The 144,179-nt window shown below is 42.0% G+C and overlaps 2 protein-coding genes across 2 annotated transcripts; both read left to right on the top strand.

The window, feature by feature from the left end:
• Positions 1 to 27,709: 27,709 nt before the first annotated feature.
• On the top strand, positions 27,710 to 89,225 carry LOC138365503 (uncharacterized). Its single transcript, XM_069325789.1, has 3 exons — positions 27,710 to 27,814; positions 74,754 to 75,455; positions 89,032 to 89,225. Exons 2-3 carry the CDS (start codon positions 74,952 to 74,954, stop codon positions 89,182 to 89,184), a joined length of 657 nt encoding a protein of 218 aa, XP_069181890.1. The 5' UTR covers positions 27,710 to 27,814; positions 74,754 to 74,951; the 3' UTR covers positions 89,185 to 89,225.
• A 141-nt stretch (positions 89,226 to 89,366) lies between these two features.
• LOC123753311 (peptidyl-prolyl cis-trans isomerase-like) lies at positions 89,367 to 97,207 on the top strand. Its single transcript, XM_069325788.1, has 3 exons — positions 89,367 to 89,531; positions 93,164 to 93,337; positions 93,454 to 97,207. Exons 1-3 carry the CDS (start codon positions 89,415 to 89,417, stop codon positions 93,964 to 93,966), a joined length of 804 nt encoding a protein of 267 aa, XP_069181889.1. The 5' UTR covers positions 89,367 to 89,414; the 3' UTR covers positions 93,967 to 97,207.
• The last annotated feature ends 46,972 nt before the right edge of the window (positions 97,208 to 144,179 follow it).

Consider the following 144,179-nt stretch of genomic DNA (forward strand, 5'->3'; position numbering starts at 1 on the left):
GAATCTTATTATAAACAACAATCTCAACAAAAACCACATCATTCTGGGAGGAGACTTTAATATTGACCTGGGTCAACAAAACTGCTCTCAAGTTGACTATTTCCTTAACAGCATGAACTCCTGTATGCTAATCCCCACTATCACCAAACCTACCCGAGTCACTCAAACATCAGCCACTACCTTGGACCACATATGGACAAACATAACAGCTCCCCTTGTATCTGGTATAATCTACGACAGAACAACTGACCACTATCCTACCTTTCTCATAGTGAACATGGACATAACACCACCAAAAAGCAAGAAATTTTCATTTAGGCTACACAGTGAATCAGCTTTAGACAATCTTACAGAGGCACTTCACAATATTAACTGGGATTCTGAATTCATTAATACCCATGATATAAATTCATTAGCTAACCTCTTCCTCTCCAAAACTCTAAGCCTCTACAACCTTCATTGTCCCCTTCTTACAAAGCAAGTAACTGACAAAAGATTAAACAATCCATGGCTCACAAATGGCATTCTCAACTCAATCAACAAGAAACATGAATATGAAAAGAAAGTTAGGATTGGCCTAGTTTCAAGGGAAGTAGCTAAAAGGTACTCATCAATGCTTACCAGTATCATAAGAAAGGCAAAACTTGCATATTATGTGAATAGATTCAATGAAGCAAAAGGTAACATGAAAAACACTTGGAAAACTATCTCTAGTATCCTAGGAACTAAACAACACTCACATAACCAAATAAAACTCTACAAGGATGGGGATATACCGTCAACTGATTTAGAAATGGCAAATGAATTTAATAGTTTCTTTTCATCGGTTGGTGCTAATCTTGCCAGTAAAATCCCACAGACTCAGACACATATTAACACATATCTCTCAGGCAGCTATCCAAACTCTCTTCTCCTTTCACCAATCAGCCCGGCAGATGTTGTGTCCATCATACACTCTCTAAAAACCAAGGCAGGGAACACCAGTGAAATTCCGTCCATTGTGTACAAGAGAGCCTCCCATGCCCTTGCCCCACCCATAGCACTACTGTTCAACAAATCTATAGAGTGTCACACCTTCCCTGATATCCTCAAAAAAGCAAGAGTAACGCCAGTCCATAAAGGAGGCAATCCGGCGGACATAAACAATTATAGACCAATATCAAATCTACCCATTCTATCAAAAATATTTGAAAAAATTATTTACAAACAGCTCTATTCCTACCTCGTAAAATTCGACATACTCAGCCCCTGCCAGTTTGGCTTCCGGTCCCAAAAGAGTACCAATGATGCAATCATTAGTCTCCTTGACATTATCTACTCAGCCCTTGACAAAAATGAGTTTCCGATTGGACTCTTCATTGACCTAAGAAAAGCCTTTGATACTGTTAATCACAACTACCTCTTATTTAAACTCCAGTATTATGGAATCCGAGGCCTTGCCCTTGACTACATCCGATCCTATCTTAGTGACAGACACCAATATGTAACCATCAATGATACAACTTCTTCCACTCTACCAATTACCGTTGGAGTGCCACAGGGCAGCATCTTAGGACCTCTTCTATTTCTTATATATATAAACGATCTGCCTAATGTCTCTAATATTCTCAAACCTATATTGTTTGCTGACGATACTACCCTTATCTACTCAAACCTCAACCCACATACACTAAATAATGTTGTGAATAATGAATTAAAAAAAGTCCACTTATGGATGTCAACGAACAAACTAACATTAAACATCGAAAAGACTTACTACATCTTATTTGGAAACAAATCATCAAATGCAATTCAGCTACAGATAGACAACATTAACATCAGTAATAAAAATGATGGCAAGTTTCTTGGCCTATTCCTAGACAAGAGACTCAACTTCAGCACCCACATTCAACACATAACTAAGAAAGTCTCTAAGACAGTTGGTATACTCTCCAAAATCAGATATTATGTTCCTAACTCTGCTCTCCTCTCACTATATTATGCACTAATCTACCCCTATCTTAATTATGGTATCTGTGCATGGGGGTCTACCACTGCAAACCACCTTAAGCCCATCATCACACAGCAAAAATCTGCTATCAGAATAATAACTAACTCTGCTTTCAGACAACACTCAGCTCCCTTGTTTAAATCTCTAAACTTGCTAAATATTAACTCCCTCCACACATTCTCTTGTGTCAACTACATTTACAAAACCCTGTTCTTAAATGCAAACCATGCTCTGAAACTCTCCCTGGACAGATGTAATAGGACCCATTATCACCACACCAGAAATAAATATCTCTTTGATATCCCCAGGGTCAAACTTAATCTGTGTAAACACTCTATGCAAATTAAGGGACCTAGTCTATGGAACTCACTCCCTAGTGAATTGAAAAACTGTAAAACTTTTGCCTTATTTAAAAGCAAAACCAAAAAGTACCTAACTTCATCTATTTAGTTTCCTACACTGAGCTTTAATTTGCTCTGTACCTAGTGGTACCCAATCTCCTAATTTTTATGTAATATCAAACAACCTTATCATTGTGTTCATTGCTGTCTTCTTTTATGTGCTAGCCATATGCTGTATTGTGACTACCAATTTTTGTCAACTACCATTCAAGCTGTCATTGCAATCAATCTTATATTGTTTCTGCTGTATTGTGCCTACCAATTTGTTGTCAACTACCATTTTAAGCTGTCATTGCAATCAATCATAGCTACCTATGTGCTTTAATATACTGTACCTATAATTTTCTCTCATCTTTTTTTTTTTTCATTCCATGTAATCTGTTATCATTTTTTTGTCTATAAATTTTGCAAGTATTTACCTCCTTAAAATTTTCTTAGATTAAGGACCTGCCCGAAACGCTGCGCGTGCTAGTGGCTTTACAAGACTGTAATTACCATAATTGTATCCTCACATTCCTTATGTACATTCTTGTATATGTATAAATAAATAAATAAATATGCATAAATAAATAAAGTGTTCGATGTGTCTTTTACATAGTGTCATTAACGTGCATTCACAAAGGTGAAATTGAATTCTGACCAGCTTCCACATATACTTTATACACATACATATACACACACAGACGTATGCGTACATATACATATATATACATACATATATACACACATACATACACATATATTTGTCTCTTTTACTCTGACAAGGTGAGATAACTGATAGAGAAACTAGTGTGCAATTAAGCACTTAATCACTGAAGGTGATTAAGGTGCTTTCACAAGCTTAGGTTATAGAGTTACATCACATACATTCATTGTATAATTGATACGTTACATGGTCAATCTAGGGTACAAGTTCAATATATCATCAAGTGTTCCAGTACTCAAATAGTAATTACACAGTTCAGCATACCTTAGCCCAGGAGGGCGAAAGTCAGTCAGTATGGGACATTCTACAATATAATGTTCAAGGGAGTGCATATTTTCTCTTTCACAAAGTTGACACATTGTGTACTCGACATTTGGGTTTTGAGAAAGCTGCCAGATACGTCTATATCCCAAGCATATTATGGCCACTATAACATCACATTGCTGGGTTCTTGTTCCATTAATCCTGTATGTGAATGTCTCCGCACGATATCTATCATAATATTTAATGCTACAATTTTCAGGTCTTTGTGAATTTGTTAGGTCGGTGAGATTTTCATTAGATGTTTGCTTAAGTATTCTCTTTGTCACTGCTAATGAAACACCCATATAAATTTCTACCACTGGTTTTCTACAGGCTGTCTTTGCAAGCATATCAACATTGTCATGCCTTGAGATGCCAACATGTGATGGTATCCATAGGAATTTAATTTCAAATCTCTTTTCTTTGGCAGCTAAAATATTCATTCGAATATCACTGACTATTTTCTGGGTGTCACTACTATGTGCGTTCAATACCAGGAGTGCACTCTGCGAATCACAGTATATAAGTCGACTGCCTTTGTGTTTTAAAAATTCAGTGGCAAGGTATATGCCTGCAAGTTCGGTTTGAGTTGTACTTGCCCAATCATTGACGCGCTTCATTCATGTATGCACGAGAGAAGATTGTTCAAATATATTACATGCACATCCGGTACATCGTCCACCTTCTTCTACAGAACCGTCGGTATAGCACTGACACACATCGTTACCCATACCCTGAGTACTCTCAGTGATGCTTTTCAGTGTTAACTGTTTTAATAATGTAGAGTGTACATTATCTTTCTTGGGTGCATTTACAAAATCAACTGCTAGATCCAAGTTATCCCATGGAGTAATTGGTTGATTAATCGTTAATTGAGTTGGGTACATATTTAATATTTTGATGGAGTTGGCTACCTTGTAGAACCAAAATGCATAATCAGATTTCGCTCTTCTACGGACCTCAGGTGAGTGTAGCATATTAGAAAGTTTAGCTTGAAACTTCTTGTATTGCCGAGATCTACTCAATGCCTTCACGCCGAAAACTGTGCTAATAGACAAAATTATGTTAGAGATATGGGTCTATAATTATCTGAGTGTGCTTTGGGGATGGGAACAATGACACTGTCCAATCATCAGGTAATACTCCTTCACTTAAACTCATTCTGTACAACACTAAAAGTGGATTACCTGGTACTTGTGAGACTAATCTCAGTAAACTGTAAGTAATACCGTCCTCTTCAGGAGCAGTAGACTTATTTTATTGTGCTACACAGCCTTCCCGGCTTGGTGCCTTCTTTGGTAATTACTTATCAAAGGCAGCTCCATACGAGGAGCTGCCTCGTATGGGCCAATAAGTCTTTTGCAGTTACCTTCATTCTTATGTTCTTACTTACATTTATTGAATTTTATCATCATCATCATTTACAGAAATAAATTAACATAAAAAGTAGTCATTTTAATACACAAAACAGAAGTAGATATTATGTAAATTATGATGCAGGATAGGATCACTATTAAGAACTTAATTATAAACCACAATATGTTTTATATCGTCAGAAATTCGGAAACATACCATATATTTTCAAATATTTACAATTAAAGTATTTATTTAGGAAATAAGTATTCTAGTTACCCTAGTTAGCTCTGAGAACACACATTCTTGCAGCAAGAATTTCTTCCCACTAATCTGAGAGATGCTAATGAAACCAGTCTCGACCCACTGGACAGGTCATGAACAACAATCAACTACAGCACCATCTATGTCAGAAGATATTCAAAATATTCTTGATATCATTCAAATTGTCAATACGAGAACAGAATACATAAGTTGAGTGATGTCAAAGGAATCATATTGACTGACCGAGCCCCATTGTAAATATCCGTGGCTTCCTGACCATAAAGGTACCGACGCGGTCGAGGGTAAGAGACCGGATGTACCCATATACCTATGAGGCCATCAAAAATAGTGAGTCACGCCAAACAAAAAGAAGTACTGGTAAACAGGTCAGACACAACCAGTACTATGATGATGCTAAACTGAAAGAGCTTAAATCAATTGCTAGACAGACAGGTAAAGCATATAAGAGCCTTAGAACTCCTCATATGTTAAAACTGTTTCAGGCCGCGCTTGCAGCAGCAAGGGAGAGAATGATTGAACTGAGACAAAATGAATGGGAGGGTTTTGTTAGTGAACTTAACCTGCATACTCCCCTGGGCAAAGCCTGGAAAGGCATAAACAAAATTATTGGTAAAAATAGTAGACAAGTTTCACACCCAAACCCGCTACAGAAAGCCAATCAGTTAATTGCAAAATGGGCTCAGGTTTCCAGCCTTGGAATTCTACCAGCTAGCACTGGGGAGAAATTGCAGGCGAGGTCCACAGACAGAAATTCTCTCATAAATTTCATGTTGAGCAAGCAACATGATGAATGTGATGTTCCATATACAGATTATGAATTGGATGCAGCCCTCTCCAGGGGCAGTAGCACTGCTCCTGGTGAGGACGGTATCACCTATGATACCGACACACACATATATTTATAATATACACACACACACTCATCCTAGCGCAGTAATTTATTGTGCAACCCATACCCATCCTGTTACCAATAGTTTGTGCAACCCATGCTCATCCTGTTACCTTTAGTTTATTGTGAAACCCATAGTTGACAGAACCATTATTATTATTCACTATGATGAAGTTGCACACTTAATGCCTGAATATATATTTTGCTTGTATGTACTCGATATTTTTGTTCACTACCTTTTGTTCAAAATGGACTCGGTAAGAGATGCCGCAGTTTCGCATGATTACTAAATTGTCCTGGTTTCTAGGAACTGTGAGCATGGGTCTGAGGAAAAACTGTCCTTACTCTGAATACCGCAACGTCTGTGCTTATATGAATATATGTCACATACACATATTTTATAGCACACATTTAATTTGTATCTAGTTCTTTATTGTTAACTTACATAATCAAAGAACCTTGCAACATCTACATTCGAGGAAGGATTCCAGAAGCAGTTAACAACTGCCATTTCTTGTTTCTGGAATTCTTCTTTATGCTGTAGGTAAAGTAGTTAATAGAACTACTGTCTCCTGCTCCTGGGGTTAGTGGTTCGAGACTACTTGTGCCCAGGGTGAATGTGGAGGTCAGTAGTTCGACCTTGGAGGTGGACCTCGATATACACCTAACGAATAGACATGCACAAGCTGCCTGTCCTCAGTGTATATTTTACACACACACACACACACACACACACACACACACACACACACACACACACACACACACACACACACACACACACACACACACACACACACACGTGAGTGTGTGATTATGCGAGACTGGCTAACATCAGAACAGCCTTCAGGAACCTGTGTAAGGAATCATTCAGAACCTTCTATACCACATATGTAAGACCAATCCTGGAGTATGTGGCCCCAGCATGGAGTCCGTACCTTGTCAAGCACAAGGCGAAGCTTGAAAAAGTTCAGATATGGCACTAGGCTAGTCCCAGAACTAAGAGGCATGAGCTACGGAGAAAGGCTGCGAGAAAAGCACCTCAAGACACTAGAAGGCAGAAGAGTATGGGAGACATGATCACTACCTACAAAATTCTCAGAGGAATTGAAATGGTAGATAAAGATAAACTGTTTAACACGGGTGGTACGCAAACAAGGGGACACAGGTGGAAACTGAGTACCCAAATGAGCCAGAGGGACGTTAGAAAGAACTTTTTGTGAACGTGTCAAAATAGTTAACAGATGTAATGCATTAGGCAGTAATGTGGTGGAGGCTGACTCCATACACAGTTTCAAATGTAGATATGATAAGAGTCCAGTAGGCTCAGGAATCTGTACATCAGTTGATTGACAGTTGAGAGGCGGGACCAAAGAGCCAGAGCTCAACCCCCCAAGCACAATTAGGTGAGTACACACACACACACTCACTCTCTCCCTCTCATAAGGGAAGTGGTGGCCGAGTGGACAGCGCTCTAGGCTCGTGGACCTAGGGAGTAAATGTTACTCCTACTGCTATGTAACAAGATTTTGTTGGTACATTTTCATGTAAATTCACAACTCTTCGCGCCGGAAACAAGTCATGAGAGAGCCACACAATAATTTTCGGATCTAACCTTCATTCTTTCTCAATGTGTTGTATACAATGAAATGATTATACATTGCTCTGTTGTGAACATTGTATACAGTACCTCAAGATATACATCCCACAACAGTTAACTAGCTCCCAGATACCTAATTAATTCCCTACTCTCTGTAAATGTTAATGTGATGTCACCGAGCAGTAAATAGGTACCACTGGAAATTAGACAGTTGCTACGGGTTGCTTCCTGGTGTGTGTGTACTCACCTATTTGTACTCACCTATTTGTGCTTGCGGGGGTTGAGCTTTGGCTCTTTGGTCCCGCCTCTCAACTGTCAATCAACTGGTGTACAGATTCCTGAGCCTACTGGGCTCTATCACATCTACATTTAAAACTGTGTATGGAGTTAGCCTCCACCACATCACTGCCTAATGCATTCCATCCGTTAACTACTCTGACACTGAAAAAGTTCCTTTTAACGTCTCTGTGGCTCATGTGGGTACTCAGTTTCCACCTGTGTCCCCTTGTTCGCGTCCCACCAGTGTTGAATAGTTTATCCTTGTTTACCCGGTCGATTGTTTGTGTGTGTGTGTGTGCGAGAGAAAAAAAATTAGTTAGTCAGTAATAGTTGATTGACAGTTGAGAGGCGGGCCGAATGAGCAGAGCTCAACCCGCGCCGACACAACTAGGTGAATACTCTCTCACTCTCTCTCTCTGTCTCTCTCTCTCTCTCTCTCTATGTCTCTGTCTCTCTCTCTCTCTCTCTCTCTCTCTCTCTCTCTCTCTCTCTCTCTCTCTCTCTCTCTCTCTCTCTCTCTCTCTCTCTCTCTCTCTCTCTCTCTCTCTCTCTCTCTCTCTTTCTCTCTCTCTCACCACTCACATATGTGTTGTATGTGGATGCTGAAGTTCAGTCTCTTGTCTATGTATAGGTCAAGGAACTTTCCATAATCATTATTGCTAATGTTAACATTGTGTATCTGAAGTTGAATTTGGTTTCAGGATTTACTTTCGAACAAAAATAGTAGTCGGTCTTTTTTATGTTTGATGTGAGTTTGTTAGTTTACATCCATGAGTGGACTTTTTAAATCTATTATTTTCATTATTATATAGTGCGTTTGGGTTGGGGTCTGAATAGAGGAAGGTAGCATCGTCAGCACTTATGTTTACACTTATTGGAAGTATCTAAGTATCAACTAAAGTATCTTCACACTTGACTTAAACTTTAGTAGCTATTTTCTGGACCATTCCTCAAGTTTCGGAGGTCAACGAAGATGGAATTCACATGAAATGGCTTATGTTACCATCACTAATAATGTTGTGTTTTCTGTCTAGCTTCAGACACGGTCATGTTACAATTGTGTCTTAGAGAGTTGCGCGCAATTAAGCATGATAGAAATCACTTAAAATTAATGCAGGATGGTAGAAAATCACTTACAATTAATGCATCAAGTTTGGAGACTTGAATTGAAATTGAAATTGAAATAAGTTTATTGAGGTAAAATACACACAAATGGATGAGGTAGCTCAAGCTATTCTCACCCCGTTCAGTACATCGTGTTAATACATACATAGACACACACACTTGTACACATTTTAGTGTAACAAGCAAGGCAAATAGTTCTGTCTGATGGGTAGAGGCAACTGCACTTGCAGCTGCACCCGTGTGGCGGTGTAGGAAACCATCAATGTATATGATTTGAGAGAGAGAGAGAGAATGATCTGTGGACAGAGCATCAATATGGCGTAAGGTATTGGGCTTTGCCTCAAGATGAAGCATAATAAAGAACCCGAATATCAGGAGAAAAAATTACATTAAAAACTGTCCACATGATACATATATATAATCACGTTTTAAACATTTTAATTGTATTATTTGCATATATATATAATTAGGAAGTAATGTTTATCTGGGTAAGTTGTCAGCTTTTATGAACTAATAGCTAGTGCGGCTTGTATATGGGTACATCCGGTCTCTTACCCTCGACTGCGGCGGTAACTTTATGGTCAGGAAGCCACAAATATTTACAGTTCAAGTTCAAGTATGTTTATTGAGACAAGAAAAAAATACATCTCAAAGGGATAGAGTAACTTAGGCTATTTCTACCCCCTCTACTTCAAGTCCCTCAAGGGGCGCACAAATTCAGTAAGTACAAATAGACAATTAACATTACAAGAATCCCATTTAACATTGCAGGTTAATATAGTAAGTACAGCATACAATTGTTACACTCTTGGGGCAAAATTTTTGTAGCTCCTAAGTATACTGTCTATCATACCATTATCACACATACAAACAATTTGATGTGGTACATTACTTATTTCCTTATTTCTATAGTTATCAATAAGTTGACACTCTAATACATAATGTTCTAAGGTGTGGGCGTGCGGCATACTACATAATTTACACTCCTTATCTTTTTCACTGACATCTACTCCGTATTGCCAGATATATTTGTATCCTAATCTTAATCTCATGTAAATTGAATCCTTCCAAGTTGACTTTCCTTTATCATAGGTGAAGGACGAGTTTGTATTTATTACTGAATAATTCTTAAGTGTGTTACTACTATCCACTATTGCCATTCTTTTTATCATTTCTTCATCTTCATTTCCTCTTATTAATGTTATATATACATGTACACATAATCATACATACATGTACATATATATACATATGCGGTAAATCCAGAGAAATGAAATATGGATTTTTCCGCATACAAATGATTATTGTTTCGTGATCGTCAATTGCATATATACATATACATACATATACATTCACATACATATTCAATCACCCACACAAATACACACATCAATAATCTTTGTATCACAAGTGATTCAACAAGAGGCTCACAAGTCACTATACTAGGCACTTTACATCTATGGTGAGTCGTCCAATTACTAGTCTTGCTCTACACCCACCCAACTGGGCGGCAGCTTTACAGTCATGTGCTCCACACCCACCCAACTGGGCGGCAGCTTAACAGTCATGTGCTCCACACCCACCCAACTGGGCGGCAGCTTAACAGTCATGTGCTCCACACCCATCCAACTGGGCGGCAGCTTAACAGTCATGTGCTCCACACCCATCCAACTGGGCGGCAGCTTTACAGTCATGTGCTCCACACCCACCCAACTGGGCGGCAGCTTAACAGTCATGTGTTCCACACCCACTCAACTGGGCGGCAGCTTAACAGTCATGTGCTCCACACCCACCCAACTGGGCGGCAGCTTTACAGTCATGTGCTCCACACCCACCCAACTGGGCGGCAGCTTAACAGTCATGTGCTCCACACCCACCCAACTGGGCGGCAGCTTAACAGTCATGTGCTCAACACCCACCCAACTGGGCGGCAGCTTTACAGTCATGTGCTCCACACCCACCCAACTGGGCGGCAGCTTAACAGTCATGTGCTCCACACCCATCCAACTGGGCGGCAGTTTAACAGTCATGTGCTCCACACCCACCCCACTGGGCGACGGCTTTACAATCATTTGCATGAATTACTTACAGTAAGCAAATTTTAGATACTTCGCTAAGATTTCGGGCAGCACATCATTATAAATGAAGTACTTACACTTTTCTTGGACACCAATGATGGTGTTATCTCTGAATTCCGCGATTTTTTTTAAATTCCAGTACTGTATATAATGACGCAAAGTATGCGAATAGTTCTGCAATAGTGATCCTATCCTGCGTCATAATTTACATACATATCTACTTCTGTTTTGTGTATTAAAATTACTACATTTTTATGTTAATTTATTTCTGTAAATGATGATGATGATAAATTTCAATAAATGTAAGAACATAAGAACGGAAACTGGTCGCGTAAATGGAAATGGTTGGGTACATTTCCTTTCACCTACCTAATGCGAATATTCATGTGTCCGGACACTGGCGATGGTGTGGTATTGCCTATTTATTTGACCATATCTTTGCTTTCATTTAAGATATGTTTTCCTTGAAATGTATTTACATTATCGTCTACATCTGTCTTTATTCTGAAATAAAAACCTTTGACGTTACTTTGCATATATGTACATTAATTATAAAATTGATTGGCTTGTGTGCAGGCCTTCACACTCCCTGAGCGAGCCATCAAGTAACTATAAAAAGGCATATATCTTCACTTTCACTTCAGTTATATTTATACCAAAGTATTAACATGCAGCTTATATGTCTTTCTGATGACATAAAAAACTTCGTTTTTTCAATATATAGATTCAATTAACATTGATTTTCAAAAGGTCATAGTTCCCATCGAAAGGGAGAGCGTCGGCCAAGAAGCCTTGTTTAAAATATGAATATTTTTCCTCTCTAATAAGGTATAATCTCTGTGATGCATTAACACAAACTATTTTATATCTGCCTTTCTGATAACATATATAAATATAATCTTTATTTGTGAATATTTGTTAATTAAGCAATATATCAGAGAGCGTGTAGGGTTCGGTGTTCTATGAACGAAAAGGACTGGAGTAGTTTAAATAGCGAACGCATACCAACGAATAACGCTAGTATCTATATAACAAATTTATTGTCATGTGGAATTGATTTAACTTCCAGACACTTTTTTTTAATAAATATTAAATATTTTGTGGCTGTTTATGAAAAATATTATTATAAATACACATTCTACTTGTTAATATTACCAATTAAATTTGCGACAATTTGAGCCATGAAATACGACGACTGGATCACTGTGTACAGGAGGCTGTTATGGCAGCAAACACTCTCCAGGCGACCATATATCTTGGATAAGTCGCTCCACACAATTGTCGCTTGGACCGTCGACATCCTATGGCGTCACCTCTCACATATTTACGTCTCATTTCGTTATGAAATTAGATTATTTCAGAGTAAAAATAGGTTTGATCATGTTCTACGTGTAGCACCAACATTATAGTAAGTAAATATACCATATTTCTTCATTACTTACGTAATGCTAATACGATTTGGGTAGTTTTGGCCTGATTTGGGCGATTTGGGTAATTCTATGGACCCATCTGTCGGGCTGACTGGTGAAAGGAGAAGAGAGTTTGGATAGCTGCCTGAGAGATATGTGTTATGTGTCTGAGTCTGTGGGATTTTAATAATAATAATAATAATAATACAGTAATAATAATTTTTATTTAGGTAAAGGTACATACATAAAGAGATTTTACAAAGTTTGTTGGCTTTATAGATAGAGCTAGTACATACAATGCCTAAAGCCACTATTACGCAAAGCGTTTCGGGCAGGAAAAAACACTAATGACTAAAGCTTAAAACTAATGGGTAAAAAGAATAAAATGTGTTGAGTACAAATAAAAATAGAGGTAAAAGAGGGGGGAACATTGTTGAAAAAGCAGCACAAATACAATTACAAATTATTACAGAAAATTACATTCAAACAAGAAACAAAAATTTCTTGTTTGAAAAATTTCTTGAACAACAAACAAAAACACATTTTACTTGCAAGGTTAGCACCAATCGATGAAAAGAAGCTATAAAATTCATTCGCCATTTCTAAGTCAGATAACGGTGTAAGGCCATCCTTAGAGAGTGTTATCTGGTTGTGGGAGTGTTGTTTAGTTCCTAGGATATTAGAGATGGTATTCCATGTGCTTTTCATGTTGCCTTGTGCTTCTTTGAATCTAGTCTCATAATATGAAAGTTTTGCTTTTCTTATGATACTGGTAAGCACTGATGAGTGCCTTTTAACTACTTCCTTTGAAACTAAGCCACTCCTAAATTTCTTTTCATATTCATGTTTTTTGTTGACTGATTTAATTATGCCACTTGTGAGTCAGGGGTTATTTTTTCTTTTATCAGTTACTTGTTTGGTAAGGAGGGGACAGTGAGTGTTGTAGAGGCTTAGAGTTTTGGAGAGAAAGAGGTTAGTTGATGAGTTTATATCCTGTGTATTATTAAATTCAGATTCCCAGTTAATATTGTGAAGTGCATTAGAGAGATTGCCTAAAGCTGATTCACTATGTAGCCTGAATGAGAGTTTCTTGATTTCTGGTGGTGATGTGTCCAAGTTTGCTATGAGGAAGGTAGGATAGTGGTCAGTTGTTCCATCATAAATTACCCCAGATGTAAGGGGATCTGTTATATTAGTCCATAGGTGATCCAGGGTAGTGGCAGATGTTTGAGTGACTCGGGTGGGCTTGGTGATTGTGGGGATTAGCATACAGGAGTGCATGCTGTTATGGAAATAGTCAACTTGAGGGTTGTTTTGAAGACCCAGGTCAATATTGAAATCACCTCCCAGAATGATGTGATTTTTATTGAGATTGTTATTTATGATAAGATTCCTTACATTGTCTGAGGATAAAGCTATGTTGGTATTAGGAAATCTATAGATGGCACCGATAGTCAGGGAGGATTTAAGGGATTTACTGGAGAACTTGGCAAAGGTATATTCACAATAGTCGTCTCTATCACTAATAACACTATTGCAAATGAAGGTATCTTTGTAATATATTGCTGTGACTCCACCTTTTTTATTAGGCCTGCAGTTATGAATTGTTTTATAACCAGCTAAATTGAAGAGTTGGGTATAGTCATTACTTAGCCAAGTTTCCGTTAAAATGATGAATGATAATTTAGTGCCTAGTGCTGTAAGTAGTGCATTTATATCATCAAAATGTTTACCAAGTGACCTAACATTTTGGTTGTAAACTGATAAGCAGGTGTTATTTAGGAGTTTGTTTTTTGCAAGATTTGCTGTGTAATACCTGCAATAATGATGATCAATGTGCTGATTTGTGTGGATATGGGACAGAACATTTCGATCAGGATCAATATCAGTAAGCATATAGATAAAATAATGTCACGATACAATAAGATAAGCAATTACAGGAACAGTAAAATACTAAATCTGCTGTAAAATAGAAAGTAATTATAGCAAAACACAACAATACAATAATATAACAATACAATGAGAGCTTACAAAGTATTAAGTCTACTAAAATTAGAGAATAATTATAGCAAAACACAACAATAAATGCAAGTAAACAAAAGAATTGAAACAATTAGAGGTAGAATAAAGGTCACTAAATAGCCATGGAGGATACACAAGTTTGGTGGAGAGAACAAAAAGTCAGTAGAGACTGTCAAGATGAATATATAAAAAATTTGACTAATGATAATTGTAAAGTAAAATAATCTTAAAGATAATTGTCCCATGGAGTTAATTTCACAATTGTCCCATGGAGTTAATTTCACTTCCAGATACCTATTTTTCAATATAATTTCAATATTTTCTGGCTATTTATGCTAAATATTATTGTAACTATGCATTATTGTAGTTTATACCATTATTTCAATTTGTGACAATTTGAGCAGAGAAGTGCGACGTGTGTACAAGAGGCTGATATGCCAGCAAACACTCTCCAGGCAACAATCTGTCTTGAATAAGTCGCTCCACAACATTGACGCTTGGATCGTCGACTTGATTTGGCGTCACCAGCTCTTTATTTTCGTCTAATTTCTTTATAAAAAGATACTTTTTCAGATTAAAATTATGTTTTTTCGTGTTGTACGTTCAGCACCAACTTTATAATGAGTAAATATATCATATTTATTCATTACTAACGTATTGACAGGAAGCTTTCTGAAGCTTGTGTAGCTTGTGTTAGCTTGTGGTAATTAGACGGACCCAATATAATTACCTCTGAAGAACATCCAACTGACATTGTGATAGCACACTGTTAAAGGTAAGTTAATATACCATTATGTGCCTCATTATCCTTCAACATTTTCATAATTATCTTCCACACTCAAAGTGTTAGCCTATTATCTGCATGTATCATCTTGTGCCTCTTTATATGTCCGAGACGACTAAATCTCTTCCCACACTCTAGACATTCATGAGGCTTGTCACCTGAATGCACTAACATGTGCTGTATTATAGTTCCACGTTTTTTAAATTTTTTGCCACACTCGGCACATTGAAAAGGTCTCTCATCCGCATGCACCATCCTGTCCGCATGCACCATCCTGTGAGTCTTCATACTTCCAAGACGACTGAATCTTTTCCCACACTCTGGACACTCGTGAGGTTGATCACCTGAATGCACTAACATGTGAGACTTGATATGTCCAAGACGACTGAATCTCTTTCCACACTCTGGACACTCATGACGTTTGTCACCTGAATGCACTAACATGTGAGACGTCATATCTCCAAGACGACTGAATCTCTTCCCACACTCTGGACATTCATGAGGCTTGTCACCTGAATGCACTAACATGTGCATTATTATAGTTCCACGTTTTTTAAATTTTTTGCCACACTCGGCACATTGAAAAGGTTTCTCATCCACATGCACCATCCTGTGAATCTTCATATTTCCATGATGACTGAATCTTTTTCCACATTTTGGACACTCGTGAGGCTTGTCACCTGAATGCACTAACATGTGAGTCTTCATATTTCCACGTTGACTGAATCTCTTCCCACACTTTGGACACTCATGAGGTGTGTCACCTGAATGCACTAACATGTGACGCTTCACACTTTCTGGACGAGTGAATACCTTCAGACACTGTGGACACTGGTGAGTCTTCATCTTCTTTATGACAGGTGCAGTTTGTGTGAAGGTTTTCTCCCCCGGATGTTGGGAGAAGCGTCAAGGCTTGAGTGTTGTTTCTTAGAGTTAGACTTGATGTGAGCACTTGGTGGTCAATGGTGGTGCTTCTTCTTTATGATAGGTGCAGTTTGTGTCGAGGTTTTCCCTTAATATTCTAAAAACTTCTAATTCTAAAATTCTAAATATTCTAAAAAAAGCGAGAGTAACGCCTGTCCACAAATGTGGTGATCTCACAGATGTTAACAACTACAGACCTATATCAATCCTGCCAAACTTGTCAAAATTTTTTGAAAAACTAATCTATAAGCAGCTTTACTCATATCTAGCCAAACTCAATATACTTAGCCCGGGTCCATAGAATTACCCAAGTCGGCCCAAATCAGGCTAAAACTACCCAAATCGTAATATGGTATATTAATTACTATAATGTTGGTGCTACACGTAGAACATGATCAAACCTATTTTTACTCTGAAATAATCTAATTTCATAACGAAATGAGACGTAAATATGTGAAATGTGACGCCATAGGAAGTCGACGGTCCAAGCGACAATTGTGTGGAGCGACTTATCCAAGATATATGGTCGCCTGGAGAGTGTTTGCTGCCATAACAGCCTCCTGTACACAGTGATCCAGTCGTCGTATTTCATGGCTCAAATTGTCGCAAATTTAATTGCTAATATTAACAAGTAGAATGTGTATTTATAATAATATTTTTCATAAACAGACACAAAATATTTAATATTTATTAAAAAAAAGTGTCTGGAAGTTAAATCAATTCCACATGACAATAAATTTGTTATATAGATACTAGCGTTATTCGTTGGTATGCGTTCGCTATTTAAACTACTCCAGTCCTTTTCGTTCATAGAACACCGAACCCTACACGCTCTCTGATATATTGCTTAATTAACAAATATTCACAAATAAAGATTATATTTATATATGTTATCAGAAAGGCAGATATAAAATAGTTTGTGTTAATGCATCACAGAGATTATACCTTATTAGAGAGGAAAAATATTCATATTTTAAACAAGGCTTCTTGGCCGACGCTCTCCCTTTCGATGGGAACTATGACCTTTTGAAAATCAATGTTAATTGAATATATATATTGTAAAAAACGAAGTTTTTTATGTCATCAGAAAGACATATAAGCTGCATGTTAATACTTTGGTATAAATATAACTGAAGTGAAAGTGAAGATATATGCCTTTTTATAGTTACTTGATGGCTCGCTCAGGGAGTGTGAAGGCCTGCACACAAGCCAATCAATTTTATAATTAATGTACATATATGCAAAGTAACGTCAAAGGTTTTTATTTCAGAATAAAGACAGATGTAGACGATAATGTAAATACATTTCAAGGAAAACATATCTTAAATGAAAGCAAAGATATGGTCAAATAAATAGGCAATACCACACCATCGCCAGTGTCCGGACACATGAATATTCGCATTAGGTAGGTGAAAGGAAATGTACCCAACCATTTCCATTTACGCGACCAGTTTCCGTTCTTATGTTCTTACATTTATTGAAATTTATCATCATCATCATTTACAGAAATAAATTAACATAAAAATGTAGTAATTTTAATACACAAAACAGAAGTAGATATGTACCTCACTCCTTTATTGTCAACCCATGTCTGTTATTTTTATTTTATTATTATTATTTTTTTTTTTAATCAACACTGTTTGTCAACCTATTGTATTTGTGCTGCTTTTTCAGTCATGTTCCCCCTTTTTTTTATCTTTATTTGTATTTGTTTTCAACACTTTTTATTCTTTATGCTCAATTAGTATTAAGTTCTAGATATTAATGTTTTTCTTGCCCGAAACGCATTGCGTAATAGTGGCTTTAGGCATTGTATGTACTAGCTCTATCTATATATCAATCCATTAATGTAACATCACTTGTATGTATGTACCTTACCTGAATAAACATATTTATTATTTTATTTATTGTATGTAAATTATGACGCGGGATAGGATCACTACAGTTGTATCCAGACCACGGTTGTGTGCGGTCGCTAGGTTGGCGCTCTTGGCGTCCGCTGATTGGTGGGAGGTGGAGGATTGCCCCACACTCTTCGTTTTTGCACGTGGTGATACAGGATATTGTGCATTTGTTCTCGATTATTGACAGCGTCGAAGAAATGGCTGAGGCGGTATGCCTAAGTGGTAGTGAGGAGGACAGACAAGATGATAATGGACCGTTTGAATTAGTTGTGAACAAAAAGAAACGGAGAAATAATAACAGACAGCGAGACAGTGAGAGTGACGATGAGATTGCAAAGAGACCAAAGAATGATACCCTACTCAGCAAGACTCAAGACAAGCAAAACAAGACAAGAAGGAAGAGGCTGTTGTTCCCTACAACATGCCAATTGAATTTCCACCAAAAGCTAGAGTGGACGGTACGTCTGGCTAAACAATGTTTGGAATACGAACCACTTTTCAAGGAGGGTCTTCATCGGCCCTACATAACAGTTGGGACTGAACAGGCCGTGGAACGCCTCACGACGGTTGGTTTTGAGAATGTAGTGATGGTTCCTCCAGAAGAAGGTATGTTGCACACAAAGATCATAGTTTTCAAGTTTCCAACTTATTTGGATCCTGACTGTCTTCTTCTTAACAATGATAATGTTGTCTGGGCAAAGAGGAACAGTGTTCGTAGTGACAAACGAAGCCAGATTGTTGCCTTGGTAAAGGGTGAGGCGCCGGAGAAAATCTTTGTGCAAGGACTAGGCTATAGGAACGTTGCAAAATACGTTGAGGAGCCCATACTGTGCATGAAGTGTTCACGTTGGGGACATATGGCATGGAAATGCCAGTTTGACCCCAGGTGTCGGTATTGTGGGAAAAATCACGACTCGCGAGAGTGTAGAGTCAAGATTGAAAGAAGTGAAAAAATCATCCCATTTTGTTGCAACTGTCGAGGCAGCCACAATGCTGGTTCCTCTCTATGCCCCATGAAGCCTCATCTGAAAGAGACTAGAACGGGTCCTACAAGCAGGATAGATGTATCCTCGCAGCAAGGAAAAATTGTGCAAGAGGAACATGGAGGAAACAGTTGGAAGCCAACGGCAGCCCCTATGATCAATGTGTGGGAAAAAAGGACGGAGAAAGTAAAGGCGAGCTTAGGGAAAGTGCATCATGCAGTGGAAAAACTGAAACCTTGTGACGACAAGGTTCAGGACAATATGGTCACCTCTGAGGTTGGTAATCAAATTTTGGAGTATCTAAAAAAACTAGATAAGAGGATTGAGGCATTGGAAAAATTGGCTATGGAAGGTGGACGGGGTGAAGATGGTGGTGAAACAGGACGTGTAATTGAAAGTAAAACGAGACGTGAAATGGAAAGTGAAACGTGCGTAGACGAAAGTAATGATGTGCATGAGGTAACGATGATAGAGGATAGTCAGGAGAATACACTTTCTAGTAGTGTTAGCGGTGTTCAACCTCCTGTTGTGACAAATGGTGAAAGAACGGTTAAAGTAAAACGGGTTACAGAAATAACAAAGAAAATAGATATGAAAAATATTACCTTCGATGTTAGTAGTAGTTGTGAAGGTGAGGAGAAAGAAAAAATGTTACGGTGTTGGAAGGAAGTTTCTAAGGTACTCTTGTATCTCATGGAATGTGACGGACAGGGCAAAGGTAGTTTTATTATTAATCATGGATGAAAGTAAATTGAGAATATTATCTTGGAACATTAATGGATTAAAAACTAGAGTGGTGGATGTACACTATTATACTCTTAGAGAGGATATTGACATAGTAGCACTCCAGGAAACTGGGGATAGGGATGGTAGCATACTGAGGCTAAATGGCTATAGAGGCTTTCACTTATATGCTGATGGAGGAACTAGGGGGGTCTCATGTTATGTCAAAAGTACCATACCTGCCGAGATAACTGGAATCCCTCAGAGATATAGAGGTATTGAAAGTATTAGCTTGCGGATACAATTAAAGGACCGAGAGTTAAATTTCATTAATCTATACATCTCTGATAGCTCCCTTGATTTACGATACTTGCCAGATTCCTTCTTTTCTGAAGATACACTTGTGGTAGGGGATTTTAATGCCAGACATCCAGCTTTAGGATCAAGGGGTAAAGCAAATAGGAATGGTTGCAGATGGTACCAGTTTTTGCAGGAACATGAAGATGTTCAACTGCTGGGCGAACCCTCTCCTACTCATTTGAGGGGAGGGAGATTAGATTATGCTTGTTTAATAAATGCTGAGGGCATAGAGGGGAATTGTCTTACTGTGGATGAAATGCTAAGTGATCATTTTGCATTACAAATACAGCTTAAACTAGATAAAAAGCATGCCTGCCTTCAGAGGAAAAGGTTAAAGTTTAATGAGGGAGAATTAAGGGGTCTTGTTGGCCATATTAAGTCTTGGTATGATACTTATAAGCCGGTTTCGGCAGAAGCATTTTATGAAGATTTAATTAAGGAGGTAGATGTATTTAATGCAGCATTGAACCGGAAACCATCTAGTATAAAAAGGCATCCCCTCAGAAAAGAAAATTATACACATGACAAGATGCTTAAGGGGTGGACATTAACAATGAGGAGAGCTCACAGGGATTGGAATAGGAATGGTAGGACTGAGGAAGAGAAGAATGCTTTACTGGCAGTTGCTAGGCTGTGTGGGGAGAAGAGAAAGGATATTAGGGGCAAGTATTGGCAGGAATTTGCAGAGAAAGTTGGGAGTAACAGAAACTTGAAGGAAATCTGGCAAGACGTAAATAAAATAAGGGGTAAAAAGCATAATTTTGTTGCACATCAAAACCCGCAAGGAATTGCAAATGGGCTCGTAAATAAATGGGCGGAAGCTGCCAAACTTAGTTCATTACCCGCTGTAACGAGAGAGTCATTAGATTCTTGGAAAGATCTAAGAAAGGATTTTATACTTATAGCAGGTAACAGTGATGATGTCACTTGCACAGGTATTACCAGAGAAGAACTAATAACGGCGATTAAAGTTGGGAAATCTACCGCACCTGGGGAGGATGGAGTAACTTATGAAATACTTAATGAACTTGCCACTATGACGAAAAGCCCACTTTTAGACCTCTTTAATATTAGTTATAAAGAGGGCAGTATTCCCAGTAAATGGAAAAAAGCTATGATCACCCCTATCCCTAAAGCCAATGGAGAGTATAGACCTGTGTCTTTAACCTCGTGTTTTTGTAAAATGATGGAGAGGATCATTTTAAATAGACTTTTATATATAATAGGTGATCAGCTGTCTAGTAATTTGTTCGGGTTCCTCAAAGGAAAAAGTACCTCTGATTGTATTATTAAATGTCTAGCTAATGAAAATGATTATTATAGAATTTTCCTAGATTTACAAGGAGCTTTTGATAAAGCCAACAAAGAGGTTATTTTATATGAATTAGCTAGTCTTGGTATTAAAGGGAAATTATTGCGCTGGATAGGGGATTATCTTTACGAAAGGAAGGCTCAGGTGTGGTATCAAGGTTGTATGTCAGGTGTGAGGTCTTTTGAACTCGGCACACCTCAGGGAGGAGTGTTGAGTCCCACCTTGTTTAATGTACTAATGAATAAGATAGCATCTGAGAGATACTCAAATGGGGTAACTCCGATCATATATGCCGATGATATTTTGTTTCAGGGCAAAGATATTTCAAAGGTTCAAACAGTGTTGGACAATTTCGGAAACCTGTGTCACCATATGGGATTGGTGGTTAATGAAAACAAAACTAAGTTTGAATGTAGAAGTCGGAGCCCCATTGTTTTGAAAATAAACGATAAAAATATAGAGAGAGTTAATATATATAAATATTTAGGCATATATGTTGGATATACCCATGAGAGTTTGGAAGCTGAGATGAACAGACTGTTGGGTCAATGTCGGAAGAGATTACAACCTCTGAAGGCTTTGGCATGCTGTGGAAAGGGAGTGGGAGTCCCTGTGCTACGAATGTTATACTTGAGTACTGTAAGATCTCTTATTGATTATGCTGCACCTGTCATTTCTTGTTTTGGTAAAGGTAGGATGGGCAAGTTGGAGAAGGTACAAAATGAAGCAATGAAAATTATCTTAGGATGCCCAAGAAATGCTATGATTGAGATAATGAGGATGGAGTTGAATCTGCAGAGTATTGGGGATAGAATTTCAGAGATAAATGTAGCCTCTGCCATTAGATTAATGAGAGGTTGGAGAGCTAATACATTAATCCTCTCGGTTCAAAAGGTGGGAAGTAGTGAACAGTGTATGATGAAGAAGAGAGTATATATGAATAAATAATGTTATAATGTTATAAAGTATGATGTTATTACAGAGTGTATTGCTGTGCCCAAGAGAAAATTTACACCACCATGGGAGGATTGTAATGTAGATGTAGTAATTACTCCCTTGCATAAGAAAAAAAGTATGTATGAAATAGGAGAGCTGAGGGCAACATATGATTGTATAATTAGAAAACTGCCTACGGAAAACACTCTACATGTATATTGTGATGGGTTAGTAGCTAGGGATGGGAAGGCAGGATGTGGTCTTGATCAGGGAGTACACTGACATCAGCACTGTAGATACTGTTATTGGACGCCGCTTAACTGACAATGTCTCTTCAACGCAGGCTGAACTCCAAGGAGTATTAGCAGGATTACAGGAAGTAGTCAAATGTGGTAAAAATGCTTGCTTCTTTATTGACAGCAGAGGTCCAAGAGAGATGACGATTAAACCATCGAAAAGGTGGCACGGGCATGAATAGCCCGTAAGTGGTGGCCCTTTTGAGCCATTACCAGTATCAAGAGCTGATACTGGAGATCTGTGGAGGTGCAACTGCACCCTGCGTGACGAGAGATGTCTCCCGGACCAAGTGTGTGTATCTTCTTGATTGATTGATTGATGAAGATTAAGCCACCCAAGAGGTGGCACGGGCATGAATAGCCCGTACGTGGTGGCCCTTTTGAGCCATTACCAGTATCAAGAGCTGATACTGGAGATCTGTGGAGGCGCGACTGCACCCTGCGTGACGGGAGATGTCTCCCGGACCAAGTGGTGACCAGATGGTGACAGCAGAGGAGCGTTAGAGTCTTTAAATAGCAGACGCCCAGTATATCAGAATATTGTGATAGAGTGTAGAGAGAATGTTAAGAGACTAGAAAAAACTGGGTATAAAGTAAGATTCATGTGGATCCCTTCACATGTGGGAATACTGTTGAATGAGGTAGTTGATGACATAGCGAAGAGAGCCACTGAAAAAACTCTTGTTGATGTTGTATGTCAGTTAACCTTGAAACAAATAAAAACAAGACTCAAGGTGATTCAGGAGGGTGAAGAAATGATAAAGAGAATGGCAATGGTGGACAGTAGTAACACACTTAAGAATTATTCAATAATAAATACAAATTCGTCCTTCACTTATGGTAAAGGAAAGTCTACTTGGAAGGATTCAATTTACATGAGATTACGATTAGGATATAAATATATCTGGCAATACGGTGTTGATGTCAGTGAAAAAGATAAGGAGTGTAAATTATGTAGTATGCCGTACGCCCACACCTTAGAACATTATGTATTAGAGTGTCACCTTATTGAAAAATATATAAATAAGGAAATAAATAGTGTACCACATCAAATTGTTTGGATGTGTGATAATGGTATAATAGACAGTATACTTAGGAGCTACAAGAATTTTGCCCCAAGAATGTAACAATTATATGCTGTACTTGCTGTATGCAATGTTAAATGGGATTCTTGTACTGTTATATGTCTATTTGTACTCACTGAATTTGTGCGCCCCTTGAGGGACTTGAAGTAGAGGGGGGTAGAAATAGCCTAAGCTACTCTATCCCTTTGAGATGTATTTATTGCTTATCTCAATAAACATACTTGAACTTGAACTTGAATTATGAAAGATATTACAGAATTAGGAGGAATTATCAATCATGGTTAAGCACTTATGTTAAAATTAACGTCAATTGAGAACAGAGAATAAGTCTTGTATGTTACCTAAGAAGCATTTGACTTCAGTAAGATTTGAATATATGAAAAAGTATTTCGTCATTGGAAAATAAATACCCAGTCTAGTTTCCTAAATCATGTAATTAGTGAAATACAAGTGCTACTGAATATTGTAATTAATCTGGCTCTTGTATCTAGATAAATCCCAATTGTTTTGGAATAATAAAGTCACCTTCAGTGACAAATACTGGATTTTAGTTAATAATCATTTTCAAAGATTAATCTGGCAACGAGCCTGGGTCAGCCTGTGAGAGGTCAGTGTGGAGAGGTTAGTTACAATACAATACAATACAATTTTATTTAGGTAAGGTACATACATACAATAAATATTTACAAGGATTGTTTGACTTATAGGTATAGCTAGTACATACAATGCCTAAAGCCACTATTACGCAAAGCGTTTCGGGCATGATAAACTTAAATTACAAGCTTAATACTAATTGAGCATAATGAGTAGAATGAAAACAAGAAATGAAAACATAGATGAAAAAGCAGCACAAATACAATTATGTCGACAAACAGCGCTCTTTAAAGAAAAAAACAGACATTGGTTGACAATAGAAGGGTAAGGTAGGTTACAGGGAATTTATTAGGTATAGCTTCGCTTTTAACTTAAACTGGTTGAGAAAGGTACAGTCTTTAACATGGTTGGGAAGGTCATTCCACATTCTGGGCCCCTTGATTTGTAGAGCATTTCTAGTTTGATTAAGTCGTACTCTAGGAATATCAAAACTGTATTTATTTCTGGTGTGATGCTCATGGGTTCTGATACAACCTTCTATGAAGCTTTTGAGATCAGGATTGGCATTATAGTTTAGCGTTTTATATATGTATAATACACATGAGAGAATGTGCAGTGACTTAATGTCTAACATATTCAGAGATTTAAGTAGGGGTACCGAGTGATGTCTGGGGCCAGAATTGGATATTGTCCTAATAGCAGCTTTGTGTTGAGTAATTAGAGGACGTAAGTGATTTTGGGTAGTAGAGCCCCAAGCACAAATACCATAGTTGAGATATGGATAGATAAGGGAGTAATAGAGAGTCACCAGGGCAGGGCGTGGTACATAATATCTGATCTTAGAAAGAATGCCCACAGTTTTTGAAACTTTTTTTGATATGTTTAGAATGTGTCCCTGGAAATTAAGCTTGTGGTCAATGAGAATGCCAAGGAATTTGCCATCTAATTTGTTACAAATTTGGGTATTGTTTATTTTGAGATTTATTTGATTAGAGGATTTATTGCCAAACAGAATATAAAAGGTTTTGTCAATGTTAAGGGCGAGTTTGTTGGCAGTTAGCCACAGATGGACTTTATTTAGCTCAGTATTTACTGTGGCATTTAGAGCAAGGGGATCAGGACTGGAGTAAATGAAGGTTGTGTCGTCAGCAAATAGAATTGGTTTGAGGTGTTTGGAGGCATTTGGAAGGTCATTAATGTAGATGAGAAAGAGTTAGTGTGTGTTGGAGGCTTCCTGGGGGTCAACATCTCTCAGAGAGTAAGGCTGAACAACTGGCCTGTCTGTGGTGTTTAAGGTATTTGTCTCTGAAGTTTTAGTACAGTGTAGATTCAGATTCAGATTCAGATTCAGATGTTTATTCAGGTAAGGTATATACATACAAGTGATGTTAAATTAATGGATTGATATATAGATAGAGCTAGTACATACAATGCCTAAAGCCACTATTACGCAATGCGTTTCGGGCAAGAAAAACATTAATATCTAGAACTTAATACTAATTGAGCATAAAGAATAAAAGATGTTGAGAACAAATACAAATAAAGATAAAAAAAGGGGAACATGACTGAAAAAGCAGCACAAATACAATAGGTTGACAAACAGTGTTGATTAAAAAAAAAGAAAAAAAAAAGAAAATAACAGACATGGGTTGACAATAGAGGAGTGAGGTAGATTACAGGGAATTTATTAGGTAGTGTTTAGTTTTTATCTTAAACTGGTTGAGAGAGGTACAGTCTTTAACATGGTTGGGAAGGTCATTCCACATTCTGGGCCCCTTGATTTGCAGAGCATTTCTAGTTTGATTAAGACGTACTCTAGGAATATCAAAACTGTATTTATTTCTGGTGTGGTGCTCATGGGTTCTGTTACAACCTTCTATGAAGCTTTTAAGATCAGGATTGGCATTATAGTTTAGCGTTTTATATATGTATAATACACATGAGAGAATGTGCAGTGACTTAATATCTAACATATTAAGAGATTTGAGTAGGGGTACCGAGTGATGTCTGGGGCCAGAGTTGGATATTGTTCTAATAGCGGCTTTGTGTTGGGTAATTAGAGTTGATATAGTGGTATAGTGACATAGTTGATAAGGTGGTAGAGTCCACATCATTTTTGTATTCAGTATTCAGTTTAGGAAGTGTTCAGATAGAACGTTTGAAACTTACCATTATTTTCAGTGTTAATCTTTGCTGTAATAAATCTGTTATAGAATTTGTGGTGTTTAGTGGAATTTCCCCAACGATAATTTTTCATTGTTGTTGGTTTTTAAGTCCCCATGTTTGAAACTTGGGTTCCCCCTGTAAGCCCGGTAGTACAGTCCAGGGTCCCGGTAGTACAGTCCAGGGTCCCGGTAGTACAGTCCAGGGTCCCGGTAGTACAGTCCAGGGTCCCGGTAGTACAGTCCAGGGTCCCGGTAGTACAGTCCAGGGTCCCGGTAGTACAGTCCAGGGTCCCGGTAGTGCAGTCCAGGGTCCCGGTAGTATAGTCCAGGGTCCCGGTAGTACAGTCCAGGGTCCCGGTAGTACAGTCCAGGGTCCCGGTAGTACAGTCCAGGGTCCCGGTAGTATAGTCCAGGGTCCCGGTAGTACAGTCCAGGGTCCCGGTAGTACAGTCCAGGGTCCCGGTAGTACAGTCCAGGGTCCCGGTAGTACAGTCCAGGGTCCTGGTAGTACAGTCCAGGGTCCCGGTAGTACAGTCCAGGGTCCCGGTAGTACAGTCCAGGGTCCCGGTAGTACAGTCCAGGGTCCCGGTAGTACAGTCCAGGGTCCCGGTAGTACAGTCCAGGGTCCCGGTAGTACAGTCCAGGGTCCCGGTAGTGGAGTCCATCACAAGTCAACAATTTGGACGATGTCAATCCGGACACTTTCTTCAAAAGGTCAGATGTAATACGAACGAGGAGCAACGGGTTCAAGCTCAACAAGCCACAATGTAGGACAGAAAACAGGAGAGGCTTTTTCACCCGTATGGATGTAAACCCGTGGAACAGCCTACCCGCCAAGGAGTAGGTAAGGTAAACACCAAAACTCTACTGGGTTTTAAAATACAGATAGAAAAGATCATCCAGGCAAATGGGTAGGACCTTTGACAAGCCGCCAACTTCCTGTCCTCGTTGAGGCCACCAGTATTAGTGGCTCTCAGGTTAAACGTCAGCAATGATCAGTAACCAAAGAAAATGGGAAGAGCACCGTGGCGGGTAAGCGAGCGAGCGAGTGACGTCATCACAACAAAGGTTGCTATAGACGTCTCCACGACTCGTGAAGTTCGCCTGTCTTAAAGACCTGTGTCCACAATACCCGCCAAATTGTCCCTCCCACAGTACTCTCAGGACACTTATGGCAGTGTAAGTGTGTGGTGAGGCCACACCACTGAAGACATTGAGGATATACCACGAGGGAGAGACAAAACTGTTGAAGGAAGGAGTCACTGGCTCCACCTGACCACCTTGTTCCTCGCACTCTCATCATCCTCCGTAAGTACTGGAGTACTTTCTGCTCCACCATTGTCTTACACCACAACACGCAATTTTTGGGGCGTGGAAATAGGCCTATGGAATTGTTGGGGTGTGGACATTGACCTATGGCAGTGTTGGGGTGTGGACATTGGCCTATCGAATATGATAATTTTTATAATAATAATAATAATAGAGAAAATCTACTGGGACTGTGTGGTGTTGCAAACCCACGACCAAGGCATTGCCAGCTGCATACTCTACCACTGTACCACCACTGACTTCCTAAAAGTCTTACAATCAGATTTCTACTGATATCACAGGAAGTTCTGAAGCCAGTCCAAATTTTATGCAAGACCCCCCCTCCCCAAGCACTCAGGTGAAGGGATAAAGTGTTGTAGTTGAACACTGTACGCCCAACTTCAGATACTACACTGAAAATCGCACTAAGGAGATATACATCAATGAACGATCCACTGGGGCTGTGAGGTGACGCAAACATTGCAGGTTCGCATCGCCTCACAGCCCGAGTGAATTTTCTCATTGATGTATATCACGTAAGTGTGATTTTCTGTGAGTAAATAATAATAATAATATTAATACAGTAATAATATTATTATTTATTCAAAAGAGTGTGTACAAAGAACATAAGAGTAATAAATTAATAAATCCACATGGGCCATGGTGAGGGTTCGAACCTACATCCGAGAAGATCCCAGACGCTCCTTAACCACTTAACTGCGCCAACCGAGAATACTCGGTTTGATTTTTTCGTACCCCTTCTAAATGTGTGCGAGGTTGGTTGTGTACGAAATGGACTCTTAGGACCTCCAGTGAGAGGTAGCCATCTTGGAAAAAATTCCCCTTATGCCCTAGGGCTGCTGGCTGGGTTAGTATTGAGGGAGCAACCATGAGTGGCGCACGCACCTCTGGCTCCCAAACACCTGTCCAACGCGGAGTTGAAAGATCGCGCTTTGTCGGTGAAATTCAAGCCTTAATGTTTGAAGAATATAAGGGTTATAATATTTGTGAAGCTAGGTGCAATAAGGACCTAACACAAAGGTCAGATGCAAGTGATCCAGCACCTATGAGGACAATACAGCGAGCGTATCCAGTTGTAGCTCTGAGCGCCACCCTTGCCCACCTATGCTATCTCCAATTTATTTAGATGATACATAGATGAATCGTTTTCTGTGTTCAGTGATGATGCATCTGATACAAGTAGCATAGATAAACAGTGTTAGCGGCTTCCATGGTTGTGTTTTCCATAGATATTTTCAAGAATAGCTGAATCTCTTCTTTACTGATGGACACTCTTTGAGGCTGGCTGAATCTCTTCCAGACTGACGGACACTCTTTGAGGCTGGCTGAATTTCTTCCTGTGTGGGACCTTACAAGGCGATCTTTTTGCGACTACCTTACAAATTGATCTTTCCCTGTAATCTTTGCAAGACTACCTTATGTTTTACAAGCTTAGCTACATACCACCTACAGGTACTAATGCCAAGGGTGTACATGAGTGCGTTATTTGCAAGCACACAGAACAAAGAAACAGGAAGCAAAATTCTATCTGTACCTGGTGCAACGAGAGTGAAGTTGCACTGTGTACCCTGGACTACTTCGTTGATTATTACTCACTTCCGAAGTACTGAGTGTGTAATACAGTGTGTTACTGTGTAGTGTGTGAAACTGTACATATTGTAATTTTAGTGAATTTTTAACAAATATTATTGCGACAATAAACATTTATTGTGGACACATTGCTGACACATGTATCACAGTTTCATGGAACATTATGAACATTCTACTGTATACATATTGTAAAGGATACAAATATGCATCATATACGATAAAAAAACAAAATAAAACCTCATTGGAAATACATAAAACAGATAATTGAAAATATATTTGTGCCAACATCTGGTGCTTGAATGGCCCGGGCGACCGTGTCTGGGCGTGTCACGCACGGGCGACCATCCCCTGATGACATCACAATGCACCTTGTCCACGTCCCCAGAGCCAAAGTAAGTGGAATTTGGTATTTATTTTTACATAGACATGTTCTGGGAAGGAAATTTATCATTTTACTAAGAAAAAAGAACTTTTAGGGAACACTTTATTTCATGCGCACGAGGAATTTTACAATAAACTCGGCGCAGCATGGTGGTTAATCAACTGAGCTACGACATGGATAAGAATTGCAACCGAGAAATCAACTTGACCTACCACCAATCCTGCAGTCTCTCCGAGACACAAACTAGGTTTTTACACAATTCCCCCATGCACCTGAGCTCTGTCAATAAGCTGTTCTACCTCTTCGCCTTTCCTTCATTACACACTCGTGGATGTAGATTTGAACGTTCATCACGGCTCTTGTGGATTTGTTCATTTCAAACTTGAAATGAAACAAACAAACTCATTTCAAATTTGTTCATATCAAACCTACCTGTACTATAAAAAATATTTGAAAAAATTATCTACAAACAGCTGTACTCCTACCTCGTAAAATTCGACATACTTGGCTCCTGTCAGTTTGGCTTCCGTTCCCAAAAGAGTACTAACGACGCAATTATTAGTCTCCTTGATATAATTTACTCAGCCCTTGACAAAAATGAGTTTCCGATTGGACTCTTCATTGACCTGAGAAAGGCCTTTGATACTGGTAATCACAACTACCTCTTATGTAAACTGCATCATTATGGAATCCGAGGCCATGCCCTGCACTATATACAATCCTATCGTAGTGATAGACACCAATGTGTAGCCATCAACGATATAACTTCCACTCTACCAATAACCATTGGGGTGCCACTGGGCAGCATCTTGGGACCTCTCCTATTTCTTATATACATCAATGGTCTGCCTAATGTCACCAACATTCTGAAACCTACATTGTTTGCTGATGATACTACCCTCATCTGCTCTAACCACAAAACACATACACTAAATAATGCTGTTAATAATGAACTAAAAAAGTTCACTTATGGATGTCAACCAACAAACTAACACTTAACATAGAAAAGACCTACTACATCTTATTTGGAAGCAAATCAACAAATGCAATTCAGCTTCAGATAGACAATGTTATCATTAGTAATAAAAATGATGGAAATTTTCTTGGCCTATTCCTAGATAAGAGACTCGACTTCAGCACCTACATACAACACATAACTAAGAAAGTCTCTAAAACAGTTGGTATGCTCTCCAAAATCAGATACTATGTACCTAACTCTGCTCTCATCTCACTATATTATACACTAATCTATGCCTATCTTAATTATGGTATCTGTGCATGGGGTTCAACCACTGCAAACCACCTCTGGTCCATCATCCCCCAGCAAAACTCTGCCATCAGAATAATAACAAATTCTGTTTTCAGACAACACTCAGCCCCCTTGTTTAACTCCCTAAACATGCTAAACATAATCTCACTCCACACATTCTCTTGTGTCAACTACATTTACAAAACCCTGTTCTTAAATGCAAATCATGTTCTGAAACTCTCCCTGGACAGATATAATAGGACCCATTATCACCACACCAGAAATAAGTATATCTTTGATATCCCCAGAGTCAAACTTAATCTGTGCAAACAATCTTTGCAAATAAAGGGACCCAGTCTATGGAACTCACTCCTAATGAATTGAAAAGATGTCCAGCTTTTGCATCATTCAAAAACAAAACTTAAAAAGTACTTAATTTCATCTTCATAGTTTTCTACCTTGTTGCTTTAAAATTGCACTGTATCTAGTGCTACCCAATCTCCCAATCTTTATGTACCCAGTCCATACAACTTTACCATTGTGATCATTGCTGTCTTATTATATGTGCTTTCAATTTGCTGTATGGTGCCTATTAATCTTCGTTTAAATTACCAATCAAGCTGTCAATGCAATCAGTCTGTACTTTAATATACCAATGTGCTTTAATATTCCTACTAATCTCTCTCATCTCATTTTTTTTCTTTCTTGCAATGTATCTGTTATCATTTTATTAATTCTGCTAGAATTTACCTACTTAAAATTATCTGTTAGATTAAGGACCTGCCCGAAATGCTGCGCGTACTAGTGGCTTTACAAGATTATAAATACCATGCTATGTATTCTCACAAACCCAATGTACCTTCTTGTATATAAATAAATAAATAAATAAATAAATAAATAAATAAATTTGATGCATCACACTATTGTGATTTCTATGTGTAATAAGAGTATTGTTCAATTGAAGGGACAGCAGTTACACATACTGTACTAATGAAGCCACTATTACGCAAAGCGTTTCGGGCAAAATTAATAGTAATATAGAAATTTTTTAATTAATGTTGTGACGGGGTAAAACACTTAATATTATAAGAGAAGTAAGTTAACAAAATGAGAATGTTCAAGGAAAATAAAAAATTAATACAAAGGTGATACATAAGGATGACAAGCATTTATTTATTTATTTATATACAAGAAGGTACATTGGGGGTTAAGAGAGAACATAGAAATGAAGTTGATTTTACATTCTTGTAAAGCCATTAGCACGCATAGAGTTTCGGGGAAGTCCTTAAACTAACAGATAATTTTAAGTAGATAATTTACAGTAAAATAGACAAAAAATGTGTACAGGTACTTTACAGCCTTACTTTACAGGTACAGAGTATAGTCAGAGTACTGGCATAGATTATTACATTATGGAGTCAGTAGTTCTAGCAACAGTACAGTAGTTTATTTACATTAATTACAGAATGGAAATACAAGGTGTAATTTAGAACTACTCCTCATGACATTTTCTTAGAACTTATCAGAACATAGAGTAACATAAACATACTATAATTTAAGTTTAATAGGGTCAATGGGGTGATTGTGCTGTCAATCTGCTGTATGGTGTCTATTAATCTTGTTTAAATTACCAATCAAGCTGTCAATGTAATTAATCAGAGCTTTAATATACCAATGTGCTTTAACCCTTAACATGCTCGGGGTCTAATATCCTGCCATCCCCACAGGCGCATGTCATTTTGAAAAAAAAAAATTATTTTTTCTTTCTAACCTGTTAATTTGTGTTCACTGATCACGGGAAAAATAATAAAAAAATCGTAAGTGGCATATATTGCCCGCTATAGGGCGGGGAAGTCTGGCAAATTATATTCGCTGACTCAGCGTGCGTCCCAGGCGGTCTGTTGCTCGCAAGCTGTCAGGCCAGAGTTGCCACAAAGAGATAATTACCGAATTATTTCAATGTCTCTGATTGATTTTTCATACTTTTTTTGCTGTAATATTATTCAATAGTGTGTAGTTTGATATATTTATATAATAAAATGAGTGAATCATTGCTGTACTCAAAAATATGGTGTGCATATTGTTGATTCAATTACGTTCATCAATCAGTGAACAAATACTTTGTCGGTTATTACACTATAAGCACAGGTTATATATAAGTATTTGCATGTTTTGTTCACTATAACGAACCACTAAGTAGCTATTATGAGTCAAAAAGTAATGAGGAGTGACCGCCGTGTACCAGCCAGCCACTCCCGCCCTACCTCCAGTCATCTGACTCACCCTCATTCTCCTCCCACAATAATGTTTTTGCTATAATTCACTATGTACAGACGTTATATATAAGTATCTACATGTTTTGTTCACCATAACTGTACATCTAAGCTTGTATGGTGAGTAAAGGCACAGAGATGTGGCTACTCACACAGTCAGCTGATCGGCGGCCGCCCTCAAGGCCAGACGCACTAATATTTCTCCTCCAACAATACTGTGTGGTGTTATTACGCTATATACACACATTATATATAAATATCTACCTGTTTTATTCATCATACTTGTACAAATAAACTGGTATGGTGCCCAAAGACCATCGTGGTAACCAGTAAACAACACCGTCGTCTGCACGGTGGCGTCGTGCAGACGACGCCACCGCTCTCACCAAAATGGCGGCTCCAAACCTTCTCTTGCTGTTTATACCCTCTATACACACGTTATATATAAGTATCTACATTTGTGTTCACCATAGCGAACCACTAAGCTGGTATGCTGAGTGCAGTCAATAAAAGGTGGCCACACTCAGTCAAAAGACATCGCCACCACCCTCCCTCCTACAGCATTACACCTCCTTCCATGGCGCATAGCGCTAAATATCACCACAATCCTGCTATTATCAGAACCCTGGTCAGTTTTATCACAGTCAGGGGTCTTCTGTAATAATATCATCGCTACATAATAGCATGAACAAGTATAATTTGGCATTTTTAGGCGATGCTGTGGTCACAAGCTGAACAGCAGTGCTGTTAGCTCATGCTGCGTGCGTCAGGCTTGGTTGCTCACTCAATACTGAGGCCAATAACACCCGGGAGTTTGGCCCACGATTTTTTTTACAAATGGCGTCTGTTTACAAGAGCCCTGATGAAGGTGTGGTGAACCCCGTGTATCCGCGGGCTGTTTAAATCTTGCGTAGTACTCCAACACATCGTATGACGTGATGCGCAGTTTACTGGTACAACGTCCAGCACGTCATATGACGTGATGCGCACTTTAAGGGTTAATATACCTACTAATCTCTCTCATCTCATTTTTTTTCTTGCAATGTATTTAATTCTGATAGAATTTACCTACTTAAAATTATCTGTTAGATTAAGGACCTGCCTGAAACACTGCGCGTACTAGTGGCTTTACAAGATTGTAAATACTGTACTATGCTATGTATTCTCACAAACCCAATGTACCTTCTTGTATATAAATAAATAAAAATAAATAAATAAAAAACTTACAAATTACCAAGATCATAAAGGACACGAGTAAACACTTTATCAAAGAAATGCATGAAATTAAATGACATTAAATGTAGATAGTAAATGTAGAAATTATATGAGTAATACAGTGTGCCCTCGCTTGAACGAACTATATGGGGGCGTAGCCGATTCATTCATGTGTGGAATTCATTCCATCAATCCGGCCCCAGCATCCCCCTTCCCCCCCCCCCCAAAAAAAAATAAATAAATAATAATACATATGCCAGTACACATTTGCCTTTTGAAAAATTTAAATAACAAAGAATTTGAATTGCAATGAAATAAAATGATATTGCACGTTACAGTACTGTACTTACTCTACCAGTTGAGTTTTGTAGTGCAAACTTTGTTAGCCTTAATATCCTGAGAGTGCCACACACATGAATATAAATTGCTTAAAGAACAGTAACTTTTCTAACAAATGTACATTATACACTACAGTCAGTACATAAAGTACAGACCACTAGAATCACACTACTGCAGTACACTTATATCATATAAACTACACTTTGTATATTTAATGTCATTAGAACTGTGCTGTACAGCTCAATTGGTACTCCAAGGTAAGTTATGGCTAGTGCTGGGTTCTGGTCCAGTTGCCTGGGCATTCTTGGAAGGTGTTCACCTAGTTGTTCACCTAGTTGTGTTTGCGGGGGTTGAGCTTTGCTCTTTCGGCCCGCCTCTCAACTGTTTACTAACTACTACTACTTTTTTTTTTTTTTTTTTTTTTCCCCCAACACCACACACACCCCAGGAAGCAGCCCGTGACAGCTGACTAACTGCCAGGTACCTGTTTACTGATAGGTAACAGGGGCATTCAGGGTGAAAGAAACTTTGCCCATTTGTTTCTGCCTCGTGCGGGAATCGAACCTGGACCACAGAATTACGAGTCCTGCGCGCTATCCACCAGGCTACGAGGCCCCCACAGAGTCAGCCCCAAGGTGAGTCCTTGCTAGTGCTGGGTGCTGGTCCAGTTGCCTGGGCATCCTCGGAAGGTGAGTCCTGGCTAGTGCTGGGTGCTGGTCCAGTTGCCTGGGCATCCTCAGAAGGTCAGTCCTTGCTAGTGCTGGTTGCTGGTCCTGTAGGCCTACTGTGAAACCATACCAAAACTTTTGAATCTTAGTTTGTTTGTTTCTTGTGAGCTTCATTACAATATCTTTCACAATATATCTCATATCACAATATCTTTCAGTTAAATATCTTATCATATATCTTATCATATACATATCTTTCAGATAAAGCCATTTTTATCTGCTTTGTACACTTAAAACCAGCTTTGATTATTAGATATCATGTGCTGAGAAAGTTTATGCTTATATGCATTAGCACTTCCAACATCTGCACTTAATGCCTCACCACAAATTTTCATGTTAATGATGCATTAGCTCTCTTTAAATCGACATACCTATTCAGTGCTAGCCTTGAAATTGTCTATGTTTAACTTTACAGCAAGTCTCTCAGCTACATTTCTAATAGAATCAACTTACAAATTGTTTTATTAAAAATATTATTATTGTTAGTTTGACATTATATACATTTCATTCAGTACAGTTCTGTATTTACCCTTAAGCTGTGCATGGCATACATATTTATTTATTTATTTATTTACAAGAAGATATATTAGGGGGTTAACAGAGAATTTAGAAATTAAGTTAAATTACCATTACCAGGGGCCTCGTAGCCTGGTGGATAGCGCGCAGGACTCGTAATTCTGTGGCGCGGGTTCGATTCCCGCACGAGGCAGAAACAAATGGGCAAAGTTTCTTTCACCCTGAATGCTCCTGTTACCTAGCAGTAAATAGGTACCTGGGAGTTAGTCAGCTGTCATGGGCTGCTTCCTGGGGGTGGAGGCCCGGTCGAGGACCGGGCCGCGGGGACACTAAAGCCCCGAAATCATCTCAAGATAACCTCAAGAAGATAACCATTCTTGTAAAGCCATTAGCACGCATAGTGTTTCGGGACCATATACATCATATTTTGGGAGCATATACGACAGGACCTGATGGCAAAGTTCAGTTTCTCAAATTTGCTCTAATGCTTTCCAATTTTTTGTGCATACCAGCAAATCCTGCAACTTTGTCTAAATGATCACAAACGTAACTCAAAAAATAAGAAAATAAAAAAATAATTATAAAATTGAATATTGAGAACATCAGATTTTGAAATCCGCTGCAAAAATATAAACTATCACCAATTATTCCTTTGGTGTTATTATGCTCTCAGAGTAGTATATGATCTTCATTTTCATAGATTTAGAATGTATGTTTTCAGTTTAGTTTACTGTAAAAAAAATTGTCAATGTGGCATTTGAATTATACGCCAAACCTAGAAAAAAAAATTGATAACTCCAAACATTTAGGGTTTGGGAAAAATCCATTCAATAGGATTGTAAAAGAGACAGCTGTGCACATTATTTGGAAAAATGGTGAGAATCGGTCAGAAACTGGATTTTTTAAAACTGACTCAAAGTTGAAACTCTAGTTTTAGAGATAATTGAAGTTGAAGTTATCGACAATGAATAATTTAGTTCTTATTCATTAATTTACTTATATGTTTTATTAAAGGTTGTTTGGCATTCTTACTCGAATATGTGAAACTTTTAGGTCAATGTGTGTTGTAATGATGTCAAGAATAAATACCCCCCCCCCCCAGAGAAATAAAATATAGGGATTAAGGGGATAAAAATGTATTCTGTATAAAAGTTATAAAGCCCTAATCTGGTCCCTAATCATCAAAACTGCCTAAAGATACAAAGAAAATAGAATTTGAAATCTGAAAAACTGTCAAGAAATTCAGTCCCAAGTTCTGCCAGTTGTGACTGATTTATTTGATGACCAATTTCATTCTATCTTGACATAGTTAGGGATGGGTATGCACTCTCCAGGATGTAGAGGTTACAACAAAATCTGATAATAAACAAAGGAGAAAAAACAAATCTCCTCCCCCCCCCCAAAAAAAAAATTGGACATTTGTGAAAGTAACAGATATTATCATTAGGCAATGCATTTTTATGATATATAACAAAATAGAGCATGACAACATACTCATTATTATTGGTATTATTATGTATTAATCAGCAATGCTATACAGGCACCAGCTGCATATCCACTTTGTGGACACTTCTTGCTACTATTCGTCTTTGTGCATTGGACAAATGCTTGCAGCTCTTTATTACTGCATTATCCCTCAGTTCCAGTTAAATGGAGCGTGTCTCCTTGCCAACAAAATGTTATTTAAAAAAAAAAAAAATTTAAATACATTTCTGAAAATATTGGGATGAAACTTTCATGACGCTTAAGCTGTGCATGGCATACATATACAACAGGACCTGATGGCAAAGTTCAATTTCTCAAATTTGCTCTAATGCTTTCCAATTTTTTGTGCATACTAGCAAATCCTGCAACTTTGTCTAAATGATCACAAACGTAACTTGAAAATTACGAAAATAAATAATAATTATAAAAGTGAATATTGAAAACTTCAGATTTTGAAATCAGCTGCAAAAATATAAACTATCACCAATTGTTCATTTGGTGTTATTATGCTCTCAGAATAGTATAGGATCTTCTTATTCATAGATTTAGAATATATGTTTTCAGTTTAGTTTACTGTAAAAAAAATTGTCAATGTGGCATTTGAATTATGCGCCAAATTTAGAAAAAAAGGATAACTTTAATCGTTTAGGGTTTGTGAAAAGTCCATTGTAATAGGATTGTAGAACAGACAGCTGTGCACATTATTTGTAAAAATGGTGAGAATTGGTCAGAAACTGGATATTTTTGAAGCTGATTCAAAGTTGAAACTCTAGTTATTTAGATAATTGAAGTTATCGACAATGAATAAGGTAGTTCTAATTCATTAATTTACTTGTATGTTTTAATAAACGTTGTTCGACATTCGTACTCGAGTATGTGAAAGTTGTAGGTCAATGTGTGTTGGAATGATGTCAAGAAAAAATAACCCTCAAAAAAACAAAATATAAAAATTCAAAGTCCTAAGTTCTGCCAGTTGTGACTGATTCATTTGGTGATCAATTTCATTCTATCTTGACATAGTTAGGGGTGGGTATGCACTCTCCAGGATGTAGAGGTTACAACAAAATGAGATAATAAACAAAGGAGACAAAAAAATGGACATTGGTGAAAGTAACAGATATTAACATTAGGCAATGCATTTTTATGATATATAACAAAATAGAGCATGATAACATACTCATTATTATTGGTATTATTATGTATTACTCAGCAATGCTATACAGGCACCAGCTGCATATCCACTTTGTGGATACTTCTTGCTACTATTCTTCTTTGTACATTGGACAAGTGCTTGCATCTCTTTATTACTGCATTATCCCTCATTTCCAGTTAATAGGAGCTGTTCTCCTTATCAACAAAATGTTCTCCTTTTTAAAAAAAAATTGTCTAAAATACAATTCTGAACATATTGGGATGAAACTTTCATGATGCTTATGCCAATAAGTTGGAGACTTGTTTAACATTTAATATTAATTTTCACATAATTCAAATATTTTTTGCCCAGCCCCAGCTTTTACAGCCCAGGCTGTAGCAGCTTTAGGGTTAATGTACATGGTTTGTATTACGTAGGCTGTTAGAGAGGGAGGGGAGGCAGCCGAGAACCTGCCCATACCCCCTTCCCCTTTCCTGCCCCACCCTCCTTACTCCTGCCCACCCTCCATACTCCTGTCCACCCTCTTTACTCCTGTCCACCCTCCTTACTCCTGCCCACCCTCCTTACTCCTGCCTACCCTCCTTACTCCTGCCCATCCTCCTTACTCCTGCCCACCCTCCTTACTCCTGGCCACCCTCCTTACTCCTGGCCACCCTCCTTACTCCTGCCCACCCTCCTTATTCCTGCCCACCCTCCTTACTCCTGCCCATCCTCCTTACTCCTGCCCACCCTCCTTACTCCTGGCCACCCTCCTTACTCCTGGCCACCCTCCTTACTCCTGCCCACCCTCCTTACTCCTGGTCACCCTCCTTACTCCTGCCCACCCTCCATACTCCTGCCCACCCTCCTTACTCCTGCCCACCCTCCTTACTCCTGCCCACCCTCCATACTCCTGCCCACCCTCCTTACTCCTGGCCACCCTCCTTACTCCTGGCCACCCTCCTTACTCCTGGCCACCCTCCTTACTCCTGGCCACCCTCCTTACTCCTGCCCACCCTCCTTATTCCTGCCCACCCTCCTTACTCCTGCCCACCCTCCTTACTCCTGCCCACCCTCCTTACTCCTGCCCACCCTCCTTACTCCTGCCCACCCTCCTTACTCCTGCCCACCCTCCTTACTCCTGCCCACCCTCCATACTCCTGCCCACCCTCCTTACTCCTGCCCACCCTCCTTATTCCTGCCCATCCTTCTTACTCCTGCCCATCCTCCTTACTCCTGCCCATCCTCCTTACTCCTGCCCATCCTCCCTACTCCTGCCCATCCTCCTTACTCCTGCCCATCCTTACTCCTGCCCACCCTCCTTACTCCTGCCCACCCTCCTTACTTTTGCTCAAAGCACAATACCTAAAAAAAATTATTTAATTTTTCTAAATATTTACTATGTTTTGGTGGGAAAAATTTAGTCATAGAAACCTTAAATTTGTTTTATTTTGCCTTAATAGGTAATACTGCTTGCAGTCTCTGCTCGGCTACCAAGGACGATAGCAAACACAACTTCTGCCCATTAATGATGGTAAGGACAATTTTATTCTTACTGTACTACCAGTGTGTGTGTTTATCATGTTGATGTCAATAACCAGTGATTGTGAGTGTATTAATCAAGATATTTTCATTAACTTGTGTACCTGTATTAATGTTGGTGTTGTCATTTACCAGTGATGGCGAGTGTATTAATTATATTTTCATTACCCAGTGATGGTGAGTGTATTAATCATATTGGCATGACCCAGTGATGGTGAGTGTATTAACCCGTTTGTTGCTAAGGGCTATTTGTCCCTTGTCACCCACAGGCGTGTAACAAAAAAGAAAAAAAAAATCTTCCTAACCTGTTAATTTGTGTTCCCTGACCACGAGAGAGAGAAAAAAATTAATCGTACTTACAAATGACATAAATGAGCCGACAATATGAGAGATGACGTCACACCCTGCATGCTTGCTCATGCAAGGTGCATCCCAGAGGCATTGCACGCAGTCCTCAAGCAGTCAGAATTGCCACAAATTTATTTTTGCTACATTATTTACAGTGTCTAGGCGTATTTTATCACAAATATTATTCACTAATTGTGTTGCATATAATATTACTTCATGTTCAATGGTAATAAATATTGCATACATTGAGTATACACATGCACACAAAAATATTTTCCCATTATGCCAATATAATATGTATTCACATTGTTCATTATTATATTTACACACATGCATGCACTATTTACAGGTTTTTGCACTATTATTGCACATTTAGAATTCTTGGAGAGTGGTAGTTGTTGAAGCAGTTGACAGCACACAATGGGACTGCACACGCTTCACACCATGTTTGCACAAGTTTACATTTCTGATCTCTTTTATTGTTCTACAAACTAAGCAATCACATTGGTCTATTGCACGCTTTCCAGCTGGTGGCAAATGTTTTAGTCTGTGTGCTTGAAAGCCCTCCGTGTGAGTGAGCCTGGGTGTAGCAGCATGCTGCAACACTGGGTTCATGATGGATCTTTGTATGCCAGAAACATCTTTGCCAAACTTTGCTAATAACTGTGTCCCAAGTGTAAAAGCAAACGAACGGAAACTTGGTTTACGTCCAGTTTTCACCAGATACATATTATAGCTGTTCAACATGCTTATGTCAACAAGATCGAAAAACACTTTTTTCGTCCAATTCAATGTTTTCCGCACTCACTCGACACTGCCCACCATCATGTCAGATTTATCAACCAAATGCATGTTGACGTTATAGTCAAGAACACAATCTGGCTTATTGGTTCTTGCGTTACTCGGTTCACCTTGCCAATGTTCACCATTGTACTATCATGAACGGTTGTCAGCAAGTTCACTTCTCTCTTGTCTTTCCACCTAACTGAGCGTATTTGATCACTTTTTCTTAGTTGGCAGTCACCAACTTCAAGTTTATTGTCAAACACTGGCATTTCCCTTCTTCTTGGCTTTACTGTGCCAAACAATCCAGTTCTATTTTTAATCAAGAACCTAGCTTGCAAGGGACTTGTATAGCAGTTATCCGTGTATAAAATGTGGCCCTTGTTCATCCATGGTGTCATCAGTGACTTTACCACACTACCAGAGAAACCATGTTGGTCGTTACCGGGAATGTCTACATCGCTAGCAGAATACAGAATCGTGTGTAACACGTATCCTGTTTCACAGTCACAAAAAACAAAGAATTTCAATCCAAATTTGTTGTGTTTGGAGGGAATATACTGCTTGAATGCAACACGTCCTCTGAAAAGCACAAGGGAATCGTCAATCACCAGCTTCTGTGCTGGTACGTAGAAATCTCTGAACTTACTAATCGCTTCATTCATATAGTGCCTGACTCTCCAAAGTCTATCATCCTCTGTCCGGTCCTCATTACTTGCAAAATGAAGGCACCTGAAGAGTATCTGAAACCTGTCTCGGGACATATATTTCCTGAAGAAAGGTGTTGGAACAGTCTGGTCTTTGCTCCAATAATCTGTGATAGCATGTTTGACACAATGTTTCATCAACATACATATTGCCAAAAATATATGCATTTCACCTACAGTAGTGTTTTTCCAATGCTGCAATCGTGAATATTCTGTTATCTCTTTTCCAGTGAGATGAGTCGCATGAAGGTTCATTTGGTGTACAATATATTCCATGAGCGGCTCATCATAAAATGCTGTAAAGTAATCCATTTCACACATGTCCTCACCATTATCAGGGAAAAGGTCTGTAATCCCAACTTCTTTATTGTCAAAGGCAGGAATTAGAGGAATAAAATCATCACCATCACTCCACACAAGTACACCTGGTGTCCTGCGAGACGCAACAGCGGCTCGACAGCGAGGAAGCATTGCACACCGTGGACCAGGAGCTAATGTCCGTCTATGCAAAGTACGGGCGCTATGTGAACGTGAGGTGAAATCACGTGAACATGAGGGTCTTGGTTCCTCATGTGGTGCATGCGGCGGCGCTTGGCTGGGCGAGACGCTGCTGACGCGACAAATTCTCACCCAGTATCACCACTGGTACTAGCAACAGGCATGATAACACTATGCTCTGAATCCACTTCACTAAAACCAGAAAATGAGTCACCTTCCTCTGACTCATCGCCCAAAATATCCTCGTACTCTAAATAAGCACAAGAACTGTGTGGTCGTGGGTGAATTGGAGTAGACACTGGGCGAGGAGGCACGGGTGAGCATGTAGGCCTCGCCATGGGAGGAGACTGTACTGTATCTCATATTCACTGTCTGTGCTACTATCATCGGACAATTGTCTGTAGTCCTTATCAATGTCAGGGTCATCAAAAATCACTGTCCTCACCATCAGAAAATAATTCACTAGTTATTTGCTCTTGAGTAAGTGATTGCGTGCTCAGGAGGCATTTGGCCATGCGTTCGCCATGGTGACCGCTGGGTAATTGGTACCTCCCACGCATTGGTAGCATGAGCTGGATATTTTTTACAAAATGGCAGCTGGTTTACTATAGCCCCTGGGCAGCGTATGGGAGCCCCCCCTACCCCGCTGGCCATTCAAATCTTGTGTGGTATTCCATCACGTCATATGACATCATGCACAATTTATAGCAAGTTACTCAACACATCATATGACGTGTTGTGCAGTTTAAGGGTTAATCATGGTGTTATTACCCAGTTATGTTGAGTGTATTAACCCTCTGAAATGCAATTAGCGTATAATATTGCTCAATCAGGGGGTGCGCATAACACCTTAACCACTGCACTGTGCCAAACGACAAATGCCATTCGCCAATTACTGCGCCAACTGACAAAAGTATTTTTTTATTTCTTCGTACACGGTCGAAGCGCGCTTGCGGTAGGTTGAGTACAAAATGGACTCTTAGGACCTCCAGTGAGAGGCAGCCATCTTGGAAAAAATTCCCAGAATGTCCTAGGGCTGCTGGCTGGGGCAGTACTGAGTGAGCAACAATGGGTGGCACACGCGCCTTTGGCTCCCAAACACCTGTCCAACGCGGTGTTGACTTGGGTACAAGATGGATTCCTGAGGTGTTTGCCAGATTGAAAAAAATTCCCAGCATTCCCCACGGTCATGGGTAGGCTCATATTCAAGGTAGCAACCATGTCGTATTCATCCATATCGAGCTCCCAGCCCTAGTCGGCCATGTTTTTAAGAAGGTATATTGCTTGAAGATGAGCATGCCAATGATTTTGATAACCCAAATCTGGAAAAAGACCTAACACAGGTGTCTGCTACTAGTGATATGCATAGTGAAGTGAACGCTGTGGAGAGTGTGTACAATACACAGCTCTCACAGCCCTGCCATGCCGGACTAGGTCACCACCATCAGTGGAACAACACAAATGAATTTTTGTATGTTCCACTGAACATTTAGTGCCAAATGCAATTCATTTGGACCATCCGGGAATTCGTTAGAGCGGGGTCTGTTAGAGTGATGATGCACTGTATTTGAAAAGAAAAAATGCAAGAATTGAGAAGTGATTGCAAATATTATTCAGCAGATATGTAAGTAATAAAATTTATCAGATACTGCATATAAGTAATAAAATTTACCAGATATAAAAGTAAAAATAATGAACAGAAGAGTGGGAAATTAGATAATTAATCAAATTAAGATTTCTAGAGTAAGCAAATTGAGATTCAAATAATTAATCAATTAGAATACAAATAATTAGCTAAGTTAAGAATTAATTTAATATTGTAATACATGAATATAATATTGTAATACATGAATATAATATGGTAATGTTACGGCCCTCTCGGGTCGCAACTGGGTTCTTTCTCTGATGTTAGTAGAGTTTGGGTATCTGGCCCCAAGCTAGTAGTGGCTTTCAAGGGGTGTGCTCCGTAACGCAAGTAAATTAAAGGGGAAGGGAGACAAAGGCAAAAACTTAATAATATAATTATAACCATCACCATAAATAATATATAAATGATCACACGGGGGAGGTATAAACACTAGAATATACAATGTGGTCTTCCTCTGAAGACGCGGAGTGTTCCACGGTGTTCAACGATGCTTAGCCCTCGGTCCTCTTGTGGCCTCACGATGAATCCTTCGATTCTCTCGAGTCTACCCTGGCCACAGGCCAGCCAAATCACAGCTCCACTGGGGGCACCGTCGTGGAGGCCGTCAACCACAAATCCAGCCTGTAGCTGGCAGGTTCCAATCAGCTCCGCAGGTTAGGCCACTCCACGACCGATACTAGGGTAGCGAGCCCTAGGCAGGAGCCTCGTGTGATCCCACAGATCACTCTCCTCACCACAACACCCCAGGGGTTAGTCTTCTCCCTAGTCAGCCCCGGGTACGACAATCCCTGGATCTGCCACCTCACAGGCAGGCTAACACAACAGTGTTCATCCGGGGGGGTGACTCACAGTTTCAGCGGCAAATACGTGGAGGTTACTCGGCTGCCTTGGGTAGACTCATCCAACTTCCATTACAGCAGTCCCCGGTCGACTCTGTAATCAGACACGTCATCAGTAATAGGGACTCTTTAGGGCACCTCACTTACATGCTTAGACACAAACGCCCACCTATCCACTCCATAGATGGCGTTGCTGTCTAAGCTCCACCTCACCAGAGGTCAGCAGCGGCTGTGTTAGGAGCTGATCAGGACGGGAAACTAGCCCTTGTGGCCAGTATATCTCGTCCTCACTAGATGGCGCCGTCCATTTGGAGGGGGTTTCGGGAGCTGACCCACAGATGGCGTGGTCGTCACTGCTCTGGGCTCGGACACTGGACTCGGGTCCGTAACAGGTAATAATACAAGAAGGGCAAGGATATGTAATATAAACAGGCAAAAAAAAAAAAAAAAGAGAGAGAACAAAGTTAGAATTAGACAATTAGATTAAGATTATGAATAAACAAATGGATTCAGATTCAAAATAATTAATTAAAAAGGATACATATTTAATCAAATTAAAAATTCAATAATCTCTTAATTGTAATACAGTAATATCATATGGTAATAAGACAAGTTGGATAAGGGTATGCAATAGAAACAAACACATATGGGCTGGAAACACTGATGTACTTAAAGCTTAAGAATCCATTAACAATACTGGAATATTAGACAACAAATAAGACTAGTAGCTAATATTAATGGGCAGATATATAAGTAAGAAATTAAATTATTAATTTTTAATTCACAAAGTAATGAATTAAAGATTCAGATAATTTGACAAATTAAGAGTTCAAGGTTTATAACATTTTGGGAAATTGAAGTGTTAGTATCAACAGATAAATGGGTAAGTTGCAAATATTGTAAGCTAAGAATCTGATAACTAGACAAATTAAGCATTCAAAAAATTATTACATTTTATAAAATTGAAGTCATTGTAGTAATAGTTATAAGAGGGTAAATTACATGTATTTGAAGCCAATTATATAAAAAAGAAGCATATATTAATTGATATAAAAATATAAAAAAAACTAAATTTAAATAAGGTTAGGCTAGGTAAGGCTTGGTCACTCATGTGTTAGTTTCAGCAATGACATTGGAAGTTTGCTGGCTTCCAGTTATGTTACAATCAACAAAGAAAGACAATAATTGTTGGACACTTTTTATTTCACGTCTTTTGCCTGTTCTTTCTTACCAATGATTGTTCCATTCCTGGTGTAGCACTGCTTGATAAGATTTAGGTTTTGTTTGTGAACATGATGCGGTCTGTAGAGGAGAATCAACGCTGCTTGGTAAGGCATTCATTAATATAAAGGTTAGTTTTATATTTATAGCTGATTGAATGAGATCGTACTTATCATTGGGATAAGCTAGTTTAGTGAGCTTACCTGTCTGGTGCTTTAGTGACTGTTTTTATCTATTCTGATAGATTTAAAAGTATCATTAAAGTTTATCTCTGATCTAATCAGTTGATGAGCTACACCAGAGTAGTTCTCACATTCTTGTTCTTCAGGCAGTTCAGTAGAGCTGATGATGAGCAAATCATGGAGTTTTTGTTGATCCCTCTTGTTTGGAGAACCTGAAACACTTATAAATCCATTACAGTAGAACCTCGAGTGACGACCGCCTCAAATGGCGAGCAATTTGGTTAACAAACACCCCAATCGCCGACAATTCGTCTTGTTAGGCGAGCGCTCGTTTGAATAATGTCAACACCACATGGTGGGGTCGCGCTGCTTCTCGCAGATTCTCAGACGCCTCCGATGATGCAAATAAATTATTTTTCTTTGTTTAACATACATTAATAGCTGTTTTAGTGTTTAGTTCCTTAATTTAAACACCCCGCACAGGATAGGGGGCAGCTATAGTGCAGCCATGACCGATAGTTGACAGACACCACCTAGAAAAAAAATCCTGGCCAACATTCCTGGGTGTGAGAGCTTCAGTACTGAGCGAGCCACCAAGGCTGATGCATGCAGCATGAGCTCACAGAACCACTGTTCAGCTTGTGACCACAGCATCGCCTGAAAATGCCATAATATATATGTTCATGCTATTATTTAGTGATGATAGTATTACAGAAGACCCCCCTGACTGTGATCAAACTGACCAGGATTCTGATAATAGCAGGATTGTGGTGACATTTAGCACTGTGCTCCATGGTGGGAGGAGTAATGTTGAGGGAGGGAGGGTTGTGGCGTCGTCTTCTGACTGTGTGTGGCCACCTTTTATTGACTGGACTTATCACACCAGCTTAGTGGTTCACTATGATGAACACAAATGTAGATACTTATATGTAATGTGTGTATAGAGTGTAATAACAGCAATAGAAGTATGTCGGGGCCGCCATTTTGGTGAGGGAGGTGCGTCTTCTGCAAGACATGTCTTGTTGTTTACTGGTGGCCACTATGGTCTTTGGGCACCATACCAGCTTAATTGTACAGGTATGGTGAATAAAAGATGTAGATACTTATATATAATGTGTGTATATAGTGTAATAACACCACAAACAGTATTGTTGGAAGAGAAATATTAGTGCATCTGGCCTCAAACCAGTGAAGGTGGCCGCCACCAGCTGACTGTGTGAGTAGCTACGTCTTATTGTCTTTACTCACCATACATGCTTATGTACAGTTATGGCGAACAAAACATGTAAATACTTATATATAAAGTCTGTGTATAGTGAATAAATGCAAAAACAGTAGCGTGGGAGGACAATGTGGGCAAGTAAGGTGTTGTTGAGGGAGAGTGTGGCAGCAAGTGGCTGGCTGGTGTGTGGCGGTCACTCCTCGTTGCATTTTGACTCACAATACCAACTTAGTGGTTCGTTATGGTGAGTAAAACATGCAGATACCTTTATATAACCTGTGTATATTGTATAATAACAGCAAAACTATTTGTTTATTGTTTAAGAACATAATAATTGAATCACTAATATGCACACCATAATTTTGAGTATAGTGATGGTTCACACATTTTATTATATAAATATATCACAATACACACTATTGAATAATATTACTGCAAAACAACAAAGAAAAAATCAATCAGAGACATTGAAATAATTAGGTAATAATATCTTTGTGGCAACACCCCGCCTGACAGCTCGGGCAGAGCAGACCTCGTCTGGCAACTGCTCTGTCAATGCTTCTTTTTTGCCAGATTTCCCCACCCGATTGTGGGCCAAAATATGCCACCTATGATTTTTTTGTTATTTTTTCCGTGACCATGGAACACAAATGAACACTTCTATAAGACGAAATAATTTTTTGGATTTATTTTTTTGTTGCGCCTGTGGGTGTCGAAGCCATTATGACCCTTAGCGGCTCAATGGTTAATGATGCTATTGATGCTGGGATGTTGTAAAGCATTGACATTTTTGTAGAAAAAACAAAATTAATTAAAAAAAAAAGAACAAATGTCAAAAAGGTTTGTTTGTTGTTTGTCAGGTAGGCTGCTCCATGTTTCTTAAATTAAAAAAAAGGATAAAAAAAGTTAAAACACTTTGAAAAATGGACAAATGCCATATAAGTTCGTTCAGCGTTTGGCGGGTAGGCTGCTCCATTATTGAAAAATAAATGAAAAATACAAAACAAATGGAACACATTTGAAACACAGAAAGATTGTCATAATGGAGCAACCTACCCGACAAACACTGAATGAACCTTTATGGCATTTGTTCGTTTTTCAAAGTGTTTCAACTGTTTTATTATTTTTTTTTTATTTTTTTTTTATTTAAGAAACATGGAGCAGTCTACCTACTGAACACCGAATGAATCTTTTTTGACAATTGTTCTGTTTTTCAAAATTCTTAATTTTTTCATTTTTTTTTTTTTTAAGAAACATGGAGCAGCCTACCTGACAAACACCGAACAAACCTATTGCTATACAAAATAGAAAAAAAGAAAACAAAATTGAACAAATTTGAAGAAAGAAAAATGTCATAAAGGGTTTGTTCAGTGTATGTGAGGTAAGCTACTCCATTATTTATAACATCGAATATCATACTGATGATTTTCGGTAGTAGAACGGAATATTTCTATTTACATTATTTTCAATGGGGAACTTCGTTTTGAATGACGTCAGTATCACATGACGACCACGGTGCCAGAATGGATTAAATTCGTCATTCGAGGTTCCACTGTACTGCCTACCTAACTACACATACTGTATTGCATATTAATGGGTTATAAGCCAGTCCAAACAGGGTATAAGTATGGAATACTATAACTCTCATACTGGGTGGGGTGGATATTATGAGGGACTGGTGGCTCATAACAGTTGTTGCTAACGTGTGTTGGTGAGTGTATTAATATACCTGAGTCTTGTCTCTCCTTACTCATAACCTTTGTGTACCTGAGTCTTGTCTCCCCTTATTCATAACCTTTGTGTACCTGAGTCTTGTCACCCCTTACTTATAGCCTTTGTGTACCCGAGTCTTCTGTCTCCCCTTACTCGTAACTTTTGTGTACCTGAGTCTTGTCTCGGTTACTTGTAACCTTTGTGTACCCGAGTCTTGTCAACCACTTGTAACCTTTGTGTACCCGAGTTTTGTCTCCCCTTACTTGTAACCTTTGTGTACCCGAGTCTTGTCTGCTCTTTCTTATAACCTTTGTGTGCCTGAGTCTTGTCTGCTCTTTCTCATAACCTTTGTGTACCTGAGTCTTGTCTCCCCTTACTCGTAACATTTGTGTTCCTGAGTCTTGTCTCTCTTTATTCTTAACCTTTGCATTCCTGTGTCGTCATTCCAGTAATGTGAGAGTATGTTAAATTGAGCATTAGTAAATATGTATGATTGTGTGTGTTAAGTTTTCCCACACGCTTTCGTGAGAGTACCGTCCCAGCACTCTACGAGGACAGAGAGGGAGGAGCGAGACTTCACACGCTGCGGGTGTGTGGTGTGTGCTGGTGAGGAGTCCACCTCACTGTGTGGGGTTATTTACCTCCATTATATCTCTGTGACTGGAATACTGTCATTAATGGTGAGCGAGATGTTATTCCTTGGTAGTGTATTGTCCCATTTCCTGTATTTTAATAAATGTAATGCATGTACTGTACTTTGATTGTCGAGTTCTGCCAATTCAAAAAATATGGTACCGGTCCCACGTTGTTACTCTTGTGTTTGAAGTGTTTATAAATATACATTGGCTCTAGATCCCTGTTTTAAAGTAACATATCTACACTATAAGAAAGGAAGTAAAGGATTGGTTTTGTGAGTTCGTACTCTAGGGTACGGCTTACAAGTTCATGCCCTTATACTCTTTATTTTTAAACTTTGTATACCTGAGTCTTCTCTCCTACTTGTTCTTAACCTTTGTAAAGAATGTAAAGAAAGTTTTTAATCTCTTCATCAGGGACGTTCCTAATTCCATGGATTGTCTTTGTCATCCTTCTCTGTACATGTTCATCAGGGAGGTTCCTAATTCCCAGGATTGTGTTTGGCATCTCTGTTCATGTTCAAAAGTTTGTTTGCTCAATACTGTACTGAAGTTCTGCTCTCTGCGATGTTTGTCAGCAAATTAACCCATATCTCAGATGTTTCTCAGAATGTTAATCTAGCTGTGGGATGTTATTCAGAATATTAACCCAGCTCTGGGATGTTTCTCAGAATATTAACCCAGCTCTGGGATGTTTGTCAGAATATTAACCCAGCTCTGGGATTTTTGTCAGAATATTAACCCAGCTCTGGGATGTTTCTCAGAATATTAACCCAGCTCTGGGATGTTATTCAGAATATTAGCCCAGCTCTGGGATTTTTGTCAGAATATTAACCCAGCTCTGGGATGTTTCTCAGAATATTAACCCAGTTCTGGGATGTTTCTCAGAATATTAACCCTTAAAGTGCGCATCACGTCATATGACGTGCTGGACGTTGTACCAGTAAACTGCGCATCACGTCATATGATGTGTTGGAGTACTACACAAGATTTAAACAGCCCGCGGATACACGGGGTTCACCACACCTTCATCAGGGCTCTTGTAATCAGACGCCATTTTTAAAAAAAATCGTGGGCCAAACTCCCGGGTGTTATTGCCTCAGTATTGAGTGAGCAACCAAGCCTGACGCACGCAGCATGAGCTAACAGCACTGCTGTTCAGCTTGTGACCACAGCATCGCCTAAAAATGCCAAATTATACTTGTTCATGCTATTATGTAGCGATGATATTATTACAGAAGACCCCTGACTGTGATAAAACTGACCAGGGTTCTGATAATAACAGGATTGTGGTGATATTTAGCGCTGTGCGCCATGGAAGGAGGTGTAATGCTGTGGGAGGGAGGGTGGTGGCGATGTCTTTTGACTGTGTGTGGCCACCTTTTATTGACTGCACTCACCATACCAGCTTAGTGGTTCGCTATGGTGAACACAAATGTAGATACTTATATATAACGTGCGTATAGAGGGTATAAACAGCAAGAGAAGGTTTGGAGCCGCCATTTTGGTGAGAGCGGTGGCGTCGTCTGCACGACACCACCGTGCAGACGACGGTGTTGTTTACTGGTTACCACGATGGTCTTTGGGCACCATACCAGTTTATTTGTACAAGTATGATAAATAAAACAGGTAGATATTTATATATAATGTGTGTATATAGCGTAATAACACCACACAGTGTTGTTGGAGGAGAAATATTAGTGCGTCTGGCCTTGAGGGCGGCCGCCGATCAGCTGACTGTGTGAGTAGCCACATCTCTGTGCCTTTACTCACCATACAAGCTTAGATGTACAGTTATGGTGAACAAAACATGTAGATACTTATATATAACGTCTGTATATAAGATATATAGCGTAATAACACCACACAGTATTGTTGGAGGAGAAATATTAGTGCGTCTGACCTTGAGGGCGGCCGCCGATCAGCTGACTGTGTGAGTAGCCACATCTTTGTGCCTTTACTCACCATACAAGCTTAGATGTACAGTTATGGTGAACAAAACATGTAGATACTTATATATAACGTCTGTATATAGTGAATTATAGCAAAAACATTATTGTGGGAGGAGAATGAGGGTGAGTCAGATGACTGGAGGGAGGGCGGGAGTGGCTGGCTGGTACACGGCGGTCACTCCTCATTACTTTTTGACTCATAATAGCTACTTAGTGGTTCGTTATAGTGAACAAAACATTCAAATACTTATATATAACCTGTGCTTATAGTGTAATAACCGACAAAGTATTTGTTCAATGATTGATGAACATAATTGAATCAACAATATGCACACCATATTTTTGAGTACACCAACGATTCACTCATTTTATTATATAAATATATCAAACTACACACTATTGAATAATATTACAGCAAAAAAAGTATGAAAAATAAATCAGAGACATTGAAATAATTCGGTAATTATCTCTTTGTGGCAACTCCGGCCTGACAGCTTGCGAGCAACAGACCGCCTGGGACACACGCTGAGTCAGCGCCTATAATTTGCCAGACTTCCCCGCCCTATAGTGGGCAATATATGCCACTTACGATTTTTTTATTATTTTTCCCGTGATCAGTGAACACAAATTAACAGGTTAGAAAGAAAAAATAATTTTTTTTTTTTTCAAAATGACATGCGCCTGTGGGGATGGCATTATATTAGACCCCGAGCATGTTAAGGGTTAACCAAGCTCTAGGATATTTGTCAGAATATTAACCCAGCTCTGGGATGTTTCTCAGAATATCAACCCAGCTCTGGGATGTTTCTCAGAATATTAACCCAGTTCTGGGATGTTTCTCAGAATATTAACCAAGCTCTAGGATATTTGTCAGAATATTAACCCAGCTCTGGGATGTTTCTCAGAATATTAACCCAGTTCTGGAATGTTACACTCCCCAACCTAACTGCCGGACCTCAATCTTTCGTTTATTCCATCTATTCGTTTGCTGTCCGGCCCCAAGCAGCGCCTCAACTCATGAGAGGCTTATGTAGTTTTACATCCGACCACTGCGTTGCAGCGGCGCAACCTCTGCACCTGCTCGACGACCCAGTATTGTTTTTGTGGCTAACTGCGGTGTACAAAGACTTTTCCCTTCTTACCATTTTATATCTGGGCATATTTTTGGGGGTAGACCCTTCGACTTCTCGGAGCTATCCAGGCTGATATGGATATATATTTGACTTTGGCATCAGTCAAAATGCTACTCAAAAAGTATGTCAAAAAGTACTCAGAATGGAGTACTTAGGCCTACCAGGGACCACAAGCCAGAACCTAGCCCCCTCAGAAAGGCACGAGGAGCAATGGGCTATAGAAATGCACATGTGGTTTGGAGCATTCTATGTCTGCCATCGACCGAATCAGGCACCCAAAAGGTAAGCACCCCAAAACAAACCCCTATTCTGGTTAAAACTGCTACTGAAAGTCAAATGAGTGGACAGAACTCCCTAAATGAAAACGAGTAAACGAGCATGACGTCACCATGTGCCGTGCCGCTGTCTGCGCAGCTCCACCCCTCCCAAAAAGGGGAAAAGGGGAGCCCCAGATCCCAGTTCGTAAGCTGATGTGATAGGCAATGGTCGTGCGACTCTGGCTCCAGATTTGTCCTCTAGCTCTGTGCCTTATGGTGTGGTGCCATTCTTTGGTGTGTGTGAGCCAGGAGTAAGTACTGCCCTTGGGATTTAGGGCCACCTTCCACTAGTTACCTAGGGATCTACCTCTGCTTGGTCTTTTGCTGCTCGGTGATCTGCCACCCTTAGTGTGCTGGGGTGTTTTCTGCACCCTTGGTTGCCTTTGGGAAGGGGTAGTTTGCACTGGAACTGCACAGCTAATTATCACCTCTCATAGCGGCCGGCTCTGTTACGCCTGTGTACGTTGTCCTCTTGCGGGGGGTTTTCTTGTTACCCAGCCTGGTGGGGGAGGGTTGCCCCTTGTGTTCGGTTATTACCATTGAGTCTTAGTGGTACCTCCACTAGTTCCCCGTGAGTGGACATGTCCCGAGGGTGCAGCATTTAGTGGTTTTCTTGGCAGACTTGGGTGCCGATTCGCAGTACCCTGCCTGGGCTTTCTTTAGCGATACCAGTCTAAGGGCTCTGGGAATCCCCATGGGGCACTTGGGTTCAATAGATGCGACCCCTGGGTCCCCTCTCACTTTGTACACGTTTAAGGGGGGGTTGCTCTGTCTCCTTATCTTCGGGTGACTCACCGTGTTTGCCTCCATCGTGCTGCCTGTTGGGTTGGTGACACCTTCGACCCAGAGTCCTGCAAGTTTTGTAGCTTGTTTGTGATTCGGTTCACCCAGTCCACTGATGATTCTATTTGGGTGCAGGCAGCTCCGGCATTGCATGCACAGTTTAGGTTGCTGCAATGCGCTCTTTTGATGGCTGCCCCGTTTCGGTTATAGAGACCCGTACAGTGGTACCTTGGCTTACGAGCGCCTTTGGTTACGAGTTTTTTGGGTTACGAGCAGGATTTGCTTTGGAAAATTTGTATCGGGATACGAGGGTTGCCTCAGGATACAAGGGTGTTGACACGCGTACGGGTCGACTAGCGCGTGATGGCACGGTGATCACCGATCAGTTTACCAGTGCCTCGCGCCTAGTGACTATCTCGCCTCAATTCTTCACCAGGATTTACAATGTTTTGTTGAATATTTGGCCATTTGAACATAAATGTTGTTATTATATATCTTACAATGGGTCCCAAGAAAGCCGGTCTTAAGGTTCAACCTAAGAAAATAGTTGAGTAGAGGATGTTCCTTCCTCATTAACCATTTAACTGTACGGCCTATAAATATGACACCCCCCCCCCCCCTCCCCAGTGCGCAAGAAATAAATTCTCGGGAAAAAATTCTTGTTCTGAAAGTGTCAAAAACCCCTCCCTGAATATGGGTATAGCAACGGAATTTCGAAATTGTACTTACTTTGGCTGCTATGGGGTCCGTAAGGTGGCGTGTGACGTCATCATTCCCCGTGCGCCCGTGCCGTAAGTTCCCGGGGCCGGTGGTGCGCGCAAGTTGCCACGAATATATTTTTGTTCATTTTTTGCACACAGTTCCAAATACATTCTATTTGTTTTTACATGCTAATCCTATGTATAATGAACACGTACACTATATTATGGCAGTAAAACATCCGTACTGTCCAAGGACACTGTGTTACGTGCATGACACTTGTGTACACATATGTTGCACATATTTACCATGTATCATGCTAATTTATGTATATATACAATCTATTTACAGACTATACACTGTCACACACTATATACATTTACCATCAACACATTCAGAACACCGCGATTGTGAGCAGCCACACCCAGCCAGCTCTCCCTCACTCCTCCAATATTGTATTTGCCGCCAACATTGCTCCTCCTATCATACAGTTATTCACACCAATGTTTCATGTTCATTTATGTATATTTACAACATATATACACACTATATACATTTACCATCAACACATTCAGAACATCGCGAGTGTGAGCAGTCACACCCAGACAGGCCCTTACTCCAACATCTTACTTGTCAACATTGCTCCTCCCACCATATTGTTATTGTTTTTATTACACTATTTACACATGTTATATATATACCTATCTACATGTTTTATTTACCAGAACTATGCAAGTAAGCTGGTATTGTGTCCAAATAGTACAGTGGCCACCATACACTGCATGAGAAATCACACAGCAGACAGCAGACAGCAGACGACGCTACGATTACGACGTCACCTCCCTCACCAAAATAGCTCCACTCAACATACTCCTGTTGCTGTTATTACACTATATACACACACACACTGTATATACCCATGTATATGTGTGTTCCCCATAGTGAACCACGAAGCTAGTATGGTGAACAAAACAAGAGTGCTACACAGTGAGGCTACCTCAATTTTCTCCCTCCCTCCCTCACCAAAATTCCTCCTTCCACAATACTACGCACAACCCTAATTATAACCACAATCCTGGTCACTAATTCCTGTAAATGGATAATTGACCACAAGTTTATTTTGAAAAGGAACCTAAGAAGTCGTTTGAAGATTCCTAGATGGATGAAATAATGCTGTGGTGCTGTGGCTAGTGCTGTGAACATCATGAACAGCATTGAATCACTGATATTTGAACATTGTACCCAGTCATTATCACACTCAGGCTCTTCTATAATACTATCATGCTAAATAATACAGGTTATATATATATTTTGACATTATTAGGCGATGCTGTGGTCACACGCTGAACAGCAGAGCTGTGCGCTCATGCTGCGAATGCCAGCCATGGTTGCTCACTCACTACTGTGGCTCTCACACTCGGCAATGTGGACCATGATTTTTTTTAAAAATTGGCGTCTGTTTACAAGAGTCCTGAGGAAGCTGATGTGAACCCCAATGTAGCCGTGGGAGTTTTGAATAGAACATGAAAAATAAAAACACCTGGAGGCGCGTTGCGCACCCAAAACCTGGGCTTGCAGGCGCGTTGTGCAGTTAAAGGGTTAAGAAAATGTGTAAAGTATGGGAAGAACTGCAAAGTTTTGTTGAAAAAACTCGCCTAGAGAAAGCTGTAGCAGGCTGTTGCATTGATCTTTTAAATGACAATATGATGTCTTACTACAGACAAGTGTTAAAATATAGGGAAAAACAAGTGTCTTTAGACAGATTCTTAGTAAGACAAGCAAGCAGTGAGCCACAAGCAGGTCCAGGTGGTATGCAGGCAAAACGTGCCAGAGAGTGCACACCAGAGAAGTCCTCACTGCCTAATGTTATAATGGAAGGGAACTCCCATTCCAAACAGTAACACCTCTCCTCCTCCCTCCTCCTCACCATCTTCCATACTCCAACAGCAGTCATCAGCAAGGGTAAGTAATAACTTGAACATAGTTTTGTAGTGTAGATTTCAATGAATTAGGCATAAAATTTAGTTTGAAGTGAGGTTTTTAGGTAGTCAGGAATGGATTATTTCATTTCCCATTATTTCTTTTGGGGAAATTAGCTTCGGTTTATGAGTTTTCAGGTTACGAGCCATCTCCAGGAATGGATTAAACTCTTAAACTGAGGTACCCCTGTACTTGGGGGTGGTAGTCACCTCGACTCTGGTTCAGTCTGCGCCCCCTCGTCCTTCCTCTGCTCTGGTTCATTCTGGTCCCCCCCCCCCCCTCCGCCCTGCTTCCGGCTCTGAAGTGTCTAAGGGCTTCAGGGTCGGAGCAGGGTTTAGCTGGTTTTGAGACTTGAGCAGTCTCAGAGGATGCCCCTTCCGGGCTGGCGATGGAGGCATTTGAGTCGGTTCTTCCTGCTGTGGCATCTGTGTCTGACCAGTGGTTCCCATTCCTTCCTGCCTTTCCAGCTGCTCCGGTATTTCTTTTCAGGATGGGGCGTTGGAGGACGACTCGGCCCCGGGTCCTGATGTGGAGGTTCCCTGGGCTTTGGGGCCCTATTGGACCCTGCTTGTTTTGTTTTTTTACCCTCGGAGCAGGGATTGTTGTTACTAGGAGTGGGGATTTTCTTCCCCCCACCCCCCTCTGATGACGAGTTGGTTTTGTGTAATTACCTAAGTGTAATTACCTAAGTGTAGTTACAGGATGAGAGCTACGCTCGTGGTGTCCCATCTTCACAGCACTCTTTGTCATATAACTCTTTGAAACTACTGACGGTCTTGGCCTCCACCACCTTCTCACCTAACTTGTTCCAACCGTCTACCACTCTGTTTGCGAAAGTGAATTTTCTTATATTTCTTCGGCATCTGTGTTTAGCTAGTTTATATCTATGACCTCTTGTTCTTAAAATTCCAGGTCTCAGGAAATCTTCCCTATCGATTTTATCAATTCCTGTTACTATTTTGTATGTAGTGATCATATCACCTCCTTTTCTTCTGTCTTCTAGTTTTGGCATATTTAATGCCTCTAACCTCTCCTCGTAGCTCTTGCCCTTCAGTTCTGGGAGCCACTTAGTAACATGTCTTTGCACCTTTTCCAGTTTGTTGATGTGCTTCTTAAGATATGGGCACCACACAACCGCTGCATATTTTAGCTTTGGCCTAACAAAATTTGTGAACAATTTCTTTAGTATATCGCCATCCGTGTATTTAAAAGCAATTCTGAAGATAGAAAGTGTGGCATAGGCTCCTCGCACAATATTCTTTGTGTGGTCCTCAGGTGATAGTTTTCTATCTAGAACCACCCTTAGATCTCTTTCTTTATCAGAATTCTTTAAAGATTTCTCACATAATATATAGGTTGTGTGGGGTCTATGTTCTCCTATTCCACATTCCATAACATGGCATTTATTAACATTAGATTCCATTTGCCAAGTGGTGCTCCAGATATTTATTTTGTCCAGGTCATCTTGAAGGGCATGACAATCATCTAAGTTTCTTATCCTTCCTATTATCTTAGCATCATCAGCAAACATGTTCATATAATTCTGTATACAAACTGGTAGATCATTTATGTACACAATAAACATCACTGGTGCAAGAACTGAACCCTGTGGTACTCCACTTGTGACATTTCTCCAGTCCGATACATTGCCTCTGATCACTGCCCTCATTTTTCTATCAGTCAGAAAATTTTTCATCCATGTTAGAAGCTTACTTGTCACCCCTCCAATATTTTCCAGAACAACCTCTTATGTGGAACTCTGTCGAAAGCCTTTTTTAGGTCCAGATAGATGCAGTCAACCCAATCATCTCTTTCCTGTAATATCTCTGTTGCTCGATCATAGAAACTGAGTAAATTCGATACACATGATCTTCCAGATCGAAAACCATACTGTCTGTCTGATATTATATCATTTCTCTCCAGGTGTTCTACCCATTTAGTTTTAATTATTTTTTCCAATATTTTGACTATTACACTTGTCAATTAATAATAATAATAATAATAATGTTTATTTAGGTAAGGTACATACAAGAAATTTTTACGAAGATTGGTGGACTTATAGATAGAGCTAGTACATACAATGCCTAAAGCCACTATTATGCAAAGCGTTTCGGGCATGAAAAACTTAAATGACTAAAGCTTAATACTAATTGAGCATAAAGAGTAAAAAGAAAACATGAAATGAAAACATAGCTGAAAAAGCAGCACAAATACAATTCTGTCGACAAATAGCGCTCTTAAAAAAAAAACAAAAAAAAAAGACATTGGTTGATTTTATTAAATTATTTATTATTTATATTTCAATTATACCGGTCTATAATTAAGGGGTCTTCCCTGCTTCCACTTTTGTAGATTGGAACTATGTTAGCCTTTTTCCACACATCAGCTACAACTCGTGTAAACAGGGATGCCTGAAAAATCAGTTGAAGAGGAATGCTGAGCTCAGGTGCACATTCTCTCAGAACCCATGGTGAAACTCCATCTGGACCAACTGCTTTGTTCTTATTTAGCTCCTTGAGCATTTTTTCCGCTTCGTCTCTAGACACCTCTATGTGCTCTATGTTGTTCTCTGGAAGTCTTATTGTATCTGGTTCCCTGAAGATTTCATTTTGTACAAACACACTTTGGAACTTTCGTTTAATGTTTCACACATTTCCTTTTCATTTTCCGTGAATCTATTTCCCATTTTCAACCTCTGAATATTATCCTTTACCTGCAATTTGTTGTTTATAAATTTATAGAATAGACCTGGTTCTGTTTTACATTTGTCTGCAATCCCTTTTTTTAAATTTCTTTCTGCCTCTCTAATCACTGCCGTGTAGTTGTTTCTAGCATCTTTGTATCGCTGGTATGTTTGGGGGTTTGGCCTCTTCCTATATTGATTCCATTTTTGTGTCTTTTGGTCTCTGGGCCTCTCGCAATTTCTGTTGAACCAATCCTGTTTCCTAGTTCTGCATCTCTGTTTTGGTATAAATTTTTTTTGTGCCTTTATCATATATTTCACAAAACTTGACATACATCTCATTCACTTCCTTGCCCAGCAACAAGTCTGTCCAATTACACTCACTAAAAAATTTTCTAAGGTTGCCATAATGTCCTCTCCTAAAGTCAAGTTTTTCAATTTCATCAACAATCATATTTTCTTCCAGATTATAACGCATTGCATACTTTATTCCCAAAAAGACATGGTCACTTTTACCCAAGGGAGGAAGGTACTGAATGTCAAATATTTCTTCCTCCTTCCTGGTAAATATCAAATCTAGCATGGAGGGAACGTCCCCTTCCCTCATCCTCGTAGCTTGTTTAACATGTTGATACAAGAATGTTTCCAGGATGAGGTCTACAAATTTACAGGTCCAAAAATCTTCTGTTTTAGCTTCATATGCTTCCCAATCTATGGGAAGCATATGAATCTGTCAATCCCTCTTCGGGTTTGGTGTCCCTTCGGGTCCATTGGTCCCATCCTTCCAGAGGTTATCGGCTTCCCGCATCCCGCCTCATGAGGGGCAGGAGGCCATTGCAGCTTACCTCCTCCACGCCTTGGATTCTACCTCCATCATGAATCCGTCTTCATTCAGGTTTGGGTCTTCATCTCTTTACCCGGTTTGTTATGAGGTTCTGGAGTCGTCCTGGCTAGCGAACTGCCCCTTCTTTTTGTTGAAGGCTTGCCAAACTTTCTTTCATTCCCGCATGCTTGAATGGCGCGAGGCGCTAACGGTGGTCCAGGTTTACCTCGGGGGGCGAGTTTGAGCACCTCAATGCATGCTTTTTCACCCATGCCCTTCCTCGGATTATTGGTGTAGTGCAGCTCCACGTGCAGGTTCCCTCCCTTTCAGCTGCACTGGTTGCTGAGGACTTGCACGCTCGTGGCCTGTTGTCTATGGTCTTGCAGTTCTTTTTCCTCCTGGAGCTATCCTCAGATTGGCTTGAGGATGAGGAAGTGCTTGGGGCTGTTCCTGGGTCTTGTGCCTGGATCTCGGCGACGCATTTTTTAATGCTGTTTGCGACAATCCTGCGGAATGCGGTGTGTCTGTTTTTCGCTTCGAGTCTCGTGTGTCAGCAGGTGGTTCTCGCTTCCTCCTTCGAATCTGCTTGGGCCTTGGCTCTTAGGGTTTCTTCACCTTTTTGTCCTTTGCTGTTTGCAGAGTCTGTGGTTGGGCAGTACTGCATAAACCCGCTAATCTGGACTATATGGGAAGGATCCCCAGCCGGATTAGTGCGTTTTCTGGATTAACATACTTTTTCACCACGGAAGTCAAAAAGTGACCATTTCCAAAAATGTTTGTAAAAACAGCCACTTGGTTTGCAAACTAAAGTTATCCAAAGGCAGGTAGAGAGGGAGGGAGGGAAAAAGCAGGCATGGGGGGGAGGGGAGGGAGGGAGAAAGGGGGTGGGGGAGGTAAAGGCAGGCAGGGAGGGAGAGACTTGGAGGTAGGCAGGGAGGGAGGGAGGCAGACAGGCAGGCAGGGGGGAAGGAGGGGGCAGGCAGGTGGTAGGGAGGCAGGAAGGTGGTAGGGAGGCAGGAAGGGAGGGAGGGAGGCAGGCAGGCATGGAGGGAGGAAGCAGGCAGGGAGGCAGGCAGGCAGGCAGGGAGGGAGGGAGGTAGGCAGGGAGGGAGATAGGTAGGCAGGGAGGGAGAGACTTGGAGGTAGGCAGGGAGGGAGGGAGGCAGACAGGCAGGCAGGCAGGCAGGCAGGCAGGCAGGCAGGCAGGCAGGCAGGCAGGCAGGCAGGCAGGGGGGAAGGAGGGGGCAGGCAGGTGGTAGGGAGGCAGTGGAGGGAGGCAGGAAGGAAGGGAGGGAGGGAGGCAGGAAGGAAGGGAGGGAGGGAGGCAGGCAGGCATGGAGGGAGGAAGCAGGCAGGGAGGCAGGCAGGCAGGCAGGCAGGCAGGGAGGGAGGGAGGTGGGCAGGGAGGGAGGGAGGTAGGTAGGCAGGGAGGGAGGGAGGTAGGTAGGCAGGGAGGGAGGGAGGTAGGTAGGCAGGGAGGGAGGGAGGGAGGTAGGCAGGGAGGAAGGGAGAGACTGGGAGGTAGGCAGGCAGGCAGAGAGGAAGGAAGGCAGGCAGGCAGGCAGGGAGGGAGGCGGGCAGGCAGGCAGGCAGGCAGGCTATGTGACCAGTGGAGCAAAGAGTGTATGGGAGTGTATGGGGGGGGAGGGGGTGAAGAAGTGAGTGTGGGAGGAAGAGCAGCAGTGAGGGGTGACTCCCTCCCTCCCTTCATGACTCCCTCTCTTCCTGGTGGTGGTGTACAAAGAGTGTTAGGCCGGGCTTATCTCTCAGTGGTAAAGGTTCACATTTTATATTCAGTGGCAAGTAGACCCTAGGTTTAGAAGAGATTTTTAGGTATCAAACTCTATCATTATACACTGATCCAGCCTAATATTCGCCAGTCTGGCTTCTATAAACAGTTTGGCCGGATAGGGAGATAACTTTATCTGGCCACGATTTTTGCCGGATTAGGGCGTTTTCCGAATTGGCGGATCCCATATTAGTGAGTTTCTACAGTACCTGCAGGCAGCTTCTTCTAGTTGCTGTCCGATGTTGGACTTGTTGGTTCTCAGGGAGGCCCGAGGGGGGGGAGGGTTCTTCCCGGAGAGGTGGTGCCAAGGCTCTGGGTTCCTCTCATCATGTTAGGCCGGTGGTGCCAGTTTTCGAGCTGGCGCCACCTTCGGACCTGTCTTCATCTTATCGGTGTGGTGATCGCTCTGCACGTAAGTTGGGTTCTCGCAAGGGATGTCGGCCCTTTTGCGGTTTGCCCCATTGACGGGGCAATGGGGGGGTTGGCCCCTTCTCCTTCAGGGAGTTCAGGGCTGGTGGGGCAGGCCTCCTTTCCTGCATTCTGTCGAGTCATCTTGGAGTGGCTGTGCTTGGGCATGGTCGAAACGATGACATCCATCGGATGGGTTTCCCAGTCCCGTGTGTGGACCTGTGGTTCATTCTGCACTTGTCACAACTGAACCCCTAGGTTTCTTGCCCCTCCTTTCGGATGACTAGTCTGTCCCAGGTCCAGCTGCTTTTGGAGCTGGGCGCTTGCATGGTGCCCCTGGACCTCCGGGTCGCGTATTGGCACATTCCAATTCATCCGAGGTTCAGGGACTGGCTCGATTTTCTTGTGGGGTATCTCAGTTACCGCTTTTGTTGCCTCCCATTCGGGTTGGATCTGGCTCTTCTCGTGTTTACACGCCTTACCTGGGTCATGGTGGCCCATCTGCGTATGTTAGGGGTTTGGGTGCTTGCCTACCTCGACGATTGGCTGGTGTAGGCTCCCAGCCAGTCTGCGTGTCTGCTTGCAAGGGATTTGGTGCTTTCCCAGCTCGTCGGGTTTGGATTCCTAGTGAACTGGAGGAAGTCCCATCTGGTTCCCTCTCATGTTCGGACTTGGTTGGGTCTTGTGTTGGACTCTCAGAACGCTTCCTTGTCTCTCCCTCCAGAGTCTCTGCTTCAGCTTCAATCCTGCTTTCAACTGTTTCTGGGGTGCTCTCAGGTCACTTGACGGTTTGTTGACGGTTTGTGCGGGAGTCTGAACTTTGCTGTGTTGGTCTACCTGCCGGATCGAGTTTGGCTATGTTGTCTGTTCTGGCTCCTTCAGGGACGTCCCTTCTGCCTCTCTCGTGAACGCTGGGTTTTGCCTTCAGGGGGCCTTGTGTCGGTTGTTGCGTCGTTGGCTTCCTCTTCATGTTTTCAAGGTTCAGTGCCTCGATGCCTACCCGAACCCTCGCTCAATGTTTTTACGGACGCGTCGCCTCTTGGGTGGGGCTTTGTGACTAGTGCTCGCCTGGCGAGTACTTGCCAGGACAATGTTCCTGGCCCTAGCTGGGCGGTGTCGCATTTGGTCGGCGGTTGCGGCCTGTTGCTTCGTTTTCGGGTTGGTATGCGAGTGGCGACTGCCTCCCAGGTTAGTCCCTCGTTTTTTCTTTGGGTAAGTAGCTCAGGCAAAACGAAGGGGTCTCCCCCTCCCCCAGAAAATCAGCGTTGAATGTAATGAAACGTCAGTTTCTGGGTGAGATCCAGAGGCTCCCTGGCAACCCTCCATCTCAAGCTAAATGAAATTTTTTTCATCCTAAACCTGCTTCCAACACTAGTAGCACTGTACTATGCCTTCCCTTCATATCTGAACTCAAAACTTTTACGAATCCCTTTTCGTCCTCTAGACGAAAGTCCTCTAGACGGTTATCTCAAGATAACCTCAAGAAGACATAAAGCTCGCCTTTCGACAAACTAACACACTTCATAGAATTCTAGTTCATACTGCTCCTCCTGCTTCTAATGCTGCTGGTGTCTACTCTATATCCTGTTCTTGTCCTCTCCAATACTTTGGCGAAACTGGCTGTACTCTTAATGACAGACTTAAAGAACACAAGAGAAATGTTAAGTCTGCAGACACTTAACAATGCTTTCTTCTGTCATATGAGGGATTCTAATCATCCTATTGATTGGTCTTCCTCCAAAATAATCTTTCCTGCCTCTACACAGACGCCATCTTGTTGAATCGGTTCTAATACACAACGTACCCAACATGAACTTTAGTCCTGGCTTTGTTGCTGTGGACTCTTCCCTTTCACAGTATATACTTAAATGCTCTAATCTTTCTAACAAATGTGACCTAACATAAGCTTACCCTTCCATTTATCTTTCTTTCTCTTTCCTTTTCCTTCTCTCTTCTCTCTGTTTTTCTGTTCATTGTTTTCTCTTACGTTCCCTTGCTATCCTCTTCTTATTTCTATTACTCATTCCCCTTCTCATTCGGTGGTTATAATAGGAGCTGCCTCGTATGGGCCAATGGGCCTTCTGCAGTTCTTATTCCTACTATTATCCCCTCTACTACACCTTACCTTGCTCCTCACCTCTCTCTCTTGCCTATTTATTGCCTGCATCAACTTCCTCATCACATACACATTCAGCACCGCTCCTGTGCCAGGTAAGTCCACCACGGGCTCACCATAGCCCGTGCTACTGGCCCCGCTTCAGTGCCAGGTAAGTTACGGGCTTACCATAGCCCATGCTACTTGGAACTTGTTCCGAGTAGCTGAATCTATAACAACAAACATTCCTCATCACAATCGACTTGAGAATGGTCCAGGACGGACCGAAACGTCGTCGTCCCTTCACCTTCTAGTGTGTGATCTGGTCAACATTCTTCAGCCACGTTATTGTGACTCATCGCCTGCAACCCTCCAGTAGGCATTTTTTTTGCATGTTTTGACATCCAGCCTCAGTACTGGGGTGTAGATAGCCGGCACAAGGAGTCTGGGGGCTCCCCCTACCCCCCTCCCAGTGAGAAGGGAGCTGGGCAGACAGCGGAGCAGCACGTGGTTGACGTCATGCTCGTTTGCTTGTTTTCATTTGGGGATTTCTGTTCACTCGTTTGAATTTCAGTAGCAGTTTTAACCAGAATAGAGTTTGTTTTGGGGCATTTACCTTTTTGGGTGCCTGACCCGGTCGATGGCAGAAATAGAATGCTCCAAACCACATGTGCATTTCTATAGGTCATTGCTCCTTGTGCCTCTCTGAAGGGGCCAGGTTCTGGCTCATTGTCCCCGGTAGGCCTAAGAACTCCATTCACTTGACTGATGCCAAAATCTAATGCAGTATATCCATATCAGTCTGGATAGCTCCAGGAGCCTCCGGGTCTCGCCCAAAAACTGGTGTTCATTACATTCAATGCCTTTTTTTTTTTTTGCATCCTGGTAATATGACATCAGGAAATGCAGGAAATCTGTTGTTCATGGCTTCAACAAGTGGTAGAGCCAAGAGAAAACAGGTTGTGATGACTTTTGAACAAAAAGTTCAGCTTATAAAGGAAGTTGAAAGTGGATTTCCTAGAAGGGTTGTGTGCACCAAGTACCGTGGCACCTGGACTTACAACTGCCCCTGCTTACGAATTTTTTGAGTTACAACGTAAATTTTGTCGAAAATGCAACTCGACTTACGTCCTTTGCTTCGAGAAGCGACTTTGTTGAAACGCATATGGGTCGACCAATCCCGTGATTCCTGGAGGCACGGCCGACCCGGCCTCAGTTTATCAGACCTGCCTGCTTAGTGACGATCGTGCTTGTAAAGAATTTAATTATTTTTGTGCTTTTTTGTTTTTTGAACATAAAAGTAATTATTATATATCACGTAATGGGTCTCAAGAAAGTCGGTGGTAAGGTTCAACCTAAGAAAGCACATGTGAGGATGACCATAGAGAAAACAAGAGATCATTCATAAACACGGAAATGGTATGAGGGTTGTTGATATAGAGTAGAGGATGTCCCTTCCTCATTTATTAAGAAAATGAGTGCAGCATGGGAAGAATTGCAAAGTTTTGCTGAAAAATGTCACCCAAATCAAGCTGTAGCAGGCTGTTGTGTTAACTTTTTATCCCTTTAACTGCACAAAGCATCATATGATGCTTTGTGTAACTGTCAACAAATTGGGTACAGTATCATATGATGTTTAGGAGTACCATGCAAGATTTAAAAGTCCCACGGCTACTTGTGGTTCACATCAGCTTCCTCAGGGCTCTTATAAACAGATGCCATTTAAAAAAATCTTGGGCAACATTCCCGGGTGTGAGAACCTCAGTACTGAATGAACCACCAAGGCTGGCGCATGCAGCATGAGCTCACAGCACTGCTGTTCAGTTTGTGATTACAGTATCGCCTAAAAATGAAAAAAAATATGTGTAACTAGTATTATTTAGCGATGCTAGTATTACAGAAGAACTCTGACTGTGATAAAAATGACCGGGATTCTAATAATAGCAGGATTGTTGTGATATAAATAAATAAATAAATAATAATTTGTGCTTTGCGTTGTATTGGGGGGAGGAGAAATGTTGAAGGAGGGAGGGCTATAGTGTCATCTGTCGAATCTGTGTGGCCACCTGTTACCGTCTGCACTCACCATACCAACTTAGTGCCCTGGAAACACAAACCGAAACTGTCTCTATTTTCCGCTTGTTACAGCTTGTAATAAAGTTGTTACATCTTGGCTTAACGTGTTTATGACATATTAGAAAGTTGTTACAACTTGCTATATTGGTTGTAATCACTGGTTAGGTGGTGTTAAAACGTGTTCGAACGTTGTACCAACGTCGTAGTTTTGTTGTGTGTGTTTGGCGGGCGGTTCCCTATGGTGAACACAAATGTAGATACTTACATATAATGTACTAGTATTTTCTGTTGCCCAGTCGAAAACTTTATTAATATCTGCTTGAAGTTTTTCAATGTCTTCAGCAGAGGTAATTTTCCTACTGATTTTTGTGTCATCTGCAAAGGATGATACAAAGCTGTGACTTGTATTTTTGTCTATATCTGATATGAGAATAAGGAAAAGTAGTGGGGCACAGACTGTACCTTGAGGTACAGAGCTTTTAACTGTGCTTGGACTCAATTTTTTATGGTTGACTGTTGCTCTTTGTGTCCTGTTCGACCGAAAACTGAGTATCCAGTGTCCTACTTTACCGGTTATTCCCATTGACCTCATATTGTGTGCAATTACTCCAAGGTCACATATATTGAATGCCCGTGCGAAGTCCATGTATACCACATCCACATTCTGTTTTTCTTCTAAAGCCTCAGTGACTTTGTCGTAGTGACCAAGTAGCTGTGAGATGCACGATTTTCCCGCTCGAAATCCATGTTGGCCTGGGTTGTGAAGGTCATTGGTCTCCATAAAACTGGTGACCTGACTCCTAATCACACCCTCAAATACTTTTATTATGTGGGACGTTAGTGCAACTGGTCTATAATTCTTTCCCAATGCTTTGCTCCCTCTCTTGTGTTGAGGGGCAATGTCTGCTACTTTAAGTGCATCTGGTAACTCCCCCATGTTCAAGCTCTTCCTCCACACTATACTGAGTGCCTGTGCTACTGGCACCTTGCATTTCTTTATGAATATTGAATTCCATGAATCTGGACCCGGGGCTGAGTGCATGGGCATGTTTTCAATTTCTCTTTCAAAATCTAGTACGCTCGTGTTGATATCAGTTATATTTACTGGGGTTTGGATATCACGTATAAAGAAATTCTCTGGATCTTCCACTTTCATGTTATTTATTGGAGAGCTAAACATGTCCTCATACTGCTTTTTAGGATTTTACTAATTTCTTTGTCATCGTCTGTGTATGAACCTTCACTCGTACGAATGGGTCCAATATATGCAGTTGTTTTTGCTTTTGGTTTTGCATATGTGAAGAAGTATTTTGGATTTTTCTTTATTTCCTGAATTGCTTGCTGTTCTAACTGCCTTTCTTCAATCTGATATGAGTGTTTCAATTTCCACTCGATTTCTTTAATCTCCCTATTTAAGTTATTCTTTCTCTGTAAGGAAAGTTGTGTCTGCTTATGCATTTCCGTTACTTTTTTCCTTTTTTTATAGTGTCATCTGCGTTCTCCTTCTATGCTGGACCTCTTTCTGGCTTTCCTCAAAGGAGTATGTTTCAGCCAGACTTGATATGCTTTCGAAGTCAGTTTTTCTATTCCTTCTGTAGGACTTGTATTACTTTCAACATTTTCCTATGGAATGTTTGTAAGTTCCCTGTTTATTGTCTCCCAGTCTACCATTTTATTATTATAATTTAATTTACTGAATAACCCATCTCTCACTTGATCATTGTTTTAGGTCTATTCTGGGTATTGATGGTAGTTTACACTTCAATGAGCTTGTGATCTGAGTATGTGGTATCTGATATCGTAATGTCCCTGATTATGCCTTCATTGTTTGTAAAGACCCGATCTAGAATATTTTCATTTCTCGTTGGCTCTGATATCTGCTGGTTGAGTGAAAATTTATCACAGAATCTAAGCAGCTCTCTAATCTGTGGTTGGTTATGTCCTGATAGATTTCCTGGTATAATATTATTGTTTGCTATTCTCTATCTTAGATTTGGCAAGTTGAAGTCACCTAGGAAGATAATATGAGGTATCGCGTTCGCCAAATTATCAAGGCTATTCTCTATTTTGTTTATCTGTTCTGCGAATTCCTCAGCTGTTGTATCTTGCAGTTTGTATATTAGAATAAAAACTAAGTTTATTTTCTCTATTTTTACTCCCAGTACCTCTACCACCTCATTTGTAAAGTCAAGGAGTTCCAAGCATACAAGGTCTTCCCTAACATACAGACCCACTCCTTCATGTGACCTAAATTACCCTATCACACCTTTATAGATTATATCCTGCAATCCAGATCTCACTGTCGAAGAATTCCCCTGCATGAGTTTCTGTGAAAGCTTCAAATACTGCATTTGATTCAGTGAGGAAGCCATTTATGAATTGTACTTTGTTTTTTTTTTCTTGTTGTTAGTCCTTGCATGTTGGCAAAGATGAATGAGTTTACTCAATTTGGGATAGTTTGACTGGGAGACTTTTTGGGCAGGTACATTATGCGAGGACATGTTTAGTTTGTTTGGCCCTGTACTGATTGTTGTAAGGCAGTTGCCTGTCATAGTTGTTGTTCCTTTTTGGTGTACTCACCTAGTTGTGCTTGCAGGGGTTGAGCTTTGGCTCTTTGGTCCCGCCCCTCAACCGTCAATCAACTGATGTACAGATTCCTGAGCCTACTGGGCTCTAGCATATCTACATTTGATACTGTGTATGGAGTCATCCTCCACCACATCACTTTCTATAGTGCATTCCATTTACTAACTACTCTGACACTGAAAAAGTTCTTTCTAATGTCTCTATGGCTCATTTAGGTACTCAGCTTCCACCTGTGTCCCTTTGTGCGTGAACCACCTGTGTTAAATAATCCATCCTTGTCTACCCTGTCAAATTGTAATTTGTATCTGTAATGTATCTGTATATGTATCGGGTGTGTAATTGTATCTGTGATTCTGGTATGCAAGTGGGTCTGGCATCCAGTTCCATACATTCTGTTTCCCTTTTGAAATCTCTTTTGGCTTGGTATAAAAAATTAATTGAGTTTCCTCAAAATTCATTATCTTGTTTGACACTCTTTATGTAACGTTCCGTGCCTTTCACGTGAAAGTATTGGCAGCTGAGGTCATAGCATTTTCTGTCCTCGAGTGAGGTTTGGCACATGTCAGGATAGAAAAACCTACATGTTGATCCAAATTGACACTGTCCTTTCCTAAGTACATTTAAACATTTTTTGGGATGGTGGTAACTGCATTCTAATCCTTTCTTATTACCAGCATATCTATGTCTGCATATGCCCCTTTACATAAAATTTATATATCTGTCCTTCTGGTCTGACTCGCTCTATCTGGGACTGTTGTAGTGCTTGTACCTATCGTGCTGTCTATTACACTTTCTAGTCTACTGTCGTCTGCATCCGGGCATACTGAATCAGAGTTTAGAACTTCCAGAGTTTCTACTTCAGTTCCCTCCCTGACTATAGTCTCTGCCCCTGGTCTTTTAGAATTATTGTTGTTCATTTCAAACTCTCTCTGGATGGCTGGTATGCTTTCAATAAATTATGTTTTCCGGTCATGCGTCATGTTATCTAGAAGGTTTTTTAGGATATTCCAAGAGGGCAGGTAAAATTTACACACCCAGAGCAAATGGCCAGCTCTCAGTCCCATGGTGTTACTCCTGTACAAGCTGAATGTAATCTATTCTTACATATACAGTATATAACATTAAATTTCCATTGCCTTTGATTTTAAGGTTTATTAGTGGCAGCAAATTAATTTGTTTACTGCCATTTTGTCCTGTTTTGGTGTGCACTTGGAATGGGGTTGTCAGTGTTCTATATTTGCACGAATGCCAACCTCTTGTACTTATCTAATCTTGAAAGTGTGTATTACAACATTCAATATGCAAGACCAGTTTGTCTGTTCCCTTTATCTCAAACCCTACCCAGCTGCATGTTCCAGGGTATACTGTAGATGGCAACCTGGAGTTTAGTGAGTGGTCCACTCCCTGGCTGTTCCCTGGGTCACCATCACCACCAGTGTGGAGGTGCCAGTTTTCTATTTAGTGTCCTTAGTATTTCAGTATTTAGTAAACTGTCCTCAGTATTTTACTATTTCTAATATTACAGTATATGTATATTTAAATTTATATGCTTAACCCTTATGTACAGGTACTTATCGTATGTAGAGGAGTACAAGTCACTGTTGTTGACCGTAACCTTCCCCTCAGGTCTCTGGGTTGATGTGTCCTGTTGCCACTTCTTTGTTCTTAAACCATTAATGACTGGTTGGCTGTATCCATTATCATAAGGAATTTTATGCTTACTTTCTGGCTTCCTCTGTTGACTTACTCTATTATTTATTTCTAGATTCCCATTCCCATATTTCAATATAAATTCACAGTATATTCTCACTGAGGACGGCTCTAGCCCTGGTCACCTCGTGGCTAGTGTATACAGTATATTCTCACTGAGGACGGCTCTAGCCCTGGTCACCTCGTGGCTAGTGTATACAGTATATTCTCACTGAGGACGGCTCTAGCCCTGGTCACCTCGTGGCTAGTGTATACAGTATATTCTCACTGAGGATGGCTCTAGCCCTGGTCACCTCGTGGCTAGTGTATACAGTATATTCTTACTGAGGACGGCTCTAGCCCTGGTCACCTCGTGGCTAGTGTATACAGTATATTCTCACTGAGGATGGCTCTAGCCCTGGTCACCTCGTGGCTAGTGTATACAGTATATTCTCACTGAGGACGGCTCTAGCCCTGGTCACCTCGTGGCTAGTGTATACACATTCAAGGGTGTTGCCATATTTTGGCACTCTTATACATCTCTACTCTTTCACATGGCAATATTCCTACATTTCAACTTTTATGTGTCGTGTTACACTTCACTGTAACTTCACTGAGTCACTGTTTTAGAATAGCTAATACAGTGGAACCTCTGTATTCGGATTTATTTGGTTCCTGAAGGAGAGACGAATGCCAAACAATTATTTCTCATAATGAATTATGTAAATTCGATTAATCAGTTCCAGACCACAAAAATATATATAGTTATACAATAATTAAATGAAATAAATGCTAACACACTTTACCAACACTTAGACATATGTTGATGGCATATGTGGAAGGTGGTGAGGCAGAGGAAGAGATGTTCTTTGGCAGGGGAGTCCCATACCATTATAACTTCTGGTAGTTGTGCTTCTGGGATTCTTTCTCTTTTCTGTCTTTTTCTGTTTCCCTCATTACACTCACTGGATGCTTTTCTTACAAGAAACTTGTCCAAGGATGATTAATTTTGTCAGCACTTTAACGTCTCAACTGCTCAACATGCCTGCAGGCCCTCAATGGGGGGGGGGGGGGGGGGGCTTGCAATGCGCCTCCGGGGATCTTATATTTTTAGTGTATGATTCAAAACTCTCATGGCTACATGGGGTTCACATCAGCTTCCTCAAGGATCTTGTAAACAGACGCCATCTTTAAAAAAAATTGTGGGCAACATTCACTGGTGTGAGAGCCTCAGTACTGTACTGAGTGAGCAACCAAGGCTGGCACACGCAGCATGAGCTCACAGCACTGCTGTTCAGCTTCTGACCACAGCATTGCCAAATAATGTCAAAATATATATATATAACTTGTATTACTGTATTTAGCCATGATAGTATCACAGAAGAGCCTAAGTGTGATAATGACTGTGTACATTGTTCAAATATCAGTGAATCAATGCTGTTCACGATGTTCACAGCGCTAGCCACATCACAGCATTATTTCGTCCATCTAGGAATCTTCAAACGACTTCTTATGTTACTTTACAAAATAAAGCTGTGGTCAATTATTCATTTACAGGATTTAGTGGCCAGTATTGTGATAATAGCTGGATTTTGGTGATAATTAGCACTGTCCATAGTATTGTGGGAGGAGGAAGTTTGGTGAGGGAGGGAGGGAGAGATTCCAGATAGCGTCACTGTGTGTGGCAGCCACTCTTGTTTTGCTCACCATACTAACTTAGTGGTTCGCTATGGTGAACACATATGTACATGGGTATATACAATGTGTGTATGTAGTGTAATAACAGCAACAGGAGTTTGTTGGGAGGAGCTATTTTGGTGAGGGAGGTGACGTCGTAATCGTAGCGTCATCTGCTGGCTGCTGTGTGATTTCTCATGCAGTGTATGGCGGCTACTGTGCTGTTTGGACACAATACCGGCTTACTTGCATATCTCTGGTGAATAAAACATGTAGATACGTATACATAACATGTGTAAATAGTGTAATAAAAACATTGACAGTATGGTGGGAGGAGGAGTGATGGCGAGTACGATGTTGGAGATGAGAGGCTGGGAGTGGCAGCTCACACTTGAGGAGTTCTGAGTGTGTTTATGGAGAATGTATATAGTGTGTGATAGTGTATAGTGTGTAAATATGTTGTAAATATACATAAATGAACATGAAACATTGGTGTGAATAACAGTATGGTGGGAGGAGGGGGGATGGCGAGTATGATGTTGGAGGAGTGAGGGAGGACTGGCTGGGTGTGGAAGCTCACACTCGCGGAGTTTTCAGTGTGTTTATGGTGTGTGTATATAGTGTGTGATAGTGTATAGTGTGTAAATAGAATGTATATATACATAAATTAGCATGATACATTGGCAATATGTGCAAGATATGTGTACACGTGTCATGCACGTAACACAGTGTCTTCGAACAGTACGGATGTTCTACTGCCATAATATAGTCTACGTGTTCATTATACATAGGATTGTCACAAAAAAAAAAAAAAAAAATTTATTTCGAACTGTGCGCAAAAAATGAACAAAAATATATTCGGGGCAACTCACGCATCTTGAGCCGGCGCCCGACTGGCCTCGGGAGAGTACGCCACGGGCGACCGGGGATTAATGACGTCATCTTGAGGTTATCTTGAGATGATTTCGGGGCTTTTTAGTGTCCCCGCGGCCCGGTCCTCGACCAGGCCTCCACCCACAGGAAGCAGCCCGTGACAGCTGACTAACACCCAGGTACCTATTTTTACTGCTAGGTAACAGGGGCATAGGATGAAAGAAACTGCCCATTGTTTCTCGCCGGCGCCTGGGATCGAACCCAGGACCACAGGATCACAAGTCCAGTGTGCTGTCCGCTCGGCCGACCGGCTCCCTTTGGTTGATGACCGGTTCCCATGACCAACCACGACCTTACAGACCCCATAGCAGCCAAAGTACAATTTCGACTTTTTGTTAACATATCCATACTCAGGGAAGGGTTTTTGACACTAAAAAAAATCCAGAGAATATATTTCCTGCGCACTGGGGGGGGGGGGGGGGTGCCGTATTTGGAAGCTGAGCAATCCAGTGGTTAAAATGTTTCTAAAGTGAGACATGGCAATGTCTTTCAACAGGTTTATAACACAGTTTGTCAGGGTGATAATTTTCAAGAAAATGTTTTCCATTTTGCACACCTTCCTTTGATTAGAGAACTATATTTAGGAATACCAAACTCTGTATCGAGAGCAGACACACGGGCACCACTTTCATATTCAGCTACGAGTTCTTTCTTCATCTGTGTCTTGATTCAAACCATTTTTTTTTTTTTTTTTGCTTGGCCCTTATCACTAACTTCATAAGTGACATGATGACTTATTTACACTAAGAATATCAAACATATCCAAAATATCCAAGAGAAAAGTGTAGTGGGTTGTGTAGTGAACAACAGCTATGGTGAAACTGAAGCATCAGGGATGCATGTTTACTTCTGAACGCTTGGCAAACGGATGAACACTGTGTCTGAATACTGTAAAGTGGGAATTGGAAGCAGTGCAAATATTGAGGTTCCTCTGTACAAGGAAATTATGTAAATATTATATAATTTGTATTGAAAAATACAGTACAGTACTGTAATATTACTTTTTGTTGCAACTACATCTAGCTTAACCAAATATTCTTTTCCACAGGATAACAAGCCAGAGGAATGTTCAGTGTGTTTTAACGATTATGGCGACAATCAGCTACGGCCTCGCACACTGCCATGCGGCCACACATTCTGCTCCCAGTGTATTGACAATGCTATCAAGAATGGTCAGGTGACCTGCCCCAGCTGCCGGGCCCAGCACGCTGCCACAGCTGCTACTCAGTTCTCAATCAGTTATGGTATGGAGGCCCTTATCAGAAAACTAAAAGGTATTGAGGTTGTGCCAGGGGTAACAGTACCAGCAAAACCCATTAAAACTCCTGCGAGAGGAATCAGCAAGAAGTTACGCTCCCTGGTGCAGGAGCAGAAGAGCATCATCAGCAGCCTCATTACTAGCTGTGAAGAGGTACTGTCCCAGCTGGGGAAGTACCAGGGGCAGCTGGGGGACTGGAAAACTCACCACCTCCAGCTCCAGGACAGACTCTATGCTCTGGTAGAGCAGAACAAGTCAGCAATGAAGCTTTTGGAACTGGAGGATACCAGTGTGGTGAATATGACAACACAAGGAGAGGAAGGGAAGACTCAGCTGCAGGCCATGTTGGGGAGCCTCGACACAGTCAACACCCCACAGGAGGTTGACACAACCATAGACACAGCTGATGAGTGCAGCATGAAGATAGAAGATTGGCTCCAGAAGTGCCAGACGCACTTCCCAGATGTCAAGACTGTCCACACCTCAGTGAAGGTACGTTGCTGAAGGTCACATTGTTCTCACCCAACTGTGTGTAGTATTGCCTCTATATAAACACTTTTGACATAGAGACACATCAAGATGAGAGTAGACTTTATATATAGGAAACTTTCTGGGGGGAAGCCCCTTCGGCTCCACGAAGCTATCCGGACTGATATGAATGTATTAGACCCTAGCATCAGTCAAGCAAATGGAGTTCTAGGCCTAACGGGGACCACGAGCCAGAACCTAGCCTCCCCTCAGAAAGGCACGACGAGCAATGGCCTATAGAAACCCCCGTGTGGTTGAAAGCATTCTATATCTGCCATCGACCGGGTAATGCACCCAGAAAAGTAGGCATCCCAAAACAAACCTCTATTCTGGTTAAAAGATTGCTACTGGAAGCCGAACTATTGGACAGAACTCCCCAAATGAAAAATGAGCAAACGAACATGATGTCACAACCTTCACCGTGCCGCCGTCTGCGCAGCAACCCCCCTCCCCGGGAGGGAGTAGGGGAGCCCCAGACCCCCGTGCCGGCTATCCACACACCAGTTCTGTGGCTGATGTGCTTCCTGGACGGTTGTGCGACTCTGGCTCTGAATTTTCCAGTGTTGTGCCTTGTGATGTGGTCCTGTCCTGTGGTGGTGTGCGAGCCAGGAGAACCAGTACTCGGTCTGCTTGCGCCTAGGGTTACTTTCCCTAGGTAGGTAGCTCTAGAGTACTGCCTGTAAGTACTGCCCATGGAGCTTGGGGCTACCTTCCACAAATCACCTTTGGGGTCTACCTCTGCTGTAGGCTTTTGCTGCGTGATGATTACCCTCCATTGGAGTCAGCTGGGGTGCTTCATGCACCCCTCTTTGTCTCTGGGAAGGAGGTAGTTTTCGTCACTGGTTGGGATGCAAGGTACTGTGCAGCTAGTTGTCACCTACTCATAGTGGCCGGCTCTGTTCCGCCTGGGCACGTTGTGCTCCTGCGAGGTTTTTTGTTTTTTTATTGTTTTTGTTTTCCTGCCTGGTGGGGGGTCTGCCCCTTGGTTTTGGTCCTCACCCAATTATATCTTGGTAGTCCTCTACTAGGTACCCGTGAGTGTACATGTCTCGTGAGTTCAGCAATTTGGAGTTTGTTTTGGTAATTTTTGGCGCTGGTTAGCAGTACTTAGTCTAGACTTCCCCTAGTGAGAATATACGACAAAGGGCCCTGGAAAACCCCATGTGGCTCAGTGGTCTGATGGAGGCGTCCCTCGAGTCCCATCTTGCTTTGTACGAGTTTTAAAGGTTGCTCTGTCTCCTTATCTCAGGGTGACATTCACTGTTTGTGCCTCCGTCATGCTGCCTGTTGGGTCGGTGACACCTTCAACCTGGAGTTCTGCGAGTTTTGTTCCTTGTTTGTACTCCAATACACCCAGTCCACTGATAATGATCTTCGGGTGCAGGCAGCTACGGCATTGCATGCGCGTTTTAGGTTGCTGCAATGAGCTAGGTTGGTTGCTCACCCGGAAGCCCTGAGACTGCCCCATGTTTGGTTATAGGGACGCAGATTTGGGGGTGTTAGTCGTTTCGACTTTGGTTTCGTCAGTGCCCCCTTGTCCTTCCCCTGCTGTTGTTCGTTTTGTTCCTCCCCCCTCCCCCTTGCTTCTGGCTCCGATGCGTCTGAGAGTTTCAGAGTCGGGGTAGAGTTTAGTTGGTGTTGAGACTCTGACAGTTTCAGGGGATGCCCCTTCCTGTGTGACGATGGAGGCATTCAAGCCTGTTCCTTCAGCTGGTGCTTCTGGGATTGACCAGTGGGCCCTCTTTGTTCCAGCTTTTCCGGCGGCTTCTGCCTTTTCTTTTGAGGCAGGGGGCTTGGAGGACGGCTCAGCCCCGGGTCCTGATGTGGAGGCTCCCGGGGCGGGTGGAGGGGTTGACTTGGGAGGCTTGGGCCCATTACACCCCGCTTGGTTTTTGGTGCTCTCTGAGCAGGGCTTGTTATAGGGGGTTGGGTTTTCTTATCTTCCCTCCCTGTACGAGTTTGATATGGTGTCGACCCCTCCCCAGATTCGGTTCTGTGTTTCCTTGTGTGCTTCAGTCCAATCCTTCCGGAGGTTTTTGGCCTCTTGCATCCTGCCTCATGAGGTGCAGGAGGCTCTTATGGTGGTTCAGGTTTACCTGGGGGACAACTTTGAGCACCTCAATGCGTGCTTGTTCGCCCCTGCCCTTCCTCGGGATGGCGGCATTGTGCAGCTTCACATGCAGGTTCTCACCCTTTTAACTGCCCTGGTTGCTGAGGATTTTTGCGCCCGTAGCCTTTTGGTGTTGGTGTTGCGGTTCTTTTTCCTTCTCGAGTGGTCTTTGAATTGACTTGAGGAGGATATGGAGGCACTTGGGACCGATCCTGGGTCTAATGGTTTTGGGTTGGTTTTGGTAGTGCGGGCATCGTCTGCCCTGTTGAAGCTGTTCGCATTGATCCTGCGGGATGTGGTGTCTGTTTTTTGTTTCTTATCTCGCATGTCGGCAGGCAGTGATCGTTCAATCCGTGGAATCAGCTTGGGCTCTGGTTCTTAGGTTTCTTTGCCTGTTTGTCCTTTGCTGTTTGCAGAGTCTGCGGTGGTGCAGTATCTTCAGGTAGCTTTTTCCGGTTGCCGTCCCATATCGAACTTGTTTGTTCTCCAGGGGGCCTGTGGGGAGGTCGTCCCAGAAGGGTTGTGCCAGGGCTTAGGGTTCCTCTTGTCGTGGTAGGCCAGTGGTGCCAGTTTTGGGGATGACACAGCCTTCAGAACTGACGATGGCTGGTTAGCGTGATCGCTCTGCTCATAATGGGCTTTTCATATTGTTTCTGATGGCCTGCGGTGGTGTTGGGTGGCCTCTCCTCCTTTAGGGGGTTCAGGGCTGGTGGGTGAGTCCCTCAGGTGGGTCCCGCATGTTTCCGGTTCTGAAACGGGACTGTGCAGACCTGCAGTTCACTCTGGACTTGTTCTGTCTGAATCCTTGGGTCTCCTGCCCCTCCTTTCGGATGTCTACCCTGTCCCAGGTCTGTCTTTTCTTGGAGCCAGGCACTTGGATGGTGTCCCTTGACTCCGGGATGCATATTGGCATGTCCCAATTCATCTGGGGTTCAGGGACTGGCTTGGTTTTTTTGTGGGGCATCAGGCTTACCATTTTCATTGCCTTCCATTTGGCTCGAATCTGGCACCTTGCGTGTTCACACGCCTTACCCAGGTCGTGGTGGCCCATCTGCTTTTCTTAAGGGTTCGGGTTTTGGCCTACCTCGATGACTGGCTGGTGCTGGTGACATGTGGACTGGCTCCCAGCCAGTCCGCATGTCTGCTCGCCAGGGATTTGTTTTTTCCCAGCTCGCCTGATTCGGGTTCCTGGTGAGCTGGAGAAGTCCCATCTGGTTCGCTCTCAGGTTCGGTCTTGGCTGGGTCTTGTGTGGGACTCTCGGAGTGCTTCCTTGTCTCTTCCTCCGGAGGCCCTTTGGCAGCAGTCCCGCCTTCGCCTGTTTCTGGGGGGCTCCCGGGTCACCCGGCGGTTGCTCGAGGGTTTGTGCAGGAGTCTGAGCTTAGCAGTGATGGTCTACCCACCGGGTTGGGTTTGGCTTCGTTGGCTGTTCTGATTCCTTTGGGGTCATCCCTTTGGCCTCTCTCGCGATTGCTGGGTTTGGCCTCTGGGGGCCTTGCATCAGTTGCTGAGTCGCTGACTTCCTCTTTGGGTTTTTCGGGGGTTCACTGCCTTGCTGCCTACCCGAGCCCTCGCTCAATGTGTTCATGGACGCATTGTCTTTAGTCTGGGGGCTTTGTGACCAGTGCTCAGAGGACCAGTCAGGGGCGGTGAGGTCTTTCCTTCCTGACCCACCGCTTGGTGTGGGAGTTCGCGGCGGTGTGGCTGTCACTTCGTAGGGTTCAAGTTGCTCGCGGATTGATGGTCAGGCTCCATTTGGAGTGCTCCCCAGTGGTTCATTGCCGGGGTTCGATGTGGTCTTTGGCTCATTGGGGCTGGTCGCTTCGGTTGACTCGTCTGCTGAGTTCTCAGTGTTCGGCTCTCCTGGCAGTTCACGTTCAGGGGGGTGTCCAACGTCCTGGCGGACGGCCTGTCTTGGTTCATTCCACTGTCCACGGAATGGACAGTCGACGCTGACTCGTTCAATTGGCTCTGCCGGACATACGGGCTCCTGGAGGTGGACCTCTTTGCATCTGCATGGTTGGGGCGCCTCCCATTATATGTGGCACCCTTCCCCAACTGCAAGGCTGTCAGGGTCGATGCCTTCAGGCAGGACTGGTCAAGGTGGGGTTTCCTCTACCTCTTCACCCTGGTTCAGCTGTTACTCCAGGTCCTAACTCGCTTGGAGACTACCAAGGGAGAGTAGTCCTCTTAGCTCCTTGGTGGCCGGCCCAGCCTTGGTTTCAGGTGCTGCTTGCTCGATGTCCGAACCCCGCGGGTCTTCCCGTGGCTCTGCCGATTTCAGTAGATCGGACCGGTCCGTTACGTAGCTGGTTCTATCTTCTCCTTGAGTCTTCATGTCTGGTCTTTTTGATGTGGGTCTATCTCCGTTTGTATGGTGATCAGGTGGCTTTGTTAATGGTGTCCCACCTGCATGCTTCATCTCTGTAGCAGTATGAAGTTTCCTGGCGGTCCTTCCGCTATTTCTTATCCCTTCGTAGGTCTCTGATAGGGTTGTCCTCTTCTTCCTTTCCTTGTTGTTTTGGGACCGTCATCTTATGCAGATTACTGTATAAACCCGCTAATCCGGACTATATGGGTAGGACCCCACGCCAGATTAGCCGGTTTTCTGGATTAACATACTTTTTCACCGCGTGAGTCCAAAAGTGACCATTTCCAAAAATGTTTGTACAGACAACCACTTGGTTTGCAAACTTAAGTTATCCAAAGGCAGGCATGGAGGGAGCTGTCAAGTCAGTCAAGTCAGTCAGTCCAGTCCAGTCAGTGGAGGAGAGGTAGTGAGGGATGTGTAATTACCTAAGTGTAGTTACAGGATGAGAGCTACGCTCGTGGTGTCCCGTCTTCCCATCACTCTTTGTCATATAACGCTATGAAATTACTGACGGTTTTGGCCTCCACCACCTTCTCACCTAACTTGTTCCAACCGTCTACCACTCTGTTTACAAAAGTGAATTTTCTTATATTTCTCCGGCAGCTTTGTTTCGTTAGTTTAAATCTATGACCTCTTGTTCTTGAAGTTCCAGGTCTCGGAATTCTTCCCTATCAATTTTATTGATTCTTGTTACTATTTTGAACGTAGTGATCATATTGCCTCTTTTTCTTCTATCCTCTAGTTTTTGCATATTTAATGCCTCTAACCTTTCCTCGTAGCTCTTGTCCTTCAGTTCTGGGAGCCACTTAGTGGCATATCATTGCACCTTTTCCAGTTTGTTGATGTGCTTCTTATGATATAAGCACCATACAACCGCTGCATATTCCAGTTTTGTCTAACAAAAGTCGTGAACAATTTCTTTAGTATTTCTCCATCCATGTATTTAAAAGCAATTCTGAAATTAGTGTAGCATAGGCTTCTCGCACAATGTTCTTAATGTGGTCCTCAGGTGACAGTTTTCTATCTAGAACCACCCCTAGATCCCTTTTTTTCAGAATTCTTTAAAGATTACTCACATAATCACATAGGTTGTGCTCTCACATAGGTTGTGTGGGGTCTATGTTCTCCAGTTCCACATTCCATAACATGGCATTTAGTCACATTAAATTCCATTTGCCAAGTGTTGCTCCATATACTTATTTTGTCCAGGTCTTCTTGAAGGGCATGACAATCATCTAGGTTTCTTATCTTCCCTATTATCTTAGCATCATCAGCGAACATGTTCATATAATTCTGTATTCCCACAGGTAGATCATTTATGTAGACAATGAACATTACCGGTGCAATAACTGAACCCTGTGGTACTCCACTCATGACATTCCTCCAATCTGATATCTTGCCTCAGTTTACGGCCCTCATTTTTCTGTCAGGAAATTTTTCATCCATGTTAGAAGCTTACCTGTCACCCTCCAATATGTTCCAGTTTCCAGAACAACCTCTTATGGGGAACTCTGTCGAAAGCCTTTTTTAGGTCCAGATAGATGCAATCAACCCAACCATCTCTTTCCTGTAAGATCTCTGTGGCTCGATCATAGAAACTAAGTTCGTTACACAGGATCTTCCAGATCGAAAACCATACTGTTTGTCTGATATTATATTGTTTTTCTCCAGGTATTCTACCCATTTAGCTTTAATTACTTTTTTCCCCAATATTTTGACTATTACACTTGTCAATGATACAGGTCTATAATTAAGGGGGTCTTCCCTGCTTCCACATTTGTAGATTGGAACTATGTTAGCCTTTTTCCACACATCAGCTACAACTCCTGTAAACAGGGATGCCTGAAAAGTCAGTTGAAGTGGAATGCTGAGCTCAGGTGCACATTCTCTTAGAACCCATGGTGAAACTCCATCTGGACCAATTGCTTTGTTCTTACTTAGCTCCTTGAGCATTTTTTCCACGTCGTTTCTAGGCACCTCTATGTGCTCTATGTTGTTCTCTGGAATTCTTATTGTGTCTGGTTCCCTGAAGACTTCATTTTGTACAAACACACTTTGGAATTTTTTGTTTAATGTTTCACATATTTCCTTTTCATTTTCTGTGAATCTATTTCCCATTTTCAACCTCTGAATTTTATCCTTTACCTGCAATTTGTTGTTTATGAATTTATAGAATAGACCTGGTTCTGTTTTACATTTGTCTGCAATCCCTTTTTCAAAACTTCTTTCTGCCTCTCTCCTCACTGCCATGTAGTTGTTTCTCGCATCTTTGTATCGCTGGTATTTTTGGGGGTTTGGCCTCTTCCTGTATTGAATCCATTTTTATGTCTTTTGGTCTCTGGCCTTCTCGCAATTTCTATTGAACCAATCCTGTTTCCTAGTTCTGCATCTCTGTTTTGGTATAAATTTTTTTGTGCCTTTATCATATACTTCACAAAACTTGACATACATCTCATTCACTTCCTTGCCTAGCATCAAGTCTGTCCAATTATACTCACTAACAAAAATTCTAAGGTCGCCATAATGTCCTCTCCTGAAGTCAGGTTTTTCAACTGCTTCAACCACCTTATTTTCTTCCAGACTATAAAGCATTGCATATTTTATTCCCAAAAAGACATGGTCATTTTTACCCAAAAATGAAGGTACTGTTTGTCAAATATTTCTTCCTCCTTCCTGGTAAATATCAAATCTAGCATGGAGGGAACGTCCCCTTCCCTCATCCTCGTAGCTTGTTTAACATGTTGATACAAGAATGTTTCCAGGATGAGGTCTACAAATCTACAGGTCCAAAAATCTTCTGTTTTAGCTTCATATGCTTCCCAGTCTATGGATTTCAAGTTGATGTCGCTGACTATCAACAGTCATGATCTATCGTTATCCGCTCTCGCTATAATCTCTCTCATTATTGTTATAAAACCTTCTCGTTTACTATCTAGCTCCTCCTTTGACCATGTGCTGCTTGGCGGTGGACTATATGCATTTATGATCATTAGTTTATCATCCTCATGGCAGATCTCTAGTGCTATTATGTCAACTTCTTGTGGATTGTCAGTCATTATTTCGTTCACCTTTTGGTGTTCTTTCACTAGCACAGCAACATCACTGCCTTTCCTAATTTTTCTGTCCCGTCTCCAAATTGAGTAACCCCTTGGGAATATGACCTCATTTAAAATAACATCTTCAAGTTTTGTCTCCGTGAGTGCAACAATGTCTGGTGTCTGCAGCTGTATTACATCACTTAACTCCAGTATCTTCAATCTCACTCCATCTATGTTGGTGTATGCAATCTTCAGGAACTTGTTTCCCCTCTCCTTATTCTTCACTCCCCCTCTCTCTAATGCTTTTGTTGGTTTGCCTTTATGTACCACTTTACTGGTCTGCCTATCCCTATCACTTTGTAGAAAAAAGAATTGATTTCTTCTTCATTCCTGCTCTCATTTAAACTTTTTGCCTCGGCGAGGTTCAGTTTCAGCTTCTCTCTATCTTCTTTTGAAAGATCTCGTCTTAACGACCACACTTTCCCATCCTCATCACTTTGTAATTTTCTAGCATTATTTAGTACTTCTTCCATCTGTTTGGCACCATTTAGGGTGATCCTCAAAGGTCGATCTTTCCATTTTACATATCTGCCTATTCTCCTGTAGTCGCACACATTCTCTATGGTTGTAAGACCTTCCACGAGGCCAACAATTTTATCTACTACTTTCGCTTCTTCTACAGCTCTTTCTGACCTAGATGTTATCTTCTTTTCTTTGCAGCCAAAAATTATCAGAGAATTACTCCGATCAACTGTGTTTTGCACCAACTTCGGGTTAGATCTATCTCAAGATAGATGCCAATTTCTTTCTGACTTCCAGCCTAATATTTGTTTTATCTTGATTACTGCAGTGTTTGGCTTCCTTTACTGCTTCTTCAATTTTTTCCTTCTCCTTGGCCACTTGTGCATAGGTGAGTTGCATATCCTTCTTGCACTGTTCTATTCCCTGTGTAACTTCCTCCATCTGTGCTGACAAAAGCTGTTTCTCCTGTTGAATTTCCTTACCTAACCTATTGTAGTCATTTATGTTTAAATTTATTTTAACTTCTTTCAAAATTATTTGTAAGAGTTTATTTTCTTCTTCCATGGCTTTGCAATTTGTTTCCAATTGATTCTTATCCATGCACAAGTCTTTCACTAAACCCTTAAGACATAAAACTTTGCTATTTAACCCTCAAACCGCTAGGGGCCCAAATGGATTTCACACCCACAGGCGCAACAAAAAAAAAAAATCCAAAAAATTCTTTCGTCTGATAGAAGTGTTCATTTTTGTTCCCTGATCACGGAAAAAATAACAAAAAAATCGTGGGTGGCATATTTTAGCCGCAATAGGGTAGGGAAGTGTGGCAAAAAAGGGGCGTTGACGGAGCCTTCGCCAGACGAGGTCTACTCCGCCCGAGCTGTCTGGCGGCAGTTGCCACAAATATATTATTACCTAATTATTTCAATGACTCTGATTTGTTCTTAGTTTTTTTGCAGTAATATTATGCAATACAGTGAATTGTGATATATTTATATAATAAAATATGTGAACCATCACTGTACTCAAAATTATGGTGTGCATATTAGTGATTTAATTATTATGTTCATAAAACAATAAACAAATAGTTTTGCTGTTGTTATACTATATACACAGGTTATATATACGTATTTGCATGTTTTGTTCACCATAACGAACCACTAAGTTGGTATTGTGAGTCAAAATGCAACGAGGAGTGACCACCACACACCAGCCAGCCACTCACTGCCACTCCTTCCCTCAACAACACCTCACTTGCCCTCATTCTTCTCCCACAATACTGTTTTTGCATTTATTCACTATACACAGACGTTATATATATAAGTATTTACATGATTAGTTCACCATAACTGTACATCTAAGCTTGTATGGTGAGTAAAGGCACAAAGACGTAGCTACTCACACACTCAGCTGGTCAGCAGCTGCCCTCAAGGCCAGACACACTAATATTTCTCCTCCAACAATATTGATTGTGGTGTTATTATACTATATACACACATTATATATAAGTACCTACCCGTTTTATTCACCATACCTGTAAAAATAAACTGGTATGGTGCCCTAAGACCATAGTGGCCACCAGCACTCAACATGGTAAGTCGTGCAGACGACGCACCTCCCTCACCAAAATGGCGGCTCCCAACCTACTCCTCTCTCTGTTATCACACTCTATACACACGTTATATATAAGAATCTACATTTGTATTCACCATAGCGAACCACTAAGCTGGTATGGTGAGTGCAGTCAATAAAAGGTGACCACACACAGAAGACAACGCCACCACCCTCCCTCCCACAGCCTTACGCCTCCCTCCATGGAGCACAGCGCTAAATATCACCACAATCCTGCTATTATCAGAATCCTGGTCAGTTTTATCACTGTCAGGGGTCTTCTATAATACTATCATCGGTAAATAATAGCAGGATCATATATATTATGACATTTGTAGGCGATGCTGTGGTCAAAAGCTGAACAGCGGTGCTGTGAGCTCGTGCTGCGTGCGCCAGCCTTGGTGGCTTGCTCAATACTGACGCTCTAACACCCAAGAATGTTGGCCTGGATTTTTTTTCTAGGTGGCATCTGGCAACTATCGGTCGTGGCTGTACTATAGCTGCCCCTATCCCAGGCGGGGCGTTTAAATTATAGCGCTAGACACAAAATCATATATAAATGATGTGCGCAGTTTCGGTTTTGTCACTGATATCATATATATATGATATGCGCGGTTTGAGGGTTAAATGGTCATTACTTTCTTTCAATTTACTAATTATTTCTACATGAGAGTTCACTATTGTATCTAATTTTACCAACTTGTTGTATAGACTGGGTATATCAATGCTTTCTTCATTGAATCCAGCAAAATCAAGCTCTGTTTTGTATTTCCTCTTGCAGGCAGCCATCTTGAATGTTCTTTTCTGCACTGGAAACACTAGGGCAACTTTTTCTCATCCAATTTTTCGCTTCCCTTGGCACATTCCTGTTATCTCACCTATTTTTCAAAAGCACTATACCTTTATGTTCTCTGGGACACTCACTATCATCATCCTGTACTACAATACTTAGGATTGTTGAAATATGCTGAAGCTCCTTCGATGCAAGTGTTGACCCTGGGGGTGTCACCTTTTTGAAAAGGTGTGTTATGAAGTCAGCGTGTTAATTCACTGACAAAGCACCGAACAAAGTCTCCCACCCATATTAAAATTTATATCTTAGCTTTATGCTATTAAATGTTGATTTTTGTGTTAAGTGTACAGTCTTATGATAAATTAATAATCATTAACATGTTTTATTGCTTCCTGTTTATTAATTAAACAAATACATTTTTACTTATGAATTATGGACAGTTGAACTATGTGACCAGTATAGCAGTGTGTGTATACGGCATGTGGGGGGGTGGGGGTGGGGGAGGTGTGTCGGTGGTGGGGGAGGGCTGGCTCACTCCAATAACCCTAACACACTCAACCCCGTTAGCCAGATTTGTTTCTTAAATTCTGGATGTACATGCTCATATATATTTTTGGGTACAGATTTTGTTTAATAATATTATTAGGATAATAAAAAGTTATAAAATTACTTGTTTTATGAATGGTTTATTATATTTAATGGAAATTCTCCAGGCTATTTCTGGCTGGCAATCTACTGCCACCTACAGAAGGATCTCTTGGGGAGGGAGGCAGTGAATGTGAGTGGGACAGAGGAAGTGAGCAGCAGTGAGGGTGACTCCCTCCCTTCATGACTCCCTCACTTCTCGGTGGTGGTGTACAATGAGTGTTAGGCTGTTGATTTGGCCAAATATCTGCTAGTCCGGCTTCCATGGAAATTTTCGCCAGATAGAGAGATAACTTTATCCGGCCATGATTTTTGCCAGATTAGGGCATTTTCCGGATTGGCGGATTTCGGATTAGTGGGTTTCTACAATACTGTCACCTCATATCGTGCTGCGCTGGCAGAGCCACTGCAGCTTGCGTTCGGCATTGATGTTTCTTCTGCACTGTTCCCCAAGCTTTCTCGTGTTGTTTTACCTCCAGCCTGCTTATGTGCCTCCTGAACCGTCCTGGTCGTTGGACCGGATGCTCTCTTTTCTGTCTTCTCGGTTTGTGGTGGCCCCTTTGGTTCAGGACTGTTTCTCCAAGGCTCTTTTCTTGTTGGCATTGGCCTCTGGGGGGTTTGGGTTGGGGAGCTTCATACTCTCCTCCTGCACAGGGGTTTTCTGCTCTCTTGGTCCCGGTGGTAGGTTTTTTCGGTTGCAGCCGTCTCCTTCTTTTCTGGCAAAGAATGAGACTGCTACTTTCTATAGTGGTCCTTAGGTTGTTGATGCTTTGTTGGTTCGGCCAGGGGGTGCGTCATGTGTTGTGTCCGGTTGCGGCTTTCTGCTGTTACATGCGTGCCACGGCCTCGGTGGCCGGGGACATGCTTTGGGTTGACCTGGTTTCCCAACTTCCCTTTTCCAGGGTTCGGGTCTCCCAGGTCATCCACAGGGTTATTTGGTCAAGCCAGCCTGCGGTCTATCCTTGTGCCCACGACGTTTGTAAGTTTGCTGTGTAGGCTGCCGTCTTCGGTAACATGTCTTGGCCTGACATTCGGTCATTCCTTAGTCTGGTATGTGTCGCATTGGGTCGGCAGTTGCAGCCAGTTGTCTCGACTTCAAGTTGAGGAGCGAGTGGTGACCGTCTCCCGGGTAAGTCCCTCCTTTTGTTGTCTTTGGGTAAGTAGCTCCGGGGAGCCAAAGGGGCTCCCCCAGAAAACCAGCATTTAATGTAATTAAATGCCAGAGGCTCCCTCGGCAACCTCCCTCCCTCCATCTGGTTGACAGTTTTATGCGTGTTTTGACATCCAGTCTCAGAACTGGGGCATGAATAGTCAGCGCGGGGGTCTGGGGCTCCCTCTTCCCCCTCCCAGGGAGGGGAGAGCTGCGCAGAAAATAAAAGGGTGACTGTTGTGACGTCATGCTCGATTTTCAGTTGGGGAGTTCTGTCCAATAGCCTGGCTTTTAGTAGCAATCTTTTAACCAGAATAGGGGGTTTGTTTTTGGGCATTTACCTTTCTGGGTGCCTGACCCCTGTCGATGGCAGACATAGAAGGCGTCCAATAATATGGGGGATTCTATAGGTCATTGCTCCTTGTGCCTATCTGAGTGGGCCAGGTTCTGGCTCGTGGTCCCCGGTAGGGCTAAGAACTCCATTCACATGACTGATGCCAAAGTCTAATATATCCATATCAGCCTGAATAGCTCCGGGGAGCCTCCGGGTCTCCCCCAGAAAATGGCGTTTCATTACATTCAATGCTGTATTTTTTGCTCTAACACCTGAAACATTGTTAATAATAAAGTCAACCGTCATCTTGGCATTTCTCTACACTGTGGTCAATACAATACTCAGTGTTCACTACACCCATGTCAACTGTCATCTTGGTGTTTCTCTACACTGTGGTCAGTACTCAGTGTTCACTACACCCATGTCAACTGTCATCTTGGTGTTTCTCTACACTATAATCAGTGTAGAGAAACAACATTACTTATATTGTCAATATATTTTATATTGTCATATATTTTATTGCCTGTCTCTACTTCCTCATCACAATCGACTTGAGAATGGTCCAGGACGGACCGAAACGTCGTCGTCCCTTCACCTTCTAGTGTGTGGTCTGGTCAACATACTTTAGCCACGTTATTGTGACTTATCACCTGCTTATATTGTCAAATTACTTTACTCAGTCTGATGCTTCATTATAGTTAATTACTTCTTTACTCAGAGCCTGATACTTCATTGTAGTCCAGTTTCTTTACTCAGAACCTGATGCTTCATTGTATTCCGGTTACTTTACTCAGAGCCTGATAGCCTTTATAGTCCAGGTTCTGCCATTAATGTTTGTGTTGGTAATGACAGGTGCAGGAGACCATCAGGGAGGCCCTGGAGATGATGACCACAGAGACAGGTGCCACAGCTGACCCCGTACACCTGGGAGACTCAGCCTCCACCATTAATGTTTGTGTTGGTAATGACAGGTGCAGGAGACCATCAGGGAGGCCCTGGAGATGACGACCACAGAGACAGGTGCCACAGCTGACCCCGTACACCTGGGAGACTCAGCCTCCACCATTAATGTTTGTGTTGGTAATGACAGGTGCAGGAGACCATCAGGGAGGCCCTGGAGATGATGACCACAGAGACAGGTGCCACAGCTGACCCCGTACACCTGGGAGACTCGGCCTCCACCATTATTGTGTTGGTAATGACAGGTGCAGGAGACCATCAGGGAGGCCCTGGAGATAACGACCACAGAGACAGGTGCCACAGCTGACCCCATACACCTGGGAGACTCAGCCTCCACCATTAATGTTTGTGTTGGTAATGACAGGTGCAGGAGACCATCAGGGAGGCCCTGGAGATGATGACCACAGAGACAGGTGCCACAGCTGAACCCGTATACCTGGGAGACACAGCCACCAGCATCATGAAAAAAGTTCAGGAAATCACTGGAGAGATCCCCCAGAAGCAATTAACAGTAAGTTTTTTATTTTCTCTCATAGGTCATATCACAAGATAATGAATTGCGTTTTGAGAAGAGGAAGTTTGTTCTTAGGTTTACCGAGGTTCCCCAAGTTCTACTACTGACTTTCCTTAACATACAATCCACAATACGATCTAAAATATTTGTCTAACTCCTGGATAAATATATTCTGGTAAGTGAACAGATAAACAGATCAGGTGAAAGGAAACATGGGAACCTTTTCTGTTCTCCATGATGATTAAGCCTGTGATCCTCTATTGAACCCGGGATCCTGCCCCCCCCCCCCTCACAGAGGCACAGAGAGCGGGTGACACTCCACCAATCTACCGGGAAAGCATCCAGGAGGTCAGTGAAAATAAACAGACCACTGCTGGCTTCGAAGAGACTGAAGCCTTGAAACTGCCAACAAACTTCTGGAACAATGACAGCACCAACCCCATGCCAGTAAAGGGGGGGGCTGGAGCTACTGGTGCAGCACCAACCACCTGCCAGTAGAGGGGGGGCTGGAGCTACAGGTCCAGGAGCAACCCCCTGCCAGTAGAGGGGGGAGGGCTAACGCTACAGGACCAGCAGCAACCCCCTGCCAGTAGAGGGAATCTGGAGCTACAGGTCCAGAATCAACCCGCTGCCAGTTGAGGGGGGCTAGAGCTACAGGTCCAGCACCAACCCTCTGCCAGTAGAGGGGGGCTGGAGCTACAGGTCCAGCACCAACCTCCTGCCAGTAAAGGGGGGCTGGAGTTACAGGTCCAACACCAACCCCTGCCAGTAGAGGAGGGCTGGAGCTACATGTCCAGCACCAAACCCCTGCCAGTAGAGGGGGGAAGGAGCTGCAGGTCCAGCACCAACCCCCTGCCAGTAGAGGGGGGGGGGTGGAGCTACAGGTCCAGAACTAACCCCCTGCCAGTAGAGGTAAGCTAGAGCTACAGGTCCAGCTCCAACCCCCTGCCAGTAGAGTAGGGGCTGGAGTTACAGGTCCAGCACAAACCCCCTGCCAGTAGAAGGGAGGGGGGTGCTAGTGCTACTGTTCCAGGGCCAACCGCCATGCTAGTAGAGGGGCCTGTAGCTACAGGTCCAACACCAACCCCCTGCCAGCAGAGGGGGGCTGGAGCTACAGGTCCAGCACGAACCCCCTGCCAATAGAGTTGGGCTGTAGCTACAGGTCCAGCACCAACCCCCTGCCAGTAGAAGGGGGCTGGAGCTACAGGTCCAGCACCAGCCCCCTGCCAGTAGAGGGGGGCTGGAGCTACATAGCCCAGCACTAACCCCCCTGCCAATAGAGAGGGAAGGGCGAAGCTACAGGTCTAGCAACAACCCCCTGCCAGTAGAGGGGGGTGTCCTGAGCTACTCGTCCAGCACCAGCCCCCTGGCAGTAGAGGGGGACTGGAGCTACATGTCCAGCACCAACCCTCTGCCAGTAAAGGGGGGCTGGAACTACAGGTCCAGCAACAACCCCCTGCCAGTAGAGGGGGGCTAGAGCTACAGGTCCAGCACCAACCCCCTGCTAGTAGAGGAGGGCTGGAGCTACATGTCCAGCACCAACCCTCTGCCAGTAAAGGGGGGCTGGAACTACAGGTTCAGCACCAACCCCCTGTCAGTAGAGGGGGACTGGAGCTACAGGTCCAGCACCAACCCCCGGCCAGTAGAGGTGGGCTGGAGCTACAGGTTCAGCACCAACCCCCTGCCAGTAGAGGGGCGCTGGAGCTACAGCTTCAGCACCAACCCCCTGCTAGTAGAGAGGTGGCTGCAGCTACAGGTCCAGCACCAACCCCCTGCCAGTAGAGGGGGGGCTGCAGCTTCAGGTTCAGCACTAACCCCCTGCTAGTAGAGAGGTGGCTGCAGCTACAGGTCCAGCACCAACCCCCTGCCAGTAGAGGGGGGCTGCAGCTACAGGTCCAGCACCAACCCCCTGCCAGTAGAGAGGTGGCTGCAGCTACAGGTTCAGCACTAACCCCCTGCCAGTAGAGAGGTGGCTGCAGCTACAGGTCCAGCACCAACCCCCTGCCAGTAGAGAGGTGGCTGCAGCTACAGGTCCAGCACCAACCCCCTGCCAGTAGAGGGGGGCTGCAGCTACAGGTCCAGCACCAACCCCCTGCCAGTAGAGAGGTGGCTGCAGCTACAGGTTCAGCACTAACCCCCTGCCAGTAGAGAGGTGGCTGCAGCTACAGGTCCAGCACCAACCCCCTGCCAGTAGAGAGGTGGCTGCAGCTACAGGTCCAGCACCAACCCCCTGCCAGTAGAGGGGGGCTGCAGCTACAGGTCCAGCACCAACCCCCTGCCAGTAGAGGGGCGCTGGAGCTACAGCTTCAGCACCAACCCCCTGCTAGTAGAGAGGTGGCTGCAGCTACAGGTCCAGCACCAACCCCCTGCCAGTAGAGGGGGGCTGCAGCTACAGGTCCAGCACCAACCCCCTGCCAGTAGAGGGGGGCTGCAGCTACAGTTCCAGCACCAACCCCCTGCCAGTAGAAAGGGGGCTGGAGCTACAGGTCCAGCACCAACCCCCTGCCAGTAGAGGGGGGCTGGAGCTACAGGTCCAGCACCAACCACCCTGCCAGTAGAGGGGTGCAAGAGCTACAGGCTCAGCACCAACCTCCTGCCAGTAAAGGGGGGCTGGAGTTACAGGTCCAACACCAACCCCTGCCAGTAGAGGAGGGCTGGAGCTACATGTCCAGCACCAAACCCCTGCCAGTAGAGGGGGGAAGGAGCTGCAGGTCCAGCACCAACCCCCTGCCAGTAGAGGGGGGGGGGTGGAGCTACAGGTCCAGAACTAACCCCCTGCCAGTAGAGGTAGGCTAGAGCTACAGGTCCAGCTCCAACCCCCTGCCAGTAGAGTAGGGGCTGGAGCTACAGGTCCAACACCAACCCCCCTGCCAGTAAAGAGGGACAGGAGCTACAGGTCCAGCACCAACCCCATGCCAGTAGAGGGGGCTCGATAATGGCGCTGACACTGCCCACAGGTGATAATGGGGCTGACACTGACCACAGGTGATAATGGAGCTGACACTGCCCACAGGTGATAATGGGGCTGACACTGCCCACAGGTGATAATGGGGCTGACACTGCCCACAGGTGATAATGGGGCTGACACTGCCCACAGGTGATAATGGGGCTTACACTGACCTCAGGTTATAATGGGGCTGACACTGTCCACAGGTGATAATGGGTCTGACACTGCCCACTGGTGATAATGGGGCTGACACTGCCCACTGGTGATAATGGCGCTGACACTGCCCATGGTTGATAATGGGGCTGACACTGTCCACAGGTGATAATTGAGCTGACACTGACCACAGGTGATAATGGGGCTGACACTGTCCACAGGTGATAATGGGGCTGACACTGACCACAGGTGATAAAGAGGCTGACACTGTCCACAGGTGATAATGGGGCTTACACTGCCCATGGTTGATAATGGGGCTGACACTGACCACAGGTGATAATGGGGCTGACACTGACCACAGGTGATAATTTGGCTGACACTGACCACAAGTGATAATGGGGCTGACACTGACCACAGGTGATAATGGGGCTGACACTGACCACAGGTGATAATGGGGCTGACACTGACCACAGGTGATAATGGGGCTGACACTGTCCTCAGGTGATAATGGGGCTGACACTGTCCACAGGTTGAGGACCTCCGCAGGATGAGGGAGCCCGTCAAGAGGCTGGTGGAGGCTGGCCGGGTGGTGGCCGTCCAGGAAGACCAAGATGGCCGCCGCTCCGCCAGGATAACTCTACAAGACGGACAGCTGTACCTCCACGCACTCCTGCGTCAGCCCACGCCCGCCCACACCCTCCAGGTTACTTTATTACACCCACTAGTCTTACTTACATTACTGACTTACTGAATTATGATAACTTATATGATAACATTTTGTTATAGAGATATCAGCATGATTTATTTCATTTCCTGCAGGAGAGTGAGGTTGTGGGCGTGCTGGAGCCCTCCTGCACCCTGGCGTTCCTTGACCTCGGGTGGGCGGGGTCAACAAGAGGGCGGGTCACCATCCGGCTGACCCCTGACACTCCGCTGGCCAGACAGTTTGTGTTGTTGTGTACGGGCCAGCGGGGCCACACCTACCGCAACACTAAACTGTTGGTGGTGTGGGGCAAGGGTCAGCCGGGGGAGTATGTGGTGGCCGGAGACTACGAGAGTAATGATGGTAAGGGAGGAGCCCCACTGCTGCCTGACCTCAAGGGGCAGTACCGGGAGTCACGCCAGGCAGGAGCTGTGTTGGCCATGGGTAGGCCGGGGAATCCCAGGTGTGCCCAGTTCGCCATCACCACCAGGGACCTCCCGGATGATGACCAGTGGTCATATGCCTTCGGTGATGTGGTGAGCGGCCTGGATGTGGTGAGGGCAGCAGTCAACCACAGTGACATTAGGGAGGTGACCGTGGTGGACTGTGGTGTTGTGCTGCCACTCTAGTTCACTGTACCACCACCATCACTACTGTGGTGTTGTGCTGCCACTCTAGTTCACTGTACCACCACCATCACTACTGTGGTGTTGTGCTGCCACTCTAGTTCACTGTACCATCACCATCACTACTGTGGTGTTGTGCTGCCACTCTAGTTCACTGTACCACCACCATCACTACTGTGGTGTTGTGCTGCCACTCTAGTTCACTGTACCACCACCATCACTACTGTGGTGTTGTGCTGCCACTCTAGTTCACTGTACCATCACTACTGTGGTGTTGTGCTGGCACTCTAGTTCACTGTACCACCACCATCACTACTGTGGTGTTGTGCTGCCACTCTAGTTCACTGTACCATCACCATCACTACTGTTGTGTTGTGCTGCCACTCTAGTTCACTGTACCATCACTATCACTACTGTGGTGTTGTGCTGCCACTCTAGTTCACTGTACCACCACCATCACTACCGTGGTGTTGTGCTGCCACTCTAGTTCACTGTACCACCGCTACTGTGGTGCTGTACTGCCACTCTGGTTCACTGTACCATCACCATCACTACTGTGGTGTTGTGCTGCCACTCTAGTTTACTGTACCATCACCATCACTACTGTGGTGTTGTGCTGCCACTCTAGTTCACTGTACCACCACTACTGTGGTGCTGTACTGCCACTCTGGTTCACTGTACCACTACCATCACTACTGTGGTGTTGTGCTGCCACTCTAGTTCACTGTACCACAACTATCACTACTGTGGTGTTGTGCTGCCACTCTAGTTCACTGTACCACCACCATCACTACTGTGGTGTTGTGCTGCCACTCTAGTTCACTGTACCACCACTACTGTGGTGCTGTACTGCCACTCTGGTTCACTGTACCATCACCATCACTACTGTGGTGTTGTGCTGCCACTCTAGTTTACTGTACCATCACCATCACTACTGTGGTGTTGTGCTGCCACTCTAGTTCACTGTACCATCACTATCACTACTGTGGTGATGTGCTGCCACTCTAGTTCACTGTACCATCACCATCACTACTGTGGTGTTGTGCTGCCACTCTAGTTCACTGTACCATCACCATCACTACTGTGGTGTTGTGCTGCCACTCTAGTTCACTGTACCACCACTATCACTACTGTGGTGTTGTACTGCCACTCTAGTTCACTGTACGATCACTACTGTGGTGTTGTGCTGCCACTCTAGTTCACTGTACCATCACTACTGTGGTGTTGTGCTGCCACTCTAGTTCACTGTACCATCACTACTGTGGTGTTGTGCTGCCACTCTAGTTCACTGTACCATCACTACTGTGGTGTTGTGCTGCCACTCTAGTTCACTGTACCATCACCATCACTACTGTGGTGTTGTGCTGCAACTCAAGTTCACTGTACCATCACTACTGTGGTGTTGTACTGCCACTCTAGTTCACTGTACCACCACCATCACTACTGTGGTGTTGTACTGCCACTCTAGTTCACTGTACCATCACCATCACTACTGTGGTGTTGTGCTGCCACTCTAGTTCACTGTACCATCACTACTGTGGTGTTGTACTGCCACTCTAGTTCACTGTACCACCACCATCACTACTGTGGTGTTGTGCTGCCACTCTAGTTCACTGTACCATCACCATCACTACTGTGGTGTTGTGCTGCCACTCTAGTTCACTGTACCATCACCATCACTACTGTGGTGTTGTGCTGCCACTCTAGTTCACTGTACCACCACCATCACTACTGTGGTGTTGTGCTGCCACTCTAGTTCACTGTACCACCACCATCACTACTGTGGTGTTGTGCTTCCACTCTAGTTCACTGTACCACCACCATCACTACTGTGGTGTTGTGCTGCCACTCTAGTTCACTGTACCACCACCATCACTACTGTGGTGTTGTGCTGCCACTCTAGTTCACTGTACCTCCACCATCACTACTGTGGTGTCGTGCTGCCACTCTAGTTCACTGTACCACCACCATCACTACTGTGGTGTTGTGCTGCCACTCTAGTTCACTGTACCATCACTACTGTGGTGTTGTGCTGCCACTCTAGTTCACTGTACCACCACCATCACTACTGTGGTGTTGTGCTGCCACTCTAGTTCACTGTACCATCACTACTGTGGCGTTGTGCTGCCACTCTAGTTCACTGTACCATCACCATCACTACTGTGGTGTTGTGGTGCCACTCTAGTTCACTGTACCATCACCATCACTACTGTGGTGTTGTGCTGCTACTCAAGTTCACTGTACCATCACTACTGTGGTGGTGTGCTGCAACTCTAGTTCACTATACCATCACTACTGTGATGTTGTGCTTCCACTCTAGTTCACTGTACCACCACTATCATTACTGTGGTGTTGTGCTGCCACTCTAGTTCACTGTACCACCACCATCACTACTGTGGTGTTGTGCTGCCACTCTAGTTCACTGTACCTCCACCATCACTATTGTGGTGTTGTGCTTCCACTCTTGTTTACTGTACCACCACCATCACTACTGTGGTGTTGTGCTGCCACTCTAGTTCACTGTACCATCACCATCACTACTGTGGTGTTGTGCTGCCACTCTAGTTCACTGTACCACCACCATCACTACTGTGGTGTTGTGCTGCCACTCTAGTTCACTGTACCACCACCATCACTACTGTGGTGTTGTGCAGCCACTCTAGTTCACTGTACCATCACCATCACTACTGTGGTGTTGTGCTGCCACTCTAGTTCACTGTACCACCACCATCACTACTGTGGTGTTGTGCTGCCACTCTAGTTCACTGTACCTCCACCATTACTACTGGGGTGTTGTGCTGCCACTCTAGTTCACTGTACCACCACCATCACTACAGTGGTGTTGTGCTGCCACTCTAGTTCACTGTACCACCTCCATCACTACTGTGGTGTTGTACTGCCACTCTAGTTCACTGTACCACCACCATCACTACTGTGGTGTTGTGCTGCCACTCTAGTTCACTGTACCATCACTACTGTGGTGTTGTGCTGCCACTCTAGTTCACTGTACCACCACCATCACTACAGTGGTGTTGTGCTGCCACTCTAGTTCACTGTACCACCTCCATCACTACTGTGGTGTTGTACTGCCACTCTAGTTCACTGTACCATCACCATCACTACTGTGGTGTTGTGCTGCCACTATAGTTCACTGTACCATCACTACTGTGGTGTTGTGCTGCCACTCTAGTTCACTGTACCACCACCATCACTACAGTGGTGTTGTGCTGCCACTCTAGTTCACTGTACCACCTCCATCACTACTGTGGTGTTGTACTGCCACTCTAGTTCACTGTACCATCACCATCACTACTGTGGTGTTGTGCTGCCACTCTAGTTCACTGTACCATCACTACTGTGGTGTTGTGCTGCCACTCTAGTTCACTGTACCACCACCATCACTACAGTGGTGTTGTGCTGCCACTCTAGTTCACTGTACCACCTCCATCACTACTGTGGTGTTGTACTGCCACTCTAGTTCACTGTACCATCACCATCACTACTGTGGTGTTGTGCTGCCACTATAGTTCACTGTACCATCACTACTGTGGTGTTGTGTTGCCACTCTAGTTCACTGTACCTCCACCACCATCACTACTGTGGTGTTGTGCTGCCACTCTAGTTCACTGTACCTCCACCATCACTACTGTGGTGTCGTGCTGCCACTCTAGTTCACTGTACCACCACCATCACTACTGTGGTGTTGTGCTGCCACTCTAGTTCACTGTACCATCACTACTGTGGTGTTGTGCTGCCACTCTAGTTCACTGTACCACCACCATCACTACTGTGGTGTTGTGCTGCCACTCTAGTTCACTGTACCATCACTACTGTGGTGTTGTGCTGCCACTCTAGTTCACTGTACCATCACCATCACTACTGTGGTGTTGTGGTGCCACTCTAGTTCACTGTACCATCACTATCACTACTGTGGTGTTGTGCTGCTACTCAAGTTCACTGTACCATCACTACTGTGGTGGTGTGCTGCCACTCTAGTTCACTGTACCACCACTACTGTGGTGCTGTACTGCCACTCTGGTTCACTGTACGATCACCATCACTACTGTGGTGTTGTGCTGCCACTCTAGTTTACTGTACCATCACCATCACTACTGTGGTGTTGTGCTGCCACTCTAGTTCACTGTACCATCACTATCACTACTGTGGTGATGTGCTGCCACTCTAGTTCACTGTACCATCACCATCACTACTGTGGTGTTGTGCTGCCACTCTAGTTCACTGTACCATCACCATCACTACTGTGGTGTTGTGCTGCCACTCTAGTTCACTGTACCACCACTATCACTACTGTGGTGTTGTACTGCCACTCTAGTTCACTGTACGATCACTACTGTTGTGTTGTGCTGCCACTCTAGTTCACTGTACCATCACTACTGTGGTGTTGTGCTGCCACTCTAGTTCACTGTACCATCACTACTGTGGTGTTGTGCTGCCACTCTAGTTCACTGTACCACCACCATCACTACTGTGGTGTTGTGCTGCCACTCTAGTTCACTGTACCATCACCATCACTACTGTGGTGTTGTGCTGCAACTCAAGTTCACTGTACCATCACTACTGTGGTGTTGTACTGCCACTCTAGTTCACTGTACCATCACTACTGTGGTGTTGTACTGCCACTCTAGTTCACTGTACCACCACCATCACTACTGTGGTGTTGTGCTGCCACTCTAGTTCACTGTACCATCACCATCACTACTGTGGTGTTGTGCTGCCACTCTAGTTCACTGTACCATCACCATCACTACTGTGGTGTTGTGCTGCCACTCTAGTTCACTGTACCACCACCATCACTACTGTGGTGTTGTGCTGCCACTCTAGTTCACTGTACCACCACCATCACTACTGTGGTGTTGTGCTTCCACTCTAGTTCACTGTACCACCACCATCACTACTGTGGTGTTGTGCTGCCACTCTAGTTCACTGTACCACCACCATCACTACTGTGGTGTTGTGCTGCCACTCTAGTTCACTGTACCTCCACCATCACTACTGTGGTGTCGTGCTGCCACTCTAGTTCACTGTACCACCACCATCACTACTGTGGTGTTGTGCTGCCACTCTAGTTCACTGTACCATCACTACTGTGGTGTTGTGCTGCCACTCTAGTTCACTGTACCACCACCATCACTACTGTGGTGTTGTGCTGCCACTCTAGTTCACTGTACCATCACTACTGTGGCGTTGTGCTGCCACTCTAGTTCACTGTACCATCACCATCACTACTGTGGTGTTGTGGTGCCACTCTAGTTCACTGTACCATCACCATCACTACTGTGGTGTTGTGCTGCTACTCAAGTTCACTGTACCATCACTACTGTGGTGGTGTGCTGCAACTCTAGTTCACTATACCATCACTACTGTGATGTTGTGCTTCCACTCTAGTTCACTGTACCACCACTATCATTACTGTGGTGTTGTGCTGCCACTCTAGTTCACTGTACCACCACCATCACTACTGTGGTGTTGTGCTGCCACTCTAGTTCACTGTACCACCACCATCACTACTGTGGTGTTGTGCTGCCACTCTAGTTCACTGTACCACCACCATCACTACTGTGGTGTTGTGCAGCCACTCTAGTTCACTGTACCATCACCATCACTACTGTGGTGTTGTGCTGCCACTCTAGTTCACTGTACCACCACCATCACTACTGTGGTGTTGTGCTGCCACTCTAGTTCACTGTACCTCCACCATTACTACTGGGGTGTTGTGCTGCCACTCTAGTTCACTGTACCACCACCATCACTACAGTGGTGTTGTGCTGCCACTCTAGTTCACTGTACCACCTCCATCACTACTGTGGTGTTGTACTGCCACTCTAGTTCACTGTACCACCACCATCACTACTGTGGTGTTGTGCTGCCACTCTAGTTCACTGTACCATCACTACTGTGGTGTTGTGCTGCCACTCTAGTTCACTGTACCACCACCATCACTACAGTGGTGTTGTGCTGCCACTCTAGTTCACTGTACCACCTCCATCACTACTGTGGTGTTGTACTGCCACTCTAGTTCACTGTACCATCACCATCACTACTGTGGTGTTGTGCTGCCACTATAGTTCACTGTACCATCACTACTGTGGTGTTGTGCTGCCACTCTAGTTCACTGTACCACCACCATCACTACAGTGGTGTTGTGCTGCCACTCTAGTTCACTGTACCACCTCCATCACTACTGTGGTGTTGTACTGCCACTCTAGTTCACTGTACCATCACCATCACTACTGTGGTGTTGTGCTGCCACTCTAGTTCACTGTACCATCACTACTGTGGTGTTGTGCTGCCACTCTAGTTCACTGTACCACCACCATCACTACAGTGGTGTTGTGCTGCCACTCTAGTTCACTGTACCACCTCCATCACTACTGTGGTGTTGTACTGCCACTCTAGTTCACTGTACCATCACCATCACTACTGTGGTGTTGTGCTGCCACTATAGTTCACTGTACCATCACTACTGTGGTGTTGTGTTGCCACTCTAGTTCACTGTACCTCCACCACCATCACTACTGTGGTGTTGTGCTGCCACTCTAGTTCACTGTACCTCCACCATCACTACTGTGGTGTCGTGCTGCCACTCTAGTTCACTGTACCACCACCATCACTACTGTGGTGTTGTGCTGCCACTCTAGTTCACTGTACCATCACTACTGTGGTGTTGTGCTGCCACTCTAGTTCACTGTACCACCACCATCACTACTGTGGTGTTGTGCTGCCACTCTAGTTCACTGTACCATCACTACTGTGGTGTTGTGCTGCCACTCTAGTTCACTGTACCATCACCATCACTACTGTGGTGTTGTGGTGCCACTCTAGTTCACTGTACCATCACTATCACTACTGTGGTGTTGTGCTGCTACTCAAGTTCACTGTACCATCACTACTGTGGTGGTGTGCTGCAACTCTAGTTCACTATACCATCACTACTGTGATGTTGTGCTTCCACTCTAGTTCACTGTACCACCACTATCATTACTGTGGTGTTGTGCTGCCACTCTAGTTCACTGTACCACCACCATCACTACTGTGGTGTTGTGCTGCCACTCTAGTTCACTGTACCATCACTATCACTACTGTGGTGATGTGCTGCCACTCTAGTTCACTGTACCATCACCATCACTACTGTGGTGTTGTGCTGCCACTCTAGTTCACTGTACCATCACCATCACTACTGTGGTGTTGTGCTGCCACTCTAGTTCACTGTACCATCACTACTGTGGTGTTGTACTGCCACTCTAGTTCACTGTACCATCACTACTGTGGTGTTGTGCTGCCACTCTAGTTCACTGTACGATCACTACTGTGGTGTTGTGCTGCCACTCTAGTTCACTGTACCATCACTACTGTGGTGTTGTGCTGCCACTCTAGTTCACTGTACCATCACTACTGTGGTGTTGTGCTGCCACTCTAGTTCACTGTACCATCACTACTGTGGTGTTGTGCTGCCACTCTAGTTCACTGTACCACCACCATCACTACTGTGGTGTTGTGCTGCCACTCTAGTTCACTGTACGATCACTACTGTGGTGTTGTGCTGCCACTCTAGTTCACTGTACCATCACCATCACTACTGTGGTGTTGTGCTGCAACTCAAGTTCACTGTACCATCACTACTGTGGTGTTGTACTGCCACTCTAGTTCACTGTACCATCACTACTGTGGTGTTGTACTGCCACTCTAGTTCACTGTACCACCACCATCACTACTGTGGTGTTATGCTGCCACTCTAGTTCACTGTACCATCACCATCACTACTGTGGTGTTGTGCTGCCACTCTAGTTCACTGTACCATCACCATCACTACTGTGGTGTTGTGCTGCCACTCTAGTTCACTGTACCACCACCATCACTACTGTGGTGTTGTGCTGCCACTCTAGTTCACTGTACCACCACCATCACTACTGTGGTGTTGTGCTTCCACTCTAGTTCACTGTACCACCACCATCACTACTGTGGTGTTGTGCTGCCACTCTAGTTCACTGTACCACCACCATCACTACTGTGGTGTTGTGCTGCCACTCTAGTTCACTGTACCTCCACCATCACTACTGTGGTGTCGTGCTGCCACTCTAGTTCACTGTACCACCACCATCACTACTGTGGTGTTGTGCTGCCACTCTAGTTCACTGTACCATCACTACTGTGGTGTTGTGCTGCCACTCTAGTTCACTGTACCACCACCATCACTACTGTGGTGTTGTGCTGCCACTCTAGTTCACTGTACCATCACTACTGTGGTGTTGTGCTGCCACTCTAGTTCACTGTACCATCACTACTGTGGTGTTGTGCTGCCACTCTAGTTCACTGTACCATCACCATCACTACTGTGGTGTTGTGGTGCCACTCTAGTTCACTGTACCATCACCATCACTACTGTGGTGTTGTGCTGCTACTCAAGTTCACTGTACCATCACTACTGTGGTGGTGTGCTGCAACTCTAGTTCACTATACCATCACTACTGTGATGTTGTGCTTCCACTCTAGTTCACTGTACCACCACTATCATTACTGTGGTGTTGTGCTGCCACTCTAGTTCACTGTACCACCACCATCACTACTGTGGTGTTGTGCTGCCACTCTAGTTCACTGTACCACCACCATCACTACTGTGGTGTTGTGCTGCCACTCTAGTTCACTGTACCTCCACCATTACTACTGGGGTGTTGTGCTGCCACTCTAGTTCACTGTACCACCACCATCACTACAGTGGTGTTGTGCTGCCACTCTAGTTCACTGTACCACCTCCATCACTACTGTGGTGTTGTACTGCCACTCTAGTTCACTGTACCACCACCATCACTACTGTGGTGTTGTGCTGCCACTCTAGTTCACTGTACCATCACTACTGTGGTGTTGTGCTGCCACTCTAGTTCACTGTACCACCACCATCACTACAGTGGTGTTGTGCTGCCACTCTAGTTCACTGTACCACCTCCATCACTACTGTGGTGTTGTACTGCCACTCTAGTTCACTGTACCATCACCATCACTACTGTGGTGTTGTGCTGCCACTATAGTTCACTGTACCATCACTACTGTGGTGTTGTGCTGCCACTCTAGTTCACTGTACCACCACCATCACTACAGTGGTGTTGTGCTGCCACTCTAGTTCACTGTACCACCTCCATCACTACTGTGGTGTTGTACTGCCACTCTAGTTCACTGTACCATCACCATCACTACTGTGGTGTTGTGCTGCCACTCTAGTTCACTGTACCATCACTACTGTGGTGTTGTGCTGCCACTCTAGTTCACTGTACCACCACCATCACTACAGTGGTGTTGTGCTGCCACTCTAGTTCACTGTACCACCTCCATCACTACTGTGGTGTTGTACTGCCACTCTAGTTCACTGTACCATCACCATCACTACTGTGGTGTTGTGCTGCCACTATAGTTCACTGTACCATCACTACTGTGGTGTTGTGTTGCCACTCTAGTTCACTGTACCTCCACCACCATCACTACTGTGGTGTTGTGCTGCCACTCTAGTTCACTGTACCTCCACCATCACTACTGTGGTGTCGTGCTGCCACTCTAGTTCACTGTACCACCACCATCACTACTGTGGTGTTGTGCTGCCACTCTAGTTCACTGTACCATCACTACTGTGGTGTTGTGCTGCCACTCTAGTTCACTGTACCACCACCATCACTACTGTGGTGTTGTGCTGCCACTCTAGTTCACTGTACCATCACTACTGTGGTGTTGTGCTGCCACTCTAGTTCACTGTTCCATCACCATCACTACTGTGGTGTTGTGGTGCCACTCTAGTTCACTGTACCATCACTATCACTACTGTGGTGTTGTGCTGCTACTCAAGTTCACTGTACCATCACTACTGTGGTGGTGTGCTGCAACTCTAGTTCACTATACCATCACTACTGTGATGTTGTGCTTCCACTCTAGTTCACTGTACCACCACTATCATTACTGTGGTGTTGTGCTGCCACTCTAGTTCACTGTACCACCACCATCACTACTGTGGTGTTGTGCTGCCACTCTAGTTCACTGTACCATCACTATCACTACTGTGGTGTTGTGCTGCTACTCAAGTTCACTGTACCATCACTACTGTGGTGGTGTGCTGCAACTCTAGTTCACTATACCATCACTACTGTGATGTTGTGCTTCCACTCTAGTTCACTGTACCACCACTATCATTACTGTGGTGTTGTGCTGCCACTCTAGTTCACTGTACCACCACCATCACTACTGTGGTGTTGTGCTGCCACTCTAGTTCACTGTACCATCACCATCACTACTGTGGTGTTGTGCTGCTACTTAAGTTCACTGTACCATCACTACTGTGGTGTTGTACTGCCACTCTAGTTCACTGTACCATCACTACTGTGGTGTTGTACTGCCACTCTAGTTCACTGTACCACCACCATCACTACTGTGGTGTTGTGCTGCCACTCTAGTTCACTGTACCATCACCATCACTACTGTGGTGTTGTGCTGCCACTCTAGTTCACTGTACCACCACCATCACTACTGTGGTGTTGTGCTGCCACTCTAGTTCACTGTACCATCACCATCACTACTGTGGTGTTGTGCTTCCACTCTAGTTCACTGTACCACCACCATCACTACTGTGGTGTTGTGCTGCCACTCTAGTTCACTGTACCACCACCATCACTACTGTGGTGTTGTGCTGCCACTCTAGTTCACTGTACCTCCACCATCACTACTGTGGTGTCGTGCTGCCACTCTAGTTCACTGTACCTCCACCATCACTACTGTGGTGTTGTGCTGCCACTCTAGTTCACTGTACCTCCACCATCACTACTGTGGTGTTGTGCTGCCACTCTAGTTCACTGTACCACCACCATCACTACAGTGGTGTTGTGCTGCCACTCTAGTTCACTGTACCACCTCCATCACTACTGTGGTGTTGTACTGCCACTCTAGTTCACTGTACCACCACCATCACTACTGTGGTGTTGTGCTGCCACTCTAGTTCACTGTACCATCACTACTGTGGTGTTGTGCTGCCACTCTAGTTTACTGTACCACCACCATCACTACAGTGGTGTTGTGCTGCCATTCTAGTTCACTGTACCACCTCCATCACTACTGTGGTGTTGTACTGCCACTCTAGTTCACTGTACCATCACCATCACTACTGTGGTGTTGTGCTGCCAGTATAGTTCACTGTACCATCACTACTGTGGTGTTGTGTTGCCACTCTAGTTCACTGTACCTCCACCACCATCACTACTGTGGTGTTGTGCTGCTACTCTAGTTCACTGTACCACCACCATCACTACTGTGGTGTTGTGCTGCCACTCTAGTTCACTGTACCACCACTATTACTACTGTGGTGTTGTGCTGCCACTCTAGTTCACTGTACCATCACTATCACTATTGTGGTGTTGTGCTGCCACTCTAGTTCACTGTACCATCACCATCACTACTGTGGTGTTGTGCTGCCACTCTAGTTCACTGTACCATCACCATCACTATCACTCCTGCATCACCATGGACTGCGTATTTTGATGACATTGTAATTTAAGGACACGCCTTTATCACTATATCATCATAACTTCACTATCTCTGGTATTTAACACTTTGGTATTTATACTTTGGTATCATATACCTGACAATGACGGCTGTATCACCATGAGTGCTTTATCTTCCCACTACTGTAACCTATCATTGCTGTATCACTATAGCTTCACTATCACCTCTATATATCACCATCACCTCAGGCCCCACACTTGGGGTCATATACTGACCATGTTGAGTAACAAATTGTTGGTGTCACTATATGACAGCTGTGGTCACTGTTATATCACCAATAGCTCACTATCACATAACACTGTCACTGCTACACCAACATCATTTCACTTTCTCTGCATTATCACCTCACACTGATAGATTTCCTCCTTACATTTACTAATATATCACTATCACTGCTACAGCACCACTGCTGCACCATCACTGCTATATCACCATCACCTCACCATCACTGTCATATCACTATCACCTCAGTATCACTGCTGTATCACCACTATACTATCTCAGCTATATTACCATCACCTCACTATCGCTGTCATATAACCACCTCAGTATCACTATCACACTATCTTTATTAAATTACTATCACTGCTATATCACCATCACCTCACAATCACTCAGGTGTGTTGTCATATTACCATACAGGTCCATGGTGTGTTGTGATATTACCATACTGGACCATGGTGTGTTGTGATATTACCATACTGGTCCATGGTGTGTTGTGATATTACCATACTGGACCACGGTGTGTTGTGATATTACCATACTGGACCATGATGTGTTGTGATATTACCATACTGGTCCATGGTGTGTTGTGATATTACCATACTGGTCCATGGTGTGTTGTGATATTACCATACTGGTCCATGGTGTGTTGTGATATTACCATACTGGTCCATGGTGTGTTGTGGTATTACCATACTGGACCATGGTGTGTTATGATATTACCATACTGGACCATTGTGTGTTGTGATATTACTATACTGGTCCATGGTGTGTTGTTATATTACCATACTGGTCCATGGTGTGTTGTGATATTACCATACTGGTCCATGGTGTGTTGTGATATTACCATACTGAACCATGGTGTGTTGTGATATTACCATACTGGACCATGGTGTGTTGTGATATTACCATACTGGTCCATGGTGTGTTGTGATATTACCATACTGGTCCATGGTGTGTTGTGATATTACCATACTGGACCATGGTGTGTTGTGATATTACCATACTGGTCCATGGTGTGTTGTGGTATTACCATACTGGACCATGGTGTGTTGTGATATTACCATACTGGACCATTGTGTGTTGTGATATTACTATACTGGTCCATGGTGTGTTGTGATATTACCATACTGGACCATGGTGTGTTGTGATATTACCATACTGGTCCATGGTGTGTTGTGATATTACCATACTGAACCATGGTGTGTTGTGATATTTCCATACTGGACCATGGTGTGTTGTGATATTACCATACTGGTCCATGGTGTGTTGTGATATTACCATACTGGTCCATGGTGTGATATTACCATACTGGTCCATGGTGTGTTGTGATATTACCATACTGGTCCATGGTGTGTTGTGATATTACCATACTGGTCCATGGTGTGTTGTGATATTACCATACTGGTCCATGGTGTGTTGTGATATTACCATACTGGACCATGGTGTGTTGATATTACCATACAGGTCCATGGTGTGTTGTGATATTACCATACTGGTCCATGGTGTGTTGTGGTATTACCATATGGGTGTGAGGTGGTGTTATGCCCACACATACACCAGTATGATCATACTGTAGCTGGTGTATGATGTGCTCAAACTGTATAGTGATGTCTTGGCTGATTAGCCTAGTATCACGAATATTAATTTATGTAGTTATTCTTTTTTTGACAACACACTATTATTAAATGTGTATTGCCAATGTATGCCACATATATCTATGTATATTATATATCTGTACCATAACTCCTTGCCATGTATTTGTGGATATATATTAGAAGTCTAGTGAATAGCCGTAGCCTAATGTCATGTAGCTTGAAATACATCCTTATATACTTATATTATGGAATGCCACATAATGCGGTATAGGAAATATTATGTGGACTATGATGGAGAATGTATAAATTTAGGTCTCGGATGTATTACTGTCATGTATACTGTGTAATTTCCCTTTCATTATTGTTCATTGCATTGTCCTCTAAAATTAAATTAGATTTTGGCACTGTGAGATATATACCACATAGACATGGTTTGGATTCACATGTTGCATATATATACTTAATATTGTATTCACGTATTCTTATGTATAATGGCTGGTGGGCAGACGTCTTGAAATCCTCCCTTAACCCCTCCTCCCCTCTCCTGCCAGTGTTACTATGTCTTGCCAATATGAATTCTTTGTTCACATATTTTTATATCATGATATAATCTTTAATGTACTGAATTATTGATATGTATTATTATGTAAGGTTGTGTATTATAGTCTTTATTTTGTTGATATATGAATTACAAGTTCTTGATCGAGATATGTCTGTACATGAGCTTGAGATATTTGAAAGAGAGGAGTCAGCTGACTCATAGAGGTGGATACAGTGTCGCTCCCGGCCAGCATGACTCTAGGAGGTCACTCTTTGATTTTCTCAGTCGAGCGCCTGTGTTGCCGCTACGGTCCGGGTTTTGTGACCTTATTTGTGTCATTTGACTGCTAGGATATTTGTCATGTTGCAGTAATGTATACCATGGATCAGTTCTACCATTGTGCATCCTTTATACCAGGTGATAGGTGCTGTTATATATCTTAGTGAGGTGGGTACCTGAGGATCTTAAGTGATGCCATTGTGCTGTATATGATATTGATTCCTCATACCTCATTTGTTAATGGTTGTGACACCACCACCACCACCACCACCCTGTATTGGTATTAGCAGCATAATAGGGGCTAGTGTCCCACTGCGCCACGATAGAGCCTGGCGTCAGCTAGTGCTGATTGTATGCAGTTTTGAGACCTGTTGATGATCATTCCCAGCTTTGAGAAGCTGGATAAATCATTGAGTGTGAGTTTATAGATTGTATTCTTTTTCAAGTTTTGTTCATTTATGTTAATGCCCAGTAAACTGGTATATTTTTTGTTAGCCTTTCACTCCCCTAGACACTTATTGATATTTGGCAAGTCTATGTTTTTCATTGATCTCCACTGAAGCCTGACCAGGATTTTCACACAATTTCCCCCATGCACTCTCGCTGTCATTTAGGAATGTTCTACCTCTGATGCTTCTCTTTTAATACACAGAGTAATGACACTAACATGTGATTACCCCCCATGCACTTTGTCAGAGTGCATGGGGGGGGGGATTGTGTGAAAATCCTGGTCCGGCTTCAGTGGAAGCCTCAGAAAACCCTCGTGTGTTCTGCAGAACTCCAGATTGCAGTTCTTTGATATGTCATGGCCTGATTGTCTGGGGCATGAGCATGAAAATACCCACCACAATGGTTCGAATCCTCATCACGGCTCCTAAGGATTTTCTCACTAATTTAATTATTCCCATCCTGATTAGTAACAATATGTATTCGAGAAATAGTGACGGGCTTTAATTACTCTTGGTTCACTTCCACACCTGCAGAGGTAGGAAATAAACTCCTAAGTCAAAAAATAGAACATTCAATACAAATAAATGACGATGGCAAATATTGATATTAACTGAGGCTGGACCCACAACCCCTCAGTGTACTCTTCTTGAACTCTCCTCAACACTCCCGTTACACCATGTTACAAACATGTTGTTAATTGTCTTATATCACACGTGACTGTCTCCTCTGTAACTGAGGTGAACCTTTGGTCAAAACTGTACATATATCTAATGTGCTCATGTGTTCAATATCTTCACCACATAACCTTGACTTCCTGGCCAAAAGTAGTTACCAATAAATCAACATATGGTCAAACACTCCACATAATGGACAACAATAAATGGGTACACTAACTTGTACATATATGTCTAATATTGGTAAGTCCCTTAACGATTGTTCATCAATAACATTTCCTGAGGTAATTAAGATCAGCCATTCTCGACACCAAGACAAAAGAACATTACATGCATGGAAAGGTATGAGCAGTTGGTCATAGGAGACTATTATAAAAAAAATGGTGGTCTTGCTATGGGGGAACTGGTTCTGTTAAGGGGTAAGGGTAGTTAGAAGACAGAGTTATTAAATATGGGAGAGCTAAAAGGCCCGGCCCCCAAAATAAACTATCCACCGTAATAATAACTTGCTACTAGACCATATATGTCAGTCTAAGGGTTGATCAATGCACTCCCACACAGGAAGAAGGGATACTCTGTTCTAATTTACTTATTTATTAACCCCTTAACAGCCCCCCCAAATACATTCACACCAATAACAATAATAATAATAACTTTACCACACTACCTTACGTTAAAAGCCTTGGTCCACATAAGCAGGATACAAGGTTTTACACTGAACACAAGCTAGGGTAAAGCTCTACTACTGAATAACTTGAAGTTAGAGTCAGCTTAGGGTAGGGGACCACGTGGTTCCAATGGTACCCCCTTTAGAATAACTAGTAATATAAACTCTAAACACACCTACTACACACAAAATATACTACTCTACACATAGAACATGAGTATGCCAGACATGGAATAATGTACTTATCTTAAACAAGACACAGAAATAAGGAAACGAAGAGGAAGGGTAGGAGGTTCCTGTCCACACCACGCCAGCTCAGAAAAAGATGGAGTCTCTCTCTCCATCCCCCCAGCTGGCTGCTGTCGGCAGACTGCTCAAATAATCGTACTGCAGCCCTATACCAAGTTTACTCAGGTTTACTTTACAAATGATTAGAAAGTATTAGTAAGCATAGTTGGTGCCTATGTTATTATTTAATAATCAACCCCCAGCTCAGTCTTTAAATGCTCTTTGAGAAACAAGAATAGTCTTACGTCTGGCAGGGAAGATACAAACAATTGCCACTCGTGATGCGCTCAGCTGTACTATAAGAAAGTTTAATAACTAAATTTTGACCTCTGGTTTCCACTGAAGAACCCAGGGTCGTAACAGAGACACTGCTAACGACCCGTTGTTGAGTGCCTTAAACACTCCACTGGGATGTTGGGACAATGTTTACACTGATGCATCTGGCAGCGTGGCGCCTCCCTTGCTGGCTGAGACCCAGTAACAGTCTGGGCTTCACACTCTCCTCCAAATATATCAACCCAGCCTCTTGTTTACACACTGCTTTTGTAACTGTGTGCACCTGTGTACTGCTGTGTAACTATGTGCACCTGTGTACTGCTGTGTAACTATGTGCACCTGTGTACTGCTGTGTAACTATGTGCACCTGTGTACTGCTGTGTAACTATGTGCACATGTGTACTGCTGTGTAACTATGTGCACCTGTGTACTGCTGTGTAACTATGTGTACCTGTGTACTGCTGTGTAACTATGTGCACCTGTGTACTGCTGTGTAACTATGTGCACCTGTGTACTGCTGTGTAACTATGTGCACCTGTGTACTGCTGTGTAACTATGTGCACCTGTGTACTGCTGTGTAACTATGTGCACCTGTGTACTGCTGTGTAACTATGTGCACCTGTGTACTGCTGTGGGAGTGGACGGGGGTAGAGGGAAAGACCCGGCTTAAAAAAGGTGAAACGTATAAGAGTCAATATCTTCACTAGTTTATAATCACATCTCCACCATACTAGTTCTCTTCACACAATGGGACTTTCCACCTGCAGAGTTCAGTACGATCATCCCGTGTAAATGGTGTTTACCAGAGATGAATTTACAATAATCTGACCCAATTAACACTCCTATATCTTTGATACGTTTAGATTTGATTTATGAGTAAGCTAATTTGACTCGCTGCTGTTTTAAATGTTTAATTGTGATCCCTAGACCTGGTACATGTAGGTCAGATGGGATTGTGTCCACGACTATAGAGAATACAGGTCTGAGGTAACCACCCAAGGGAATGTAGGGTTTGACTACGGTTAGGTCAACTGTTGGATAAAAACCCAAGTATATTCAGGGTGACCTGCATCACTGGTTATTTATTTATTTATTTATTTATGCATATACAAGAATGTACATAAGGAATGTGAGGATACAAATATGGTAATTACAGTCTTGTAAAGCCACTAGCACGCGCAGCGTTTCGGGCAGGTCCTTAATCTAAGAAAATTTTAAGGAGGTAAATACTTGCAAAATTTATAGACAAAAAAATGATAACAGATTACATGAAATGATAAAAAAAAAAATAAAAAAAAAAATAAATAAAAAAAAAAAAAAAAAAAAAAAAAAAAAAGATGAGAGAAAATTGTAGGTACAGTATATTAAAGCACATAGGTAGCTAAGATTGATTGCAATGACAGCTTAAAACACAATACAGCAGAAACAATATAAGATTGATTGCAATGACAGCTTGAATGGTAGTTGACAAAAATTGGTAGTCACAATACAGCATATGGCTAGCACATAAAAGAAGACAGCAATGAACACAATGATAAGGTTGTTTGATATTACATAAAAATTAGGAGATTGGGTAACACTAGGTCCAGAGCAAATTTAAAGCTCAGTGTAGGAAACTAAGAAGATGAAGTTAGGTACTTTTTGGTTTTGCTTTTAAATAAGGCAAAAGTTTTACAGTTTTTCAATTCACTAGGGAGTGAGTTCCATAAACTAGGTCCCTTAATTTGCATAGAGTGTTTACACAGATTAAGTTTGACCCTGGGGATATCAAAGAGATATTTATTTCTGGTGTGGTGATAATGGGTCCTATTACATCTGTCCAGGGAGAGTTTCAGAGCATGGTTTGCATTTAAGAACAGGGTTTTGTAAATGTAGTTGACACAAGAGAATGTGTGGAGGGAGTTAATATTTAGCAAGTTTAGGGATTTAAACAAGGGAGCTGAGTGTTGTCTGAAAGCAGAGTTAGTTATAATTCTGATAGCAGATTTTTGCTGTGTGATGATGGGCTTAAGGTGGTTTGCAGTGGTAGACCCCCATGCACAGATACCATAATTAAGATAGGGGTAGATTAGTGCATAATATAGTGAGAGGAGAGCAGAGTTAGGAACATAATATCTGATTTTGGAGAGTATACCAACTGTCTTAGAGACTTTCTTAGTTATGTGTTGAATGTGGGTGCTGAAGTTGAGTCTCTTGTCTAGGAATAGGCCAAGAAACTTGCCATCATTTTTATTACTGATGTTAATGTTGTCTATCTGTAGCTGAATTGCATTTGATGATTTGCTTCCAAATAAGATGTAGTAAGTCTTTTCGATGTTTAATGTTAGTTTGTTCGTTGACATCCATAAGTGGACTTTTTTTAATTCATTATTCACAACATTATTTAGTGTATGTGGGTTGAGGTTTGAATTCCATTTGTTCTGCCGCCCTCTGTGTGACAAAGTTTTTCTGGGAACCCTCATAAAACAGCCCCTGACTAGTAGTTACCTTTTCCCCTGAGGCAGAGTTAACATGGCTGTTGGCAGGGTTGCAGCAGTGTTGGTTTGGGTCAGCATAGCCCCTGTACTGCCTTCCACTTGACAGTCGTTGTCTGCTGCAGTAGTTTAGGGTTTAACGCCGGGTGACGATGGAGTTGGTCTCCTACCGTCACCCCTTCACATTCCTGCCCGTTGTTGACGTGAGGAGGCTTGGTGGGCTGCTGTCAGAGTGTGATGCTCCATGGGACAGCATTTCCTCTGTCCTTTAGTAGCCTTATGCTTCTAAAAGACATACTCCATTGTCCTTTCGTGAGAGAGGCTTAGTGGGCAGCAGCCAGGGTGTGATGATCCATGGAACAGTCCTCTGCCGTCTCTACGAATCATGCTGGTTGCTATTTCCTCTTCCTTATGTTTTGTTTTCCCTTCCCCATCTTTTTCTTTCTAATTGTCATTTCCCGCCGATCTTTTGCATGGCTTCATTATTCTTTCGAACATCTTCTGTTTTGACGCCCGGATGTTTGGGGAGGCACACTTTCACCCGTAGAACTGTGGTACCCGACGTTGCGAGGGAGGAGACGCTTTTATTGTCGATCCTCGCCTTCATTGCTGAACCTGATTTCGACGGACTGACGGTTCTTAAGGTGATGATTGCGGGGAGTATACTCATGATACTCATCCCCTGGGGTGGGGGGGGGGGATCTTGCCAGGTGTTCTATCTTCTAATTGTGGCTCCATGGTGGGTATGGGGGTTTATTCGTAAATTAAATTATTACCTGCTCATTCCAATGCCACTGAATGATCCTCTTATAACTTACCCAGGCTCGTGGGGTGGGCGACCAAGCCCCCGAGGCGGACTGTGTTGGAAGATTGGGCTCTTTAGCCCCCGCTACATTGGGCCCAGACCAAGCTACTCCTTTGACTCCATCAAATAACCCCCTCCGGTCCCCTCCCACCTCTGTGGTAGGGTTGAGCTCCACGACCCCAGGGTTGGGCACCTCATCACCTTTTACCCCCCCCCCCAACACTTACTGGGGGGGGGGTGCTTCATTCCAACCCCCCCAACCCCCCACAGCTGCACTCGCATGATTCCTACCAGTGCTAATATGTTCCACACCTTGTTTGGACCTGCTACGTTGACTAAATACTTAAATCTTAACCATCTGGATTCTACACGGCCTGATGATTTCTTCCTCCATAAACACCCCGCTGATTCAGTGGATACCTTTGTTTCTTTTAACCTCACCCGTACTGGTTCATGTGTCATTGCTGCTCCTTCTCAGGAAGCAGCTGCCCACTTAGCCATATTGTCCAGCATTGGGGAGACCCCTGTTAGGATCTCCAAAAATGCCTGGATAAATGTCAGTATTGGCACTGTTAACCACCCGCGCTATGTTGCGGCTGGTGTTAGGGACCTGAAAGACTGCCACGAGGATATTAAACATATCCTTGCAGCCTAAGACCATTCTGTCCTCCAGGTTGATACGTTCACTTTGAACTGGACAAAGTACTGGAACGTTGGACATGTTTATTTAAACTTTGAACTTTTGGGGCCTGACAGCTGAGAGGACAGCGCTCAGCATTCGAAGTCCTGAGATTTCGGGTTCGATCCCAAGTGGAGGCGGACACAAATGGGCAGAGTTTCTTTTACCCTGATGCGTCTGTTCACCTAGCCGTAAATAGGTACCTGGGAGTACCTATTTACCTCGACATCACCTGGCTGTCGAGGTGATGACTCGCCTTTCCATCAACGACGGCTTTAATTTATGATTGATGCCGTGTCGTATTGGGTCACCAATCATGGCTTCAAGTTCTTTACAACTAAAACTTGTGCTATGACTTTTACTTAGAAGCAGGTCGTTCTTCATCCCTCGTTGTCGCTTTATTGTCATCCCCTTGTGGACAAAGATTCTGCTAATCTTTGACACTTGTTTGTCTTGGTCACCCTATATCTCTTATCTCCGAGTTGAACGCTCTAAGGCCCCTAACTGATATAAGGTCTTGTCTCATACTTCTTGGGGAGCAGATAGGCGCATGCTCCTCTTTCTAAATTCCTCTCTTACTGTCTAAACTGGATTATGGTTGCTCTGTTTATTCGTCTACTTCTCTTTCTACTCTTCACCGTTTGGATGCTCTGCACCATACTGGGTTGCTCCTCAGATCTGGTGCCTTTCTTTCGACTCCTACCCCTAAGCCTGTGATCGCTAACGCTGAAACTGGCGTCTTGTCTCTACAGGATCAACATGATCGCTACTGTCTTCGCTACCTTGCACGGTCCCTTACTCTCGTTAATGTCGTACTTTAACCTGTACTCCTCCTGTGGTCCCCTGTTCCCTTTCATCACTTACCTCTTTCTGTACGATTGTCTTGTATACAAGATTCTCTTTCGGTTCGTGTTTCCAATATTTCTCTTCATGTCGTTCCGTCCTTGCCCCTTTGAAGGGTCCCCTTTCCTCAGTTTTGTAAAACTTTGACTCACGTGACTAAAGCTTTACCCCTCCTACAGGGGGGGGGGGGAGGTAAGAGGAGTAAAGTCTGGGTCTAAATCTAAATACAGAAGGGTCTAAGTCTGCCGACGGTGTTGGCTACTCTGTTGTTTTTCCTGACAACACCTATATGTGTCGCCTGCCTCCGGAGACTAGCATCTTCATGGTGGAACTTTATGCTATTTTGTATGTCCTTCGTCACTGCTTTCTCGCTGTCAACTCTCCTTTGTTGTTGTAGTTGACACTCACAGTGCCCTCATGGCTCTGGAGTGCTTTAATCCAGTCCATCCTGTAGTAGTCGACACTCAACATTGGCTGTTTCCTATCTCTAGTAGAGTGAAGACAGTGTAGTTTTGCTGGGTTCCCAGCCATATTGGTGTGTCCTTAAATGAGCATGGTGACACTGCCACTAAGGAGGCTCTCCACACTTGTGCCATTTCCCGTAAAGGTATCCTCTATTCCAACTTCTACCCAGTTATTCATTCCTCAATCCTTGCCCGTTGGCAGGGTCGTTTGTCTTCTGTTACTGGTAAAGTTAGTAAAGTAAATTTTATTCAGGAAAGTACATACATAGTTGATTTACAAACATAATGTTGGATTTATAAATAGAGCTAGTACATACAATACCTAAAGCCACTAGTACGCAAAGCGTTTCGGGCAAGGTGTGTGGGGGGGGGGGGGGAACTTAGACTAAAACTTAATAGAAATTGGGATTTGGTATAAATTATGTTGAAAAAAAAATAAAAAAAAGGGGGGAACATGGCAGAAATCAGCAATTGTACAAGTTGGTAAACAAACAGCATTGTTTAAAATCTGGTTGAGGGAGGTACAGTCTTTGACATGATTGGGAAGGTCGTTCCACATTCTGGGTCCCCTGAATTGTAGAGCATTTCTAGTTTGGTTAAGTCGCACTCTTGGAATATCAAATAGGTATTTGTTTCTGGTGCGATGCCCACGAGTTCTGTTACAACCTTCTAGGAAGCTTCTAAGTTCAGGATTGACATTGCAGTTCAGAGTTTTAACTATATTGAGTACACATGAGAGGATGTGCAGTGACTTAATCTTTTTTTTTTTTTTTTTTTGAGATATATACAAGTGTTGTTACATTCTTGTACAGCCACTAGTACGCGTAGCGTTTCGGGCAGGTCCCTGGAATACGATCCCCTGCCGCGAAGAATCGTTTTTTCATCCAAGTACACATTTTACTGTTGCGTTAAACAGAGGCTACAGTTAAGGAATTGCCCCCAGTAAATCCTCCCCGGCCAGGATACGAACCCATGACATAGCGCTCGCGGAACGCCAGGCGAGTGTCTAACATATTTAAAGATTTGAGTAAGGGTACCGAGTGCTGTCTGGTGCCAGAGTTAGATATTGTTCCAATAGCAGCTTTGTGTTGAATAATTAGAGGGTGTAAGTGATTTTGTGTAGTAGAACCCCAAGCACAGAGACCATAATTGAGATAAGGATAGATGAGATAGTAATAGAGAATCACCAGGCCATGGCGAGGTATCTGATCTTAGAAAGAATGCCAACAGTTTTAGAAACTTTTTTTGAAATATTTAGAATGTGTCCCTGGAAATTCGGTTTGTGTTCTATGAGAACACCAAGGAATTTTCCATCTACTTTGTTACAAATTTGGATATTGTTTATCCTGAGATGAATTTAATGTGAGGATTTATTGCCAAACAAAATATAGAAAGTTTTGTCAATGTTGCGAGTGAGTTTGTTGGCAGTTAGCCAGAGATGGACTTTATTTAGTTCAGTATTTACTGTGACATTTAGAGCAAAAAGGTCAGGACTGGAGAAAATGAAGGGTGTGTCCTCAGCAAAAGGAATTGGTTTGAGGTGTTGGGAGGCATTTGGAAGGTCATTAATGTAGATGAGAAAGAGGAGAGGGCCAAGTATGCTGCCCTGAGGAACACCAATGTTGATGGGTAGGGTGGGAGAAATTTAATTATTCACAGAAACATACTGAAGCCTGTCAGTAAGGTAAGATTTGAGGTATTGCAGGGAGTGTCCTCTGACTCCATAATGATGTAATTTAAGAAGAAGGTTTGTAAATCAGTTTACAATCAAAATGTTAGGTCACTTGGCAAACATTTTGATGATATAAATGCACTACTTACAGCACTAGGTACTAAATTATCTTTCATCATTTTAACAGAAACTTGGCTAAGTAATGACTATACCCAACTCTACAATTTAGCTGGTTATAAAGCCATTCATAACTGCAGGCCTAACAAAAAAGGAGGCGGTACAGCAATATATTACAAAGATTCCTTCATTTGCAATAGTGTCATTAGTGATAGAGACGACTATTGTGAATATACCTTTGCCAAGTTCTCCAGTAAATCCCTTAAATCCTCCCTGATAATCGGTGCCATCTATAGATTTCCTAATACCAACATAGCTTTATTCTCTGACAATGTAAGGAATCTTATCATAAATAACAATCTCAACAAAAATCACATTATTCTGGGAGGTGATTTCAATATTGACCTGGGTCTTTAAAACAACCCTCAAGTTGACTATTTCCGTAACAGCATGCACTCCTGTATGCTAATCCCCACAATCACCAAGCCCACCCGAGTCACTCAAGCATCTGCCACTACCCTGGATCACCTATGGACTAATATAACAGCTCCCCTTACATCTGGGGTAATTTATGACAGAACAATTGACCACTATCCTACTTTCCTCATAGCAAACATTGACACATCACCACCAGAAACCAAAAAACTTTCATTCAGGCTACATAGTGAATCAGCTTTAGGCAATCTCTCTAATGCACTCCACAATATTAACTGGGAATCTGAATTTAATAATTCACAGGATATAAACTCATAAACTAACCTCTTTCTCTCCAAAACTCTAAGCCTCTACAACACTCACTGTCCCCTCTTTACCAAACAAGTAACTGATAAAAGAAAAAATAACCCGTGGCTCACAAGTGGCATAATTAAATTAATCAACAAAAAACATGAATACGAAAAGAAATTTAGGAGTGGCCTAGTTTCAATGGAAGTAGTTAAAAGGTACTCGTCAGTGCTTACCAGTATCATAAGAAAAGCAAAACTTTCATATTATGAGACTAGATTCAAAGAAGCAAAAGGCAGTATGAAAAGCACATGGAATACCATCTCTAACATCCTGGGAACTAAACAACACTCCCACAACCAGATAACACTCTCTAAGGATGGCCTTACACTGTCATCTGACTTAGAAATGGCGAATGAATTTAATAGCTTCTTTTCATCGATTGGTGCTAACCTTGCAAGTAAAATCCCACAGACTCAGACACATATCAACACATATCTCTCAGGCAGCTATCCAAACTCTCTTCTCCTCTCACCAGTCAGCCCGTCAGATGTTGCGTCCATCATACACTCACTAAAAACCAAAGCTGGGAACATCAGTGAAATCCCATCCATTGTATACAAGAGCGCCTCCCATGACATTGCGCCACCTGTAGCTCTGCTGTTCAACAAATCCCTTGAGTGTCATACCTTCCCTGATATCCTTAAAAAAGGAAGAGTAACGCCAGTTCATAAAGGAGGTAATCCGTCAGACATAAACAACTACAGACCAATATCGAACCTACCCATACTATCAAAAATATTTGAAAAAATTATCTACAAACAGCTCTACTCCTATCTCGTAAAATTTGACATTCTTAGCCCCTGTCAGTTTGGATTCCGCTCTCAAAAGAGTACCAACGATGCAATTATTAGTCTCCTTGATATAATTTACTCAGCTCTTGACAAAAATAAGTTTCCAATTGGACTCTTCATTGACCTGAGAAAGGCCTTTGATACAGTTAATCACGATTACCTCTTAAGTAAACTCCATCATTATGGAATCCGAGGCCATGCACTGGACTATGTCCAATCCTATCTTAGTGATAGACACCAATGTGAAGCCATCAATAATATAATCTCTCCCATTCTACCAATAACTGTTGGAGTGCCACAGGGCAGCATCTTGGGACCTCTTCTTTTTCTTATATACATTAATGATCTGCCTAATGTCTGTAACATTCTGAAACCTATTTTGTTTGCTGATTATACTACCCTCATCTACTCCAACCCCAACCCACATACACTAAATGGTGTTGTTAATAATGAACTAAAAAAAGTCCACTTATGGATGTCAACCAACAAACTAACACTTAACATAGAAAAGACCTACTACATCCTATTCGGAAGCAAATCTACAAATGCAATGCAACTTCAGATTGACAATGTAAACATTAGCAATAAAAATGATGGAAAGTTTCTTGGCATATTCCTAGACAAGAGACTCAACTTCAGTACCCACATACAACACATAACTAAGAAAGTCTCTAAAACAGTTGGTATACTCTCCAAAATCAGATATTATGTTCCTAACTCTGCTCTCATCTCTCTATATTATGCACTAATCTATCCCTATCTCAACTATGGTATCTGTGCATGGGGTTCAACCACTGCAAACCACCTCAAGTCCATCATCATCCAGCAAAAATCTGCTATCAGAATAATATCAAATTCTGCTTTCAGACAACACACAGCCCCCTTGTTTAACTCCCTAAACATGCTAAACATAATCTCACTCCACAAATTCTCTTGTGTCAACTACATTTACAAAACCCTGTTCTTAAATGCAAATCCTTGTCTGAAACTCTTCTTGGACAGATGTAATAGGACCCATTATCACCACACCAGAAATAAATATCTCTTTGATATCCCCAGAGTTAAACTTAATCTGTGTAAACACTCTATGCAAATAAAGGGACCCAGTTTATGGAACTCTCTCCCAACTGAATTGAAAAGCTGTCCAACTTTTACATCATTCAAAATCAATACTAAAAAGTACCTAATTTCATCTTCATAGTTTTTCACTTTTTGCCTTAAAATTGCACTGTATCAATTGCTACCCAATCTCCCAACCTTTATGTTCCCAATTTGAACATCTTTACCATTGTGATCATTGCTGTTTTCTTATATGTGCTGCCAATTTTTCTTATATGTGTATGGTGTTTATAAATTTAGTTTATCTGTATCTTTTGCTACCCAGTCTCCCAATCTTTATGTACCCAATCTGAACATCTTTTCCATTGTGATCATTGCTGTCAATCTGTTGTATGGTGTCTATTAACCTTGTTTAAATTACTAATCAAGCTGTCAATGTAATCAATCAGAGCTTTAATATAACAATGTGTTTTAATATATCTACTTATCTCTCTCATCTCATTTTTCTCTTGTAATGTATCTTTATCATTTATCAATTCTGATTGAAATTACCTACTTAAAATTATCTGCTAGATTAAGGACCTGCCCGAAACGCTGTGCGTACTAGTGGCTTTACAAGAATGTAAATACTGTACTATCCAATGTATTCTCACAAACCCAATGTACCTTCTTGTATATATATATATAAATAAATAAATAAATAAATAAATAAATAAATAAATAAATAAATAAATAAATAAATAATGTAATGTAACATCTTTTCTTCAAACAACTCTTAGCCTTTATAACACCCACTGTCCTATGCTTACAAAACAAGTCACAAACAAAAGGCTTAACAATCCTTGGCTTACAAAGGGAATACTTAAATCCATTAACAAAAAACACGATCTTGAGAAAAAGTATAGGTTAGGAACCGTCTCCAAAGAATTCTCAAAGAATTACTCGTTATTGGTATCTAAAATAATTAGACGAGCCAAAACTAAATACTATGAAGATAAATTTACCCAAATAAAGAGCAACATTAAAAAAACTTGGAGCACAATTTCACAAATATTGGGATCAAAAAAGATTTTAAATAACAAACCAACACTCCTGTCCAATAACATTGGTCAGCTTTCAGCCTCTGATTCTGCTATTGAGTTCAATTGGTTCTTCTCTTCCATTGGGTCATCCCTTGCAAATGATATTCCATCTTCCAGTCCTGATGTTAAGGACTATCTTACAGGTAACTATCCAGTCTGTGTACCTAAAGCCTACTAATTCCACTGATGTCAATGAGATAATGCTTTCCCTTAAAACCAAGTCTAGTGCCCTCGAGGAGATACCAACTTTAGTTTACAAAAAAGCCTCCAGATCTTTAGCCCCTGCTATTGCATTGCTCTTCAACAAGTCACTTGAACTCCAAACCTTTCCAGACATTCTAAAAAAAGCAAGAGTAACTCCCCGTCAACAAATGTGGTGATCTCACAGATGTTAACAACTACAGACCTATATCAATCCTGCCTAACTTGTCAAAAATATTTGAAAAACTAATCTACAAGCAGCTTTACTCTTTTCTAGCAAAACACAATGTACTTAGCTCTTGTCAGTATGGCTTCAGACCCAAAAAAAGCACTAACGATGCACTTATTAGTATGATTAACTTGATTCACGCAGCTCTTGATAAAAAGGAGTTCCCTGTTGGGTTATTTGTGGACCTGCGTAAGGCTTTTGACACTGTCAACCACCAAAACCTTCTTCTTAAATTACATCATTATGGAGTCAGAGGACACTCCCTGCAATACCTCAAATCTTATCTTACTGACAGGCTCCAGTATGTATTATTATTCTGTGAATAATTTTTATTCTGTGAATAATAATTGTATTATTCACAGTATTATTCTGTGAATAATACTGTGAATTTCTCCCACCCTACCCATCAACATTGGTGTTCCTCAGGGCAGCATACTTGGCCCTCTTCTCTTTCTCAGCTACATTAATGACCTTCCAAATGCCTCCCAACACCTCAAACCAATTCTATTTGCTGACGACACAACCTTCATTTACTCCAGCCCTGACCCCCTTGCTCTAAATGCCACAGTAAATACTGAGCTAAAGAAAGTCCATCTTTGGCTAACTGCCAACAAACTCACCCTTAACATTGACAAAACGTTCTATATTCTGTTTGGAAATCCTCTAATCAAATAAATCTCAAAATAAACAATACCCAAATTTGTAACAAATTAGATGGAAAATTCTTTGGCGTTCTCATTGACCACAAGCTGAATTTCCAGGGACACATTCTAAATATATCAAAAAAAGTTTCAAAAACTGTTGGCATTCTTTCTAAGATCAGATATTATGTACCCCGCCCTGCCCTGGTGACTCTATTACTCCCTCATCTATCCATATCTCAACTATGGTATTTGTGCTTGGGGTTCTACTACCCAAAATCATTTACGTCCTCTAATTACTCAACACAAAGCTGCTATTAGGACAATATCCAACTCTAGCCCCAGACATCACTCGCTACCCCTACTCAAATCTCTGAATATGTTAGATATTAAGTCACTGCACATTCTCTCATGTGTATTATACATATATAAAACGCTGAACTGTAATGCCAATCCTGACCTCAAAAGCTTCATTGAAGGTTGTAACAGAACCCATGAGCACCACACCAGAAATAAATACAGTTTTGATATTCCTAGAGTACGACTTAATCAAACTAGAAATGCTCTTCAAATCAAGGGACCCAGAATGTGGAATGACCTTCCCAAGCATGTTAAAGACTGTACCTCTCTCAACCAGTTTAAGATAAAAACGAAGCACTACCTAATAAATTCCCTGTACCTACCTTACCCCGCTGTTGTCAACCCATGTCTGTTTTCTTTCAAAACAACGCTGTTTGAATGTAATTGTCTGTAATAATTTGTAATTGTATTTGTGCTGCTTTTTCAGCCATGTTCCCCCCCCCCCTCTTTTACCTCAATTTTTATTTGTTCTCGACACATTTTATTCTTTATACCCATTAGTATTAAGCTATAGTCATTAATGTTTTTCCTGCCCGAAACGATTTGCGTAATAGTGGCTTTAGGCATTGTATGTACTAGCTCTATCTATTAATCCAACAAATTTTGTAAAATCTCTTGTATGTATGTACCTTACCTAAAAAAACATTTATTTATTTATTTATTATTTATTTATTTGCTTGGGTTAAACTCTAACAGCCATTTGTTCGACCATTCCTGCAGCTTGTCCGGGTCTTCTTGAAGCCTCAAGCTGTCCTCCTCTGTCTTAATCCTTCTCATAATTTTGTGTTACGTCACTGTTAACGGTGACGTCATGGCGGCTTGTGTAACGTCACTGTTAACGGTGACGTCATGGCGGCTTGTGTAACGTCGCTGTTAACAGTGACGTCATGGCGGCTCGTGTAACGTCACTGTTAACGGTGACGTCATGGCGGCTTATGTAACGTCACTGTTAACAGTGACGTCATGGCGGCTTGTGTAACATCACTGTTAACGGTGACGTCATGGCCGCTTGTGTAGCGTCACTGTTAACGGTGACGTCATGACGGCTCGTGTAACGTCACTGTTAACGGTGACGTCATGGCGGCTTGTGTAACGTCACTGTTAACGGTGACGTCATGACGGCTCGTGTAACGTCACTGTTAACGGTGACGTCATGACGGCTTGTGTAACGTTCCCCCCTTCGGACACTGTGGACACTGAATCTCTTCCCACACTCTGGACACTCATGAGGTTTATCACCTAAATGCACTAACATGTAAGTTTTCACATATGAAGCACCGGTGAATACCTTCTGACACTGTGGACACTGGTGAGTCTTCATCTTCTTTATGACAGGTGCAGTTTGTGTGAAGGTTTTCTCCCCCGGATGTTGGGAGAAGCGTCAAGGCTTGAGTGTTGTTTCTTAGAGTTAGACTTGATGTGAGCACTTGGCGGTCAGTGGTGGTGCTTCTTCTTTATGATAGGTGCAGTTTGTGTCAAGGTTTTCCCTTAATGCTCGTGCTGGACATCACCGGCGGGTGCTGCTAAAATGGCGGCGGTTGTTTACCCTCTCATCACCTGAGCGTTCCAATGTTTTTGTCTGGTTCCACATATCATTTTTCCTACTTCTTATTTTTGTTTATAAGTGATCATTTACAATTAACACTTGTATTTTTATTTTTGTTTTTCAATCAAAGAATGTACTTGAAATGGTTTCTTTAAACATAAAGCCACACGATTATACTTTTTAAAGGAAATAGCTCTCCCACAGTGGATGCACTACATGCGCAGAGTTGACCAACAAGTTTTTCATATTCACTTTTATTTATTTATTTATTTACATATATACAAGAAGGTACATTGGGTTTGTGAGAATACATTGGATAGTACAGTATTTACATTCTTGTAAAGCCACTAGTACGCACAGCGTTTCGGGCAGGTCCTTAATCTAGCAGATAATTTTAAGTAGGTAATTTCTATCAGAACTGATAAATGATAAAGATACATTGCAAGAGAAAAATTAGATGAGAGAGCTTAGTAAGTATATTAAAGCACATTGTTATATTAAAGCTCTGATTGATTACATTGACAGCTTGATTAGTAATTTAAACAAGATTAATAGACACCATACAGCAGATTGACAGCACATATAAGACAGCAATGATCACAATGGTGAAGATGTTCAGATTGAGTACATAAAGATTGGGAGATTGGGTTGCAATAGATACAGTGCAATTTTAAGGCAAAAAGTGAAAACTATGAGGATGAAATTAGATACTTTTTAGTATTGATTTTGAATGATGTAAAAGTTGGACAGCTTTTCAATTCAGTAGGGAGTGAGTTCCATAAACTGGGTCCCTTTATTTGCATAGTGTTTACACAGATTAAGTTTAACTCTGGGGATATCAGAGATATTTATTTCTGGTGCGGTGATAATGGCTCCTATTACATCTGTCCAGGAAGAGTTTCAGACAAGGATTTGCATTTAAGAACAGGGTTTTGTAAATGTAGTTGACACAAGAGAATTTATGGAGTGAGATTATGTTTAGCATGTTTAGGGAGTTAAACAAGGGGGCTGTGTGTTGTCTGAAAGCAGAATTTGATATTATTCTGATAGCAGATTTTTGCTGGGTGATGATGGACTTGAGGTGGTTTGCAGTGGTTGAACCCCATGCACAGATACCATAGTTGAGATAGGGATAGATTAGTGCATAATATAGAGAGATGAGAGCAGAGTTAGGTACATAATATCTGATTTTGGAGAGTATACCAACTGTTGTAGAGACTTTCTTAGTTATGTGTTGTATGTGGGTACTGAAATTGAGTCTCTTGTCTAGGAATAGGCCAAGAAACTTTCCATCATTTTTATTGCTAATGTTTACATTATCTATCTGAAGCTGAATTGCATTTGTAGATTTGCTTCCAAATAAGATGTATAGTAGGTCTTTTCTATGTTAAGTGTTAGTTTGTTGGTTGACATCCATAAGTGGACTTTTTTAGTTCATTATTAACAACATCATTTAGTGTATGTGGGTTGGGGTTAGAGTAGATGAGGGTAGTATCATCAGTAAACAAAACAGGTTTCAGAATGTTAGAGACATTAGGCAGATCATTGATGTATATAAGAAATAGGAGAGGTCCCAAGATGCTGCCCTGTGGCACTCCAACGGTTATTGGTAGAGTGGGAGAGGATATATATTATTGATGGTTACACATTGGTGTCTATCACTATGATAGGATTAATGGATATAGTCCAGTGCATGGCCTCGGATTCCATAATGATGAAGTTTACGTAAGAGGTAGTTGTGATTAACAGTATCAAAGGCCTTTCTCAGGTCAATGAAAAGTCCAATCGGAAACTAATTTTTGTCAAGGGCTGAGTAAATTATATCAAGGAGACTAATAATTGCATCGTTGGTACTCTTTTGGGAGCGGAAGCCAAGCTGACAGGGGCTAAGAATGTCGAATTTTACGAGATAGGAGTAGAGCTGTTTGTAGATAATTTTTTCAAATATTTTTGATAGTATGGGTAGGTTCGATATTGGTCTGTAGTTGTTTATGTCTGACGGATTACCTCCTTTATGAACTGGCGTTACTCTTGCGTTTTTAAGGATATCAGGGAAGGTATGACACTCAAGGGATTTGTTGAACAGCAGAGCTATAGGTGGCGCAAGGGCATGGGAGGCGCTCTTGTATACAATGGATGGGATTTCACTGATGTTCCCAGCTTTGGTTTGTAGTGTGTGTATGATGGACACAACATCTGTCGGAATGACTGGTGAAAGGAGAAGAGAGTTTGGATAGCTGCCTGAGAGATATATGTGTTGATATATGTCTGAGTCTGTGGGATTTTACTGGCAAGGTTAGCACCAACCGATGAAAAGAAGCTATTAAATTCATTTGCCATTTCTAAGTCAGTTGACGGTGTAAAGCCATCCTTAGAGAGTGTTATCTGGTTGTGGGAGTGTTGTTTATTTCCTAGGATAATAGATATGTCATGGTATTCCATTTGCTTTTCATGTTGCCTTTTGCTTCTAACTCTATTGTCATTACCTATCCTCTAAACCTTACATTTGTCAGAATTAAACGGCTCTGCCAATCTTTTGACCATATTTCAGTACCCAATTTAGATCGTTCGATAGATCAATTTAGACCCCCTTGTATCATGAATCATCATACATGATGATATAATGATACACACTACTGGGTATATGCTGATGATATAATGATACACACTACTTGTTATGCTAACATGCAGAACACTCTTAACTCTGTATTAGTCTTATGTCAGGACTTAGGTTTAGTCATATCTCAGCAGAGGAAACAAAGATACTAAACGGGTGTTCACCCAGGCAGGGAGGAGCTGTTCGCAAGATGTAACTGTATGATGGCTCCCAGCTTGACTATGTTAACAGATTCAAATACCTTGGCCTTGTATTGTCCTGTTGTATTCAAACTCTGTCGTCAGTATAAAGAGAGGCTCCATAAGCCCTCTTGGAGATGTTGCAAGTTATCACTCAGGCTATGGTGCCAATGTCACAATTGTCAAAATGATGTACCTTGCATACATCAGATCTTTAGTGGATTATGCTGCACCTCTGCTTGCCTTGATGACTGAAAGAAAGCTTAAAGGGCTTGAAAACTTGCAGAACGAAGCCTTGAAGATAATCCTTGGATGCCCCTAGTACCACAAAGATACTTAACATGAGGAAGGAACTTAATATTAACTTAATAATTGAATATGAGTGCATATTCTACTGCATTACTATTTGTAATGATCCTCATATTGTGCTTCAGTAATCCAATGTATAACCCTGAGATGTTTTCCTAATTGTACTTAGGATTCCTTGTTCATTATTGTGTATTGTTCTGATCTGCTTTTGTGTCGAAAATTCTTGCATCGTACCTGTAAACAATTTTTTGACAATTTTACTGTAATTATCCTGCTTAAAATCATCTGTACTTGTAAAGTAAAGCTGTAATGTACCTGTTAAACACTTTTTATCAATTTTACTCCTAATTATTTCTCTAGAACTTTGTTTGTTTAAGGATTTGCTCAAAGGTTAGTTTAAGGACTTGCCCGAAACGCTATATATAGCTTGTGGCTTTACAAGATTGTAATTCCAACTTAAACTCTATGTTGTCTCTTAACCCCCAATGTACGTTCTTGTATATATATAAATAAATATAATAAATAAATAAATAACGAGGGATGGAGGCATTAATGCGCAGTACGTGCTTCCCTCACCTGTGACGTCACAGCCTCATCTGACGACAGCATAAACACAGGCGGCCATTTTATGTTCCATCAAGATTAAAAAAATTTTGTTTTAAATTTTGCTCCGAGGGGCAAGTTTATTGGGCAGCGCCCAATGTGTTCGCAATAAAATGTTCTACAAGAACATATGTATAAAATGTCACACAAGGATGCGTTAGACCGACCGCAAATGAATAACTATACATTGATCACTAGCCGTGAGCTCCAAACAGCGACGAAATGTTTCTATTCTTTTCAGGGTTGTAAACTCCATACTTGTTCTACAGTATTAAATTTGGTAACACTGAAATCGCAATAAAATTCCCTACACGTACATAGCATATAAATGTAGAATCATGATCGCGCCCACCTTCAAGAGTGTGGGAAGTGGGTGAAGTGTTACCCGTTACTGCACATCGACGAAATTAGTTTTGAAAAGTTTATTCTTTTCACTGTCCTGACCTCAATTTTCAATGTACGTATTTCATTTTTGTACCAATGTGTTCGCAATAGAATGTTCTACAAGGAAATATATATAAAATGTCAAACAAGGATGCGTTAGACCGGCAACAAACAAAAAAACCTACGTCGATTAATTACACTCGTCGTGTCAACAAAACAATAGTCTTACCACGAAGATCCAATACAAAAATGCCGTTCTCTCAAATAGGCTTTGTGACTATTAGAGAAAACAAAAATTGTATGGCAAACATGTTCATAGTTGATCTCCAAGTCGATCGGCGTGTGAGAATTGAGACCACTGACAAAAGTTTCCCAGTCTGTCTGCCTCAGCTCTACCATACGTTCCCTGGCCTCAGCCAGAGCCGTTTGAAAGAGCTTAAGCATTTCAGCAGTGCGGGTCCTTCTATAAGCTAGTCCAATTAATTCTTCTGGCGGTGCGTTTTAGTACATGCAATTTAGAATCATTATAATAAGCATAAGTGCTATTACCAGTGTAATTTGGGTTACGTGGCCTGGACGATGGATCAAGTGATTCTATGAATGAACATAACAAAGGGGGATATTAATAAGGGTAGAGTTGACTAAATGTAAACTGTCAGCAGAACTATTCGCATACTTTGCGTCACTATATAATGGAATGTGAAAAAATCGCTGAATTTAGAGATAACACCATCAATAGTGTCCAAGAAATGTGTAAGTACTTCATTCATAATGATGTGCTGCCCGAAATCTTAGCGAAGTGTAACGGTTCTATTGTTACGTAAAGTATGGTGACAAATAAACACAGACACTAAGATACTATATATATATTTGGTCGAATATACAGAAGTACACAGGTGATACGTTGGTGTGAGTTGAGCGCACTGAGCGTTGGTACAGTATCTCGCAAGTGTCTGCTCTAGACCACACTTGAAAGTAGACTCTGTTTAATGTTTGATTGATTGATGATTGATAAAGATTAAGCCACCCAAGAGGTGGCACGGGCATGAATAGCCCGTAAGTGGTACAATTTTTCTTCTCAGTATTCTGAGGTTGCTTTTAACCATCAAGCTGTTATCGCAGGGGAGGATACTGCTTCACAGTCTTTATGAGGGTGTCCAGCTGCTGGACACCTTTGTTGACCAGGAGAGTGGCTGTGTTGATGGCTTCAGGGTGGCCACTGCATGATTTAGGAACTCTTAAAGCTCTTCTAAGGTCATTGGTTGCTTCACATTCCAGTAGATAGTGAAGTAATGGCTTTTCTGTGACAGTTTGGCAGAAGATGCACTCTCTCTGTCGGGGTTCACCAATCTCCCAGTTGCATCTGTAACCTAGACGTAGTCTATATAACCTAACTGCTATTTCCCTGTGGATTCCTTTTGGGATATTTAACCTTTCTAATTTGGTAGCCTGAAGATACCATGTTGCAGATGGCGAACCTTCAACTATTCTCTGGTGCAGGTAGGCTTTGTTGAGATGTGAGAGCTTTTTGGTGATGATGTTTTTTATGTTCTCTAGGCTGGGTTGAATTGTTTTATGTGTCACTGGATGACGAGTTGCCAATTTAGCAATTTCATCAGCTTTTTCATTTAATGGGATTCCAATATGGGATGGGATCCAGTTTAAAGTTATGTTGAGTCCTTTGCCTTTAGCGACTGCTCCAAGATACAAAATGGTGGTAATTATTTCCACATTATCTTTCCACTGTTTTTGTCCTAGTATTTGAAGTGCAAGTTGTTTAATGTTTGCTATTCTGCTGCTTATATGCTCGGGCAACACCTCACCGTGTTGCCCGGGCAACACCTCACCTCATTCATCTCCAAAGGTTGACAGGAATATTAACAATGCATTTGGAGCAAGTATATTATTGGGATAATCTACTCGCTACAGAACTTCCCCTCCCAGGGGATGAAAGGAAAAATACTTGATCAAGGAACTTAGCTGGTCGGTGAATTGTACGCCCTGCTCGCGTTACATAACCATCAAAGTTAACTTCCTCCTCTTCGCTGATGTCATCTAACTGGGGTCGTAGGGTGGGAGGTCGCACAGGATCGTCCGTCGTCGTAGGATCAGGTTGTGGTGCGGCTGGTAACTGGGGTTGTAGGGTGCGAGGTCGTACAGGATCGTCCGTCGTCGTAGGTGGCGGTGCTGCTGGTAACTGTGGTCGAAAAGTGAACTGCGTAGTCGGCGGATGTGTCTCTGGATTTAGCAGTGTCGCAGACGTTGAGACGAAGCCTGGAGCAGAGCAGAGAGCTGAGTGAGGCCGGAGTCGTGGAGCTCTATGTGGGAGAACGTGGCGGCTCGATTGAGAATTGTGAGTGTCTGAACTCAGGGAGCGAGAGCGTGGCGGCTCGATGCGGTCGTAGTCTGCTGTCTGCTCTGTGTCGAAGCTGTAGCGTCTTGGGTTGTTGGTGGAGCATTTAGATCCGGGGCGGATGGGCTCGGGCACCAGGACAATAGGAGGTAATGTAGGCACGTAGTTAGGACAACGAGGGAATCACTGCTAGAGCTGAATTGTCCTGGAGGCGACGAAGAGTCGGAAACGCAAGCTGTAAGTCCTGTACTGCGCAAAGTGCTTGAGTCGGCAGAGTATCAGAATGCAGTGAACGTGTAGATGAATCTGATGACAGAGCAGCTTTCGTGGGCGCCCCTGTAGAACAAGCAGTGCCCTGGCAGCGACGGAGAGTCGGCAGGACAGGCTGTAGATCCCACATTATGTAGTTACTGATGAAGCTGCCAGATGAGTGAGTAGTGATCGTGGAGCAGCAAGCCGTAGTAGATGAAAATGCAGAGATGATCGCGATGAAAATCATAGCTGTGGCAAGGGTATTGGCAACGTTCCACGACAGGTGGCTGCGGTCCACAGCAAGCAGCAGCAGTGGAGGTCCAGTGAGAGTCCATGTTGTAGTCCATCGTGGCTGGGTACGTATCGTCGAAACTATCTGGGGTCACCAATGTAACGGTTCTATTGTTACGTAAAGTATGGTGACAAATAAACACAGACACTAAGATAATATATATATATTTGGTCGAATATACAGAAGTACACAGGTGATACTTTGGTGTGAGTTGAGCGCACTGAGCGTCGGTACAGTATCTCGCAAGTGTCTGCTCTATACCACACTTGAAAGTAGACTCTGGTTAATGTTTGATTGATTGATAAAGATTAAGCCACCCAAAAGGTGGCACGGGCATGAATAGCCCGTAAGTGGTGGCCCTTTTGAGCCATTACCAGTATCAAGAGCTGATACTGGAGATCTGTGGAGGTGCGACTGCACCCTGCGTGATGGGAGATGTCTCCCGTGTGGAGAAGGGATTGATTGATTGATGAAGATTAAGCCACCCAAAAGGTGGCACGGGCATGAATAGCCCGTAAGTGGTGGCCCTTTTAAGCCATTACCAGTATCAAAAGCTGATACTGGAGATCTGTGGAGGTGCAATGCACCCTGCATGACGGGAGATGTCTCCCTTATGAATGTGTTAAGATGAAGATGAAGCCACCCAAAACGTGGCACGGGCATGAATAGCTCGTAAGTGGTGGCCCTTTTGAGCCATTACCAGTATCAATAGATGATACTGGAGATCTGTGGAGGTGCGACTGCACCCAGCGTGACGGGAGATGTCTCCCGGACCAAATGGTGACCAGCCTGGTTAATGTTTGCTATTCTGCTGCTTATATGCTCGGGCAACACCTCACCGTGTTGCCCAGGCAACGCCCCACCTCATTCATCTCCAAAGGTTGACAGGAATATTAACAATGCATTTGGAGCGAGTATATTATTGGGATAATCTACTCGCTACAGAAGTATCCAGCATTTGCTTACTGTAGGCAAGACATCACATAGTGACTGAGGGTGTGTGAATAATTTTGTTGACACAGTTTACATTTGGTCAGGTCTACATCAGCAGATAATGAGAATTCCCAGAGATACTTGTAAGCGAGTCTAAGCCGAGCGAAGAGACATGGGAGATTTTACATAAGTACAGTACATGGTAGTTTAAGTAGCGAACGCATGTCAACGAATAACAAGTATATATAACAAAACTATTATCCTATGAAGTCGATTTAACTTCCAAACATATATTTTTTAATAAATGTTAAATGTTTTCTGGCTAGTTATGTTAGATTTTATTAAAAAAAAGTATTCTACTTGTTAACATTATTATTTAAATTTGTGATAATTTGTGCAGAGAAGTGCGACAACTGGATTTGCCAACAAACACTTTCCAAACAACGATATATCTTGGATAAGTCGCTCCACAACATTGACGCTTGGACCGTCGTCTTCCTTTGATGCTACTTATTTAAAAATAAATAAATAAATATGTTTATTCAGGTAAGGTACATACATACAAGTGATGTTACATTAATGGATTGATATATAGATAGAGCTAGTACATACAATGCCTAAAGCCACTATTACGCAATGCGTTTCGGGCAAGAAAAACATTAATATCTAGAACTTAATACTAATTGAGCATAAAGAATAAAAAGTGTTGAAAACAGATACAAATAAAGATAAAAAAAAGGGGGAACATGACTGAAAAAGCAGCACAAATACAATAGGTTGACAAACAGTGTTGATTAAAAAAAAAAAAAATAATAATAATAAAATAAAATAACAGACATGGGTTGACAATAAAGGAGTGAGGTGGGTTACAGGGAATTTATTAGGTAGTGTTTAGTTTTTATCTTAAACTGGTTGAGAGAGGTACAGTCTTTAACATGGTTGGGAAGGTCATTCCACATTCTGGGTCCCTTGATTTGTAGAGCATTTCTAGTTTGATTAAGTCGTACTCTAGGAATATCAAAACTGTATTTATTCCTGGTGTGGTGCTCATGGGTTCTGTTACAACCTTCAATGAAGCTTTTGAGGTCAGGATTGGCATTACAGTTCAGCGTTTTATATATGTATAATACACAAGAGAGAATGTGCAGTGACTTAATATCTAACATATTCAGAGATTTGAGTAAGGGTACCGAGTGATGTCTGGGGCCAGAGTTGGTTATTGTCCTAATAGCAGCTTTGTGTTGGGTAATGAGAGGACGTAAATGATTTTGGGTAGTAGAACCCCAAGCACAAATACCATAGTTGAGGTATGGATAGATGAGGGAGTAATAGAGAGTAACCAGGGCAGGGCGGGGTACATAATATCTGATCTTAGAAAGAATGCCAACAGTTTTTGAAACTTTTTTTGATATATTTAGAATGTGACCCTGGAAATTCAGCTTGTGGTCGATGAGAACGCCAAGGAATTTGCCATCTAATTTGTTACAAATTTGGGTATTGTTTATTTTGAGATTTATCTGATTAGAGGATTTATTGCCAAACAGAATATAAAACGTTTTGTCAATGTTAAGGGTGAGTTTGTTGGCAGTTAGCCAAAGATGGACTTTCTCTAGCTCAGTATTTACTGTGGCATTTAGAGCAAGGGGGTCAGGACTGGAGTAAATGAAGGTTGTGTCGTCAGCAAATAGAATTGGTTTGAGGTGTTGGGAGGCATTTGGAAGGTCATTAATGTAGATGAGAAAGAGGAGAGGGCCAAGTATGCTGCCCTGAGGAACACCAATGTTGATGGGTAGGGTGGGAGAAATTGTATTATTCACAGAAACATACTGGAGCCTGTCAGTAAGATAAGATTTGAGGTATTGCAGGGAGTGTCCTCTGACTCCATAATGATGTAATTTAAGAAGAAGGTTTTGATGGTTGACAGTGTCAAAAGCCTTACGCAGGTCCACAAATAACCCAACAGGAAACTCCTTTTTATCAAGAGCTGCGTGAATTACGTTAATCATACTAATAAGTGCATCGTTAGTGCTTTTTTTGGGTCTGAAGCCATATTGACAAGAGCTAAGTATATTGTGTTTGGCTAGAAAAGAGTAAAGCTGCTTGTAGATTAGCTTTTCGAATATTTTTGACAAGTTAGGCAGGATTGATATAGGTCTATAGTTGTTAACATCAGTGAGATCACCACATTTGTAGACAGGGGTTACTCTTGCTTTTTTTAGAATGTCAGGAAAGGTTTGGAGTTCAAGTGACTTGTTGAAGAGCAATGCAATAGCAGGGGCTAGAGATCTGGAGGCTTTTTTGTAAATTAAAGTTGGTATCTCCTCGAGGGCACTGGACTTGGTTTTAAGGGAAAGGATTATTTCATTGACATCAGTGGAACTAGTAGGCTTTAGGTACAGAGACTGTGGATAGTTACCTGTAAGATAGTCCTTAACATCAGTACAGGAAGATGGAATATCATTTGCAAGGGATGACCCAATGGAAGAGAAGAACCTATTGAACTCAATAGCAGAATCAGAGGCTGAAAGCTGACCAACGTTATTGGAAAGGAGTGTTGGTTTGTTATTTAAAATCTTCTTTGATCCCAATATTTGTGAAATTGTGCTCCAAGTTTTTTTAATGTTGCTCTTTATTTGGGTAAATTTATCTTCATAGTATTTAGTTTTGGCTCGTCTAATTATTTTAGATAGCAATAACGAGTAATTCTTTGAGAATTCTTTGGAGACTGTTCCTAGCCTATACTTCTTCTCAAGGTCGTGTTTTTTGTTAATGGATTTAAGTATTCTCTTTGTAAGCCAAGGATTGTTAAGTCTTTTGCTTGTGACTTGTTTTGTAAGCATAGGACAGTGGGTGTTATAAAGGCTAAGAGTTGTTTGTAGAAAAGATTTCACTGCTAGGTTGATGTCCCCTATGTTACCTAACTCGGACTCCCAGTTGACATTATCAGCAGCAGTTATAAAATTGTTTATAGCAGTTTCATTGTGCAGCCTAAAGCTTAACTCCCTTGTCTCTAGAGGTGGTTTGCTAATGTTAGTTAAGAGAAATGTGGGGTAATGGTCTGTAGTGCTATCGGTGATTATACCTGAAGTAAGCGGAGAGGTTATGTTGGTCCAGATGTGATCTAGAGTCGTAGCAGTACTATCAGTGATTCTAGTTGGTCTAGTGATTAAGGGTATGAGGAAGCAGGAATTCATACAGTTGAGGAAGCTAACAGCAGTAGGGTGTTCAGGCTCGCAGAGGTCAATATTAAAGTCCCCTGCGATAATTAGATGGTTTTTGTTCAATCTGTTATCTAGTATTAGATTTCTAAGGTTTGAGTTGAATTCAGACACATCAGTGTTAGGAATTCTATAGACTGCACCCACAGACAGGACAGACTCGGCACCCTTGACTCTGAAACTGGCGAAGATATACTCCCCACAGCAGTTTCTAGTTCTAATTATTTTTAAGCATGTTAGTTCTTGGTGGTAGTAAAGAGCAGTACCACCACCTCTCTGCATTTGACGACAGTTGTGAATTGCCGAGTAGTTAGGCATGTTAAAGAGTTGAGTATTATCCTCTTTCAACCACGTTTCAGTAAGTATAATAAAAGAGAATTTGTTGTCAATAGTTTCAATCAAGGCACTAACATCATCGAAGTGTTTACCTAGGGATCTAACGTTCAAGTTGATTACAGAGATATTGAGATTATCTGTTAATACATTGTTTACATCATGTGCTGTAAAATATCTGCAATTTTGATCATTGAAGTGATGATTGTCATAGATAGTGGATAAGAGGTTTAGTTCTGGGTCTATACTTGTCTGCATAAAAAGGCTGATTGCAGGAAAACAAGGTAAGAATGGCAAATTACAAAATAGAAAACAAAGAAAAAAGCAGATTAAAAATTCTAAAGTAAAATAAACTTAATGGTAATTTTAAGTAAAAAGAAAAAAAAACTTAATGGGAACTAGGAATGTAAAAAATTAACTAGAATAATTAATAACAATAGATGACCAAAAAAGTAAAAAAAACAAAAAAAACAATTATGAAATCTATAAGATAATAAGCTTGCTTACTATACTATTATAAGTACACTATAATTGAATACTAAAGTTACACTAAAACAAACTGAGGTAGTTTAAATAGAGATACACTCAGGAACACTGGATAATGAAGTTAATACTAGAGGACACAGGCAAAGCCAGTGTACTATGGAACATGGGAGTAAAAAGAAAAAAAAGACAATAATAAAGATGACAATATTATTCTTTTTATTATTTTTTTTCTTTTTTAAACTAAAGTTAAAACCTTTTGAAGGGAAAGGCAGAGCTAGAGTACACAAAGGTAGTTATATGAGATTATAATCTGAATTCAGGCTATAAAGCAGCTAACCCACAGTCACTGAGGAAAGAATTAAGGTGAGCTTCTGTGGTTATTGAATAGGTTTTTCCAGTGTCAGTCCTTATTTCTTTACTAAGTACTTTACTTTACTAAGAAATAAGTACTTTACTTATTTCATAATGAAATTATATTAGTTTGGAGTAAATATATGTTTTCTCATGTTCTGCATTCAGCACTCACATTATAGTGAGTAAATATACCATATTACTTCATTACTTAAGTAATGCTAGGAGGGTTTGAGTAGCTTTGGGCCTTTAGTGGACAGAATCTCCAATAGATGGGGCGAGAGTCGCCTCATCTCTCTCGCCCAGGCGGGAGACGAAACTTAATTTAAAATTGATATATCTTTGTCCTCCAACATGATTTATTTCATTTGGTGCAATCATAATAATGTTCATATCTGGGTCCTTCTGGAGGCATATAAGATTTTAGGTTTTATTAGCATATCTTTGTTAATTTATTTTATTTATTTATTTATTTATGCATATACAAGAATGTACATAAGGAATGTGAGGATACAAATATGGTAATTACAGTCTTGTAAAGCCACTAGCACGCGCAGCGTTTCGGGCAGGTCCTTAATCTAAGAAAATTTTAAGGAGGTAAATACTTGCAAAGTTTATAGACAAAAAAATGAAAACAGATTACATGGAATGAAAAAAAAAGAAGATGAGAGAAAATTATAGGTACAGTATATTAAAGCACATAGGTAGCTATGATTGATTGCAATGACAGCTTAAAATGGTAGTTAACAACAAATTGGTAGGCACAATACAGCAGAAACAATATATGATTGATTGCAATGACAGCTTGAATGGTAGTTGACAAAAATTGGTAGTCACAATACAGCATATGGCTAGCACATAAAAGAAGACAGCAATGAACACAATGATAAGGTTGTTTGATATTACATAAAAATTAGGAGATTGGGTAACACTAGGTACAGAGCAAATTTAAAGCTCAGTGTAGGAAACTAAATAGATGAAGTTAGGTACTTTTTGGTTTTGCTTTTAAATAAGGCAAAAGTTTTACAGTTTTTCAATTCACTAGGGAGTGAGTTCCATAGACTAGGTCCCTTAATTTGCATAGAGTGTTTACACAGATTAAGTTTGACCCTGGGGATATCAAAGAGATATTTATTTCTGGTGTGGTGATAATGGGTCCTATTACATCTGTCCAGGGAGAGTTTCAGAGCATGGTTTGCATTTAAGAACAGGGTTTTGTAAATGTAGTTGACACAAGAGAATGTGTGGAGGGAGTTAATATTTAGCAAGTTTAGGGATTTAAACAAGGGAGCTGAGTGTTGTCTGAAAGCAGAGTTAGTTATTATTCTGATAGCAGATTTTTGCTGTGTGATGATGGGCTTAAGGTGGTTTGCAGTGGTAGACCCCCATGCACAGATACCATAATTAAGATAGGGGTAGATTAGAGCATAATATAGTGAGAGGAGAGCAGAGTTAGGAACATAATATCTGATTTTGGAGAGTATACCAACTGTCTTAGAGACTTTCTTAGTTATGTGTTGAATGTGGGTGCTGAAGTTGAGTCTCTTGTCTAGGAATAGGCCAAGAAACTTGCCATCATTTTTATTACTGATGTTAATGTTGTCTATCTGTAGCTGAATTGCATTTGATGATTTGCTTCCAAATAAGATGTAGTAAGTCTTTTCGATGTTTAATGTTAGTTTGTTCGTTGACATCCATAAGTGGACTTTTTTTAATTCATTATTCACAACATTATTTAGTGTATGTGGGTTGAGGTTTGAGTAGATAAGGGTAGTATCGTCAGCAAACAATATAGGTTTGAGAATATTAGAGACATTAGGCAGATCGTTTATATATATAAGAAATAGAAGAGGTCCTAAGATGCTGCCCTGTGGCACTCCAACGGTAATTGGTAGAGTGGAAGAAGTTGTATCATTGATGGTTACATATTGGTGTCTGTCACTAAGATAGGATCGGATGTAGTCAAGGGCAAGGCCTCGGATTCCATAATGCTGGAGTTTAAGTAAGAGGTAGTTGTGATTAACAGTATCAAAGGCTTTTCTTAGGTCAATGAAGAGTCCAATCGGAAACTCATTTTTGTCAAGGGCTGAGTAGATAATGTCAAGGAGACTAATGATTGCATCATTGGTGCTCTTTTGGGACCGGAAGCCAAAATGGCAGGGGCTGAGTATGTCGAATTTTACGAGGTAGGAATAGAGCTGTTTGTAAATAATTTTTTCAAATATTTTTGATAGAATGGGTAGATTTGATATTGGTCTATAATTGTTTATGTCCGCCGGATTGCCTCCTTTATGGACTGGCGTTACTCTTGCTTTTTTGAGGATATCAGGGAAGGTGTGATACTCTATAGATTTGTTGAACAGTAGTGCTATGGGTGGGGCAAGGGCATGGGAGGCTCTCTTGTACACAATGGACGGAATTTCACTGGTGTTCCCTGCCTTGGTTTTTAGAGAATGTATGATGGACACAACATCTGCCGGGCTGATTGGTGAAAGGAGAAGAGAGTTTGGATAGCTGTCTGAGAGATATGTGTTAATATGTGTCTGAGTCTGTGGGATTTTACTGGCAAGATTAGCACCAACCGATGAAAAGAAACTGTTAAATTCATTTGCCATTTCTAAGTCAGTTGACGGTATACCCCCATCCTTGTAGAGTTTTATTTGGTTATGTGAGTGTTGTTTAGTTCCTAGGATACTAGAGATAGTTTTCCAAGTGCTTTTCATGTTGCCTTTTGCTTCATTGAATCTATTCACATAATATGCAAGTTTTGCCTTTCTTATGATACTGGTAAGCATTGATGAGTACCTTTTAGCTACTTCCTTTGAAACTAGGCCAATCCTAACTTTCTTTTCATATTCATGTTTCTTGTTGATTGAGTTGAGAATGCCACTTGTGAGCCATGGATTGTTTAATCTTTTGTCAGTTACTTGCTTGGTAAGGAGGGGACAATGAATGTTGTAGAGGCTTAGAGTTTTGGAGATGAAGAGGTTAGCTAATGAATTTATATCATGGGTATTATTGAATTCAGAATCCCAGTTAATATTGTAAAGTGCCTCTGTAAGATTGTCTAAAGCTGATTCACTGTGTAGCCTAAATGAAAGTTTCTTGCTTTTTGGTGGTGTTATGTCCATGTTCGCTATGAGACAGGTAGGATAGTGGTCAGTTGTTCTGTCGTAGATTATACCAGATACAAGGGGAGCTGTTATGTTTGTATATATGTGGTCCAAGGTAGTGGCTGATGTTTGGGTGACTCGGGTAGGTTTGGTGATTGTGGGGATTAGCATACAGGAGTTCATGCTGTTAAAGAAATAGTTAACTTGAGAGCAATTTTGTTGACCCAGGTCAATATTAAAATCTCCTCCCAGAATGAAGTGGTTTTTGTTGAGATTGTTGTTTATAATAAGATTCCTTAGGTTGTCTGAGAAAGAAGCTATGTTAGTATTGGGAAATCTATAGATGGCTCCAATAGTCAAAGAAGATTTAAGGGATTTAATTGAAAACTGAGCAAAAGTATATTCACAGTAGTCATCTCTGTCACTAATAACACTGTTGCAGATAAATGTATCTCGGTAATATATAGCTGTGCCACCACCTTTTTTATTAGGCCTACAGTTATGAATGGCTTTATAACCAGCTAAGTTGTAGAGTTGGGTATAGTCTTTATTTAGCCAAGTTTCTGTTAAAATAATGAACGATAGGTTAGTACCTATTGCTGTGAGTAATGCATTTAAATCGTCAAAATGTTTACCAAGTGATCTAACATTTTGGTTATAAACTGATAGACAGGTGCTATTTTGAAGTTTGTGTTTAGCCTGGTGTGCTGTGAAATACTTGCAATAATGATGATCAATGTGCTGGTTGGTGTAGATATGAGACAGAAGATTTTGATCAGGATCAATATCAGTGTGCATAGGATGCAGAGGGATCACGATACAAGATACACGATAAAGCAAAACACAAGAATAAAAGCAAATACAATAAAATAGTAACAATTTAGAAGTAAAATAAAGATCCAATAGTTAGCCAGGGAGGACACAGAAGTTACATAAAATAAAAAAAATAAAAAATCAGTAGAGACTGACAATATAAATGTAAAATAAAAAATAATAAGAAAAATGATAATCATAAAAAAAAAATGATCTTGAAGATAATTAGCTTAGTAATGGTTAATTAACAGGGTAATAAAAAGCCCTTGGTTTAGTGATAAGGGGATTAACTAAGAACAAATTATACAATTATACAATATATGGTCAGCTTTCAGCCTCTGATTCTGCTATTGAGTTCAATAGGTTCTTCTCTTCCATTGGTTCATCCCTTGCAAATGATATTCCATCTTCCAGTACAGACATTAATGACTATCTTTCAGGTAACTATCCACAGTCTCTGTACCTAAAGCCTATTAATTCCACTGACGTTAATGAGATAATCCTTTCCCTAAAAACGAAGTCTGGTGCCCATGAGGAGATACCAACTTTAATTTACAAAAAAGCCTCCAGATCTTTAGCTTTGCTCTTCAACAAGTCACTTGAACTCCAAACCTTCCCAGATATTCTAAAAAAAAGCTAGAGTAACGCCTGTCCACAAATGTGGTGATCTCACAGATGTTAACAACTACAGACCTATATCTATCCTGCCAAACTTGTCAAAAATTTTTGAAAAACTAATCTATAAGCAGCTTTACTCATATCTAGCCAAACTCAATATACTTAGCCCTTGCCAATATGGCTTCAGACCCAAAAAAAAGCACTAACGATGCACTTATTAGTATGCTTAACTCGATTCATACAGCTCTTGATAAAAATGAGTTCCCTGTTGGGTTGTTTGTGGACCTGCGTAAAGCTTTTGATACTGTCAACCACCAAAACCTTCTTCTTAAATTACATCATTATGGAGTCAGAGGACACTCCCTACAATACCTCAAATCCTACCTTACTGACAGGCTCCAATATGTTTCTGTGAATAATACAATTTCTCCCACCCTACCCATCAACATTGGTGTTCCCCAGGGCAGCATACTTGGCCCTCTCCTCTTTCTCATCTACATTAATGACCTTCCAAATGCCTCCCAACACCTCAAACCAATTCTATTTGCAGACGACACAACCTTCATTTACTCCAGTCCTGATCCCCTTGCTCTAAATGCCACAGTAAATACTGAGCTAAATAAAGTCCATCTGTGGCTAACTGCCAACAAACTCACCCTTAACATTGACAAAACTTTCTATATTCTGTTTGGCAATAAATCCTCTAATCAAATAAATCTCAAAATAAACAATACCCAAATTTGTAACAAATTAGATGGCAAATTCCTTGGCATTCTCATTGACCACAAGCTGAATTTCCAGGGACACATTCTAAACATATCAAAAAAAGTTTAAAAAACTGTGGGCATTCTTTCTAAGATCAGATATTATGTACCACGCCCTGCCCTGGTGACTCTCTATTACTCCCTTATCTATCCATATCTCAACTATGGTATTTGTGCTTGGGGCTCTACTACCCAAAATCACTTACGTCCTCTAATTACTCAACACAAAGCTGCTATTAGGACAATATCCAATTCTGGCCCCAGACATCACTCGGTACCCCTACTCAAATCTCTGAATATGTTAGACATTAAGTCACTGCACATTCTCTCATGTGTATTATACATATATAAAACGCTAAACTATAATGCCAATCCTGATCTCAAAAGCTTCATAGAAGGTTGTAACAGAACCCATGAGCACCACACCAGAAATAAATACAGTTTTGATATTCCTAGAGTACGACTTAATCAAACTAGAAATGCTCTACAAATCAAGGGGCCCAGAATGTGGAATGACCTTCCCAACCATGTTAAAGACTGTACCTCTCTCAACCAGTTTAAGTTAAAAGCGAAGCTATACCTAATAAATTCCCTGTAACCTACCTTACCCTTCTATTGTCAACCAATGTCTGTTTTTTTTAAAGAGCGCTGTTTGTCGACATAATTGTATTTGTGCTGCTTTTTCATCTATGTTTTCATTTCTTGTTTTCATTCTACTCATTATGCTCAATTAGTATTAAGCTTGTCATTTAAGTTTATCATGCCCGAAACGCTTTGCGTAATAGTGGCTTTAGGCATTGTATGTACTAGCTCTACCTATATGTCAACCAATCCTTGTAAAAATTTATTGTATGTATGTACCTTACCTAAATAAAATTGTATTGTATTGTATTGTATTGTATATCGGCAAGTGCGTAGGCGTCTGCACTCCATGACCGAAAAGCTACTGAACGCCACTATAAAAACATATGTATCTTCACTTGAGCTATAAATTCTATTGAGCTATTGTAATGGATTTAAAATGAAGCTCATATTTCTATCTTGCTTAAGACATATAAAACATTTGTTTTTATTAACGAATTTACGTGAAATAAACATTGATCTGAGAGAGAGTTGCTCTGTTGTTCAGTCTGTACGTGGTTGGAGCTCCGTAATTTTTAAAATACATGTATCTTCATTAGAACTTTAAATATGTGTATGGTAAAGTGTTTAAAGTGAAGCTTATATGTCTGCCTTTCTTGAGACATATAAAACATATATGTTTATTAACGAATTCACTTGAAATAAACATTGTTCTGAGAGAGAGTTGCCCGGAAGCACCTCAAGGTCGATCAATCTGTCCAGGGTCGGAGCTCGGCTATTATAAAAGTACACGTATCTTCGCTTTAAATTTAAATATGCCAATAGTAAGGTATTTAGAACGAAGCTTATATATCTGTCTTCCTTGTAACATATAAAACTCTTACGTTTATTAAGGAATCTGAGTGAAATAGGCATGGTTCTGAGGTGAATGCTGCGGTTTTCGAGCTCGACGAGCGATGAAAACTGCCACTTTTATACAACTACAAATATCTTTGGTTTTACTTAAAATATTTGTCTGGTAGAGGTTTTACATATAGATCGCGTTTCTGTCTTTCTTCTGACTAATAAATAATTTTGGTTTAATCAGTTATCAAGATGTTTTCAACAATATTCTTTCAGCGTTCGTCTTTTCCAACACGGGCGACCCTTTTGAAAACGCGATACTTGGACTAATCCATCCTATACTTGGGTCAGTTTCCATTATGGTTCGGAACAAATTAAAGCAGCCAGGATGACTGAACCCAAGAAGGGCGATTTTGTTTTTATTAATAAACACTTTACTCCCCCGCGGACACAAGATCGTGTCCATCGGGGGTCACTTGAAGCTGCCCGAGTAGACATATTTTTATGTCCGACGAACAAATATTTCTAAAAAATTCAATTCTTATCCGATCGACTTGGGGATAGTATGAACATGCTTACCATAAATTTTCCTTTTTCTCTAACAGCCACATAGTCTATTTGAGAGAATGGCATTGGTTTGTATCTTTGTGGAGAAACTATTGTAGATCGCCGATGTGCTTTAACGGGTAACACTTCGCCCACTTCCCACACTGTTGCGGTTGTTCCTCTTGGATGATCTTGTCCCTCTCTGTCTCACACCTGTAAGAATGAGTGATATGATTGATGGGAAACAAAGTGCAGGCAAGACAATGGAGGCCAGTAGTAATCAGCTTGTCAGTACACAACTTTTGCCCTTGCTTCAAAAGAGCCAGGATT

This window comes from Procambarus clarkii, chromosome 17, assembly GCF_040958095.1.
Source record: "Procambarus clarkii isolate CNS0578487 chromosome 17, FALCON_Pclarkii_2.0, whole genome shotgun sequence".
Taxonomy (NCBI): Eukaryota; Metazoa; Arthropoda; class Malacostraca; order Decapoda; family Cambaridae; genus Procambarus; species Procambarus clarkii.

What these genes read in the sequence shown, in the direction of transcription:
- LOC138365503 (XM_069325789.1), top strand. Translation starts at nt 74,952, where the DNA reads ATGGAGGCCCTTATCAGAAAACTAAAAGGTATTGAGGTTGTGCCAGGG. An exon ending in CTGTCCACACCTCAGTGAAG is followed by an intron (nt 75,456 to 89,031) that starts GTACGTTGCTGA and finishes TGGTAATGACAG; the next exon opens with GTGCAGGAGACCATCAGGGA.
- LOC123753311 (XM_069325788.1), top strand. Translation starts at nt 89,415, where the DNA reads ATGATGACCACAGAGACAGGTGCCACAGCTGAACCCGTATACCTGGGA. An exon ending in TCCCCCAGAAGCAATTAACA is followed by an intron (nt 89,532 to 93,163) that starts GTAAGTTTTTTA and finishes CACTGTCCACAG; the next exon opens with GTTGAGGACCTCCGCAGGAT. An exon ending in CGCCCGCCCACACCCTCCAG is followed by an intron (nt 93,338 to 93,453) that starts GTTACTTTATTA and finishes CATTTCCTGCAG; the next exon opens with GAGAGTGAGGTTGTGGGCGT.